Below are 119,881 nucleotides of genomic sequence, written 5' to 3' on the forward strand. Positions count from 1 at the left end.
TTAAATTTCACAATGGATAGAAAATGTAATAAATAAGTAAATTTAAATAATAATAATAATAATAATAATAATAATAATAATAATAATAATAATAATAATAATAATAATAATAATAATAATAATAATAATAATAATAATAATAACAAACATTACAGAAGTAATGCCCAGTCTAAATTACTGTGTTAATCTACTGACTTAACGAAAGCGTTCGTTCATACATCAAAAATTCAGTGAGTAATCATCACCAGAGGAATTCTGCCATTATTGGCCGGTCACTTATGGCAAACTAAGAAACTTCTATGCACCACGTTCTTCAGATAATCTCTTCGTCTTCACGTACAATTATTCTGTTTTATACCTCCACCATCCACCAACTGCAGCCTTTTCACTCTTCCCTCTTTTTCTTCCACCGCACTTTCTAGCACGTCCCTTATGATATAGTCTCTTATCAGCCAACTTCCCAAAGAGTTTCACTTTCTATTTCTAATTACATCTAAAATTGCTCTTTTCCTCCTATACTTCTTCTAACATCTCATTCCATTCGACCCAACTAATCCTCTATATTCTTCTCCATAACACATTTCAAAAGTCTCCATTCTTGTATCGTTTTTATGTAATGTTCCTGTTTCTGCTCCATATATAAATGTAACCAAGTAAGTTCTGTCGCTTTTTGTGGAGGTCTGTGTTCCATTGGCCCTCAAACTGTGAGTTGAATGCAAATGGAGATAAGGCGAAGGTCGGTTATTGGTGTGAGTATATTCAACATACTATCTGGTTATGGCAGTTCAGTTACACCGTGAACTTGCGTAAGGACAGAGTGAACATGGAACTTTCACAGAGCGTCATAAGACGCTCCTTCTTCGCTTCAGTGCCACCCAAGTTCTACCGCAATGGAATCCATGGCCTTCCAGGACATTAGCAGAAGGTCGTCGATGCTGATGGGAACTATCTTTGATTTTCCAGGTACGTCTTAGGTGACATATCGATATCCGAAGGTGGTGGGTGAAAAAGCGACAGAATATTCTTGGTTACCTTTATAGAACATTACTCTACACGAAACATTTTATGAATCTTTTTCTCTCTTTGTTTAAAGACCCACAAACTTACTTCTCATAAATGCAATTCTTCCACCATTCCTACCCTTGCTTTTATTTCATGTTCATACTTTATGTCCTCACTTACAATACTACCTAGGCATCGAAAACTAGATGTTTGTCCTATTTCCTCCCTCGTACTTCTACATTTGACACCGACCGCTTCTTTCAAATTACCATGGCTTTTGTCTTGCTGACGTTTATTTTCAAATCATATTTTTCACAGTTCTTCCTAAAATTTTCTAATATTTTATTATTTTTTCCAGATTTCGCAAAAAACGCTATATTACCTTCAGATCCTATACATCTAGATCTAATAAATCTACGTCATATCGTAATTCAATCTTCATTATGATGTCCATTCCTCAATATCTCTTTCGGATAGGTATTAAATAACGTCGGCGCGAGATAACTTTATTGTTTAACTCCCCTTCCAATTGAATATTTTCTGTAATTTCTATCACTATATCCGAAATTTTGTATAGAGAAACCAAATATTACAAACTAATGTATCGTGGGTTACGGTGCATCGAACCGGAAGGTAGGAAATGTGGAATCTGATTACGTATCATCATTGGAATACGTATCATCAAATTATTCATTGTGTACAATTGATATTTGTTTTCAATGTCCGTTAAGCAACCAAGAGGACTACATAAAGTGAAGAAGCGATGATAAGATTGTTCATATTGTTCAATGGGTATCACCTATTCTGCACACCGAAAGATAGACCCTGTCGTTCAATCATTGTCGAGTTGTAAGTGTGAAAACATATTGAATGCCCACCGATTGTGTATTACGTTATATAATTCGATTTCTTCAATAGGAAGGGAATCCATCTTCGCATGCATTTATGTACGTAGGAATTCAATGAAAAGTTGAAAAAAATGAAATGAAATGAAATCTTTGAGTTTTACGTCCCACGATTATGCCGGTTAGGCTAAAGGAGACGATGATGATGAGTAATGAATGAAATGGTGGAATGAAGAAAGTGGGAGGAAACGGGAGAACCCCGAGAAAACCCACGCACACGGTGTTTGTCCACCACAAAGTTCACTTGGCGGGGGCTGGGCCAATGAAAAGTTGAATTTCCCATATTAATATTATTTCACGTATTTAACAACTGAGAACACAGGTGAAAAGCTAATAACAATCAAGCATTCTCCAGGGAGAAGAATAAGCCACCTCATATAAACTTCAATGAAATCAAGCATTTTATTAAATACTTACGGAAAATATCAAAGTATTTTATATATTTATTATAGAATGTTATAGTAAGAAGAAAAACTGAAAATAGTTTATAAAACTTTATTTTGTTCTGAAGGTTGCTGTTATTATTTTTGTGCTTTCCTGAATATCTGCATTTTAAACTGCCATCTGTGGAGGAACTAAAATATATATCCGCAAAAAGCTTTAGTGATGTGGGTATTCGTATCCTCTAGGTTATCCGTATTCATGCAGATCTCTACCAATAGGCGTAGCACTTGATCTTCAAAGGAAAGGTAAAAAAGGAAGTGAATGACAGGGAGGATGTCTGGATGGGATCTACGAAAATTTAAATAGTAGTAGTAGAAAGAAATAACGTAATATAATGAAGATTCGAAAATATAATTTCAAAAGCCTGTATAACCCAAATAGGAAACAACTTCCGAAGAGAAAAAGATTATATGTTTATAGATAATGCAATCTTTATTTGAACCCAGGAAACTGATGGCTTAACAGCAAACTTATTCGTAACCATTAAGCATAAAAACAAGCAACAGTGTACACCGCGTGATGGAGTTTGGTTTATGTGACGTGACATTTTGACAATATTGGACCCGAAAGTGGTAGTAGATTTCTATCAGTTTCAATTTTAGTAGAGATATTATAGTGGATATACTATGGAACATATTCTTATACCACTTAATTGACTGCACTTCTCGTTGTTTATTAGCTTTTTACTCTGTAGCGATCGAAGTTAAAACCAGAAGTTGAATAGGGGATTAAGAGAGAATATCGAGGTTAAGTGAGTCTACCTACTCTTAGAATCTATTGCTAAATCATTTGATAAATCGATTTTTAAAAAATCACTTTTCGCTATCTCATACCTTTTTGTTCGGTGTAGATCAATTTTGAAACCGGAAGTTGTAGTTCATTTATATCACTTCCGGTTCTACTAGATAGTTGAGGATGAAGATAAAGTGTATTCTTGGGACGCTCAATCAATGGCAAGAAAACTGCTTTCGCAATCTGTTACTTTTTTTTTTTTTTTGCTATATATTGGTCAATATAAAAACCTGAATTTAGAATTTGGTTGGAATATCCCTCAGTCGAGTGAGGGTCCGGGAACTTTCCCTGCAGGAAATTGTTAATATAAAAACTAGATTTTTGGGCATTTTCGTGTATAATTCTCTAAAATATAACATAAGGGGATATTTTAATTCCCTGAGAAAGTTGTTGGTGAGGAATCAGTCTCTCTATACTCCCCCCCCCCCCCGTAACTAAAGAGAAGCTCCCGTGGTTTTCAGTCATTATGTAAATAGAAATGCAATATTTTAGGCAACATATCCTCACTGGATTTCAACATTTAGATAGACGGTATGTCGAGTCAAAATCGTAATAAAACATACCGTCTCTTTTTTTTTTTTTTTTTTTTACTTCGAACACTGTTTATGAAACTCTAGCTTCCTTACACACTTAAAAATTGTCTTCCTCAAAATGAGAAAAATGCATGTTCAAAACAAAATAAGTGATTTTTACTCATATACGAGACAAAATGTCTCATTATTTTCAAAAATGTTTTCATTTGTGAGCTTGAGGCAAATTTTCAGGTTCCCATTTATGAGATTTTCTCATTTCTTAAAATTGAGAATGAAATAGTGCGTGATTTGTAATATAATAGATGATTAAAAAGTAACGGTAACAATCTTACCGAAGGGTGTCGCGCGTTAGCGCGGAAGTGCGTCCATAGAAAGCAAACGCATTACCAATGGTGGGTATATGCGTAAAGGAATATTACAGAAAATCACTGCTTTTACGATGCAAAGATATATTTTTGTTCAAGTCATTTGCTTGTTACATTAACGTGTGCACTTACATTCCTCGGGACAGATTTACTTTAAGAGGTCTTGTGCAAAAACACCATCCAACCTGTGCTAGGTGGCCACTAAAAAGCACAAATCCTATCTAACCGAGTCAGGGCAGGAGTGCAGCAGGGGACTCACACAGGGGTTCGTCCGTAGGTAGCAGGCGTGTTAGCAGTGGTGGGTATACGCGTAAAGGAGGATTCTGGAAAACCACTGCTTTTACGATGCAAAGATAAAGTTTTGTTAAAATCATTTGCTTCTTACATTGAGGTGTGCACTTACATTTCTTGGTGGAGATTCACTTTAAGAAGTCTTGTTAAAAAAAAAAAAAACAACCAACGTGTGGTAAGTGGACACTAAAAAGCACGAATGCTATCTAACCGAGTCAGGGCATGAGCGCAGCATGGTGCCGCGCAGGGGTGCGTCCATAGAAGGCAAGCACATCAGCGATGGTGAGTATCCTCGTAAACAAGGATTATGGAAAAACCACTGCTTTCACGATACAAAGATATATTTTTGTTAGTCATTTGCTCGTTACATTCGTCGTATGCCACATTGTCCTTTATAAGTCTACCACTACTTAGACCTATCTTATGAGCGAATACGTGTATACCAGGTTCGACTTTCATTAATATATTTTCAGGTAAATATGCATTTCACAGGTAAGAGCACACCATATTTTGACTACTTATACACTAGTCCATTAAAATGATATTATAAATGTCTTCTTTAAATTTTACAAATATGTGGATCCGCATAATCAATCTGCACCGAATATTTTTCCCAGAAGGAGGGATGAATTTCACTCATATACGCATTCAGTCGTCAGACACGTATACTATATATATATATATATATATATATATATATATATATATATATATATATAATTTGAAAAGTTATCCCTTCCAGGGATGAACATTTATTTCTACAGGGGCGATAAATTTTTCTCAGAGGGGAAATTCCTGGCATTCCTTTCAATTCGCATGCTGCATATAGTAATGGAACCATTTGTTCTTAATTTAACGTAGGAGCCACGGTAACTAAGTGATAGAGCGTTTACCCCTGGTACGTAAGGCTTTTGGTTTGATCCCAGCTCGCGGCAAGTGAGTTTTGTGGTGGATAAAAGTGTGTGTGTGGGGGTTTTCTCGGGTTTCTCATTTCTCACTTTCTCACTCGGGTTTCTTTCTTTCCACTTTCTTCATTCCATTATCTCATTCATTCTCACCATCGTCGTAACCTTTAGCCTACCCGACACGGGGCTAAAGGAGACAGTGATAGAGATGGGTAATAATGGTGTTGTGAAAATTTGGACGTTCGTTTCTTGGCAGTTTTTACAGAATTTATCTGCTTAATTTTTCGGTTTGTTGTAAAACAAACGTTTAGTTATTAATAAGGAATGTAATTTTCTTGCGTTGAAATGAAGGTTTAAATGTGTTTTAAATCATATAACTCTAGATGCTTATTTAACATAAACTCTGTATGTACTAATAGTTGGATTTTTTTTGCATGTTAATATTTTGTTTATAACCTTTCCCCTTCTCCTTCTCGTATTTGAGAACCCTGTTTCTGTAAACCGATTCTCGCGTTGGAGAAAAATATTTCCCAAAGTTTTTTGAGAAATATGTTTCTGAAAATAGGGATTATAGGCCTATGCCTTATTTCCTCATACGATTCTTTCTCAATTTTAAGAAAAAAATACATTTTTTTCTCAAATTTGAGAAAGCATTAGCAACCTCAGAAATGAGACATAATTCCTCGCGTTTGTGTCATTATTTCTCAAAATGATTTGAGAAAATCGAAATCTCACTTTTAAGAATGCATTACTCGGTGCACAGGTAAGAAAGGGATGTTCTCAAATACTAGGATTTTTTTCTCGAATTTAAGAAACCATTTTTAACAGTGTAAGAACGAACAAACTGTATAGTCTATAGATGGTCAGATCTCACATACAGATGGATGTATGCAACATATAGCTAACGTAAGTAGCACAAGTATACATCTGTAAAAACTGGAAGACTCTTAGATGTCAGACATCCTGAAACGGCATGATGTAACATTTAAGCGCAATACATATGTAGGATATGGATAACGTATGTTCCGTGCTGATTTCTGTAGTAAACATAAGGATACCGTATATATGTACTCTCATGTCCAAAATGAATGTCGCATATCTATAACTGTCTTCGTGTAAGAATATAATTTGATAATGATTTTAAAGGATACTTTTAATATTGATACTATGTGTATAATCCGGAAATGTACATTTGTGGTAAATTTCATAGGAAAAGAATTATAAATACGAAAACTAGAATGAGTAAAACAAAATGTTGCTAAATGGACAAGAAAGTTTTATTTTCGTTTTATTGTTTTTATTTACTGCTCTTTTGACATGAAATTTGCCACATACATATCTTTACCGATTATACACATACTAACATTATAAGAAATACCCGGCGAATTCGTTATCAAATTATATTCCTACAACAACATATTTATAGACATGTAACAATAATTTTGGACATGAGTGTACAATATACGCTGTCCGGATAACGGATTTTTCTCAGTGCATGGAATGAAATTTGACTAATACAGTATTATTTCTGAACAAAGAGCATAAGAAAATGGAAAGTCAATGAAATTGTGAGAAATGTTAAGAAGAATTATTGCTGTACGTGGGATGCGAAAAACTAAGATCTTTTTTCGAAGGGCTTGAACCCGATAGCCCCTAAATACTCCACTGTTTCAGGTTAAAGCTATAGTAGATAGTATAGTTAATTTGTTATTATTAATAAGGATATGTGCGTAAATAAGTGTTGTTTTATATGATGTATTATGTACATGCGAGGATCAAAATATGTGCGTATTCACGTCTGCGCTCGTATGTCGTTTTTTTTTTCTCTCACTCTCCCAGACTGGAGAAAGTTTTGAGGATGTCTCTGCAAAGAGATAATTGTTATTTTATGAAATACATGCTTTGAAATTTCTTGAATTAATTTAAATATTTCGTTGCTGAAAATAAATTGTTTTAAAAGTTGAAATATTAGCTTTTAGTACTTGAAAAGGTAGAATATGAGAAAATTAGCATAATATTTGAAGTCAGTTCAAAAATAGAAAATGAGCTAAAACATTGTATTGGGCTTGATGCTGGGGGTAAACGTGGATTTGAAAAGTTAGGGGGGCGCACGCCATCACGTCGTCCCCCGTGCCTATCTTTGGCCATTGTATTTTTTTTTTAGAAAATGGGGGACGCTACAGATAATATCTGAAAGTGGGAGTACGACGTTCCCCCGCCTTGCCCCTCACTTTTATCCCTGGCTTGATGGCCAATGGAGCCTTTGCCAATAAGTTAACATTAACATGAAAAATTAGAAAAATCTTACAAATATATTTATTGTAAAATAAATATGAATAAATATACTAATTATCATCATCGTTGTCATCATTATCATAGATATTCTTCCATTATGGACAGGTTACTTGCCGCAACTGAGATACTTCCATGTATAACAAAATACTTTGGATAGAGTAATAATTACCTGTACCGTGGGCAGAAAGTGCTCATACATGTGCACTATACTTAATAGAATGTTAATTTCATATTAACAAAAGAAGAATGTTTTTCAAGATATGTAAAATTATTATTATGGGATAGTTGTTGCTATGTAAATGTTTTATGGATACCTAGTCAGCAAGTTTGTGTGCTTGACAGTTTGAAGGAAAATATATTATAAAGTTTATCAGCTAATAAACCATTTTAGCAACGTTCATCGACGTTATCATTCTAATAGAAAAGGTGAGAATAATGCTATATAATTATTAAAGATAATTTTTACATGCAAAGTAATACTACCACTCAATATTTGTATATCTTACTTAGACGGACCAGGTTGACGACTACCCTTGGTGAGTCGTTATAAAATTTTTGGTTTACCTCACCCGGGACTTTTCATAAATTCTATACCCCGAAGCAAAGTAAGGGTGAATTTACTTTTACAATTAAGTTAATGAATACAAATTTGACCATATTGAGAAGTGGTAGAATAATCATAAGGAAAATGGACACTGAAATAATGGAGAATGAATCCACCAATAGTGACAACGGTGAACCTAGTGTAACATCAAGAATGACATCGGAAGACCGAATCTTGTTAGTCTTACAGCGGCAATTGAGTCAGATGTCTACCGAATTAAAGCAGACGATAGAACATAACTCTGTAGAATCCAACAAGCAATACGAAGAATTAAAGCAGACGATGAAGCATAACTCTGAAGAATTAAGTAGACGAATAGAACAGAAGTCTGATGAATCTAACAAGCAATACGAAGAATTAAAGCAGACGATGAAGCATAATTCTGAAGAATTAAGTAGACGAATAGAACAGAAGTCTGATGAATCTAACAAGCAATACGAAGAATTGAAGCAGACGATAGAACAGAAGATGGAACAGAAGTCGGATGAAACGAAACAATTAATTATCCAGACGATGAGCGATATTACCTCGCAATTCGAGGAAAAGTTAAAAGGAATATCGGAGGAATGCCAGGGTAATCACAACCACCTGAGCCAAGAAATCAGTGATATAAAAAAGGATTTAGAAGTAACCGAATCTTCTGTTCAACAACAAAAGATCCAGGTCATCAATAATGCTAACAACATACGAGCAAATACGCAGTCGATAGCTACGTTACAGGAAGAAATTAGAATGCTACAGGTTAAGGACAACACATACCGTAATAACATGTGTAGTGATCGCTTGGAGTTTCCCCACTCACCAGAGATGAACTCGCCTTCGCCGGTGTCTGATGATGATATTATATTGGAAGAAATACATCCGAAGAGTACAGATGGGCGAAACATAGATGGTGTAACGACACATCACGTCATGGATAGGAACTATCACCCAATAAGTACACGGAATGATAAAAGGAAGGTAAAATTAAGTGTTAAGATGAGTGAAATTCGAGCGATGAGCAAATTCAGTGGTAAGTGTAACGAGAATGCTACTTCTTTCTTAGAGAAATTCCAGGACGAATGCAATATTATGTGTATAGATAGATCACAATATATGAAATTAATTCCTCATGTATTACTCCCACCTTGTTCATTATGGTTTAAAGCGGTACGTGATCACATCAATACATATGATGAATTCAAAGCGGCACTGATCGCAAATTATGAAAATGACTTTTTGCTTGCGAATAGAGATGCTACCATTAGAAATCAACACTTCAATCCTCGATTGCATAAATCTATTGTAGAGTTTGTTGTAAATACATACAACGAATTAAAGGTCGTTAATCCATTGCAATCGGAATCGAGAATAATAGCATCGATTCGAAATTTGCTTCCATTTAAATTACAACAGATCTTATTTTCCACACAGTGTATGAGTTTCAACCATTTGTTAATGCTTGTCCAATGCTATGAAACTCAATACCATGCCATGAATCAACAAGCAGGAATGGGTAAAAATAAGAATAATTCAGATCATTTTGTGCCTCTTCGGAATTTAAATATCCGAAGTGTGAATAATACGGAACATAACCTAAGCCGAGTATACTCTAGCAATCAAAATGAGCAAAATAGGCAAAGTTATGTAGGGAATCCGCCTAACCTAATTAATCGTAGCAATCCATATGTTAGACCATATAATCAAAATAGGTTTAAAAATAGACGAAATGTATGGCGAAATTCTAGGAATACAGCGAACTACGTGGATAGACGTAATGGGAGAACAAGAGATGGCACTTCGCATCAAGATCCAGGTATCGAAGTAATTCCTGTACAGAACAGTAATACGGGACATAATCATGATTGTGCCATACAATGTACTTTATTAGAATCGTATGCAAGTACGAACGTAACCTGATTACCGTTAATGAAATTAGGTTAAACCCATATCAGTTATAGATTCTTGTGAACTTTTATTTTCAATTTTATGAGTTAATACCAATAATGAAAACGATTCTTATAAATACTTGAAGTGCTTAAATAGAGTTTTAGGTAGACTGAAAAGCTAATTTTCAAATGATTTTTATTTTTTCTTGTTAATGTTTTTAATATATGTAAGAATTATAATTCGATTCATAAATGATTAAAAGCAAAGGTTATTTATATTAGATTGATTTGTGTAAAAAAACTTAACTGTCAAAGATTATGTTAAGAAGAAGATCTATTCTATAAAACTAAATATTCGACAACTATCTTGAATGAGATTCGTCTATGTTGTGATGCCTTATTAATCTAATGTTTATTTTAAAATATCACCTAAAATGATTATCATATAATGCGCCCTGACTATTTGTAACTCATGTTTGTCCCTTACGATTTTTGAATTCGCACCCTTCAACGATTAAATAAATGAGTGACGATATTTTTAATAAGAAAATATAATAATAATATAATGAATGTAATTAAAAATAAGTATTGATGAAGTGTAATATTTGTTATAAATATATATATATATATGAAATGTAATAAAGATATATATGAGGTGCGATCAAAATGTGATGGACATATGCAATGTAAGAACAGTATTGTAAACGGACCAGTGGTTCTTGAAGATAAAAGCCAAGCTCACTCATGACTTTTATATTCAGTCCATTTGTCGGGCGACATTTTTATATAACAAAATACTTTGGATAGAGTAATAATTACCTGTACCGTGGGCAGAAAGTGCTCATACATGTGCACTATACTTAATAGAATGTTAATTTCATATTAACAAAAGAAGAATGTTTTTCAAGATATGTAAAATTATTATTATGGGATAGTTGTTGCTATGTAAATGTTTTATGGATACCTAGTCAGCAAGTTTGTGTGCTTGACAGTTTGAAGGAAAATATATTATAAAGTTTATCAGCTAATAAACCATTTTAGCAACGTTCATCGACGTTATCATTCTAATAGAAAAGGTGAGAATAATGCTATATAATTATTAAAGATAATTTTTACATGCAAAGTAATACTACCACTCAATATTTGTATATCTTACTTAGACGGACCAGGTTGACGACTACCCTTGGTGAGTCGTTATACATGCTCCACAGTCTTCAGCTTACCTTGTCGTCTTCACGTTTGATTTTTCTGTTTACGCCCTTACTGCATCAAACTCCTCAGTTGTAGCCTTCTTCTTCTCCTCCTCTCTTTTCTACCAGATTACATTCTTGCATTTCTCTTAAGATACAGTTCCTTCTTAGCCAATGTCCCAACCAGTTTCTCGTCATCTTTCTTCAATTACTTTAAAATTGAACTTTTCTTCCCCACTATTTCTAACACTTTCCGCTCGCCCCAGCTAATTCTCTTCATTCTTCCCCTCACATATATTTCTTTCCCATAATTTTTGCGTAATATCCATGTTCCTGTTTCACACAGTACAATACTCTACACAACACAGTTTGTGAGTCTATTTCTCAACTCTTTATTCAAGGGCCCCCCCGCCAAGTGAACTTTGTGGTGGACAAACACCGTGTGCGTTGGTTTTCTCGGCGTTCTCCCGTTTCCTCCCACTTTCTTCATTCCACCATTTTATTCATTAGTCATCATCACCGTCTCCTTTAGCCTAACCGGCATAACCATGGGACGTAAAACAAAGATTTCATTTCATTTTTATTCAAAGGCCTACAAAATAGATTTTTGTCCTCCTAAATGCTTCTTTCGCTATTCCTATCCTAGCTTTTATTTCACGTTCACACTTCATATCATCACTAATAATACTATCCAGTATCGAAAACTAGTATTTGTTCTCCCTCCTATTTCTGTATTTGACATCGATCGTTCCGTTCCATTCACCATGTTTTTTTTTTTTGGGGGGGGGTCTCTCTAATATTTAGTTTCATCCCATATTCTTCAAAGCTCTTCCTCAAGTTTTTTAAATTAACATCTTATGAATTTTCTTTTCATATTCCACAACATATAAAATATAATAATTAGGAAAACAAGAAAATAAATTACGAGTATTAAAAAATACGGTTATTGTAAGAACGTAAGTTTATTATAAAAATGTACAGTTTTAAAAATGATTTTTTAAAAAAATTAAAGTTACCACACTTTCATTTCGATGTGGATATTCACCCTTATTATTATTATTATTATTATTATTATTATTATTATTATTATTATTATTATTATTATTATTATTATTATTATTATTATTATTATTATTATTCATGTATTTGAACTCCCAAACAAGAGACAAGCCTCAATAAAAACACACACCAAGTTTAATTAAAATCTGATAAGTTTTACAGAAATTTTCATGAAACAGAGCAAAGGGGCCAACCTGTCGATCGGTGTCTACTACTCGACCGGCAAGTGGTGAGAAATAGTCCGTAGTGGTCTATATCATACTAATCCTGAGTTTCAGAAACATTTGTTTCTTAATAACTTGTATAGTTATATACTAACAAACAACGTGAAATTCTTATAGACACTACTATTCGCACATAGTTAATTGTTTTATGATTCCTCTATTGATCTAGTGGCAGATAAGTAGACCAACAGCGATTTCTGAAATTAAAAGTATTCTTCAAACCTACAAAGGTTGGTCGTCCCTGAAATAGCCATACAGGCAGGATTATACCGTCTATTCGCGGGGCCTGAAGACTTTATTTGAGGAGTAAATTGAGTGACGCGATGGCTTAATAGTATAGTGCTCGCCTGTAGCGTGTAGGGTTCCTAATTCGATCCCAGCTCCGCCAAGTGAGCTTTTTGGTGGACAAACACTATGTGCATTGGGTTCTCCCATTTTCCTCCACTTTCGCCATTCCACGAGCATCATCCATTTCACCATCATCGTCTCTCTTCGTCTAGGTGCATAAACATCAAATGTTAAACTCAAAAAAGTTCCGCCTTAAATCTTAAGTCGGATGTATTAAATCTTAAGTCGGATGTTCACCACAGACGTATCCTTAAAGTAGTCATTGACGACGCTATGAATGCATAATTGTAAGATGATGGTTTATCATCTCTAAATATTTTGAATCCCAAGAATGGGTTAGAAATAGTAAAATTTTGCCTTTTCCTAATTATTTTTTACTATGGCGTGGGACCTCACAAGCGCTGGCCCGTGGACGTTCCATCTACAAGACGGCTCTGCAAATAAATACAGAAATAAATATATGTTGGATAGAGTGGTAAAAGCTCGCTTGCACTCGCTTCAATAATAACGTTCGTATTGGTCAAACTATAATTGACCAACCGGAAGTTGTTGGACAGGAAATGTCAATGCATGTGATGTTAGACCTTGTCTTCTCGAAATGGGAATAAAATTATCTGTTAATTACATACATGTCGCATCACATACGTATTTTCACAGTGAAAATCCGAAAACTACAATTCTATTCATACGGCATTTCTTTAGATAGATAATTACCACAAGTAACAAGGCTTGAAGGAACAAATTATCCAGAATTGAAGTAGATAAATGAATTGCGTTAATGTAAGTACATGTTTTGACAAGACCACAAACAAAGTATATTGGAAATGATAGACAGAAACTACACATTACAGAAAGTAAAATTAAGGAAATTCATAATTTCTGCTGTTGGCCACTTTTCAAAAGAACAAAATTGGGGAATGTGTGTGAGGGGGTCAGAGTCCGGGGGGAGGCCTAGCGCCCAGTTGTAATAGAACATATGAAACAACCTGTCGAACACCTGCGTTCTGGGCGTGAACCGTGGTATTATAGTACTGGACATTGCCTAAAGCTGTTCAGTACACTAATAAAGTAAGCAAAAAAAGATATATATTTAAAAAAAAAACTCATTTCCAAACCATTTGTACATTGAAAAGTCCCTCTGGCCAATATGAAAGACACGATTACATATGCATATATCTACATATTCACACACACACACACACACACACACCACAAGAAGTGGTTTGGAATTACAACTACAAAATCTCCCCACTCTCTTCTTCCTCAATAACTTTTTTTAAAAAAGAATTCTATATATCTATTCATTCTCCTACACATACTTCTCACACTTCCATTGTCGAAACACATGGCTACTAACAAGTCACTTATACTAGAATCCAATTTAAGAATTAAATAAATGGAAACAAAATATTACAACCTCTGACAAAAAAGGAGGAGGAGGAAGAAGAAGACGATAATGATATTTAAAATGGACGATAGAAAGCGGAAACCCGACGAGTTTATGAAGAAAATATTTATGTGGTGACATGTGGTGGTAACGAAATACTAAAGAGAGAACAAAAAAACTCTTAACAACAAGTAAAAAAAAAAAAAAAACAATCTTTCTATTTTCTGGTGTGTTATTTTCTCTTTCTTGCTTGAAATAATAAAAAGAGGGCTAAAACGTAAAATAAAACATCGTTAACGCCTGCTAAAAATGTCAGTTTCACCTGTGTTTTTTTCTGTTAAAAAAAAACTAGACACCAAAAGATATATTGTACAACGCCTGCATGTACAGAACCAAGAGAATTTTACAGTTTTTCTTGTTTACAATGTTCGTACTGTTTAATTATTATTCTTCCATGTTTCTTTTTTTAACCAGTACTTTCTACCAGATGTGTTGCTGGTATTAACGTTTGAATATTTCTGAAACAACAGCCATAAGTGCTTTCCTGTCATCGAGATAGAACCCGGAATTTTTGTGAGTATATTTCCTTTTTAATTTAGATACATATATATTTTTTAAGAGTATTTTACCATTTTATAAAAGAACATAAATAGCTACATTGTTTTTTTTTCCTTCTAGCAGGATGGGGAAAAGAAACATTTGGCCAAGAATGGGGTTTGATAATTATTTAATCTATGTATAACATTAAAATGAAAGTCACTATGTGACTTAGTGTAACTCTTGAACCACTCGACCAATCTCGATCAAATTTGCAACATAGACGAGGTTCTTGCCTGGGATGGTTTTTATCATTTTACTTTCACCGTGCAACTTAGGGGAGAGGAGGGGGAGATACATAAAATGATCGAAAAATGACCGATATTAGTGCCGAATCCACAGTTTTCGGGGTTGCTGAGATGAACAGTGACACTTCCGATGCGGTTTAAATCCAAATTCAGTCCCGCATCTTGGGGAGGGGGAGCTCTATATATAAAAATGATCGAAAATGACGGATATTAGCGCCGAATCCACAGTTTTTGGAGTCGCTTGACGAAGGGTGACATTTCCGATGTCATTAGAATCCAAATTCAGCCCCTCCCCAACTTGGGGGAGAGGGAGAGTGCTTCAGTAATAATAAAAAGCTACTGACTAACGGAACATATTACTATATTTTTTTTATTTTAATCTAGCGAAGCGTGTAATTGACGCTAGTATATTGCATACTTTGAGCATTTACATGCTACCAAATACTCAGCGCTGTAGGCTTTGATAAATATATTCAATCCCACAGAATTTTCAGACTTGATTTTTGTTTTATTTGTTTGTTAAATTTAGCATCCGTTTTCAGTTCCGAGGCTACATAGGACGTAAACCTAGAGTTGTAAGTTGGATCCGAGCCCAGTAATATGTCCAAATTTCATTCTTCCACACTGGTAATCGACCCTGGGAGCATATGTATCAAACGCGCACGGATTTGCCACTAGATAAGTGTCGTGGGCTTTCAGTGAGTTAGATTTACGAGAACTGAGAAGTAATATACAATGAAATAAAAGAAAGAAAGTCAATAGTAGAGAAAGGAATTTTGCGCTGACCACACAATACTGTTGAATGTACACCAATCAGTCAGGTCAAAACCTCCATGAACTATAAACTGAGCCCGATTCAGGTGGAAGCTATGAGGACTGTAGACCCGGATCTCTAGGTCGACGGGGGGTTCCAATCTCAACTGGTTGTCTAAAAAGAATTATACAAGATACAATCATTATTTTTCTTATTTACACTGAGAAAAAAGTCGCATGTGGCGTACGTAAAAACATAGGTAACATTTGTAAATCCTATGGTTTTTGGACAACGTACTGCAAGCGTATAGCTGAAAAACTATATTTTACATGTACTTTCCGTATAAGTGTTCCGAATAAACAAACTTTCCGTACGAGCGAAAGAACTCAGGATTTCACATACGATCAGGATTTCACATACAGATGGACGTATGTAACGTATAGCTGACGTATATATATATCATGAGTATTCGTGTGTAATATACGAAAGACTGTGAGATGTCCAGACATCCTACATACGGCATGATATAACATCTAAGCGAGAAGAAGGTCAGTACAAATGTAGGGTATGAATAACGTATGCTCTGTACTGATTTCTGTAGTAAACATAAAGACAAAGTATACAATATACCGCTGTCCGATAACGGATTTTTCTCAGCGCATTACATTTATATAATAGGGTAACTTTGTGTGTGTGTGTTTTTTTATGCATGTGGAAAGTTCCTTTAGGTATAATATCATCTAATGCATGGCATCGTTGATGTCGTAGAACTACGTGTATTCCCTTAACTTTCCTACTGTAGACTTCAACTTTCAATTCAATAGAAAGTATACTACTCATTAAAGGTCATTCATGTTTCATTGTAACCAGTTGTGGTCAGTGTTTATTTGAGTATCGAGAATATAGGTGAGTGTTACAATGTTAATAACACAGCAATATTTTCCTTTTATTGGTTGAATTCGTTTACGTGCGGGGAATAAGTAGTACAAAGAACGTGAGAAACACTATTCATTGAAAAGTGGTCCAACATTATTCGTTGAACACTATCAGGATAAACCGAACTAACTAACTCTATGGTCTATGAAACCCGGAAGCTCAATGCTGCACTCACAAAAGCTCTCCATTGATATCTATCCTTAGCCAATTAGATCCAGTTTTGCGTTGTATTCCTATTTCTGCGAGGTCCATCTTAATATTGTCATCTCATCTATGCCTAGGACTTCCTAATGGTCGTTTTCCGATTGGTCTTCCAGTTAAAACTTTGAAAGCGTTCCTATTTTCTTCCATCCTAGCTACATGACCAGCCCACCTGAGCTTCCTAGATTTTCTGACCCTATCAATGTTTGGTAAACGATATAAATTAAGTCGTTGCTCGTTATGAAGTTTCCGCCATTCTCCATTCCGGTTCCTCTGGAGTCCTAATAATTGTCTCAGGATCTTGTTCTCAAATACTTTTAGTTTGCGTATTTCCCTCACAGTAAGTGACCATGTTTCGCAACCATACAGCACAATAGGCATGATTATCGTTTTATGTATTTTTAGCTTCAAATTCCTCGACAGAATTCGCGACGACAAAAGACTTTGAACTAAATAATAATACGAATTCCCTGCTTTAGTCGATATTTAAAGAAATATCAGGATCAATCTAAAACTATTAAAGAACTACAGGATTGTTATCACATATAAGATACATACAACTTACCGATTATCAATCTTTATTTCGAGTGTTCGCAAAAATGTGAAGGACAATAATTGACAATTATTAACCTGAGTCTTCAAGCTAAGATAAAGTATTTTCAACATTTATTGTAGTGGAGTGTTTCTATGTATCTCATTGCCATAATCCACTGCGGTGCGACTTTTTGAACGCACTGTATAAAGTAGTTTCGGTAAACCAAACTCCTCAGAAAATAATGTTGTACGACAACCGCGACATCTAGAGATGAAATAGATACTGAAGTAGACACTTATCAAGGTTTTTATTCTGAGCAGCGTTGCCAGATCTACTGATTTTTGCAAGAGATCTCCTGCTTTTTCTACGTTCTACTGATCTACTGCGAAAGAAAATGAAAAGTGAACAATCTCCTGCTTTTTCCTTACTTCGAGAAGTTGAAGAAATATATTATTATTAATACTGAATTTTCAATGTTTCCTCACATAAAAGGATGAAATTTCTCTGTTATAATGCACAAAGCTCTGTAGAGCATATAGTTATAGAGCTTTACTGCATATAATATGAATGCAAAGAATACAACTGTACGCCATCTTCTATATGCATTATGGTTAGCGTTTTTATGACTTTCTGTAAGATTTACAAGTGTTGTTTAGATTGGGATTTGGGTTGGAAGAGTGGCTTAGATCATTTCTCCACGATCGTCAGCAAGATATCGTCTTACGTCACGATCACGTGTGGCTGTACCATATAACTACGTTATCGCTACGTGCATGAAACGACATTTTCCTACTCCTCTTTGCTCTTTCACTACGTTTTACTTCCCACACGTATCAAATAATATTAATATAAATCGGGACTTTTCCCTTTCATTTGCTCAACGTAGTTCATCGGAAATGTATTCTGGACTGCTTGTTATGACTACTGCGCCCATAATAATGGCAAATTTTATTGCCCCCACCCGGATTTATATTCAAACGCCACTACTATATGTGTCTACTGCTTTCTCCTGTTTTTTATCTTCGAATCTCCTGCTTTTCCAACTGACTCTTCTGGCAACACTGATTCTGAGATGTTACCAATAAATGACAGTACACAATATTGTTCATGAGATATACTCGAATATTATCCAGTTTTAAATTTTAATTATTGTTTAAGTATAACAGTATTCGACGATAAGACGTTTACCAATCAATACATCACTTTGAACTGAACAAAATAGGTTCAGTAAATAAATCCTCATGAGTAGTTTTCAAGAAAAAACTCTTTTTACACCAGTGAGAACAATCGTATTCATTAGAACGGATTGTAAGGCAGATAAGTCGGATTACAACACGTTATAAATAATTCAATCGTAATTATGTTAAATACCGTCTGTACTGTTTATGGTACTACTCATCGCTGTAAATTAACAACTTCAAAAATGACAACACATTTGTCAACATTTCATTGTAATTTTGAACTGAAAAATCGTTCACAATGGAAAACCAGTTTCCCAGCGACGTTACGCGTATGCTGTGACTCCACTTCCCTGATTTTAGGTGAATGAGTAGGTGAGAATAGACGATTTGTAAACTCCATCTCTGAGCAGTGAACATCAATCAAACTCGGCATGAAATTACGTTGCCATATGACGCTTATAGTCAATAAGCACACCCATCCATTAGAGCAATATAGGTTATATAGTGCAGTGCATCGACAGTGACTGATGCTAATGAAAGCTTTGTGTTCTGATGATGGTATATCTATTCTCCATATACAAGGCTATAAATACTTCAAGCTTACATACATACGTATTCAATTCGTTACTCCATAGACATTAGCACTATTGCTGTATCTGCGGGTGTAAATATTTCATCTGCTTTGTGATTCGTGATTCATAGTTGTTAATGGATTCCTTACTTTGAAGAGATTTTTATGTTGATTAGACAACGATCAACAGTTGCAGAGCTGTAACCGAAATTATCTCTCTAAATCAATAAAGGACGTTCAGTTAGGAAAATAGTATAATACCAGTACATACAGTTTGTTTATGACATACTAACTAGTAAGTGCTCTTACATGTTAAGGTAGGCAATATTTTGCGTTCTTCCTTTAGTATTTTCTGTAAAGAATTCTTTTCAATTTGAGGTCTCCCCCCAAAATTTGAATGTCCTGTATAAGCATCTTAAGAATCTTCACTATAGCGAAATTAAATTTCCGCTAATTTTAGAATTTTTCTGTAATATCTTCAAAACAAATAAAAATATTCGAAAAGCAGAAACGTAGTGAACTAGACAATACGATTTTGCATGTGATACCGTTATCACAATTCATCTATCTGCTTTCGATTTGGAACTGAAGATAGATTTAACATTTTTTTTTTTTTTTTTTGTGGGTTCTGTAAATAGCGGTATATCAAAAGCAGATAGGTGAATTGTGGTAAAGGTATCAATGCAAAATCATATTGTCTAGTTCACTACGTTTCTGCTTTTCGAATATTTTTATTTGTTTTGAAGATATTACAGAAAAACTCTAAAATTAGCGGAAGTTTAATTTTGCTGTAGTGAAAACCCTTAAGGAAACACCCTCTCAAACATCTAAAAACGGTAAAATATATCCTTAGTTATTTTAGATTAAAAGTCTAATATACTACATTTCATGTCTCTATCTATAATAATTGCAATCCCAACCTTTTTCTTCTTGCCTCTTTTCTTCCTTTGTGAGTCAAATATCAAAACATGCTTAAGTCCGAATACCAATCTTAATGTATTTTATCTGAAAAGATCCCGAGCTATAGACATATCATTATAATATCTAATTGTAATCCCGTACCTCCCTTTCTTCCCATACATTTTCTTTCGTTCTAGGTCAAATATCAAGGATCGCTGAAACACGTGCCTTATTATTTTAGATAAGAACTTAATACATACCAAATTTCATATCTCTAACCTTTAGGAATTCGGAGATATGCACGAAGGAGAATCAGAAACTAAGGTTACCAGGCCGATATTTTTGAAGTTTTCTCTGTTATAGAGGAATGAGGAGTGTGCAGAATTTCAGCCATTCACCACCTACAGCGTTAGTTGTATGTGAACATAAATGATGACTCGTTTGAAAAACTAGTCTCGCGAATGAAGTCCACTCAGTTATTCGATTTTTGTGGGCGAAGCATGTAACCGCGGTTGAAATTCACCGGCAGCTGGTAGAGGTTTATCATTCAGGAGGAAACGGTCTGGACTTCTCATCGAGGGCGTCATCTTCCTTCAAGACAACTTGCGCTCACATACATCCCAGAAAACTACCACGCTGTTGAAGTAGTTTCGTGGGGACATCATTGACTTCTCTCCCTACAGCTCAGACCTCGCTCCAAGCGACTTCAATCTATTTCCGCATTTGAAGGAGCACTTAGGAGGCCGTCACTTCGTTTCAGACGAGGAACTGAAACACTTCGTGACAACGTGACTAAACACACAAGACAGGATTTTTACCAGGAAGGAATCTTCAAACTCATCCCACGATGCGACAAGGGCCGTAACCGATATGGAGATAATGCCGAAAAATACCTATACACATTTCACTTCAGGCTTTGTAACTTTATTTTCTGATCACTCCTCGTATAATAATTGTTATTTCCAATCTTTTTTCTTCCCATCCATTTTCTTCCCTATCATGTCAAATATCAAGTAACGCTGAAACACATGCGCTATTGTTGTAGATAATAACTTAATACACCGAATTTCATATCTCCAACCTCCAGGATTTTGGAAATATGTACATTTTAATATAATAACCGCAACCCCTGTTTCTTTCTTTTCCCCTTCGAATATTAAAAAAAAATCATTCCTTAGTGGCATCTTACGTCACATATCCTATGATGTGTCCAAGTTTCAAGTTTCTAGCTTCGGCGGTTTGACCTAGGACATTGATCAATCAGCCACTCACTCTCTCAGGATTTCTGTTTTTATATAGAGAGATGAACGAAATACTTAAGCCGTATTTGAGAAAAACGTCTGGAACAAATTCATCGCGAAGAGTCAACTTCCGTTTGTGGATATTTTCATGAGAAATCACTTACACTATATTATAGATTGAAACAATATATATATTTATGAAATAAGAAGAAAACACCTATAAAGTTTTTTGAGAAAATTGCCCTGAAAAGAACTCATCCAGGAGAGTAACTATCATTTGTGGACTTTTTTTGAAAATCGCTTACCCCACAATGAAACATTTTCAATAAAAATATTTATGAAACCATAACAATATTGCCTGATTGTTTCTAGGAAAAATCTTACGTAAAAGTTAACTCTAAAAAGAGAAGTACTCTTTGTGGATTGTTTTACGAAAAATGATTGATGCTGTATTGCAGAATTGTTAATGAAACATTTACTTTTGAAATATAAAGAATTAAGTCTGAGCCGTTTCTGACAAAATTGTCCTAAAAATTCACTTCAAAGTAAACCTTCTGGGATTTTCCTATAAAGATAGCTACTTGAACCATTACATAGGATTGCTATTCAAACGATTTTTTTAAAACGCGTTAAATCCTTTACGACAAAGAAGCAAATTTAATTTTCACTGCTCTTAACTGCCTTATATGTGCTTGTGGTAGAAAGAAAATTCGAAAGAGGAGAAAAAACTGGTGAATCCTATATATATATATATATATATATATATAAAACCATTAAGCTTAAAATTTGGTTCGAATACGTTGAAAATTACGATCTCTAAACGAGTGTTCATATATCAGGAGAAGCAGACAGGTGTGCAGAAATCGATCTTTTTGAATGTGGGTGAGATGAAACGTGTAAGTTGGTTGAACGTCAAATTCAATATTTTTCATGATCAGTACCATAATTTACTCTCTCCTATTGTCGCTCGGAGTAAAAAATGAAAAAAGGGAAAACTGAATAATTAAATAAATGGAACAAAACGTAACAAATTACTTTGATTAATGGTTTGCTAGCATGCTTTAAATTATGAAGATGCATTATAACTTTACGTTTATATTTAACATTAGAATTAATAATAATAATTAGCTTCAATATCTTCGTTGTTTCAGGTTTGATACTTTGAATCCTAGCCTCATATATGTTAAATGTCCTTTGGCCTCACTGGCGCAAATACCGGGGGGATGAAGAGACATGTCCCCCCAATAATCCGATTTGAAATGTGTTTTTTACCCAAATATAATCATACCAATTATAAAATATGCATGTATTCAGATTACTTATTGTGTTGACACCATTGATTTGTAATACTGGTATGCACCACTACTTCGTCTACATCGCCTCAGACATCAGATTCATCTACCATAATATGAATCTTCCTCAGAATAAGCCTAAATCTGTCCGCTTCCCAATGTTGAAGACAACTCTGTTCCCTTGATCCTGCACAGCATTGTTTTTCAACTTCATAAATATTTTGAATATCGCTAAAAATACACACACACACACACATATATATATATATATATATATATATATATATATATATATATATATATATATATATATATGGGAACAGTCCTACCCACCCCTAGTGTTGAGGACAGATTTGCACCGATGCTTGGTCTTCATTATATTTGTCAGTTTTTTTTAATACTGAATGTTTATATATTAACGTCCCATAATTAAATTTTATAGCTCTTTTCTCCTTACCTTAACAAGCAAATTCATCTTTGTTGAAGAGCATTATTTTAAAGAAAAAAGTAAAAATATTGAGTACATATGAAAATATGAAAATATGAAAATAGAAGGTTGTTATCTATTTATATTTTTATGAGATAATTGAAATAGCAATTAATCTTATATTGCTTTTTCTCCATTTGATATTGGGAGTGTTCACATTACATACGGGGAAAATTCTAAAAAAGAAACATCGAAAGCACGGAGCTTAACGTGTCAGTAGTCTAGGCATAAATATTTAAGATATGAAGCATTCAACTCGAAAAACCCTGTATGGCACAGTAAAATGAATTCGGCAATTAAAAACTTTTTAAAAATAAAATATGAACCGACTTCAAAGTATGTTTTCAAAGGTAGAAAATAATAAAATCGCTAAGAAGCAGACATATTAATAATGAACTATTTAAAAGAAAACATAATATAATTTATTACTATTATCTATAAGAAGTTTTTGAAATGATGCCAAGCTGAACAAATTAATCCCTATTGTAAAATGGTGAAACCTATAATTTCAATGGTAATTTTATGAGGCGCTAATGTGTTTGACTTCGTGCTTTTTACAGGGTTTCTCAAATCTAATTTTTCTTTTAATTTTTTAAAATGTTTCAATTATTTCACCATTTCAGAAGTTTGGTTAGATATCTAAACTAAAAGTATGAAATTAACTTCTTATGAAATATACATGAAGAAATATATAATAATTAATTATCAAAATTATTGAAATATATTATTTTTATCGTAGGTAAGAACCTTCCTTGGAAATCGTCTTTATATTAGTGAAAACCGCATCAAAATATTACAGTGTAAAATGTAGCGAACCATTTGCGTGTTAGTACTTCCAAAACATGGGGTATATGAGTCGCAGCGGGACCAACCTAATATAATTTGACAGCAGACAGTTGAGGCTAGTGGCTGTGCAAAAACTGTTTTAATTCTTAGGCCGTGTCCCAGGCCCGTAGCCAGCCCAAAAATGTAGGGGGGCCCGGCTGAAGTTAGGGGGGGCCCGATCCAACCATATGATAGTTCACCACCATATTATAGTTCATTTGCAAGCCTACCGTGAAAATTTTAGGGGGCCAGCGAAAATTTAGAGGGGACCCGGCCCCCCTAGACCCCCCATGGATACGGGCCTGCCGTGTCCAAAAGGGCACATTCGAAGTATGCTTATTTCCGGAACTGACGTCACCTAGTATGCGTCAAAAGGTCCAAGTTCATAAGTCTGCTAGTGCATACTGCGTAGTGTGCGAAGATGTACACTAGTAGGTTAGTACACTTGCGTATTTAAGATGATGGTTCCTTATATAGTAAGGGCAACGATAATGCCAAAATGACTTGTAAATAAAATTTTAAAAAGCTTATTTTTAATACTTTTTTGTTGAGATGAATATTTTTTTCAGCTGATATTATAATAATTTGCTCTAGAAATATGCAAATTAGTGATTCTATAAGTGAAATATTGAAACTGTTACAAAAGAAACTGAAAAAAAAAAAAATATATGTTCTCTAAGCAAAACGAAAATAGCGTAGAAAAGTAATAATATCTTTAATAATACTATATGTTTGTAGTTAAAATATCATATGATTCATGTAGCTTAATTGTAATAATTAGACTATCGGTACTGCAGTAATTTGCACGTAAATCACATACTTTAATGGTATATTAATTAAAATTGTAAGATACAGCATTGAATAATGAGTACCTATAATATTCATTACTTTATGGCTACAACTACAGCTGCAAATGTTAATTAATCGCAAGTTGATAGTAAGGCGTAATTTCCAAGTTTTGCTTCAAAACAAATACATTCCTTTCAAGGCTACAATATTACCTTGCACTTGATCTGTATGAGGGACCATAATATGCCAATTACCGTACATTTGCATTTTTGACAGCTAACCTAAAGCGAAGTACAGGTCAAAAATTTATTTATTTGTATGCATTTACCAAGGTTTTTACAAATTACTCTTAATTCATATAATCACATTATTGCACCCATTATGAAACGATTATGAACAAGTTATCCTTTCCATGTAGTTGAACAATGAAAGCCATTACATAGCATACATATTGTACTTCTTTTTTTTTTTTTTTCATAAAATCGTATCTTAATTTTCATAAAATTCTTATTATTATATTAAGAGTTTTAATTTATGATTGTAATTGGAAGAGATGATTTATTTCGTAACTGACTAAACATTTTCGCAGCGGGAAGCATGAGAAAGAGACGACAGGTGTATATCATAAGAGGAATAGGGGGCCAAAAGCGTAGTGGTGCGCTTTACTTGCTGTGACTCAGAATACTACAGTGAAGTGCATGCAAGTGTTGGAGTGTGTATACAACGCACAGACTCCACTTCAAGAGGTTTATCAGATAATAATCTTACACTTTTTTTTTTTTTTTTTTTTTTGTTAATTTTACCATATTAGGGTTTTCTAGCTTGCTTAGACATGATCCTATACATCAGTATTTCATAGTGACATAATAGCTTTTCCTGTAAATTTTTGTCCTCATATTGTTCAACTGCACCATTTCTTTCTTTGTCATCCTTGTAAGTATTAACTTTTGGCGCAGATTAAGAATATGGAGACACTATTTCAAAGATCTATAGATCAGAAAGAAAGAGTAACATCTAACAAGTAAGTAACTTGATTATTAGCGCAATAAGTGGAAATATAAGAATTAATATGCCTGTAAATAAAGCTATTTGGTAGAAATATCACAATTACGGTATCAGTATTGGGTACAAGAAGAAATTGTATACAATATGAACTATCCTAGTTTTTATACTTTATGCATTTCCCAATGTAGTTTTGTGTCACTAACTTTGTGGCTTCCTTCAGCACTTTCTGTCTCTAACGCTCTTCCTAGTGGCTCAGTGGTAGAGCGCTTACCCTTGGTACGTGGGGTCCCTCGTTCGATTTCCTGCCAAGTAAGTTTGTGGGGTTTTCGTGCCCGTGGGTTTTCTCGGGGTACTCCCGTTTCCTCCCACTTTCTTATTCCACTAATTCTACCATCATCATTCGCTTGCATTAAGCACCGTCTTCCTTAGCCTAAAGGGCATAATCGTGAAATGTTAAACTGAAAGATTTAATTTCATTTAATTTTCTTGCTAGTTACCTTGCTAGTTAACTTTTAAGGACTAAGAAGTTAAATCGTATTGGTTCAAATAGCGCCCGCAGCTGCGTCATTGGTGCCCTAACCCCGAGTGCTACTCCCCTCCTAATGGCTTAAGAAATATTTCCTTGCACAAGGATGCCTAATAAAATAGATCATCGCCAATAGTTTGGTGGTTTTTATGCTATTGCGAGTTTATTGTGTGCATAACACACAATATGTACTGTATATAGTCATTGCCTTTACGATTCGTTCATGTAAATCTGTGCGTAAGAGATCAGAAATTACAAAGATTTCCAGGTACGATGAGTGAATACAACTTCTGACGCTGTTAGCATACGTGAAAAAGACATGTCATTTTATGATTGCTCCATATTCTCACTCTGTAGGATATTTTTATGTTTAATGTAACCGGAAAGTAATTCATCTTTTTTGAGCATTATTATTATTATTATTATTATTATTATTATTATTATTATTATTATTATTATTATTATTATTATTATTATTATTATTATTATTATTATTATTATTATTTTAGTACGTGAAATTCTCGTATCTATTGTTGTCATAGTTTCAAGTTCTTCCACAATGAGATACTGGAACGAAGTGCAGATCAAAAGTTAATTTGACGAAATATACGATATCTAGTGTGTGCACTCCAATTGTATACATTAAGTTGACATACTCATTGTATGCACTTCACACTTTTGGTCACAGCCTTAGACTCAGACGTAAAGTACTGCGCCGGTGAACTTTCTTTAAAACAGATCTGCATTTTATGGTAGTCTTCCGAGACGAAACGAGACGGAACTCTTTCAATAGAAGCAGATTCACTTTCCGAGACGAGATATTTATTTTCACAACACATTCTCGAGAGAGAGAGAGAGGCTTCATATATTGTCTTGTAAGCAACCTTACGCGTTCAAACGATCACAATGGAAAAAAAAAATCGCGTTTGCACCAGGAATCAAACCTAGGCCGCACAGTAAGGAGGTAGACAGTTTACTTACTATCCTTTCGACTATAGTAATATTTTGCTTTAAAAAGAAACAACAAGTTCACTAGTCGCAACTGCTAAGTAATTAGATAAGTAACCTAAGCTGCTCGTAACACGAACTGAATAGTATGCAATCTGCAACACTATGGAGTAGTTTAGGTTGTCTACGTTGAGGGGATGTCTTCTGATATATTCTATATTTTTGAGTATCCAGGACGTGTGATCCCCACAATCCTCGCTCAAGTTCAACGACTTCGTACACGATTAGATATGGTGAACACTTCTCTGTGTTCAAAATCTGGTGGCTCTAGGCGACTCCTTTCTATGTGAATTCTGATAACAGACACACACACACGTTCTTCTATTAGTAAGGGTTAAATTGTTAAAAATACGTTAATGACTTCTGGAAGTAATACATTTTAAAAAGGTCAAATTTTTGTTATCTCTTCGCAGTATTATATAAAAAAAAAACCGGACAAAAATTGTCGTTTTAAAAAATCCGCTGTATGTCATTTGTCTACCTACTAGCGTTACGGAATGTGGAAGTAATTACTGTACTCTTAAAATTCAAGAAAAAAGATACTAATTCACAAAGCATTTAAATTGTTTATTGTTTAAATTTTATTTGGTTACACCCTTTGTGGCGCCTAAATGTGATGTTATCGACCGACAATTGCCTTTCTGAATGGTATTTCGAAACGATAATTAAAACAATACGCATTGAAGCGGAAAATACTTCTTTTAAGAAAGAGGGGGAAGAATCAGTGAATACGTAATTAGCTATTCTAATGCGAAACGGACATTGTCTGGCATTGGACAATAGATATTCTTCCAGGAATACGACAACTGATGTTGCGTGCCTGCCTGTTGCTGTTTGTGGTTTCGTCTGCCACTGAAGAAGTGACTGAATGATGGACTGACCACATATTATCTCCGTACGCTCGGTCCAGCACGTTAATCAGACTTCCGGCCAACACAATGAGCGTCCTGCAATCCACTTGTCTCGTCTCGTCCCCCCTCTCCTCTGTCCCGTTCTTCCGTTGCCCCGTCCCATCTCTGTGAGGAGAGGAAGATGGATACATGCGAGAGCGTGGCTCATTTCCAATTGAGTTAAGCATGCAACCATGCGTTTGAATTTCCGCCAATTTCCTCCGCTGTAATACCGCACTTTCCACAATTTCCATATTAAATCTCTTTCGTATTGCAATTTAGTACTTTTGACTCCGTATATTTATTTTCTATTTTGAAGTATGTTATGATAGTTTAGCAGCATTTGTGCAATATTTGAAACTGATAGGAAATAATTTTGAAATATACTACATCTACAAATCTGGTTTATAATGAAAAGCCAGAAATCGTAATGGACAGAAGTAATTACTTTTCCACTAAGTCATCCAGATTCTTAATTAGTAATTAAGAATTAACCAGTAATCCTTACATTTTTGTTTCTTCAGACTTATTTTTTAGCGTTACTCTCCAGGAATATTAAGTGATGGGTTACTGCACTAGTAACCCCTATAAAGATGCGGTATAAATATTAGCCTATTACTTGAACACACTTTATGTCACAATACTTGAACACATTTTACAATGGTGCTTGGGGTCCCGGGTTCGATCTCAGCCCCCTCCAAGTGAACTTTGTGGTGGACAAACACCGTGTGCGTGGGTTTTCTCGGGGTTCTCCCGTTTCCCCCCACTTTCTTCATTCCATCATTTCATTCATTACTCATCATCACCGTCTCCTTCTGCCTAACCGGCATAAACGTGGGACGTAAAACTCAAAGATTTCATTTCATTATATTACATTTTACAATGGACGAAGTGGCACATGGACGTATCAGAAGTTCTCGTTTACATATTTCTGGATCCCTGTTAGGAAGAAGGCAGATCAACTCCAGAGCTAATCACGAACTTCTCATATCGATATGTGATAATGCATTTTACGTTCAAACCCTTGTTCTTTGGTGAATAAACCGAAGTTCAATCGATGTAAACCTAACATGAATGGAAAGGGGGCAGGGTTTAAAGGAAATAACTTCAAATCTTTTTTTTCGAAATGTTTCGACTTTACTCTAGTTCCTTAATCCTTCTATGACTAACATAGTCACTCAGTATCATTCCTTAATCGACTGAATGCTATTTTAAGCAATTTTGTCGAAATTAAATGACGTTTAAAAATAAGAGTTGAGTTGAATTTCAGTTTAGCGTCCCTTTCAGCAGCGAGGCTATGTGAGACGTGGACCTACTGATTAACGTGGAATCCGAACCACATGAGCTCCCGCCGGGAATCGAACCCGGGTCTCCCGCGCCAAAGGCGCCTATGCTAACCGCTTAGCCAGGGAGGAGCTCCGTTTAAAAATAAGAATAGTAGGAAAGACATATATGATAAAATTTGTAATTGGACTTCGATTTTTAATCTTAGCGTCCTGTTTAGCAGCGAGGTTATGTAAGACGTGCACCTACAGCTTAACGGGCGATGCGAATCACATGAACTCCCGGCGGGAACTGAACCGGGTTTCCCACTCCAAAGGCGTGTACGCTATAAATATAGCCTCGAGGGATCTATGGTAAAAGTTTTAGTATAGATACTGTGATGACACGTAGTTATATCAATTTTAATTTTATTGGAAAAATGTAATGAAATCTTTCAGTTTAACGTTTCACACCTATGTCCGTTAGGCTAAGGGAGACGATGATTGTGACAAATGAATAATGATTTAAGAATTGGTGAAATAAGAATAGGGGTAAAAAACTGGAGTACACCGAGAAAATCCACGGAGACTATGTCCACTACAAGCTTAGTTGACCGGAGATTGAACCAGGGACTTCATGCACCAGAGGTAAGCGCTTTACCACGGAACCATCGAGCCCTCCCATTAATTTTATTGGACTTCCAAAGCATGTTTATGCATAAGTATCGGAAATCTTATAGACACTACTTCCGACCATCAGCCAGCATGTCAACAGGTATCAGAATAAAAAGGGTAAGATATAGAGACAAACGGCTTTTTGAAATACATTCGGTGTCTCCAGAATAGGTTTCGTCTTCTCCGCTAACAGTCTTTTCAAACCGGAAGAGCTAGAAATTAATCATTTCCGGTTTCAATGTTGATCGCCATGGGACAGAAATGGTAAAATATAGCGACAAGCGCTTTTCTGGAATCTTTATTGAATTTTGAACTAGCATTTAATTGGTGTCCCAAAAGTTATGCAACCCAACATTTCACAATGGCTATGTTGGTTATATAACCACTTAATCAAGTTCCTGAAAGTCAAACATATTGTCATATCTGTTGTACGGATTTTAAAAAAATAAACTGACTTACAAGAAACATAGAAACAAGCATAAATCTACATTTGTTTTGGTACAGAATTTCGTTTACATTATGATCTTTCAGGAAACAATTTATTGTGAGCTTCACTTATTCTACTAGAACCTAATTAAGTTCAGTTTACAAAATCAGAGCCGTAAACGACCAATTTGGGTATAAGGTTGTTTAACGGAAATAAACGTATATTATTTATAGAATTTCCTTTTTAGTGCTATATCGTGTCCATATATTTGAAGTTGGAAACTTGGGCATAGTAATCTTAACCTTTTTCCGCTAAAATTTTAATGGTCTCAATCAACGCTATAGATACACTTATTTCGGTAATCTCCTACATAAAAAGGCATCTTTAAGACCAAAGAAAGTTGAAGTATTAACTGAAGACTTGATTTATGCATAAATTCTATATATGATAAGCTTACTCTGTTAGATCTAACCACTACGTTTTTAGAACAGTTTTGCTATCAGTATTGAATTTTCACTAAAACACATTTTTGTCTTATAGGTATTAATAGTTCTACAAACTATTCGTTCGAATTACAAAATCAATTGGGATCACCGATTCACCCTTTCTATTTCCTATCGAGTGATCGATTATCCTTCATTACTGTACCTCTCATATGTTTTTTACTGTCAGAATGCAATAATTAAATACTTCTTCATGTCACACTGGAAAGAGAATCGTAGAACGGTTACACTGGAAAAAGAAACGTATGTGGCATACCTAAAAATGTAGGTTACATGTGCAAATCCTGTAGTTTTTGGATTTAACGTATACTAAACGTATATATGAAAAAGTATATTTTATACTCACTTCCCGTACAAGTGTTCCGAATAAACTTGCTTTCCGTACGAACGAAAGAACCATGTATTGACAGTCAGGACCTCACATACAGATGGGCGTATGTAACATATAGCTGACGTACGTAACATATGTAGAAGGTATATATGTATGTAATTTATGGAAGACTCTTAGATGCCATACATCCTGCAACAGCATGATGTAACATCTAAGTGGGAAAAGTATATAGCATACGAATAACGGATTTCCGTAGTAAACATAAAGATTCCGTATATTTGTGCAAAATACCGCTGTCCAGAAAACTAATTTTTCTCAGTGTATTTATTCCTTTATTGAAGTTGGGATGTTCAAAAAATCGTTTCCGTTTTAAATTCCACAGTTAATAATTATGTATGCTGTTGTGTTTGTAACCAAAATATTATTTATTATTTATTTATTTGTCATCAACATAACAGGCATAAGCCCAATAGTGTTGATGTATTACAAAATAAATCTACAATAGTTTTCTTAACCCTTAACACACAAAGCAGTGTCCTCTAAGGACCCCAGAATGTGATATTTGGTGATACTGCTGCAACTATAAGAACCAATTTATTCTCGATTTTTATATGTGCCCTGCATCCGTTTGGGATATCTGCTACATAATTAGATCAATGATACGTTTGTTAAAAAAGTGCCAAAAAAAATAAGTTGAGAAATTAAAATAATACTTGAGGTCCCTAGAAGACCCCAGCTTGGTAAACAACGTTGGCGATTTAGGCTTGGTGCGTAAAGGGTTAATATTACAGATGTTAATTTCTTTGTGTTCGATAAACATTTTGTTATAAGAAGAGCATATTCTTCAGATTGGTTGGTCCTTGCTTTTTTTCTGCAATAGAACAGACCAGAATTATCAGTACGAGTTTTAAGTGTCGGGACATGAAAATTTAGTGTCGATATCAGATTCGTACTACTTTATGGACAAACATGCGATCTGTCATGTTTCGCGTTTGTTCTAGTGTAGGATTAAGTTTCTATTAATGTTAGATAGTTTTCATAAGATGCATAGATTGTAGTTTTCTTGTGTGCCAAATATTTGATGAATTTAGATTGGAATATTTTCCAGTTGGCGTCGGTATTGCTGTTGTGAGGGGTTCCAGATCATAGCAGCATATTCCAGTTTTGATCGAACATAGGAATAATATAGTTTTGTTAGTGTGGTAATAATGTTAAATTCCTTTCCAGTTCTAATTATGAACCCTAACATCTTGAGAGATTCATTAACTATGTTCTCTATATGGTTATCAAATGTCAATTTCGTATCAAATGTCACTCCAAGATCTTTGACTGAATTTAATCTATTCAGTCAAACAGTAAGACCTGTTTTGATTCATTGAATAATTACACTCTTATCAACGAATTTGAAAAGTTCGTTACTGAATTCTCTATGTCTGTGTGTCTGTCTGTCCGTCTGTCTATTATTTGCTATTTTTTTCAATTTTGAACCCTGTATTCGATAGAGCATCAAAAACTATCAGAGAAAGTGATTACATTTTTCGCGTCACTCTTTCCGTTCCCGAGATATTGACGTAAAAAATAACCTATTTCCAGAGATTTAAGGAGCCATATCTCGGGAACTGTAAGTCACACAGAAATCGTATTGGTGTTGATCAATATCTAAAAGGATGGTAAATATTTTGGTACCAAATAGTAACCGGTGGGCACTGTCCAACTGACCACTGGTTTGGCCAGTGGCGGTTGGATAGCGCCCATCAATTAATATCGGTACTAAAATGTTTAACATTCCATTAGGGATTGATTAACATGAATATCATCTCTCTATGTCTTACTATTTCCGTGATATTGGCCAAAAGATAGTTCCGATTTCGGGAGATTTGAGAAGCGAAATCTCGGGAACCATAAGTCACACAGAGATCATATTGGTGTTGATCAATACCTAAGAGGACGGTGAACATTTTAATACCAAATAGTAACCGGTGGTCACGGTTTAACTGTCTACTGGCCAACTGGTCACCGTTCCCCAGGTATTGGCCAAAAAGTTCAAATTTCTAGATATTTAAGTAGCCATATCTCAAGAACTGTAAGTCATAGAAAGATGATATTTTAATAATTCTTGCGAGAAAGAGAAGAAGGTGCGATAAAAAGATTTACTTTTACATCTAGGAACAATGACAGTTATCCTTCCCGCTCCATCTTTCACCAAGTTGGTTAAGAGAACACCAGTTATCAATATTTTCCAAGTCGTGTTGTAAATTGAGACAATTATGGATGGTCTTTATCCTACCGTATATTTGAGGTCATCCGCAAAAAGCAATTTGTTACTTAATAATACATGATCAAGGAGATGATTAATGAATAAAAGGAACAATAAGAGATCTGAATCGATTTAGAAATTCAAATTGAAGAAATTACAATGCTGCAAATTTTAATTATTTTCCGCTTTACAAATAGTGAATTCTATCTGCTAAGGAAAATAGATAAAATTAATGTAAATAACTGTGTGTGTAGGAAACATATGGATATATGATTATGCCATTTCATTTTTTCCCGTAAAATTTGCACCTTGCACCAGAACTTGAAGAATGCTTTCAAAGTTAGTCCCTAAGCCGGGAGTTGACTTTACGGGGAAGGATACAAAACTGGTTTCGCCAGCATTGCGATGTTACTTCCCTCTTGTAGAACTCTGAAGTTTTCACTAATTTTTAAATTAAAATGTGATAAAATCCCAGCTTAAGCCAAGTGCTAACTGTTCACACAGGAATAATCATTTCAAATGATTCAACAGTTTTGTTGTGAGAGGACGAAATACAACGTCGATTTCATTTAGATAAATTAAGAACGTTTGGAATTTGTAAGAAGCCAGAAACACTGTTTGTCCACCGTCCGTCTCTAGGCTAAAGATCTAACGAGAGGCCATTGCACATTTTAAAATATTGTAAGGTATCATGCGTTTGAGTTTACAAACATTCTACACGTTCTACATGTGCTTACGTTGGAGTACTACAAGTAGCATACGACGGAGACTTTAGCGACACCACAGATCAAATGACGATTAGGAAACAGCAGTGTCACCGCCTTACCTGGAGCGCTATATAAGCAAGAGAACTCTATGGATAGGCATCAGTTTCGACTGATCAAATCTCCTTTCGGACCTTGCAGTGGAAAGTAGGAAGTACCTATCCTAACGCAAAGCTTTAGCTTTCAGTGGAGCTAATGATTCCTTCTCCTCCTGGCTTGCAGTGGAGCCTTGTGGGAGACTTTACCTCTCTTTCTGTTTGCACTGGAGCAACGAGAGAATCCGGTTCACAACCCGGCATGCCTTGCAGTGGATCCTTGTTGGGAACTTAATCCTTCTCTGCTTGCAATAGTGCAGCAAGTGTCCTACATCTCTTCACGTAGTTCGCTACTGAGGGATCCTTCCCGAGACTAACGGATTCTATACTTACCTTATATTAGAGAAATTTACGTTATTCTATTATACTTATAGAATACAGTTTATAGTGGATTTTATAATAAAAAACCGTTAGTGGGAAATGATTCCGGACCATAATTTGCTCTACTAAAGCTCTACCTGCCCCTATACAGGAAGAAGATTACAATATATTCTACGTAGAGAGTATATCTGACAGATGAATTGTAAGAAGTTGACGTTAATAAATGAACAGTTAAGGATAACAAATTGTTTGTTACGAGTAAAGATACATTAATATTAATGATTATAACACAAAAGACAAATAATAGGAAAGATGAAAAGGACTGAAAGAATTGTTAAGAAAATTTTTGTTCCAAGTCCAAGCATCATTTTTCAACTACAGTATTGTTTAAAGTGTATGTGTTGCACTTTTCAATCTCTCTGTATCTCACTCCCCTGTGTCACACACTGAATTTGTGCATTTGGTTCATATTTTCTGAACAAAGAAAACAAAATTCCAATGTCAAGTCTTCATCTAAAGTGACAATATGGTTGTAATTTCTCCGTTATATCGCACATCATCTACGCAGGGTGTTAATGAACTACACCAGCAAACTAAGCGGTGATTCTTTACATCAAAATAAGAAAAAGTTCTTATGGACATGTGGGGAAAAGTGCGTAGTTTTAGGGCCAGCAGCGTCCAAAAGTACAAATAAAATACATCGTAGCACGTTACTTCTAATATGTAGCTGGCGTTCCGTAACATTTCTCACTTCCCATGACACGTTTCGTATTTCCTATCAAGACTTTTTTTTTTTTTTTTTTGACTACTTTAAACCAACCTTCAAGTCCGAACATATCTGGGAGTTATTTGTGCCCCGATGTTCTTGAAGGGAATCTATGCGCATCCATAGCCCATTGATGAAATATCTATTTTGGGGTGATGTATGTACGACTTCCTTACTCTAATATGGTTCATCGTATTAGAAATAACGTTTGTTACAATGTGTGTTTCCCACAATTTAGAATGAGTTGAGTTGATTTTGATTTTAGCGTCCCGTCCAGCAGCGAGACTATATGAGATGTAGATTTACTGATTAACGTGGAATCCCAACCGAGTTACTGCCGGGAACCGAACCCGGGTCTCCCACAAATTTGGACGACTCTAGCTCTGAAATTATGCATTTTTCCCCACAAGCTCATATGAACTTCCTTTTTTCTGTTGGTATTTTTATGTGAGAAATCACCCCTTTTAGTTTGTCGATGTAGTTCATTAACACCCTGTGTACATCCATAAGTCACTCCCGTTATACTACGCATGTTACTCTCTGGGACAGAAGATAGGTAAAATGCATTTTCCTGTGTACAGCACTGAGGGAACTCATGATGCAGATAGGCTCGTGGGTCCGGAGAGGACGAAATATTGTTGTGGAATGACTTGATTTGATTTGATTTTTCTCAGTTTTCCAGCAGCGAGGCTGGATGAGACGTGAACCTACAGCTTAACTTGGGACATGGACTCTCGCCAATAATCGAACCCGGGTCTCCAAGGCGCGTAGAGTATGTATGAGGCATCTAATGTATTCCAACAAACACGATTCTCCTTTCCCTCTGTCTTTTGTCACTGAATCCATAACTTTCTTTCTCCCTTCCTGTGCACCCCTGCATGTTAAAACATTGCACTGAAATAAAACAACAAGAGCTCTCAAACTATAAACGGGTTAGAATCAGCGTTCGTAGTTTGAGAGAAACTTTCCTAATCTAGGGAAATTTTGTAGGTAAATTTAGCAAAAAGTGAGAAAGGGAATTTTTCAATAAAACGTGAGAATCCAAGGAAAGCCTAACTCATTGATCAATATAAATGCTTAAATTTCTCATTATTCATCAGAAATAAACCAATACAATAGCATTAGTGTGTGTGTTCAAGATAGCATAATTTGTAGTCGTTGTTAGCAGGGTGTATGTTTTTTTTTTTTTTTTAATAGAAGCAAAACGTAAGGAATACCGCTCACTGGCGACAAAACAGTTGCGCAACTATCTTGTCGCTGTCACCTGCAGTCAGCAACTTTACGGAGACAAAACAGTTTTGTTGCCATACCCTCGCTCACTGGCGACGGCAACAGAAAAGTTGCCGAGCATTTGATATCACAATTTTCATAATTGGCAACCGGAACAGTTCATATAATCGCTGGTTTCAGTCATTTAAAAAAAATAATAAATAAATAAAAAACTATAGCCCATTCCAATGGTTAAATAAATGTAAAGAAATGAAATAAGACCTACTTGGATAAATTTCAAAGTCCTCCTTTTCTACTAATTTCAAGACGCTCAATCCAATAGAACTATTTTCTTAACATGTCACTCTCTGGGGTCTCGAGAAAAATAATCTCAAAATTGGGTGGATTGAGTGTTCCCAAATTAGTACGAAAGGTCTATTAGACATGTACCCTATCGTGGGCACCTTTACCATTTGCATGAGGGTTTTTTTTTTTTAAATCAATTCACACTCGGAATTAGCGCACAAGTTTTCGAGCGTGTTAAAGGTGTATAAGTTCAAAGAAGTCATGAGTAGAACTAACAATGCGGAACTAAATAATTTGAAAAGATTAACAATGAGGACGGAGGATGGACTCAGACGACATAACATTATTATAATAAGTTCTTCTAAAATGTTCTTGCAATGTTTAGTGTAGAAGTAAGGGGCCATGGCTCTCCAGCAAATTACCCTAATTACACCAATGCTATCAAATTTTGGAAGGTAGCGTCAACAGGGGCGTCCTTTCAATCTTCGCTTGAGGGGGGCAAGAGCACTACCGACATAAGACTTTCACGTTTTGTACTAGTATATTAATAGACAATAGATTAGAGTATATATATATATATATATATATATATATATATATATATATATATCAAACTCTTGGGTGGCAATTGCCCCCTCCTGCCCCCCTAAATGACGTCCCTGAGCGTCAATGAGTGACAAAAAATAACAGCATTATGTAAGCTAATACGAACGGGAACAATTATTCGAATCAAAAGATAACAATAATAACGAAAATATAAAACGACTGGAAATAACTAACAGAACGAAACTAACAAAAGCGGCAATCCGACAACACTGTACCGTAACTGTACTCTCAGATGTTCTATGTATAGCCATAAAATAAAAATTGGCTTTCTTCGTTCTTCCTGCGTATTCTTCACGTTTTAAAATCGGCTACTTTTATACCGTACAGTTTTTCTTTTTTATATTTGAAATGGAAAGAAAATTGATAATGATAATTTTATCTCTATTTTTCTACTTGTGGGAAATTAATGAAAGTAGTAGTTTGTAGTATGCCAGCGATATGTCATTATCAATTAATGTACACTTATGTCCAAAATGATTGCCGTATATCTATAACTGTATTCTTGTAAGAATATAATTTGATAATGATTTTCAGGATACTTTTAATACTGATAGTACTATGTGTATAATCGGGAAATGTATATTTGTGGTAAATTTCATAGGAAAAGAATTATAAATACGAAAATTAGAATGAGTAAAACAAAATGTCGCTAAATGGACAAGAAAGTTTCATTTTCATTTTATTGTTCTTACTCTTTTGAAATGAAATTTTCCACATACATGTCTTTGCTGATTATACACATACTAACATTATAAGAAATACCGAGCGAATTCGTTATCAAATTATATTCCTACAAAAACATATTTATAGACATGCGACAATGATTTTGGACATGAGTGTACCTACCTGTGTTTTTTTTTTTTTTTTTTTTTTTGGCTGGAAAGCTCATTCTAGTCTCTTACAACAGCAAAACACACTTCCTTCAACAATTTCTTCTTTATATATATATATTTTTCCTTTAGCGCTGGGCGTTTCTCTATTTCCTCAATTAATTTTTCATAGTCTTTATCACTAATTAAAGACATACTAGTCACTAATCAAAGAATGTGTTAGTTTTCTTTGCGAACACTTCTTTTCACGCGCTACACACGGAACGAACTTGTAGAAAACATTTATTTTTTACCTTCCTACTTGGCGGTACCTCGGCAACTTTTCTGTCGCCGTCGCCTCAGTGAGCGGACTCCCATAAGACTCAATGCATTTTCAGATGTTGCGCAACTGTTCCGTCGCCGAGTTGTTGCCCTGCTGTCGCCCTGCTTGGCGACACCTCGGCAACTTTTCTGTCGCCGTCGCCTCAGTGAGCGGACTCCCATAAGACTTAATGCATTTAGCCAGAGCAACAAGATAGTTGCTCGACAAAATGTTGCCAGTGAGCGGTAGGCCTAAATGAACAAAACAAATGTGTCACTTCCTTTAGTACTGTCAAATTAATCTTATAACTTCTGTCATAGCAATTGGACACTCAACAAACTAGGGAAAATTTGATAAGCAAAGGGAAACGTTTGCGTCAGTAGAGGAAATTTCTGTAAGGAAACCTATGAACACTGGTGGAGATAACAGAAAAAAAGTTACACATTTTTTCTTGTGATTTAATCCTGTGATCCTGTAGAACTTGTCATGTAAACTATAAGAGATGCCGCTAAGGCCAAACAATGTTTCGTTAATTCTTTTGTATAGAATGTGGTCAATATCACTGCATTGTTTGGAAGTATGGAAAGACGAATAGACATAAAATTCAATTAGTCAAGAAATAGGGCCTTGATTAAGAAATTGCACACTGGAAATCGAAAATCAACTACTTCGCTATACAAAAATTCTACAGTAATGTCGTAGAACATATATTTCTGCTGCATCTCGGTTTGTCCAGGTTGCTGACTCGGAATGAGTCTGAGAAGAGAGACCCAGATCCGGATGACCCCACAAGAATCTGACCCAAATGATTCGATGACTGGTCACTCTTCAAAATGAACTGGATTTCTAATGGTTTTATTTTAGGCATAATTGTAATATTTAATAATCAAATTTAAGTAGATTCTACTATTTTATATCTATATATATGTATATATTTACCTATCTATTATCTATCTATCTATCATATATATATATATGGATAGATAGATAGATATAATGCAAATTCATTTTGAAAAGTAAGGAACACTTAAGTAAACTTGAAGAATGAATAAGTAAAATTATATTATTATGATTGTAGTTGTGGTGGACACAGACCGTGATAGGTATATAACTAGTTTATGAGTTTACTATAAACGTCCAAGAATATAAGTTTCAGTTATCTTTCTCACTCGGAAAAATGTCGAGGCCTAGGCCTCCCCAGCTCCGGGCCAGATCCGCCACTGGATTGTAGTATATTTGAAATAAAACAGTAAAATAATTGAACACACTATAGATTGATGGGCGAAAGAAATGGTGTAGGTCAGCAGAAACCAAACATTTTGATTCAGTCATCTACCTCAGACCATGAAAAATTATTTCCGATCTACCACAGTTCTTTGGTGATTTACCTATTTACAATGGCCACATGCTCTGCATTTCCATTTTCCTTAATTCACTCTAGAAAAATCGGAGTTATGCAAAGTAGAGTCTTGTCTTTTCCAAACTGCTTTTCCTTGTCACAGTCAATACAAGCGTTGCACAACAAATACGCGTCTTAATCCATTGACACAACAAAAAAGAAATATTGTCCCTATTCTTCAATTGAAATTAATGTTGCGCACTATACGAGAATTTTTTTGTCTTGTCTCGTTAACGAGACGACAAGTGTATTTTTAAAATTTGAGACGAGATAAAAAAAATTTCGAGTCTCGTGGTTAAGCTGGTTCACTCAAGTTTTTCAAACACCCGTTTAGAGTTACATTATTCATAGTATATGTACAAATTGATAAATTTGGTTTTACGAACACAATGAAGAGTATTTATCAACGTTACAAAATACGCAAGTCATTAGCAATATACTTAAATATTAAATATATATTTTAAATTTATATTATATCTCACCCTTCGTGAACTTCTCGTGACGCGAAAGGATTCTGATAATTTTGCGATAAAAATTAAGAAATAAAAACTTTTTTAATAAAAAAATATGCATTATCCGAGTTCAACAATTGCACTAGAATATAGAAAATAATAAAAGCTCTAAAAAGCAGACAATTATCATAATAAAATGCTTAAAGGCAGAAAATAATTTTTTGTTATTATTATCTATGAAAAATAACAAAAATCGTGCCAAGCCGAACAAATTAATGTCAAATATAAAACCATTTCTATGGAAATTTTATGAGACATTAATATATTTGGCTTGGCACGACTTCAAAAAGTTCTTATGGAAATAAACTATTTTCTACTTTTAATAAATTACCCCCTGGTTGCATGCAACCCGTCTTACTTTGTTGAAATTCTGGTTGCAGCATAGTTTGCTTAGGGGTTGCAGGAATTATTTTTTTTTAATTATTAATTACTATGTTTTTCAAATATTTTGAATATATAAACGTTCATTTGGAATAGCTTGTTCGTTTAGTGAAAACCGCATCGAAGTGTGATCAACTGTCCTCGATATAATTGCGTAAAGCTATACATAAATACAAGCAAAAGGGTGAAACTTAGAACTTTTCTTTTTTTCCTTTTTTTTTTTTTGGTCACAAAAAATGAGATCATAAATTTCATGGATACATTTTTGGTATTTATTCGAAATCACTTTATCTCAATTGAAACTCACTTTAAAATAATGAAAAAAAAAAAAAAAAAAAAAAACAGGATTGGTATGAAAGATTTTTTTTCAGATAGTTTCAGATAAGGATTGCATGGCTTATCATGTAAAAACTGTGCTGGCAAGCTTTACGGCATACCATTGTAAATGATAACATTGTGAGAGCTTTCATTTCAGCATGTGTTCCATCAGTGAGAGAACCAAATGGATGCAGCCGCAATGACTAAACAAGGCCTAACGGAATGATATTAACACCATGTGAAAAAGGGAAGGCACTTGTTTGGAATTTCACCATGTACAGACACTTATGCTCCCTCAAATGTACCAGACACATTGACTCGAGCAGGACTCGTAGCAGCTTAAAAAGAGGTCGAGACAAGGAATAAATATATCAATCTATTCGACAAATATTTGTTTGTTACAATAGCAATTGAATCAAATGGTTCATGAGGCCAGGAGGGGTTAAAGTTTATTAATGAAGTTGGTCAACTTATATCGCTCAACTCGGAAGATACCCGAGCTAGACAACGCATTAGTATAGCCATTCAAGGAGGAAATGGTAAGTTTTCATCAATTAACATTAATAATAATACGCCGATGATGATGGAGGAAACTTAATAAATAGCTATAAATTTGAATGTTACAAATTTGAATAAAATATTTGATTGTTAAATTTGGGTTAAACCTAACGGTTCCTGGTCCTGTGGTCATTAGCTTTACCCTCGGTGGACGAATTGGATAGTCTGGAGGACACCCAATGAAGAAGTAGAAAAAACCGCCTTCATATGGTGTGTCGAATAGTCCTGTGATCAGTGCGTGAATTACTGTCGTATCTGATTCATCTGACACAACAAACATTCCGGGTGGAGGCCCGTTATAGATTGACATCATATCTCTCCTTATTCGCAAAACACACTGTAGTAACAGACATTCTTTCTGTCATTCGCTATTCTTTGGATCCCAATCTGTCATTCCCGTGACCTACGCCATATTCTCTCCTGACAGAGAAAGCATCGTTAAAATTTAACTTCAAGCATCAAATGCACAACCGGATGGAAGTAGTATAACAAATCTATACAAATGAGGGAAGGTTTGCGTTAGTATTTTAGGAACGTGGACTGGACCTTCCTGGAGTCTAGCGCAGAGCTTGTCAAGTGTCTTAATTTCTATTGATTGTTAAATTTGAAATGCTTTAACAATTGAATTAAATATTACTTTTTATAAAAGGTTTGTCGATCTACCTGGTACGCAGTGGAGATCGACCAGTCGATAGCAATTGAATGTTTGTCCAACCCTGGTGTAAGTAGTCTACATCATTAAGTATTCAGTTGCACGGGAACATATTCCTAACCATGATATATATTATTACTATTATTATTTAATTGTGTGACACTGAACATGATAAGAAAATTAAAACAAATGATGTCTGGTAAGAAATACACTTAACAATAAAAACTACCAATATACCGTCATTATTTTAGTTAGGAAAAGTAATTATTTTGCAAAAGTTATTAATAGAAAGGAAAAACCATTTAAGTGAAATTTTATTTCATTTTATATAAAATAATTGTTTTTTAAGAAGGAGAAACGAGTATATTATCTAGCATGCAAACTGTTCTTTCAAATAACATTAAATGAACAATAGAATATATATATATATATATATATATATATATATATATATATATATATATATATATATATATATATATATATATATATATATACCAAGTATATATATCGTTATCATTTGTACGTATCAATTTCATCTAACAACATGTTTGAAATAGTTTCAGCTAAGTGTGACATTTCCATATTAAATTACGTTTTGTTTGATGTTAACATTATAATTTTTTCTTCCTAAATAACAGGTTACAATTATATTCATCAGTTTCCTGTTTTACCACTATTAAAGTTGTCTAGACGCTGAACACTTAGTGGATATAAATATATTTCTCATTCCTAATTATCTTATCTCCGTAAAATATAACTGGCTAAATTTAACAATAAAGCTGCCAGAAACAAATGGGCCAGTCAACTTTGGGGATGCTTGCCTGCTTGTCTTACAGCTTTTTTTTTCTTTCTATCTTTTCTTCTTAAGGGAAAGATATTTTACGTTCTTTGTTACAAAAATGGAAATTTAAAACCAATTCAAGGGTGGTCATGTCTTTCCCTTTATTACAACGGTGTCAAGCTTATTTCATGATGAATCTTTATAAATAACCAGTTGAGAATACTCGAAGAGCATTACCAGAACGCACTTTTTTTTCGAACTTTCAATAACTAATGACACAATAATTACACTAGCCAACAGTGAAAATGTAACTGGAATAAAATAAATGTTTGTTAACTATATCGACCACGTTGATAACAAAAACGACAATGAAAAACTCGAATTAGCTCTCGTTTCCAAGTTAAAGGGATGGCGTATTTAATTAAAATTAGTATATCTTATTAGCATTCATTGCCAATTCCTTCCTATATAGACTTCGAAATCCCGCTGATATTAGACAGACTAAGTTTTCAGCAGACAATAATAGCTGTGTGTATTTTGTCGCTACATTTAGCCCGGGCTCGAAGCAACAAGAGGGAAGGGGAAAAGGAAGGTAGGAGTGGTGCGTGTTTCATTTAAGCGTAGTTTCAGTCTGTTACAAGCTGGTCCTTGGTTTTATTCCAGTTCGCACCAAGTGAGCTTTGTGGTGGACAGTATGTGTGGGTTTTCTCGGGGTTCCCTGACACATTCTTCATTCCACCATTTTTACTCATTTCTCATCACCACTGTCTCCTTTAGCCTAGCCGACATAATTCTGGGATGTAAAACTTAAATTTCATTTCATCTTCTGACACAAGCTGTTTTAATCTTTTTGTGTGCCGGAAGAATGTGTTACTGAGGTGTAATTAGTGCATGTGGTCATTGTAATTCCTTTGATTCAATATGCCTCGCAAACGCGTAAACAATACTGACAATTTTTGCTACATTTGCGGACGGGCTACATTGAATTCGCAATCTTCATTTGTGGTTGAATCGTAAAAGATGTTGTATGGGCTTTGCTGTACCTATGATCTGGCGAGAACCATCAAACCATGTGAATGATTTCTACTTTTGTATAACAACTTTATTAGCACATGGGTATTTCCAAGAAGAAACAATCTTCCTTGACACATCCTGACTTCTTTCCTGACAACTGTAGTACTGTAAACGACGAGTACGGGGAATGCTGCTACCAGCATATTTCGCATATTCGTAGACATAATATTTTGATTTCAATTAAGGAACTAACTTCAATTTATTGATCTTTTAATGAATTTGAATTCGTGTTGTACTAATTGTATATGAATTGTTTTATGGACAGAGACATGATTGCCAACAGACAAATTTCTAATGAGCACATACCTGATATTTGTAGTCAGATTCAAATGTATGAAATAATTCTTCGGTCAATGTCCCAGAAGATACAATCACAACACAAGTACTTTCACTGAATCGCGTTTAGAAGTTACAGTTCAGTTTCGTGTCACAGAGCGACATGAAGACGAAGTGCGATATAGATTTTTATGCAGTGATTAACTAGCCGGAAGAACCAGGAAGTTTTATAAGATCAATTGTACTAAGGTTGTAATATAACGTGCCCGTGGACATGACGTAGACCCAGAAATCCGAGTTCACGGTCTGTTAGAAATTTTGACATAATATGAAATATGTCAATGCGTGCTTTTACTGGTACACAATGAGAGAGCTTATTGTGTAAATTAAGCTGTCATCATCACTTAAAGCGCAGTTCTTTACAATTTATAGTCTTTTGTTAACATAAATGTGTTTATAAAATATGTTCAATGTTTCTTTAATCTTTTATGAGCAATAATATTAAAATGGGAGAAATAAAGTACAATCATGGATAAAAGTTTTTAGTTTTGGCCGTCCACACAGAGATAAATCCCTTTTTTTTTTTTTAATTGTTGCATTTTCTGGAAACAGAAGAGCTAATATGTTCTCTCTCTCTGTGTATATATGTGTTAGAGGTCTGCACGGGCTCGGGCCGCAAATTTTTAAATGTACAACCATACTTCTCAGGCCTTGTCGGGTCTAACTTTATAAATATACTGTACAATGATATTTATTGGACCGTTTTTTCTGGAGAACTTTTAAAGCACAACTGCATAATTAAAACTTTAATTGCTGTAAATAACAAAAACAATTTTGAGTTAATTATTAAGTTTCTGTGATTTGGGCTTATTTCGGGCTCATTTAATTGTCACACGAGCTCGGGCCGGGCTCGGGTCCAAATGCTAAAACATAATTCGGATTCGGGTCGGGCCTCACATTATAAATTCACGGGCCAGGCGGGCCTGGGGCTAAAAAATTTCGGCCCGTGCAGACCTCTAGTGTATGTTTTAATAAACTAATGCATAATGAGAAAGATTTGTTAATATTACTATCAGAAATTTTCTTTAATGTTCCGAATAGGTAAATGCACTTGCGGTTAGAAACATTTGAAATGAAATCTGTTTTACGTCCCACGGTTATGCCGGTAAGGCTAAGGAGACGGTGATGATGAGGGAGCAATTACAGCCTATGAATGTTAGAGATAGAGGTTGTTAGAAGAATGTGTATTAATATAATACGATCCCACAATAGACATATTTGATATGTCTATACATGTAAAACAATACTTTGAGCATTTGATGTGGAAGACCAGGGTTCGATTCCCAGCGGGAGCTCGTGGTTCGGATTCCACGTTAATCAGTAGGTCCCGTCTCATATGCCCTCACTGCTGAAAGAAAGGTTAAACTCAAAAATATAATAATAATAATAATAATAATAATAATAATAATAATAATAATAATAATAATAATAATAATAATAATACTTTGAGCATATAGTTTAGCATATAGAACACAGATTCATGAATTGTAACAATGTATATACAATGCATAACACTATTATTAGATATACACGTGTTTATTCCATATGAAATAAATAAAAAATAAATAAATAATATAGAAGGAAAAAAATATAGCTGAAATTTGCAATTGATGATTTTATCTCTAACACGTTTTGAGTTATTGTGGACTTTAGCTCAAAATCGTATACTTTCTTTCTCTTGCTTCTGAAAACAAAACTTTTACAGGAAATAAATTACCACGAATTGGCCATTAAGGTCTTGATAATGAAGGTTAAGGGAAAAAATATCAAGGCTATACAAAAATCACGCAAATTCCTGGAAAAATGCAAGCGTGAAACTAAACTCTCCATTTTAAGGTTATGGTAATAATTAACATATCAATAATGACAAAGATACGCACTACAGAACTATAAATTAAAACAGAAAATTTACACATTGTACTTGAATATATTCCGAGCTTTTATGTACGTACGTACATGAAACTCAATAGTTTATGATCACTTAACATTGAATTATATGTGTCAATTATATAATCTGCTCATGTGATATTTTATTACATGTATAACAACAATAATGACATTCTTTAAATCAGTCTTTATTTTTGTTAAAAAAGAACAAATTTGTCGCCTGGAAATGCAAAGTAGATCTATCTAATGTGCAAAAATTAGTTTGTCGTAAAATCAAAGAACGTTTCTCCACATATACTTGGTGTTTTACCAATTGCATCTATTTTTGTTCCAATTATCAATTGCTAGGGAGTTTGCTTTACAACATTACAATCTAGGACATCTAGTATCAAAATCTACTATAGCTATACATTTTTTACTTTTTGAGAAAATGAGAAAAACATGTAGCTCTGTTATAACAAGCAACTTTAATTTTTGTTCTTTCAACAATGAAATCTGTTTCTTTGTTGTTTACAAAAATGTCCGCACTCACAAAATTGAGCACTGAGCAATAATAACGCTTTTTTAGACAACATACACAGGATATGGTAATGGAAGTGAAAAATGGATACGGTAGGTTTTGATACTAGACATCTCATATTTAATCTTTCGTCAGTCTATCCAGGAGTGCTGGATCTAGAAGGTAAAAACGGGGAGGGGGGAGGGGTAGCGAGAACCCAGACTATGATAGAATATCATTAATTTACAATTTTTCATGGGTTCTTGCACAAGTTTTCCACTTAACTCTCTCCGGGTAGATATTATGGCTAGGTTGGACGTTGACATTGTTCGCCTCAAGTAGCTATTGTTCTACACATTGCACAACACAAAAATTGCACTGAAAGAATATCTAATATTTCTAAAAAAAAAAAAAAAAATTCAATAAAAAACAAAACGCAACGCTTACTGTGAACTTTCAAAAATATATAAGTAATAGCTTCAATTATTTTTGTCACTCAAAAAAACTGGGGGATCTAAGCCCATGGCCCGGCTAAATCCGCCACTGATAATCAATTTTGGCTAAAATGAAGAGTGCGTTTAGGAATTGAATTCGTTGATGAAGGTAATATTCAAACTGGAAGTGATAGAAATCAACCGTTTCCGGTTTTAATGTTGATAACTATATACCAAACTTGGTAACAGAAAAAGAGTTTTCTGCAATCGATTAAGCATCCCAAGGATACATTTAGTCATCAGCCTTAACTCTCTACTAAACCCGGAAGAGAGAGAAATCCACTACAAGTCTCAGTTTCAATACTGATCTGCATAGAGCAAGACCTATGAGAGACAGCGAGAAAAGCGCTTATGAAATCGATTTAACACTCTAATAGATACCCTCTGTTCAAACCGGAAGTAGCAGAAATCATCCATTTCCGGTTTTAATGTTGACTATTATAGAGTAAAACTGCAATGGTTAGCAACAAGTGGTATTTACAATCAATGAAGAGTCCCAAGAAGATATTTCATCTCCATACCCACATAGCACAAGTACGTCCACGGGATGTCCGAGACTGAGCCCGCAACGGACGACGGGACATCCCGGGACTATCCGAATGTGCTCCCGGGACATCCACAGGATTGCCACGGGAGATCCAGATGTCCGCTAATATCCCGGGATGCGGGCTATTCAACGGGACCACGAAGGGATGTCTATTGGTTTTCCCTCGGACCTCCTGTCCCATCTGGGACGTCCCGTGGGCATCCTATATGGGAATCCTTCAGGACGTGCCATGCAGGACGTCCATGGAATGTCTTCTCATTGTCCCGATAATCCCGGGAACCGAATAGGATGATTGGGATCAAAATGGGACATCCTAGGGACGTAGTGTGCTATGTGGGTACTAATCATTTTACTAAAACTGGTATTGGTAGAAATCTATTACTAATTCCGGTTTCAATATTAATTAAGAAAATATCACGTCATATAAGCCAAACTTCTTCACGTGATGTACACGTGAAGCTACTGCTTTTTTATATACAGTTTTTTGTCCATCCATCCATTGTCCATTCTTTCAATTTGACTTAAAGATGGGTCCAGAGACGGATCCAGGACGGACTTCTGGAGAGGGGGGTTGTAATACTGCTACTTAAGAGCTACTTTTAAGAGCTCGAAACTCTGGGATGGGTTCTATTTATATATAAAATAAGAAAGTTTCCTCTTCTGAGTGGAGGGGGATTGCCCCAATCGCCACCCCTGGATCCGCTCCTGGGTGGGTCCAAAGTAAGCAAAAGATAAGGCTATTAGTACACATAAATTGTCTAATTTTTTTTTTAAAAATCGGAGACACTGTTAGCAAATATTACAGTGTTTTAAAAATGTACGACATTAAGTTACTTGTTAGTCATTGTAAATTATATTGTTTCAGTTTTGGTTAAAAGAATTGATAATCTTAAATTTTAAGTTCAATGGAACTACCATTCATTGATTCTTAGCTTATTATAAGTTAATACTTCTAACTATTTATGATATCTGTTGTCAAAGACTTTTTAAGAAAGAGTGTTTTTATAAAATTTAGTCCTTTCACTGAATACTAACAAGGGACATGTTTCGGTTCGAACGCGAGGATCAACATAAAACTTGGTGGACATATACAGGACTAAGTACTGACCACTGTATGGTAAGTCATTTCCGTGTAAAACTAGTTTTACGCAGACAGGGCCACCTATCTTCGAAACACTAGCAGTTAGGTTCCACGTTATAGGTGATGAGTGAAGATCAGTCAGGTGCGTCAGTGTGTGGTAGTAAGCTCGAATTAGTGTTAGGTGTGGTAGTCAGTGTGGAAAAAATGGGGCGAGGGAGCTGCTGGCATTAACCCACTTCATGTAGTTGAACTATAAAAAGACAAACTAAGGCGCATATTTAAGAATCAAACATTAGTTGGAGCAAAAGGTGAGTCATTTGCGACATTTTGGTGCAATTTAATTATCAATGAGTACGAAAATGAATTAGAAATGATACACACATCGACACTCCCATATATGATAAGAACAATTGCACGGCACAGCAAGATATCTATAATAGCAGTTCAGAGCGGGAAGAAGACAGCAGTCTAGAGCAGGAACCGGGAATCGGGAAATGAAACTCCAAACTGTGAAATGTGAAATCATCAGCAGTCCAGAGCGGAAACAAGGCATTAGTTAGGGATGCGCACGAGACGAGTCGAGACAGAATTTTCCTGAAAAATTTCGAGTCGAGACACAGCTCTTCCAATAGAAAAGTATACATTTTTCGAGTCGAGACATCACTTTTACAGCACATTTTCGAGACGAGACAGCCTCAAATCTTGTCTCGTGCGCATCTCTAGCATTAGTCAAAGCGAATACGACGTATCTTCAGCATGAAAACTGAAAAGAACAGTCATTTTATCGCAGTTTACGGACGAGGAAGTCCGGAGTATATACAAAGATTATCATGAAGGAGAATACAACTCGTACCGTACAGGAAGCTTCTGGCACGACACAAGAAAATTATTTCTTTAAGTAACTGCAAACCTATTTTGGATTATGGGCACGCGCTGTCTACAAACTCCGCTTCATTTAAAGGGAATGGAGAAATGAAACTCCAAACAATGAAGTGTGAAGTCATCAGATTATTTGACGAGGCGCGAGAGCATGGAACATCAGTGCATTACTGGTATTTACAGTGCTGGGCTTTCTTATCGGATTTCAAAACGTAGCCGACTTTCATTGAAAATCTTTAGAAACAAGCAGCTATTATTTCACGAACGAGTATGACCTTCATCAAATAATCTGATGATTTCACATTTCACTGTTTGGAGTTTCGTTTCCCGATTCCCGGTTCCCGCTCTGAACTGCTATCATAGATATTTTGCTGTGCCGTGCGATCTTTTTTATCATCTCTGGCGAGTGTCGATATGTGTATCATTTCTAATTCATTTTCGTACTCATTGATAATTAAATTGCATCAAAATGTCGCAAATGACTCATCTTTTGCTCCAACTGATGTTTGATTCTTAAATATGCGCCTTAGTTTGTCTTTTAACAGTTCAACTATATGAAGTGGGTTAATGCCAGCAGATCACCCATTTTTTCTACACTGACTACCACACCTAATACTAATTCGAGTTTACTACCACACATTGACGCACCTGACTGATCTTCACTCAGCACCTATAACGTGGAATCTAACTGCTAGTGTTTCGAAGATAGGTGGCGCTGTCGGCGGAAAACGAGTTTTACACGGGAATGACTTATCATACAGTGGTCAGTACTTAGTCCTGTATATGTCTACCAAGTTTTATGTTGATCCTCACGTTCGAATCGAAACATGTCCCTTGTAAGTTAATAATAATAATAATAATAATAATAATAATAATAATAATAATAATAATAATAATAATAATAATAATAATGACTTTTAAAGATAATTCTAAACTGTTAAAACCTTTTATTTACCCAAAATGGTAAACGTTTCCAAGCTTCATCTTAAAACGTGGTAACATATATTAGAGCATTTCAAAAATTTGGACTGGATTAAAACAGGGTTTCTTCCAGAAGATTTCGTCCTAGATTGTAAAATCAATGTGTAAGAGGTTGCACTGGAAAACTCTTAAGGTATATTTACAATAGTAATTTAATTTTTCTTATCTCATGGAAGGGAGAGGGACGATTGGCCAATTTTGGGGGAATTTGCTTCTCTCCCCTCGAAGGTATACCTGGAAGAAACACTGAATTCAAACCGTTTAAATGTAATACAGTTCATGCTTTTTTTTTTTTCTTTATTCAGAACGAACACTTTGTGGAAAAAATAGTTTTGATTTAATGTATGCTTTTTTCACTGTAGCTTGTATTTCAAATTTCTCATAATATAATAGATATGTGGTAAACTTTTGTTTCCCTCTGTGCTTTATAAAACATATACAATATTTTATACTATCTATGTACTGTTACACTTGTACACAACAACAATAAATAGAAATTAATCAATAAAATTATTGACGCAACAACTCACTTGTCAGTTGAAAAGTGCAGATCCGACTTTGTAGCACGTAGTTCACCCACTTTCCGCATAGATGGTGCTTGCATCAATCTGACAAATCGTTTCTCATTTCTGGTAATCACACGGTAGTTACGGAAGCTCGTTTTGTTACTGCAAGTAAAAGAAAACAGTTAAAAGGACAGAACTTAATATCGGTTTTGAAAGTAAATAGATAAATGCTTATTAAATTAAATAATATTCATAATGTCGCATCGTTATTTATTAGGAGAAAATTTATATCGGCTGGTGCCCAGACTAAGAGACGTTAAAGTGACCTCCTTCTTCCAATATACATGCAAAAATTTGTAGATTCCAAGCCTTAACAATTCAAAATTTTATTTCATTTACAATTAGAAGCAATTTATAAAAAAAATCATAACTCTTTGTTCTTTTATTGGAAATAAACAACGGAAATATGGGATTGCTTGTTACTGGAAATTGAAAAACAACATGAAACCATGGCATTGTATATTTTGTGTATTTGTAACAAGTAGTATTACGTCATTGTCAAGAGTATTTGTGTCACTGTTAACGTTATGTCTGTTATTGTTAGGAGTATGTGCGTCACTGTTAGGGTTATGCGTGTCACTATTAGGATTATACATGTTTGCTAGGGTTATATGCAGTGGCCAAAGTGAGACGGTATGCGGTGGTATGCCATACGCTTCTGGTTTTTCACTGATGAAAGCATACCACCTCTGGTTTTTCAGTGATCAAGACATACAGTCACTGGAGATAGATGATAAAATATCTTTAATAAATCCATTTTTATACACAGTAATTAACGAATAGCTTTACACGTAAAAAGATTTTATTTCTTATGTAGAAATAATTTCTAAGTTGACAACACGGACATGTTTGTTATCTTTTTCCTACCTTTTGTTTTTAAAAAGTGGTGTCTTCAAAGAAGTTCACCAAGTTTATATTTTGATGTGAAATATTGAATTGTTTCTTTCTTATGTGTGTGTCTTCTTGCCTTAATGCATATAAATGTGTTTTGAGAATGGGCGGAATTAGCGGTTCTCTGCTGTGGGGGCAGATCTTCCCCTCAGTGAAGTGGAGGGTCTGGGATTCTTCCCACAAGAAATTGTCAATATAAAAACTTGGTTCTTGAGCATTTTCGTGTATTATTCTCTATAATACAGCATAAGGAGACTTTTTTCTTAGAAAGTTAACAGGGGATCAATCTCTCCATGTCCTTCCTGTAGCTACAGAGAAGCTTTCCATTGGTTTTCAGTCATAGAAATGGAAATGCAATCTTTTAGGCAACAATCGCAACATACCCTCATTGTATTTCAACATTTAGATAACCGGTATATCGAGTCAAAATCCTAATAAAACATATTGTCTCTGCCTTTTTTACACTTCGAACACTGGTTATATATGTCACTATTAGGTATAGGTCTAGTTGTGTCACAGTTAGGGATATGTATGTCGCCATTAGGAGTAGTTGTGCCACTGTTAGAGTTATATGTGTCACTATTGGGTATAGTTGTGTCATTGTTATGGTTATATATGTCACTATTAAAGTTATGTGTGTCACTATTAGGATCGTATGTATCTGTTAGGGTTATATGTGTCACTATTACGTATAGTTGTGTCACTGTTAAGGTTATATGTGTCACTATTAGTTGTGCCACCGTTAGAGTTATATGCGTCACTATTAGGTATAGTTGTGTCATTGTTATGGTTATGTGTGTCACTATTAAAGTTATTTGTTTACCTATTAGGATTATATGTGTCTATTAGAGTTATATGTGCCACTATTAGGTACAGTTGTGTCACTGTTAGGTTTATATATGTCACTATTAGGCATAGTTGTGTCATTGTTATTGTTATGTGTCACTATTAAAGTTACGTGTGTCACTATTAGGATTATATGTGTCTGTTAGGGTTACATGTGTCACTATTATGTATAGTTGTGTCACTGTTAGGGTTATATAAAGGGTAAGGGGAAAAAAGAAGGAATGTCACAAAACTGCATTTTCGAGAAAACTGCGATTTAATATTGAAAACCGCGTAAGAAGAATAGGGTTAGTTACATCTTTTGTTCCTTTTTACATGGACATTTTTACATCTACGTATGCACGGCATATACAGTCAAATAGTACCAAGAGTCATCAACAGATAGGACAAAGCACCCGAAAAAGCACATACATGGACATTCCTTGTTCTTTCCCCTTACCCTTCATATGTGTCATTATTAGGTATAGTTGTGTCACTTTTGGGGTTATATGAGTCACTATTAGATATAGTTGTGTCATTGTTACGGTTGTATGTCACTATTAGAGTTATATTTGTATCTATTAGGATTATATGTGTCTGTTAGTTATATGTGTCACTATTGTGTATAGTTGTGTCATTGTTTGGGTTATAGGTGTCACTATTAGATACAGTTGTATCACTTTTGGAGTTATGTGAGTCACTATTAGATATAGTTGTGTCATTGTAGTGGTTATGTGTCTCTATTAAAGTCATATGTGTCACTATGAGGATTATACAGTATGTATCTGTTAGGGTTATATGTATCATTATTAAGTATAGTTTTGTCACTGTTAGGGTTATATGTGTCATTATTAGGTATAGTTGTGTCACTGTTAGGGTTATATGTGTCACTATTAGGTATAGTTGTGTCATTGTTATGGTTGTGTGTCACTATTAAAGTTATATGTGTCACTATTAAGGTTATATGTGTCTGTTAGGGTTATATGTGTCACTCTCATGTATAGTTGTGTCACTGTTAGAGTTATATGTGTCACTATTAGGTATAGTTGTGTCATTGTTATGTTTATGTGTGTCACTATTAAAGTTATGTGTGTCACTATTAGGGTCATATATGTCTGTTAGGGTCATATATGTCTGTTAGGGTTATATGTGTCACTCTTATGTATAGTTGTGTCATTGTTAGGGTTATATGTGTCATTATTAGGTATAGTTGTGTCAATGTTAGGGTTATATGTTTCACTATTAATTATAATTGTGTCATTGTATATGGTTATGTGTGTCACTATTAGGATCACATGTGTCTGTTAGGGTTTTATGTGTCATTGTTATGTATAATTATTTCACTGTTAGGGTTATATGTGTCACTGTTACAGTTATATGTGCCACTATTAGGTATAGTTGTGACATTGTTATGGTTATGTGTGTCACTATTAGGGTTATATGTGTCTGTTGGGGTTATATATGTCACTATTAGGTACAGTTGTGTTATTGTTATGGTTATGTGTCACTATTAAAGTTATATGTGTCATAGTACTCTGCTACATTTAACACAAGTTTTTTATCAATGGGTGTACGTTTTGCCTTTCGTGTTTATACATTAGCATCTTATGTTCGAGGTAGTATGTTGAATTGTTTACTTGCATCGTTCATAGATAACTGATGCTAGAAAACGCTGATCACATCTTTCTTTAAATCCGTCGATGACCACTTGAAGTACTTCCCTTTATTACGTCTGTCCGCCATTATCTGCAAATAAATCGAAGGAAAGGATATATCAAAATCGAAGAAAAGCAGATATCACTGCCGTTGCTCCATTACGTCATACACATTAGCATTGGTTCCAATTTCGCCATCCTTTGTTCTGCATGACGAAATTGCAAGTGCTTCCAAAGACTACACAAATGGGGTGACAATATGAGTCCCAATCTACAAGACAAAGCGTTACACATATCGTTGTAGACATGAAGCATTCGTCTTCACGATGCAATATTTACCACAAAGCTTCGAACCTTCCTTATGGAACAATGGACCACACTTCGTTGGACTCGATCTTATAACAAAACTACATCTATTACATTACTGTCTGCCTGTCTTTCTCGCCTAGCTCGTGCCCATCAAAATGGGACAATACACGTTCACCATGGTCTATCTACCTATACACTAGCCAATCTACCGACTTATGCGAACATGTTCGGAAACACAGGTACCTGGTAGAATTGCAAACATGGCGAAATTGCGCACACCTACCTTATATATTTTCAGAAAGCAGTATTTGGCAGGGACTGCGCTGGGGTGGGTCCTGGGGGTCCAAACCCTTCGAAATCCTAACTTTTTCAAATTTAATATAATTTTAATATAATTTAATATAATTTTACAAATTTTAATATAATTTATCCTCATATTGAATTTGTCCTCCCACGCAATAAATTCCAGAGTGTATTCATGCACTTGGTGAAGATATGTTTAATAATTGTTACTACGAATGAGTATGTAAAATTCACAGCAATATCCATGGGGACATATTCTGGTATAATAAATCGCTCACTTTTGCGAAAAACGTTTGGCGGTGCATTAGAAGGGAGCATTTGACCCTCGAGTTAACATGGAAGAGTGACGAAGGATTTCTGAGGACTTCTGCTGAACCGGCTGGTGTAACGGGATAGATGTAGATACCCCAGGAAAACATAGCCTTCCGGCATAAATTTTCTTCCGATGAATAAGGGACAATTCTGGTTTCCTGGGATATGTGTAGCAACCCAAGCTCACGTACGCTGATTGCTAACAAACTAACAAATTTGACGATTCGGGATCGCTCTTTCCAATTATCGTTGTTTCCGTCTACTTACTTCAAAGATAAAACTTAGTTACTCCTTATGATACGATACGAACATGAATATGTAGATGAAGAATTTAGTAGCTTCATCACATCCCCAAAACAACACAAGTTCACACACACAAACTCTTAAATGGAACAAAAATATGATTTGGACCCAATTCAGTAAGTTGCCTCCCAAGAAATAATATATATTTCTTCAGGTTTTAAGTTATACCAAACATTGTTCACTCAATTTAAATTGTGAAGCATAGAATGGATCCACCACATAGTTTTCAAAACAATTGAGAATAACTTAAAATGTTTCTGCTGCCTCATTATCCGAAAAGAATTATCCGAAATTTTTTCTTAAGAAATAATATAAATGTAACCCTGTATCTTATTTCACTGAATCGCTACGTGGCGTTTCTAGAACTAACAATTGTTATTAACTTTTAAATTTTAAGAGTCCCACTTTTTTTTAAAACTGCAATTTCATTCCCAGTCGAAACTGAGCGGGCCACAGAAGGTAACGCCTTCTCCGGGAAGAGTCCCAAATTTCATGTTTCATATTTAATTTCAACGTCATATTTCTCTAATGGGTACCAAATATTAATACTTGTGCCCTTGGGAACAGCTCCAAATTACGGCATTGGACAAGAAGCTTAGGTTTCTGAAGGTAAGAGTTTAAATTTTATCAGAGATTTCTGTTAAGGAAAGCCTAAACTTGTTGGGATTTCCCCAATTCTATTAGCCAAATGTTGAGGTGGCACCTGTCCTACTTAATTTACGCAATTCTTTGCTGATCATTATTAATTCTTTGCAAGCAATAAAACCAGTTGTGGCACCTCACCTCTCACCTCTGGCGCGTGGGCTCCTTCCACCAAGTGGAGTCTGTGGTAGACAAACACCGTGTGCGTGGGTTTTCTTTGGGTTCTCCCGTTTCTTAAACTTTCGTCATTCCGCCAATAATTCATCTCGTTATCACCGTCTTCCGTATAGCCTCGGTGCACAATCGTGGGACTTTAGTCAGGAAAAAATCAGCAATTCTGGATGCAGTTTTGTTAATTTTACAATATGATTAGCATTTAACAGAAAAAAAATGTCCAAAGACGAAACATATATCAATTAATAGATCTCATTGAGCGGAACAAAGTGATACCGGTATGCGAAAATGTTAAACCTTATGCGTAGTTTTCGAGAAAATTGAGAAAATTCAAATCATTTTTAAACTTAAAAATTGATGCTGTACGGGGTATACGCCACTGAATCTGACGCTGAAGTACATTAGTATGATGATCTTCAATATGACAGTCGGAAGTCGACAGCGCCCACCATGGTTAATAAGGCGCAGCCAAAATTACGATTAAGTAAGAATTTTAACTTGTTCTTAACTATAATATTGTTACAAGATAACATATATATCATCGATAGACCATGTCAAGTTCAACAAAATGATATGCTTAAGGACAAATTCTCATGAGTACTTTTTGAGAAAATCACGTTTTTATGGCGCTAAAATTTATTTTCGTTACCAATAATTAACATCTTTTATCCTTCTGAAGCAGATTTCGATCTATTATTGTTTCTCTTCTCTTAACGGTGCCACACAAACGACTAAGAGTCGGGCACACATTACTTGTATTCAAATACATGCACCCTTATATAATTATTTAATACCATTGCACTCAAAGATAACTACAAGGTTTACCACAGTACAAACGCGTCTGAATCATGGAATAGGTAAGTTACATGTTTTTCTTATGAGAGATCGTCAAAGTTTAAGACGTCCAGGGCCCTAGTCGAGCACGTCTACTGGTACCCTTGAGCGGTAATGGAATGGGTCATTTATTTCGAGACCCATGATCAAAGGTGCCCACTTTGGACTAACCTCAGTTAAATTCAAAACATCTTTTGGACCTCACGCTCAGTCGACCTCACATTCACATCCTTTCGACATCACACTCACTCAACCTCACGTTCACAACATCTTTTCTACTTCACACTCACTCGACCTCAGACTCACATCATGATTTAAAACTCGCGCTCACTCAACCTCACGCTCACTTCTTGAGGATTAAGCGAGTGTGCATGAACTCCGAATTCATGAGCTCAGATCTCATGAGTTCGGGCACCTTTACCCGTGACCCGTAAGACCCAGAGGCAGTCAGACTCATAATCCGAAAGACCTGATGATTTGGACAGATCCATGACCCGAAGTGGAGATTCAGTGACTCGAGGAAACGCGTGGCCAGGAGTTATTCGCACAAACCCATGACCCGATGTAACTTGGGCAGACCCATGACTCTCGAAGTGACCCGGGAAAATCCGGAGACGAAACGTCGTCATTCACACGAGGATTATGTGTGTGGCTATTAATGCAAGTCTAACAAACATGATTTTCTCCTCACCTTTTCACTAAACATAATTTTCTTAGTTTGTTGTTTACGTCTGTGTGTCACGCATTGCACTGAAAGATAACAATAAGGTTTACCAGAGTACAAACGCATATGAATCATAGAATAGGTAAGCAACATGTTTCTCATATGGGAGATCGTCAAAGTTTAATCGATCTGCAAAACTTGTTGTTTAAAATATGAAAAATACCATTGAGCCCAAACTGTGTTTTGCTATTTCTTTTTGTGTAAGCTATGTTCGAAAAACATATGTAGGAAGACGAATAAATATGGAATTATATTTGAAATATTCAAAGCATAGTATCTTGATTAAGAAATCTCACATCTGTAATCAAATAAATGAATGTTTGAGTGGTGAACGTAATTAATTCGGTGTAAAATCCTGCAGTAATGCAACAGATGTCACCGGGTCTGTTCGAGTCATTGGGTCTATTAAGGTCTCTGGGTCTGTGTGTGTCACCAGTCTGTCTGAGCCACTGGGTCTGTCCGAGTCACCGAATCAGACTAGGTCTGAGAAGCGATACCCAGACTCGGATGACCCAAATGACCCATGACCCACTCAATCACTGCCCTTGAAATGGTTACAGTCAAGCAGTGCAGGATCTAGTCAGTATTTGGATGACTGATGGTTGTCGACAAGCCGAAGATATTGTCAGTGCGGCGTTTACCGCTTTCGTGTGGACAATTGAGAGGTTTTTCCTATGACATAATTGCAACAGATAAATGCGAAAGATCTTCTGACAAACCTTCAAAACTCAGTAATTCTGGTCATCTGTCATATGGTCAGAAGCTCTGTGCAAAACACAACTTATACTTGCTAGGGACGACCGACACATTATTAACTTAATAATAATACCTTTAATCTAATCCGGTTGAGTTGAGTTGATTTTGAGTTTAACGTCCCTTTTCAGCAGCGAGGCTATATGAGACGTGGACCTACTGATTAACGTGGAATCCGAACCACATGAGCTTCCGTCGGGAATCGAACCCGGGTCTCCCGCGCCAAAGGCGCGTGCGCTAACCGCTTAGCCACAGAGAAGCTCTCTAATCCGATTGAAATCGCCGGCTGGTCGGCTTAAGTTCAGGGAGTTAAGTTATCTGAATAGTGTTTTACTACTGGATTTGACTTCCAATAATTTCATATCGATCACGAATTATTTACTATAGAGAATGATCTTGACAATTTCAAACCTAATTTAATTTTAGCTTTGTGTTCATCCAACTGTGTTGAACAGATTGTATCCACATGTAATACTTAATGACTTCTCTTAAAATACAACAGGAATACCAAGGACGTAGAAGTAATTAGACACAATCTTATTGACGTCTGTCTGTATTACTTACGTAATGACGACCTTCAGATCTTCTTCCTCTCAAAAAGTGCATTATACGCGTATGCGATTTGCTTGCTTTACTAATTGGAGTTTAACATTTTTCCAGCTCCAGTGATAAATATGTATGAATTGAACAATTTAACGAAGCGTCTATATTTCATTTAACCTTACCGGAAATCGAACTCAGAATTCCTGCACTAAACTATGGGTTAACTGCTGTATCGCCGGACCAGTTTTAGGAAATTTACCGGGTCAATTGGAGAATTTATTTAAGTTTGTTAGGAAGAATGAGTGAAAGTCAGATAAGGGGAAAATAAAACTTAAGAAAGTTGTTGTATTTGCTGATTGTTTTTGATGTTGTAAGTGCCACTGTATGTGGAGGCGGATGGGCTATTTCCCGGAGAGGTATACTTGTTTGATTATGCGGATCCATAGACTGTAAAATGCACAGAAAAATTTGGGCAAATGGGCAAATCTTTAATTTGCCCATTTCATGTCGAGAACACAACCCAACGAAACCCTGCGGGGCTTCTAACCCGTTCCTACTACTACTACTACTCATATTATGGATCTGTATAGTAAAAGCACACGCCTAATAACGTAGTTTAACGTAACGTAATGTAATCACACCAAATATAAACGAATGTATAACATTCTGGTACTTTTTTTTTTTTTTTTTTTTTTTTCAATTTTCAAAATGGTCCGGCGATAGAGCAGTAATGCCCCGAACTATTCTGGGAAGTTCTAGTGTAACTCCTTAAACAGAATCGCATAGATGTTTCATAAGTATTTTACTTCTTTCTTGTTATGTACGACATTCCTTTTTCAAGGAAATTGATCATACACTGTACACCAAGTATTCTTATGAATAGATAGAATTAAATCAAATAGTAACTTCCCAGAAAAATAACATCTGTTATTTTAAGCAAAATATGAGTTCTCATTTGGCGTAATTCGAATTCCGCCTAATACCCTGATTTCCCAATGTTACAAATCAGCACTGAAATTTTAAACTATAGTCCCATCTACACTTTCAATTGAGAAATATATGGCTATAACATTTCTTATCTAAAAGAAATACCACTGCTATCAGTGTATATTTTATAGTACTTTTTTTATATTCTACGACACTGTTTAGCAAATTTTAATACGACACTTTTAGTGTTATTTATTTACTAAATGTGTTAACACCTTTAAATTATGATCTTCTGAATTTGGCAGATGGGGTCGTACATCCAAGCCGTAAGTCATTCTCATAGAGATAATGAACCTTACATCTTCGATTTTCCCCCTTTTTGCACTACAAGACTTCATTCATATCTACAATATGAACAAGCAGGTTAAGGGATAAAATGAGTAAGGATTATGATCAGCTTCCTGCCTGTAGTATAATGGATTTTTTTTTTTTTTGCCATATACAATATTTTATTCTATCGATGGCCTTCTTCGATAATTTTTTTATTATCGATATTTTTTTCGTTTTTCGAAAAAAAATCGTTTTCCGATTATTTTGGGTTTTATTTTTCGAAAAAATATTTCTTTTTCCGTTTCTTCAGAAACAAAAATTCGATATTAAATTATTATCTACATGTTTTCCTGTGGTTCGCTCACAACCCATTAAACCTGTAATAACTCAAACTTATGTTCTCAGAAGCTGTTCATCTATGCTACATTGCTTACCCTTGACATCAGAAATTCGGTAAGTACCTGCATTTTGTCTACTTCCCTAGTCAGAATACTAGGGCCCTACGGGAAGAGAGGGCGTAATTTGCACAATATTTTAATTTCCGATTTCACATTTACATTTAATGCCCAATGTAAAGGAATGCCTCAACTAAATCTTTTGAAATGAATTTTAAAATAGGTCTATAACATTTGGGACGAACTGTTTTTTTATAGCTTTTTTATTTCACTTTGATTGAAACTCGTATTAAGTGGAGGAAGAGGGATCAAAATATACCTTTTGAAATACTTTCCATGAATCTCATTCTTCCCATGGAAAGAAGCATTTCAGCTGTATACAAACTCGCATAAGGAGAAGGCAATGCAAATTAAATGATTTATGATTGTTTTACGTACGAACAGATTTATACCTATAATCCAAACCTAATTTAATCCAATTGCTTACAAGCCAAGACAATATTTCGGATAAAGTTTGAATTTACTTACTCTATTACGATAGAAATATTTCAGAAGATTACAAAAAGTATGATACGGAACACAAAGAACTTACTTTGAGATTTTCAATACACGTTGTTGCCTATGGTTAAAATTTACGTTACCATTATTATTATTATTATTATTATTATTATTATTATTATTATTATTATTATTATTATTATTATTATTAATGATAATAATATAAAACGAAGACCAACACTTTTCACATTTAATTTCAAAAAAAGAAAGAAAGGAAGAGAGAGGGGGCAGAGAATGTCGAAAACCCTCTGTACTCTACAAAAGGACGGGTCTAAGGTCTTGGAGGCAATGGGCAGGATCTCAAGCAAGTTCATTTTCTAGAGTCAGAAACAAATCATTGAAACAACACTAGCTCAAGTGATAGGGTTGTTTTAATCTCAGCGGGAGAGGAGGCATCCATTCTTTATAACTTCAAAAATTATTAGGCAGAAAATAGCTTAATTCTAAAGATTTTACAAGTTGTCCGAATTTCACTTACTGACTAAAACAAATAAATAAGCAAATTACCGTACGGGTGTATGTCATTATTTATTCATCTTGGAAACATCCCAAAATGATAATTTAGTAAAAAACAACACAAATATGCTTACAGTTCTTTCAATTAAATTATGTTAAATTTTCATAATACATTTCATTGATATATGGCAAACGTATCGGTCTGAGAGTCACACTAATTTTAATAATAAACAGTCACGTGAATAGATGTCACCGCCAGCGGGTGTTAATCACGTTAATAGATGTCACTGCCTGCGCAATCGGATGTTAATTACAGTAATAGATGTCACTACCTGCAATATCGGGTGTTAATTACGCTAATTATGTCACTACCTGTGCTATCGAGTGTTAATCACGCTAATAGATGTCACTACCTGAGCAATCGGGTGTTAATTACAGTAATAGATGTCACTACCTGCACTATCGGGTGTTAATTACTAATACATGTCACTACTTGCGCAATCGTGTGTCAATTAAAGCAAGTAGATGTCACTATCTGCGCTATTGGGTGTCAATGACGCTAATAGATGTCACTACCTGCGCTATTGGTTGTTAATTATGCTAATAGATGTCAGTACTTGTGTTATCAGGTGGCAGAAAATTCGTCGATTTAAAACCATTAATATAAAAACATTTATTAAAAATTGTTTGCTCCCAAGAACATTTCATGTAGCAGGCAATACACTGACCTATACTCTGAACTGAACTGAACTGAACTGAAGAAAGTTATTTATTCCTCAAATGACGAGGAAAAGAACATCTAACTGAAAGAGAATGACTACTTCGTCCAGTGTATTTATGTGAGGTGTGTGAATATTTTTTTTTTTAAAAAAAGAAATAAGTGGGCAATCTTTTTAAAAAGGAATTGTGTTTGTTTTAGGCAATGGCGGATCTAGAAGGTAAAAACGGGGGGGGGAGGGCTGCCAGAATCCAGACTATGATAGGTATATCACGAACTTACTATAAACTTTCTAAAATATATAATGGCTTGAATTATTTTCGTCACTTTTGAAAACTCGGGGGGGGGGGGGGAGGGCTGCCAGAATCCAGACTATGATAGGTATATCACGAACTTACTATAAACTTTCTAAAATATATAATGGCTTGAATTATTTTCGTCACTTTTGAAAACTGGAGGGGGGACCTAGGTCCCCCGCCCCCGGGCTAGATCCGCCACTACTTTTAGAATATAAGAATCAGGAAGATTGAGAGTGGACAAATGAAAAGAAGTCTTTTAGTTTAACGTCCCTCGAATCGCTTTTAGGGTAAGGGAGACGATGTATAAAGTAAGGAAGAATTGGTGGAATGAGAAACAGTGATGAAACAGGGAGAAAACTCACGGACACGGGAATCGAACCAGGGATCTCTTGCACTAGAGGTGAGCGCTCTACCACTGAACCACCATGTCGCCCTTGACAGCTCTGGATTGGCTCATTTTTGTTAAGAGAAGAAGTATGCACAGTTAACCGTGAAGAACGTGGTCAGTCGCATCTTCCAATGTCCACTTGGAATAAACTGCGACCTTTTGTGTGTGTGAGTTAGATTATGGAAAGCTTGTAATATGCTATTGGCAATCATAGGAAAGTCTTCAAAAGTGTTACTCGTAAACATTGAGTAGTCTTGTTGCAAATTTTGTATTAAGATTCTTAACATAATCCTGCTCATCATCATCATCATAGGTATTCTGCCTTTATTGGCAGGTCACTTGCCGCAGCTGAGAAGCTTCCATGCTCCACGGTCCTCCGCTAACCTTTTCGTCTTCGCGTATGATCTTTCTGTTTTAATATCATCCATTAATTGTAGTCTCTTTCGCCCCCTCCCTCTCTTTCCCGCCACCATACCCTCTAGGACGTCCCTCATGATACAATCTCTTCTTAGGCAATGTCCCAACCAGTTTCTCTTCCTCTTCCTAATAATATCTAAAAGTGTTCTTTTCTCACCCACCATTTCTAACACTTTCTCATTCGTTTTCCGCTCGACCCAACTAATTCTTTCCATTCTTCTCCACATCCACATTTCGAAGGCTTCCAGTCGATTTTCGTCACCTTTACGTAAGGTCCACGTTTCTGCCCCATACAGTACAACACTCCACACGAAGCATTTTATGAGTCTTTTTCTCAACTCTTTGTTCAAGGTCCCACAAAACAGACTTTTCTTTCTTTTAAAGAATATAAAGAATATAAAGAAGAATAAACATAATGCAGGATTATGTTTAATGCAGAAACATAATCCTGCAATGATTTAATATTATGGATGCGATACAAATCCACCAAAAGTATTATTAGAATTTTGAAATGAAATGAAATTAAATCTTTGAGTTTTACCGTCCTATGGTTATGCCGTTAGGCTAAAGGAGACGGTGATCATGAGAAATGAATGAAAATAATGGAATGAAGAATGTGGGAGGAAACGGGTGAACCCAGAGGAAACCCATGTACACGGTGTTCGTCCACCACAAAGGCCACTTGGCGCGAGCTGGGATTGAACCAGGGACTCCAGGCACCAGAGATGAACGTTCTACCACTGAGCCACTGTAGCTCCCTATTAGGATTTTGAGTCGTAAGACGGAACCACATTTCTTCTGTTTTCGAAATCAAAGTATATGCTGTTATAAGAAAAAAAGAAAAAAGAAAGAAAGTGCTTCAAATGTAAGGTTAGGGTGAATATGTGATTTGTGTAACAGACTATTGACGGCAATAATCATATTGACCTATCTATTGAATACTAGGTGATTAGTATATATTTGAGAGTTTTAATTTTAATGCGCTTCACAGCACATCTAAATACTTCCATTCGAGTAGGCCTGATATAGGCGTTGGACACTTGAATAGTATTTGTCCGATTACGTATGGTTCCTTTGCCACTAGGAAATATAATTAAGAGTGATTGTGTTGGGATTGATTTGCAAGTGCCACTCACATACTTGTTTGAAAAAAAAAAAAAAAAAAAAACTATATGTTTCCAGAAGCTTTAGAATGTTAAACGCTACATGAGGAGGTCTAATAGTCCGTGTCGTCAGCAAAAAGATCTAAATGAACACGATTGAGTTGATATATCGGCGTGTCGTTGAACAACTTACATGTATGTAGAAGAAAGATGGCTAAAAAATGTGTAGCAGTTGATTAGTTATTTTGTTTCCGGTCTGTGTTAAAAGACAAGTATTCAATACTACGCACTCAAGCAGTTGGAGTTCTTGCCAAAAATATTTCTGTGCGGCGAATAGTTTTAATGATTTGATTATACGCTGATTAACCATGTGGCCAAAAACTTGAAAAATTAATAATCGAAGATTTGTATTATCTGAAAATTTTCGGGATTTTTCCTTCAATTTAAAATTTTCCAGAGAATTGTTGCTAGACAAAGACAATACAAAGACGCTCCAGTTGGTATCCTTATGCAGAGACGAGAAATTACCTTCTTTTAATTTTTACAAAATAGGTCCAAACTTCTGCAACCCTAAGCTAACCTGACCCTATCTTACCCTACTTATTCCTACCGTACATTACTTTATCCTATCACACTCTTTTAAAGCGGTCCTAAAAGTTGATTATTTTTAAATTTTTGTACCTCTTACTACGTTTTCTGTCGAAAACCAGGCGGACGATGAACTTCGGAATAAATGCCCTGCCGCTATTTAAAGTGTAATATGTTAAAATTTTAACCTCAAATAGATATAACTGTTAACCAATTTGTTTCGTATTCTTATTAAGGAGTTCTGTCCAGGAGACAAAATAATAATAATAATAATAATAATAATAATAATAATAATAATAATAATAATAATAATAATAATAAAATAAATCAAATCAAATAAACTAATTGAAGACTCGCTGTAGAAAACAATAAGTGCCAAACACAAAAGTTACTGTAACAGTACAGACAAAAGATAGTAAATTGTGACCAAGCGTCAAATAATAATAATAATAATAATAATAATAATAATAATAATAATAATAATAATAATAATAATAATAATAATAATAATAATAATAATAATAAATAAATAAATAAATAAATAAAATAAAATACTATTGCTTAGAACTACAACCTAGCATATAACCAAGTATGACTCCATCAGGAAGTCGCGGTCGGAAAGAGGGATTGCCGCTGTCGACGGTGGCAGGCCGCCGGATGCAGCCGGCACCCGTTCGCGGCGGCACGACGATCTACTTGTTCAAAGCTGCCGACATTTTGCCGAGGCGGCAAGCGGTCGAAAATCGTAAAATTAAATTCCCTTTATCGACTCTTTGCTGACTGCTGCCGACCGTTAGAGTCGGCAAAACAGTCGGAAAGGCCTCTTTCCGACCTTCTGTCGTCTCCTTATGCCGTCCCCTTTTCGACGGTGGTGTCGACGCATTTAATGCTCATTTCCAGCTGCTTGCCGACTGCTCGGCAAGACAACTATTCGTCGCGGTCAAAAAGAGCGTGGAAAGACGGCGGTGTCCGGTGCCGGCAATCCGACCGCGGCATCTGGTCGGCATGGACAAATTGTCCAACTATAGGCGGCAGGATCCCGATAGGGGAAGATCTAACAAAGGCATAAACGTATTCAAAACATAAAATAAGTGAGACAATTTCAAGGTGACACTTACATTGTTATCTACAGCGAGTATTCTGATGAATCGCCACCGAATTTGGTCAGAATACAGAGGGTCATAAGGTAGGAATTCAGTTTATTGATGCAGTGGACTCAATTGAACCTGGAAGTGGTAAAAAATCATTTCCAATTTTTATGTTGATGACTATAGAGCCAAAATGGGAGCAGATAGCCAGAAGTAGCTTTTACAATCAATTAAGCGTAGCGATAATAGTTTTCTTCTTCATTCTTAACTCTTTACTGAAACCGGAAGTGGCAGAAATCAACCATTTCTGGATTTCTTAAACCGGAAGTGATAGAAATCAACCATTTCTGGATTTAACGTTGATCGTTACAGAATGAAAACGGTAACAGATAGCCAGAAGCGTTTCTTGCAATCGAGTAAGCATCCTAAGAATATTTCTCATCTCTATCCTTAATTCTCTACTAAAATTGAAATTCTCAGAAAAATAAATATTTCCGGTTTTAACGTTCATCATTATAGAGTAAAAATAATAACAGATAGCGAGAACCGGTCTTTCTCCAATTAATTAAGCCACGCCTCCTGATTATATTCCATTTCCACTCTAATTTAACTCTTGAAACTGGAAATAGTAGAAATCTTTCATTTCCAATTTCAATATTAATTGAGACAGGCACGTAACCAGAATTTCGTAATGGGAGGAGGGGTCCGTGACATGAAGTAGTATGGAGCTCGCAAACTATTTTACTGGCAACATTTATATTGGTTCGTTTAGCCAGTATTTCGTAATGCGGGGGTAGCGTGACATGAAATACTGTGTTTATCACACCAGGGGCTCAATCAATCTAAATATTTTACTGGCAACATATTTTGTTTTGTTAGGACAATAAAGGACAATATATTAGTCTTTTAACAACACACTATGAAGAAATCTCGAGTAAAAGTATATAAAAAAAAGTATTGAAAAAGATTTTACAATATTTATGTTCCCTCTTCTGTTTTTTGTTCAAATATAACAATTTTTCTTTCATTATGACCTCAACTATTATAAAAGTGCATATCCACTATTGTAAAAACTACTGTACACATCCAATAATGTCTCGTATAATATTTTACAATATCTGCGTTCCTTTCTCTATTGAATCAAAGTTAACACAACTTTCTTTTCACATAATTTTTGGTTTTCATTATTCCGTCAACTACTGTCTGTTCCAAATAACAAGTTAAAGGAACAGTAGAAAACTGCTTTTGAAATAACATGTTTGATACTGCAGAGAAGCGATGACGAAGAATTATGATTAAAAAAAAAAAAAAAAAAAAAAATCCACACTATTACAGAACGGCACTATATTTTCGAAACCTTTAAGTGTTCTTGACTAGTAGCAGAAATTCTGAGAATTCTGTAGCTTTTCTAGACTTGTGCTCCTTTCTCTTAAGAAAGCTCTGCATCCACACTTCACTCATAAATTGTTCTTTACATGGTACGTTCCCCAAAGTCACAATCTCTCATAAAACTTCCATATCACACAAAATACAGATCTCTAGCTAGTGTATAGTCCAAAATAGTAGTTATTGATCGTCTATCCTCAATTAACATTATACATACACCACACTTATTTTCCAATCCATACCCCAACTTATTTTCACTTTAGTTTCTAACTCTGTTAGTGATGTCATCGTGGCTGGGTTATTAAGTTGCAAGAAAATACTAACAAGTCTGAAAATATTAATTGAAATATATTTAAAATTAAAGTATAAGATCTAAAGTTAGTTTTAGGCTGTTATATGATGTTTACTGATGATATTGTGAAATGCAATACAAAAAGAAAATAAGTTGAAAGGAAATTAGAGAGCTGGAGGAAGTCTTTCGAAGATAGAGGCCTGAAAAATTAGTAGATAGAAAACGGAATATCTCGAGTTAAACAGATAAGGAAATGAAGAAAGAAAGGCCACGAGAGAAACGATTGAATGGACTGAAAATTTTTTAGGCGTATTTAGGCTAATCTTTTGCCAAGAGTGGTTATTTGGTGTGGAAATCACACCCACAATGCAAAACGGATAGCGGACTTCGAAGAAAGGTGGCGTGCTATGTTATAAGGCATGAATTACAAACAGTGATGTCATGGGTCAGAAAAATCCCATTTTGTGAGATTTTTTTGACGTTAATTTCTGAAAAACAGATAATGGGAATTTTCCTCGAAATTAGCAGCATGTATGGGATTTTTCATAATTAACCAACGCCAACTAAATTATATGGGGTCGAAAAGTAAATTAAGTCCTTAAAAAGATGAAATCAAGCTTAATTAGCAAATTTTGTTGCCGAACAAATGCATGCTAGTACAGAAATGATATTGAACAAGGTGCACCAAGGAACGTTGATTGTGTTAAAAAAAAAAAAAAACAATCAAAGGAAAAAAGTGAATAAGAGAACGAGAAACAACTAACTTTGGAAATGTCTCACATGAAATGACTGGAGATTCTTCAGATGAGAATTAAGTTTGTTACTATTATAATTATGTTGAGCAGAAGATGATGACTCAAAGACGTGATGGCAGCACTAAATTCTGACAACAAATTGTAGTTCTTTGGTAAATATTTTAAATTGTTTCTTTCAATTAAGGAAAATTCTTGTTCCTAAACTATTCCTAATTGTAGAAGAGTGAAGCGTATCTATAAATCACTCATATATCAAGATAATTAGGGTCATAGAGTAGCTTCATTTTTCATATTTTATGTTTCTAATTTTATGTAACGTGAGAAATTCAAGAACAAAATGAACATTTTTGCCTCTCAAAATGGGATTTCTGTTAAGTTTCAGGTTGGCATCACTGATAGGAAATCAGTTGTTAGGGCAGCAATGATGTACCGAGCAGAAACATGGTCAATAAAGAAAGTAGAGGGGAAAATCGTATGTTATTGAAATGAGAATGCTGTGCTAGATGTGTGGGATGACAAGAAGAAACATGAGTGAGAAGTCAGGAAATAAAGGGAACAACCAAAGTTGTAGAGATATTTAAGAAGATCCCAGAAGGAAGACTGCAGTAATATGGTCATCTAATGAGAACAAACAGCTATATCGTCAGAAAAATTATGACAATGGAACTGGGTGGGAAGAGAGGTAGAGGGACACCAAGAAGGAAATAGATGGATATGGTTAAAAATGATTTCAAAGAGAAAGATCTAACAAGTGAAGGATTCCGGAACAGGGCTTGATGGAAAAGACCCATCAGAAACGTCAACCCCAGATTAAATGGGAAAAACACGGAGAGAAAGAGGAAGATCACATTAACCATAGTGTTGGTCTACAGACTCCTGTCGTATTGCTAGTGTCATAATGAGACGTTTGATAGGGAATGTTTAGTATCAGTTTTATCTTAATAAGTGGCATATTTTGTTTTTTGCTGGCGATAAATGACACTTTTGTTTACCCAATTTAAATGAGTTATTGTGAATGTTCCGATAAACTACGCATGAGGATTTGTCCTAAAGCATGGCACTTTGTTCAACTCAATGACACGTAGACCCTATTTACTGGTGCACGGGCGGATACAGGGGGTCGATCGGGGGAACCGCTCCCCTTTCCCCAGAAGAGGAAACTTTCTTATTTTATATATAAATAAAACCCATCCCAGAGTTTGGAGCTCTTAAAAGTAGCTTTGAGTAGCAGTATTACAACCCACGGCCCCCGCAAAAGTCCGTTCTGGATCCGTACCTGTATTGGTGTACTGTATGTCATGTCTTTATTATTGTTATTATTATTATACAGTACCTTACAATATTGTAGAAATTTATAGTTAACATGTCTACTCAAAGATGGGAGTGCCTCTACAGATCTTATATTCATCCTGTTAATAGTATTAAAATGAAGTTTCTTGTAAACTTCTCTTTATTTCGCACTGCTGCTAATTTATTGGTTCACACTGAGATGAAATTTACCGCAGCAAATGCATCTGTTACACAATAATTTAGCATATATTGTACAGCTACAGGAAATATTTCACAGTTTTGCACTTAATATTTCAAGAAGCATTTCCTTCATCGAATACTTTTAAGTTTTAGATGTATGCAACATAGAGGTAACAAACGTTATCTTATGGTTTATAGACGTTTTTTTCTCGATCATATTATTCAGATAGACTTGCTAACTTCTCTGAATTAACAGTGATTCCCGCATACAGCGAACATCCTAATGAATGGTAAAATGAATCATTAGGTAGTATTCATGCCTTTGCTTTTACCGAAACAAGATTGTGTCCGTGAGTTTTCTTGAAATACTCGCATCTCCTACATTCTCATTCCACCAATTCTTCCATCATCAATACTTCAATCAATCGTCTCCCTTAACGTAACAGCTATAATAGTGATACGTTAAATTTAAAGATTTCATTTCATTTCACTGTTGCTGAAATATCAGAAATAATGAAAGAATTGAGTTCCGTTTCACTCTGTGAAACTACGTTGGATTTCCAAACTACAATCTCAATACTGAAACTTGAAGTAGTGCACCTTTAACTTCTGATTGCAATGGAGGAATAAGACCAAAAATAAAATCTGCTCATCGGACGCTAAATACATAATTAAAAGCTATTACTCGATATCTCTTTGACTCTATGAAGATTAATATGGAAATCGGAAGTGCTAATTGAAGTTTATTACTTCTGGTTACAATAGAGAAACAAAAAACAGTGGAAAAACGTACTCTTTTGGTACTGAATCTCACTCTTATACAGAGTGTTTCAAAACAACACCGACAACGTTTGGGACGTGATTCCTGATACAAAGATAAGACAAAAAGTATAGACCGACCTGGGTGCACAAATGCTTCCTTTCGGAGTTATGGGCTGCCAAAAACATGGAAAAGTGAATTTTAAAGGTCCATAGCTCCAAAGCTATGGGACACACCGTAGTCGGGTCAAGATTTCACTTAGGAAATAGTATGTTCGTTATCCAAATATCCAAGTTTTAGAATCCTGCGGTACTTCTGCAACAATTTTTGTAGAGGTTGTTGGTGAGTACTTCAAATTATATGGGGGGCCGCGGTGGCTCAGTGGTAGAGCGTTCACCTCTGGTGCTTGGGGTCCCGGGTTCGATCCCAGCCCCCGCCAAGTGAACTTTGTGGTGGACAAACACCGTGTGCGTGGGTTTTCTCGGGGTTCTCCCGTTTCCTCCCACTTCCTTCATTCCACCATTTCATTCATTACTCATCATCACCGTCTCCTTTAGCCTAACCGGCATAACCGTGGGACGTAAAACTCAAAGATTTCATTTCATTTCATTTTCAAATTATATGCCCGTAGCCAAAGTCCCTTTATAAAAATTGTTGCGTGAATACCTTAGGATTCTCAAACATGGATTTTTGGATAGCGCACATATTAGTTTCTAAGTGAAGTCTTGACCCGACTACGGTAGGTCCCGTAGTTTTGGAGGTTGGACCTTTCGATTTCATTTTTACATGTTTTCGGCAGCCTATAACTTCGAAAGGAAGCATTTGTGCACCCAGGTTGGCCTATATGTTCTCTCTTATCTTGGTTTCAGGAATCACCTCCCAAACGTTATTTTGAAACCCCCTGTATATGTTTCTATCGACACGCAACAGTACGGAGTACTGGCACCCTTTTAATGGAAGAGAATATTTCCTCTCCTATATTAGAAGGGGATTGACGAGAAACTTCGAAAATAATAAATAGTAAATAATATAGAATATAGTTTATTGAAAATCAGAGCTTTTATTGTTTTCCTTTTCTCTTTCTAGAGAAAGAGTTGCGAATCTTTGTTCCTTCTTGAAGTCAGTTAATTGTATTCAGGGACTAGAAATATTTGGGTCCTTCTGCCTTTCGCTCGCTGGCAGGTCCTCGCGCCTCCCTTTTGAAAACAAACATTAGCAGCTTACTTTAGCCCGTCTACTGAAAGAGAAAAATAGCAAGAAACAAATCACTATTAAATATTGATTATCGTTACGTTCATTGTATTATAAAATAAAGATGTAAGAATCAGACATTTTTAAAGGATCATTAGGTATATATGTATATGAACCGCTGATGTGAGAAACGTCATAAGTCTACCATATGCCAAAAATAAGTTTACATGCAGCTTTGATTTTTGAAGGGTAGCTACACCGTTGGGCTGTGATATGTCAGAAGTCAAGCTAATAAAGGGCTTAGTGGTAGAGCGTGTACCTCTGGCGCTTGGGGTTCCTGGTTCGATCCCAGCTCGCGCCAAGTGGACAAACACCGTGTGCGGGGTTTCCTCGGGGTTCTCCCGTTTTCACCCACTTTCTTTATTCCACCATTTCATTCATTTCTCATTGTCACCGTCTCCTTTAGCCTAAGCGGCATAACCATGGGACGTAAAACTCAAAGATTTCATTTTCACGCTAATAGTGCATTATTGACTTTATTGACTTATGACGTTTCTCAAATCAGCGATTCATATGTACATAAGAGTTCTTAGTTACAGTAGCTACTATGTACAGTATGCTACTGGAAACTAATAATAATAATACCCTGAAATGTAACCATTATGAACCTGAGGTCCAGCGTACCGGCACCTTTATTTTATTTTATTTTTAGAAAAACCACGCTGTACGTAAACAGCTTGCCGATTTTGAACAGATAAATAAAAATCGAAACAAAACTCATTCTCTGGACGCTGAATCTGTGTTAATAAACCTCATTTTGATATTTCTTATCGTTTTTCTACTAAAGAAATAACTATTAAAATCGGAAGTACTAATGAATTTCTAGCACTTCGGTTTTGGTAGAGTATATTGGATGGTGATGGTGTGTTATTTTGAGACGTTGAATCGATTTCAAGAACCGTTTGTCCCTTCTATTTATTCCCTAATAGCAGAGACAACTTGTAAACCGCTTTCTGTAAGCTTGAATTGCAAGTGGACCAAGCTTGCATCCAGCTTGATTGGAAAACGTGCAAGCATGACGCAAGCTGGATTTCAGTAACGAAGTTGCATGGTCGTAACCTTGCATTTAGTGTTCCATTCAAGCTTGACGCAAGCGTTTTACAAGTCATATCAAGTGAATATCCAATGAACGGCCAGTGATGTTATGACACTCTGCGAAGGGTTTAAAGCATCGCTTGCAAGTTCAACAAAAGACAGATTGTATGAAAGCATACGCTTCAATTGCAAGCCTAGAAAGCCAAAAGCCAAGCACGCGCCAACTGGCCGAAAGCTTGCTTGCTTTTAGGGTTACCATTGTTACTGTATAGTGATCAATATTAAAACCGGAAGTGGTTGATGCTTCTGATTTGAATATGACCTCTATCAAGGAACTCGCTTTCTAATTTTGATCTACATCCTGACCAAAATTAGTGATCCACGGTGGCGTATTTAGGGGGGCTTCCGGGCTTAAGTTCTCCAAAATCTTACTATAGTAAAGTATATGAAATATCTTGCAGAATTTTCACATTTTCAGGCAAAGCCCCCCCCCCCGAAAGTTAGCAAAGCCCCCCCGAAACAAAATCGTAAATACGCCACTGGTGACCCATTAAGTAGTTCTTGAGATTTCGTGTCTACTAAACGGACAGACGTGCAGAGCAAGTATATAAAGGAGCTCTTATATATGTTATACTAAACCAAACTTTATATATGGATTCTTCACCAGAAGGAAAAAGATTCTTCACAGATATAAGTAGTTTCCACCTTTTCATTCGTATATTACTGTACTATTAATTAAAGTATCTATATATGTATCTGAAACTCAGCGGGACGGGGAAATACAATTTCCCGCTGCACACCCCTAAATGACACTCCTGCTCAAACTTGTTGTAACCTAACATTCACAGTTACAAACTTCCTTCTCTATTTACCTTTTCTAAATTATTACCAAGATGAGACGGGAAATTTCTCGAGACTCTTGGGCGTCACTAGTACATCCAAGTTTTAGATTTTACTGTCACATGACCCACACAATTGCCTTGTTTTCCACTGACTTAGCTCCTTCTTCTTCTGTAGGCAAACTCTTTAGCATTAAATTTCTTAGTGACCTACCTTCTTCTTATTATGGGATTTAGTTCATGCAAATTAACTCTTTAGCATTAAATTTCTTAGTGACCTACCTTCTTCTTACTATGGGATTTAGTCCATGCAAATTAACTCTTTAGTATTAAATTTCTTAGTGACCTACCTTCTTCTTACTATGGGATTTAGTCCATGCAAATTAACTCTTTAGCATTAAATTTCTTAGTGACCTACCTTCTTCTTACTATGGGATTTAGTTCATGCAAATTAACTCTTTAGCATTAAATTTCTTAGTGACCTACCTTCTTCTTACTATGGGATTTAGTTCATGCAAATTAACTCTTTAGCATTAAATTTCTTAGTGACCAACCTTCTTCTTACTATGGGATTTAGTCCATGCAAATTAACTCTTTAGCATTAAATTTCTTAGTGACCTACCTTCTTCTTACTATGGGATTTAGTCCATGCAAATTAACTCTTTAGCATTAAATTTCTTAGTGACCTACCTTCTTCTTATTATGGGATTTAGTCCATGCAAATTAACTCTTTAGCATTAAATTTCTTAGTGACCAACCTTCCTCTTACTATGGGATTTAGTCCATGCAAATTAACTCTTTAGCATTAATTTTCTTAATGACCTACCTTCCTCTTACTATCGGATTTAGTCCATGCTAATTAACTCTTTAGCATTAATTTTCTTAGTGACCTACCTTCTTCTTACTATCGGATTTAGTCCATGCAAATTAACTCTTTAGCATTAAATTTCTTAGTGACCTACATTCCTCTTACTATCGGATTTAGTCCATGCAAATTAACTCTTTAGCATTAAATTTCTTAGTGACCTACCTTCCTCTTACTATCGGATTTAGTCCATGCAAATTAACTCTTTAGCATTAAATTTCTTAGTGACCAACCTTCCTCTTACTATGGGATTTAGTCCATGCAAATTAACTCTTTAGCCTTAAATTTCTTAGTGACCAACCTTCCTCTTACTATGGGATTTAGTCCATGCAAATTAACTCTTTAGCATTAATTTTGTTAATGACCTACCTTCCTCTTACTATCGGATTTAGTCCATGCAAATTAACTCTTTAGCATTAATTTTCTTAGTGACCTACCTTCTTCTTACTATCGGATTTAGTCCATGCAAATTAACTCTTTAGCATTAAATTTCTTAGTGACCTACCTTCTTCTTACTATTGGATTTAGTCCATGCAAATTAACTCTTTAGCATTAATTTTCTTAGTGACCTACCTTCCTCTTACTATCGGATTTAGTCCATGCAAATTAACTCTTTAGCATTAAATTTCTTAGTGACCAACTTTCCTCTTACTATGGGATTTAGTCCATGCAAATTAACTCTTTAGCATTAAATTTCTTAGTGACTATCCTTCCTCATACTATGGGATTTAGTCCATGCAAATTAACTCTTTAGCATTAAATTTCTTAGTGACCAACCTTCCTCTTACTATGGGATTTAGTCCATGCAAATTAACTCTTTAGCATTAAATTTCTTAGAGACCAACCTTCCTCTTACTATGGGATTTAGTGCATGCAAATTTCACCTTTTAGGTTACATTATTCTGCTGTTAACTCATTTTCGACCATTTCTTGACCCACCTCCTTTTACCTATGTGATCATCAATTGATAAAGTAATTGTACGTTCATAATGAAGAGCATTTATCAACGTTATCATTATATTACAATAATAAATTTATGTTATATATAGTTATATCAACTCTTCGTGGATCTTTCGTGGCGTGGAAAGGTTCTGATAACTTCTACATAAAATTAATAAAAAATTCCGGACATAATTTTTGAACATAAACTTACAAAATAAAACAAGAAAAAATTTCTAGAATCGAGTCGAGAAAAGATTTCAGAGTACCGAGGAGAGACAAGACGAGACTTCTATAAAATTTACTGAAAAACGAGACGAGAAAACATTATTTCTCATCTCATGGGGAAGATTATTGCGAAATGTAATAATAAAGCCAGTCCATTGTTGAATATGCGACTTAGTCTAGAATTTGCTGCTCCCAAATAGGAATTTTGTAATTTCTACGCTATTCGTTACATCTATACGAGCATATCAGGTTTAGTATTAGTAGAATTAAATTTCGTCGTTTGTGCATTAACAAATTATCCTTAGTATTTCTGTTGAATGAATGAATGATTATGATTTAATAGGAGTGTCAGCAGCGAGGCTATTGCTATTACCTCGTCACAAGCTACACTTTAAAAAATCAAAATAGAACTTTTTTTTTTTTTTTGAGAAGTGTAGTCCAAATCAAGCTAAAAGTGTAGTCCAAATCAAAGTGCTGAAAAAAAAATAGAAAAAAACGACTATATGAAAATTATAACAGAGGTTGAAGAAAGACTAGAAGGGCAGAACGCAAAATATATAACGAGAAAAGAATTACTTTGAGGAAAGAACGTAGACTGAAAGTATTTGAGAACAAAATTCTGATACGAATATTCGGACCCAAGAGGAACGGAAATGGTGAATGGAGGAAGCTTCATAACGAGGAACTACATAATTTATACGTTTTACCAAACATTGTTAGGGTCATCAAATCTAGGAGGCTTAGATGGACAGGTCATGTATCTACAACGGAAGAAATTAGGAACGTTTTCAAAGTCTTAACTAGAAGACCAATCGGAAAACTACCATTAGGAAGACCTAGGCACAGATGGAAGGACAACATTAAGATGGATCTCGCAAAAATAGGAATACAAAGTAGAAACTGGATCCAGTTGGCTAAGGACAGAAGTCAGTGGAAAGCTTTTGTGAACGCGGTATTGAACCTTTGGGTTCCGTAGTCCATAGAGTTAGTTAGTTAGTAAGTTAACATATAGAATGAAACATTTATTAAGAAAACCGCAGAGTGTGTTGGTTACTCCAGTCACTAACGACCACCTTCAGGCATTCCTAAACGTTCTATGAGGTCTGAGTATTCTGGACATTCTACGAGAATGAGCCGAATACTCAATGAGATGGGTACAATCTTCGCAAAGTGTGTTCGAATCAGAGTTGCCAACCTCAGAGAACAAAATTTTCGATTTTCATCCTTTAAATTATCGTATATTACAAAGAATATCGTATATTCGTTACGCACGTGATAATTGTAGAAACAAGTATAATACGATACTACTAATAATAGCAATGATATACAGGGTTATTATAAATGATGGATCCATTTTAAAAAATGCGTAGTAATTAAAGTACAAATCCAAAATGAACAATCTTTATACCAATTGAAAGAGAAAGGTTGAAAGTTTCGGTGGGCAATGATGGTTCCCGAGACGGCCGGTAGAGTTCGCGCGGCAATAGGCCGCCATTCGTTTCTCTCTCAGTTGTGAGTGAGATGGATACCGTGGGTGGAGCACAATGTTTTCTGCGTTCTTGAGTTCACAAGAAGTGAGTCACAAATTGTAGTGCCCATGTGACTACTTCTTATGGGATTATGTTAAGGAAGCTGTTTACGTCCCACCTCTAAAAATTCTAGACTGTCTAGAACCGTATCACAGCTGCCGTGCCTCTCAGTAACAGATGATACACTTGCTCGTGTTTGGGACGAGTTCAGCTGCCACACAGATGTTTGCCGTGCAGCAGACGGTGGACACATTGAACATTTATAATGTATTGTAAAAAAAAAAAAAAAAAAAAAAAAAAAAAAAAAAAACTTTGAAACTTCTACTTTCCATTGGTATAAAGATTGTTCATTTTCGATCTGTACTTTAATAAATACACATCTTTAAAAATGGGTCCATCATTTATAATAACCCTGTATAATAAGCTTATGTAGTACCCTTCAGTTTCGAACTCCAAATCGGCATCTCTATCCCACATCAATTTTAAATCCTTATTAACATTATACTAAGCAACAACAACATTCCCACCCCGTCGTGAACGTAATAGAATTTAAAGAATGAATAGAAGGTTGTAATTTCCCAATTCTTAAATCGTTATTGATTTACTTTAACGGAAATAACTGTTAAAAACCTCAGTGTGTGTGCTTTTTTTATAATTATTTAATGCACACCTATAATTTATTTGCATATTCAAACACAGCATAAAAAAATGTACGTTCTAAAATTATCGTACATTCACCTATTATCGCAAGGGTATTCTCTTAGATAGCATTAAAACATATAGAGCATCATGATTTGTATGGTCGTAGGTCTATATCACGGAAATTATCGTATGGTTGTCTAGCCCAATTCGAACGTTGAAATTCTATTTGTGCTTGGACTTAACCTCACAGAATTACTTGTAGTTAAAAGTTCTATGGACAAATGAGAGAAGTAAGTTTGAATATTAATGTTGTGAGATTGACAAAAATATGTTTATATGAACTGAAGATATGACTACTTTGTATTGTATCCAAGATATATTTCTTGAAGGATGTTGGAAAGTACCAAACAATACTTTAAAACTATGCCATAAAAATAACTGCTACAAAACTGCACCATCTACTTTCTTAAAATTTGAAAATATAGTAATCCTAATTTAGAGACAGCCTACCCTAAAGAAAAGTGTTACAAACTAATGCATTTTGAGGAATTCATATTTTCAAATTTCATGATTATTATTATTATTATTATTATTATTATTATTATTATTATTATTATTATCATCATTATTATTATATGCAGAGTGAGTATTGATAGTGCCTTGAAGTCAGAATCACAGGTTGTGGGAAGTATATCAATATATCAATAAGATATTCAGAGGGAAACAAAAATTGTTTATCTAAGCCCATTTGTTTGACTTCGTTTTTACTTGGGTAACCTCAAAGAAAGAATAATGTCAGACTCAGACAGTGGTATGTAAAGTAATAAACTCGTGTGCATTTAGTTACACAAAATGACAGTAGCAGCATGAATGAATGGTTAATTCAGTTATTTTAACTATTTTAACGTGTTGACGTGTTTCAAAATAGCTTCTAAAGACCATTTTTCTTTTATAGATGGAAGGAAAGCGAGGTGTAGGAAGAAGAAGAACCAACTGATTTGAAAAAAAAATAGAAGAAAATATATTGGGAATCAGGGGTGCCCATCCCCCCCAAAGCTGATGGCACACTCCCCCCAAAACTAATAACCTCTTCCCTCCTCAAAACTCAAGTCCTCTAAAAACGATTGCCCAGTGTAGCAGTAGTTTTTATAGTACTAGTAATTGTTATTTTTGTTGTTGTTTTTATTTCCTGTAGTAGTATTATACAATGCTTGTAGTAGTAGTAGGGCCAGTAGTAATTATAAAAATGGCATTACTTTTATTAGTAGTCTTGGTAGTGTACAATACTAAATATGTTCTATAAGGATATTGAAGGGTATAAAAACTTCTGCACACTGTGTATGGCACAGTTATTCTTTTTTTACAATTAGTAGTATTATTTTTTCTTTACAAAATATTGATATAATTCCCTTGTACATGAAAAGTAAGACGCAAGTTATAAGCTATTGAGTTTGATATTAAAAGAAAATGTTATCCTCGAATTTAGCCTACAAAAAGAAGTGATATCCAACAAAAAACATTCCTGTAAAAGAGCCAAGTACGAATGGCCTTAAAAAGAATTGAAATCACAAAAATAGGCGCCAAGTTCTGGTGGACAACAGTTACAAACACTCACTGGCTCACTTCAAATTTAGATTTGAAACTTGGCTGTTGTCTGTATGGTTACCCCTAGCTCACAATTATGTCAAACTACTTTATAATTTTCAACAGACAAGTTTCAAATCTAAATTTGAAAGTGATTCCTTGTGTTTGTAACTGTTGTTCACCAGAACTTGGCGCCATCCTTTCATATAGCAACTTGCGCAGTACTTCATTCATAGAGTTTCTAAGCAGGGGGTAGGGGGATTCATTCTCGAGATTTAAAAAAAAAAAAAATCGCAGCGTGTTCCAATGTTGTTCTGACGACAGCAAAATTACTTATTTGACATTAGAGTAAAATTCTTCCCCAATTTTTTTATTCCCCCCAATTTTTTTCTCGATGGCACAACTTGCGCCATTCATCCCTCCTGTGGGCGGCCCTTTTCTCTTAAAACGAACCAACCTTTCCTTTCATACGGCTACTTGCGCGGTACTTCATCGAGTATCGAAGCAGGGAGTACGGGGGTTCACCCCGGAAAATTTTTGAAAATTAGCTTCTCAAAATCGTGTTTTAATGCTATTCCGACAGTAATATTGCTAGTTCGAAAGTAGAGTAAAATCCCCCCCAAATTTTTTCTCAATGGCGCAGCTTGCGCCATACATCCCCCCTGTGGGATCAAAAGAGGAAACTGAAGATCGAGAAACATGGAAGAAACATTCGCAGTCTCCCCTCTCACCCCTCAAAAAAAATTAAAAACTCGTCAGCCCCAGAACCTGCCAAAGGTAATAATAATAATAATGACAATGAACGTTCTTCATTTGCTGTAATTATTAACCAATAATAGACAAAGCCTACTTTGGGTGCTGGGCCCCTATCCTCTCTCCCTTTAATAACTACAGTTCTGGAGACTATTTAGAAATTTATTTATTTATGAATTCAACAGAGTAAATAACTCTGTTGACGGCATAAATAAAGAGAAGGCTTACAAATAATTCTTACATAATATAGATATAAAATATTTCAATAAGAAATATAATGTACATATGTACAGTCATGTCCAAAATGATTGTCGCATATCTATAACTGTCTTCTTGTAACAATATAATTTGATAATGATTTTGCAGGGTGCTTTTAATACTGGTACTATATGTATAATCGGGAATGTATATTTGTGGTAAATTTCATACGAAAAGAATTATAAATACGAAAATTAAAATGAGTAAAACAAATGTTGCTAAATGGACAAGAAAATTTTATTTTCGTTTTATTGTTCTTATTTAATGCTCTTTAACATGAAATTTGCCACGTACATGTCTTTGCCGATTATACACATAGAGAACTAACATTATAAGAAATACCGGGCGAATTCGTTATCAAATTATATTCTTGCAACAACATATTTATAGACATGCGACAATAATTTTGGACATGAGTGTACATTATAAGGAAATAATGTACATATTATAATGTACATTATAAGGAAATAATGTAAGGAAATAATATACATATTAAATAACATACAAATATTATTAACATGCAGAAGCAAGAGGAAAAATAAAATAAAAAAGTATAAAGATAAAACCAAGCAATGAAAAAAAAAAAAAACAATTTGAATAAATCGCTACATAGTTACAAAAATCGACCATCCAGTAATCTAGTGATCTAATGCTCATATAGGAGAACTCATATTCTTGTTAATACTATTATATTAACAAAGACGAGTGTCTAATACAATGATAAAATTCAAAATCGACAACGATATTTTAATACTATTCATACTATTAGCAATTTGAATTTTTAATTATTGATTTTATAATTTTTAAAAAATGTTATCAAGAAAACTCCTAAGATCATTATATAATTTGCACAAACGTATTAAAAGAGAGTTTTTGGTAAATGTATCAGTTCTTAGAATAACATATTTAAACAAATTTCTATTCCTGTTTCTAATTCGAATAGCATTAAATGAGACATTTTCCAAAAATTCTCAAACATTACAATAGTAGTAGTCATAAATTAAAACGACAATTTTAGGATTGATCCAAAAATGGATCAAAAGATTGCGATCTTGACCAATAATTAGTTTTTGGATCAGGGGTCACAAAATTTTTTAACGGCCCTTAAATCGAGTTTTCGTATTTTGTATGGAATAAGAACATCATACTGAGTTAAGTGATAGTTTGGGTTTGGCTCACTATATGTAGTTCCCCTGGTATAAGGTCTACAAGAAAATTTTTGATTGAAATATATTGGAACTTGGATTAGGAGCCACAAAATTTTTGAACTGGGCCTCAAATCTAGTTTTCGTATTTTCTATGGAATAAGAACATCATATTGAGTTAAGTGATAGTTTGGGTTTGGCTGCACTATATGTAGTTCTCAAGATATAAGACGTATAAGAAAATTTTTGATTGAAATATATTGGATCTTTTGATCCGCCCCCCCCCCAAAAAAAATCGGAATGTAACAATCGGTAGATCATATTGAGGTGAGCAAAAGTGTACAATTGGGAATAAATCCTCATGCGTAGGTTTTGAGAAATTAGACAAAAATTATTATGTGACGCTAAAGAAAAACAGGGCATTCGTGACTATCAGTATTTCTCAAAACATACTATTTATAAAGTGAAACTGATACTAAAATATTCTTTCAACAATCTTTTCAATACGATACTAATAAGAGAACAATATATACATTAAGATTAATAAGATACAATAACCTAAAATTAACAATAACTCTTAAATTTTAATTTTAAATATCAATGAGCTAATGTTTTAAGAGGTGTAAAGATATCTCATGCAAATTTTACAATTTATCAAAAGTGTGGACATAGTGAAGGGTTTTTAATTATATTATAATTAGAGTAGTGCGTTAAAATAATTTTGACACTAATTTTACACGTGGATTTCTCGAAAGATTCCCGTTTTCTTCCACTTTCGTCATTTAATATATGCGCCTCATCATAATCGTCTCCCTTACCCTTCGTGCATAATCGTGGGACATTAAACTTTAAGAAACTAAATCGAGGGATTAATTGTTTGAACAATTTCCCTATTAAAAAAAAAATAGGCCTAACTTTAAAACAATGTTCTTATGCTTATACATGTACTAAATATAAAATTATGCCATAAATGTTATCCAACATTTTTACTAGTAGTAGGTATGTGTCACTGTTAGGACAATGTGTCATTGTTACGAGTATGTGTCACTGTTAGGACAATGTGTCATTGTTACGAGTATGTGTCACTGTTAGGACTATGTCTATATCACTATTAGGACAATATGTCACTGATAGAAGTATGTGTGTTACTGTTAGGACAACATGTGTCACTATTAGGAGTATATGTCACTGCTAGGATTAGTGTTACGTTAAAAGTATGTCACAGATAGGAGTTTTTGTCACTTGGGAGTATGTGTATTACTGTTAGAAGTATTTGTCACTGTTAGGACAATGTGTCACTGATAGATGTATGTGTTTCACTGTTAGGAGTATGTGTGTCATTATTAGGAGTATTTGTCGCTGTTAGGATTATGTGTCTCACTGTTGGGACTATGTATTACTGATAGGAGTATGTGTGTAACTGCTAGGATTATGTATTACTGACACAGTGTGTCCGTAAAGTTGGGCAACTCAAAGTTTGTTTGCTGATATCTTTTGAATCAAGAACTATAAAGACCTGAGACAAATTTTTGGAGATGATGTGATCACCAAAAAATTCCCCTAACATTTTCTCTTTCTACAAGGATTGCAAGGTTGCCAACCGTAGGTGAGTAACTATTTTATCGCCAAATTTTGCAAAAAAACTCAGGTTATCATTTAGGTAAAAATTCTCATGACTTATCATTAGTTAACTTAACACACACCTGTTGTAGTAATTTTACAACAATGTTAGCAGGACCGCGTTTCTGTTAAAAAAAAAAATACGGACTTGTATTAAATAGCCTTTTTACACGGCAACACTGCATCACTTTGTCATATTTCCGCACCAATGGATAAATGTTGATGCATACTGCACATATACACAGAGATCCACCCGCAGTAAATCAGTTTTCTGCAATTCAATGTTGATTTTCTTCATTTTGTAAATTTTTCATTTAACACTTTCGATACTACACAATAACGTTACAAATTCCAACATCAGTCATTATCTCGAAAATATCTACATAGAATACGCTTACATTTGTTTCAAGTCTCAGGTCTTTATAGTTCTTGGTTCAAAAGATATACGTAATCAAACTTTGGGTTCTGCAATTTTACGAACACACTGTATAAGTGTGTCTCACTGTTAGGTGTGTGTACCTAGGTATTACTAATAGGAGTATGTAACTCACTGTTCGGATTATGTGTCACTGTTAGGACTATGTGTGTCACTAACAGGAGTATTTGTGTCACTGTTAGGACTGTGTATCACTGTTAGGAGTATTTCTCACTATTAGGAACATATATGTCACTGTTAGGAGTATTTATGTCACTGTTAGGAGTATCTCTGATACTGTTAGGAGTATCTGTGACACTGTTAGGAGTTTGTGTCACTGTTGAGACTGTGTCACTGATAATAGTATATATGTCATCATTGTTAGAACTGTTTCACTGTTAGGAGTACGTATGTCACTGTTAGGACTATGTATCATTGTTAGAGGTATGTGTCACTATTAGGCATATGTGTATCACTGTTAGGAATATGTGTGCTATCGTTACGAAAAGACAAACAATATTTATTTATTTCGTATACGGCACATAAATAAATAAACCTTCCAGCAGAATAAAAGCTGTGAATTATTATTGGAAGCGAACGACGTACTTTGGACGACATATAATAATGTTTTTTATGCTATAAAAATGTTATTTGCTCGAAGACCGTGGATGACAATTAGTGTTACTGATGCGATGAGACGAGATGAGATTAGAAATAAGGTTTTCTCATAACGTCTCATAATTTTTTTTGTCAAATTCTTGTCTTGTTACGTCTCGTTTACTGAATGTATATACAACATTTTTATGCCCTGATTTTCTTCTTAATTTCGTCTAGAAGTTATCAGAATACTCCCACGTCAAGAAAGGTCCACGAAAGATGTGATATAATTCATTTAAACGAGGGGTAAAAGTGAGGGGGGAACGCGATGGGACGTCGTACTCCCACTTTCAGAAAATATCTGAGCCGTCCAGCCCCCAATTTCTAATAAAATTAGTACAATGGGCAAAGTCAGGCACGGGGAACGGTGTGACGCCATACGCCCTCCTACCTTGTCAGATCCATTTTTACCCCTGATTTAAACCATATGTATAGAGACCGGATGTTAGGCAAAATGCCTATTCTTTAATATTAAAGATATGATCAAAAATAACGTTTTAAAGTTTATATGGGGGGATATAGTTTCGATTTAAGGCAATTTTATTTTGCCTATTTTGCCTATTTCGACCTTTACTGCCTAAATAATTGTTTTAGTGCCTAATATTGCCTATTCTATGCATTTTCTTCAAAATAAGCCTTCATTGGGAAAATATATAATTTATGTAACATAATACAGACATTTTAACGTATATTATGTGTTTGTAAACACAAGCATGTGGTACGTTGCAATATATAGCTATACAAGATGAACTTCAAAGATGTGCACATACTTCGGGAGGTGATTCGTGACATGAAAAGAAGACAAAAGTCCTCTTGAATGTCACGAATCATCTCCTGAAGTATGTGCGCACCTTTATGTCCCTTTCCAATTGTCAAGATTCGATTTTCGATTCCAAGTTGGCACCCCTGTCACTTGAACACGACGCAGAACTCGACAACATGCAACAGCACTTTTTGTCTTCTTTTCATGTCACGAATCACCTCCCGAAGTATGTGCACATCTTTCAGGTTCACCCAGTATGTGGAATGCATAACATGCCTCGTTTTTGTATATAGAGTAAAAGAAGATATTCTTTAACAAACAAGTATATTTCTATATTCTTTCAACATTATCTATGACTTGAATCTATTTTTTAATGGTACTCAGTATTTATCTTTATTATTTTGAGTTATATTTTAGTGCCTATTTTACCGCCTATTTTTTTAATTTTTAAGTGCCTATTTGCCTGCCTATTTTCCAGGTTTTTAGTGTCTAAACATCCGGTCTCTACATATGTATTATTGAAGTATTATTGAATGACTTGCGTATCTTTAAACTTGATAACTGCCCTTCATTATATTCCTATAATCCCCTTTATCAATTTATAGTTTTCATACTACGAATCATGTAACACTAATATAAATCGTGCTTAAGATCTAAAACTTGGATGTACTAAAGTTGCCTACAACAAGACTCGAGAAATTTCTCGTCTCGACTCGATTTTCGCCTCTAAAACGAGTCGAGAATTGTCCTGTTTCTCATCTCGTCTTATATTTGGAAATACACTTATCGTCTCGAGTCTTGTCCCGTTTTTAAGATGAGACGAGAACAGTGGCGGATCCAGGGGAGGCGATCGGGGAAAGGAAACTTTCTTATTTTATATATATAAATAAAACCCATCTCAGAGTTTGAAGCTGTTAAAAGTAGCTCTAAGTAGAAGTATGACAACCCCCCCCCCCCAGAAGTCGGTCCTTGATCCACCCCTGGACGAGAAATTGGTCGCCCTGTGAGCAAACTAGGCCTAATGATAGTTTACACTAAAATATGCTATTTTGTTGAATTCGATGCCATCTATCCGTGGATACATTTACACAATATTATAGAAATATACAGTTGCGTATTTAGGGGTGCTTCCGGGCTTAAGCCCCCCCGAAATCTTACTTACTATAGTAAAGTGTATGAAATATCTTGCAGAATTTTCACATTTTCAAGCAAAGCCGCCCCCCGAAAGTGAGCAAAGCCCCCCCGAAACAAAATCGTAAATACACCACTGGAAATACAAAAATTAAATTTTAGGCTTAATGACAATTTTTTGGTGGGGTCTCTCTCGCTAGTGCCAGGCGTGGTTATCATACAGCATCATTTTTTTAAGGTTTAGAAAAAATATTTCAATTTTCTTGAAAAACTATACAAATGAGGTTTACTCTCACTTATTTTATTTTATTCATACTGATGAAATGTATTGCATATCGTATATATATATATATAATGTTTACAGGGGTACACTCATGCGGGGGTTTCATCGGATTTGGACCCCTCCTCCAAGAAACGCCACTTCGTGATTCGATAAACATTTGCACACTTTCTTGTTAAAGCTATATTTGTTTCGTAGAGAAATGATTGACATAGCATAAAGACTTCATATTATACCGTAAGATGGGGTTAGTTGAAAAATCTGGGGCTATTTGGTTTTTTTTTTGTTATAGCCTATGGTATAATAATGAGTGAACTAGGACAGATATGTTGTTTTCTTCCACAGCAATGAAAAAGTAGACATCTAAAAGAGGTAATATGGATAGTCCTAAGTGCTGTGCCTTAATTATATACTGGTATAAAAATTCTCACAGCGATTGATATTTTTGTGTGTGTGTTTTTTCAATTTTCTGTAAATTGTTCCTGTGTTTCCGTTATGAAAATTGATTTTTACCTGATTGTGCTAAATATAATTGATTTCAGAAGTTTCTTAATAAGACGAATTAGTTTTACATTTCCACTTCCTTTCTGGGACAATCTATGGCCATCTTTTTTTTTATTTTCTTCCCTTTTTCTACTAAAATTGATGGGACAGATAACGATGACATTATTGAAGTTTTGCCTGAACCCACCTACAACCGCAGAGAACAAGTTGTTTTTCCATATGACTTTGCAGCAAAGAATTTCAGTATGTCAATTTCTACCAGTAGGGCCTAGCTTGACATTTATTTTTTGTCCTTATCGTACTGTGTTACATAACTATTATCACAGTACCATGATATTTTTGCAAAGAGTTAACGTAAATGTACACTTGTAAAAATGATACCAGGTAATTTTGTAAACCGATGTAAGGTAATTACTAATCTGATACATACATAAAGTTCATAAAATCATGTAGGACATGTTTTAGTGTCTTAATGAACCCTCTTACCAAAATTTCACTTGCATATTGCAAAAAAAAAATAAATAAATAAATAAATAAACAAATAAATAAATAAAATAAATTAATTAAAATAAAAAATAAAATAAAATAAAATAAAATAAAATAAATAAATAAAAATAAAAATAAAATAAAATAAAATGGTTCTGTAGGCCTTCAGGAAGGCAATCTTACCACTGTAGTTAGTTTAGATTGGTTCAACAATTTATTGTTTTTAACTAAAAGATTGTGGAAAAAAAGTATCTTTTTTTTTATTTAAAGCAACCTAGGAACACATTACTATGAAAGAAACATAGGCATGTTGCATATTAATCTTCTCAGGAAAGTGTGCTCTTGCAAGTGGTTCCTTCCAAATAGCCCCATCTTTCACACAGCTCTTACTACTATGAAAAGTCACATATTTTCCAAGTAGGTCCAAAAGCGGGGCTACTTGGAAACAGCACATTTTGGCTGCTGGGAGGCATCAGTCTCAGTAACATTTTGTTATGACTGCAGGAAAAGATAACATGAACTAAGCCCTAGAAACATCACAAGAAGAAGAACAATTAATCGCAATAAATAACAAGGAGTGTAATGCTAAAGAAAAAAAAATAAATTTCCAAGTAAACCCAGTTTATGGTACTTCATTTGTACTTATTTCTTTTCTTACAAAAACACACTACTGTTTTGTTTGTTTTTAAAATATAGCTGACAGTACTTTACAATTACTTCTCGTCTTTTGGGGTGTAGAAGAACATCCATTTAACACTGCATGGACATAGCGGCTTGTACTTTTGGACACCTCTCTCCCCGGTCAAGAAAAAAATCTGGGTGTGCGATAGCATCTTTGGACATTCTTTTTTTCCTGTTAAATGCTAATTATACAGTATTTTAAAATCCTCTCAGTTGAATTCTGAAGGTGAAGATTGTAGACCGTTAAACTAAATTGCTGACGGACAATCAAGTTTCTTCCAAATAACTTTCATTTTCCCCGTATTGGACGTACTTTAAAGAAGTTACGCTTTCTGCCTACCCACTGATATACAAAATTTCTTACGTATATCCAAAACAGAGTGAATCAATTAATTACTACCCCTCATTATTTCAGTATAAGTATTTCAAAGAAAGACAAGAAAACAGCGTAGAATGTCTGCTGCGTTGAAATATAATCCTATTTCAAGATGTTATTGAAAACTTTTCCAAAGAACAATACTACTTTTTTATTGCCAATTTTAATGCATGAAGAAATGTCGTTTTCTTTCACTTTTTGTCTAATATTTTGGAAGTATTAAAAAGTACTAGCTGATCTTGTCCTCTAGGGACTGATTTTGGCAATGAATAAATCATAAAATACGGATGGAGCGACAGTTTTTAGGCTGACATCATGAGCACACAAGCATTATTGGACATAACACCGTGTTGCATTTCGCACTCTTGTATAAAGATAAAATATGGCGCCACTACCGAGTTACAGGTGAGTGAGAGAGAGCGAGAGAGAGAAAGAAGTTTATGGATATTTCGTTGCGGTCGACGCGCACGAATAGGCGTGGTTTCCTTTCAGGAACACGCCCCCTTTCCGCCCGCCCTTCCCCCATCGAGAAAAGTTACCTCCCTTCCGTGACAATACAGTTTTCCCTCTCCGCTGCCATGGTGAAATCATCTCCCCCACCCCTAATTTCCCTCTCCCTTCATTCAGAAACCCCCCTTTTGACTAACCCCTTTTGCTCTTCTGTGGCCCCCTCCTTCCGTCTCCTGGCGTTATGACGTCATATCCGGTTTCGCCAACATTGATCGCACGACCTGCATGTTTGAGTAGGACGCATATACATATATTTCATTTTTCCTCTCCTGGTCTCGTCAAATGATTTTGCTAAACAAAGTAATTTTATGTCATTTACAAATGTCAACGTTGTATATAAACATTCATATGTTTGATAGTTTTCAAACTTCCCATCGAATATAATAATAATAATAATAATAATAATAATAATAATAATAATAATAATAATAATAATAATAATAATAATAATAATAATAAAGTTTCAGCTGTTGCTAACAGTCTGTAAGCAAGAATGCATTACTTTATATTTTATCAACATATAACGTTTGTACACTGTTAAACCAAAGAAATAGTATAATTGATGTATAAATTGCATATACAATACGTTATCTCCCGTTGTTAGCACAGTAATATCGTAACGAAAGTCGTCCGTACCTCCCAAATACAATTAGAGTTGTCTCCAAGACAAGAGTCAAGGTTGTCTTGTCTCGATGTCTCGAAATGCAAACTTGTAGCCAGAGCACTAAGACAAGGAGCCGAAATATTATTCTTTTTTCTGGGGGAGAGGGCGCTAAACTGAGTTCACTTGAGATTTTTCATTATTTTTTAAATACATTTCTCTAAGCTACCAACTGAAAGCTTCAAGGGGTTGAAGATCGTCATATGGAGGCTGAGCCTTCCCTGGCCACCCTCTAGTTATGAGCCTGTCGAAAAAGAGTCGTAGAACTGATGTGTTGTCAGACAAAATGTTATCTACTCCTATCGAAAATAGATATCTCGTCTCATACTTCGTTACGAAAATTCTGTCTCGTCTCGTGGGTAGCTCTAAACACAATCTCAGGATCTGAATGTCACATATTTTAAATGATTTTTTTTTTTTTTAATATGTTTCCGTCTACGTAGTTCTTCCAAATATGTCTTCAAATTTTCATTCTAATGAAAGGCTACCAGATTTTCAGATTACAAAGCCTGGACACTATGAAATTTTACAGTATATTTATGCCTTTACTTCTTGTTGAAAAATCAGAATTAAGTTTATAGGTCAACATTCACCGAAAATGAGTGACGGAGAATAAGTTATTCATGTTAGTCACGTGTCGATGACCAATGAAAGCAGTACTTAAAAAAAAAAAATCACAAATGATGTTAACTTGCATTGTGGAATAGAATCATGAGATTTAGAGTTTTGAACTTTTTTTTTTTTTTTTTATTTTGCTGGGAAAGATGTCTATGTAAATTTAGAACTGTCCCGCTAAACTAGAACGTCTGGAAGTCCTGTCCTAATTAGAAGCTATAACAAACGGTGAGTCCCTTTATATGATGTAGGGTCTACGGAACCTATACGGAACCCATGTGTAAATATGACATGAAATTAAATCTTTCATTTTTACGTCCCATGCTATGCCGGCTAGGCAAAAGGAGACAATGATTATGAGAAATGAATGCAATGGGAGAATGAATAAAGTGGAAGGAAACGAAGAACCACAAGAAAATCATGGTGCTTGTTCACCACGCTTGGCACGAGGTGGGATCGAACCAGGGATCCCATGCGCCAGAGGTGAAATCTCTACCACTGAGACACCGACGTCCTGTTTTAATTAGAAACTATATCAAACGATGAAACCCTTTATGTGAGGTACGGAACCTATGTGTACCAAATAGAATTTATACATGGATACTCATAAATATTGTTTTAAATGTATGCTGTATATTGCTCGCGTAATTTGAGCGTCGTACACAACAAAAAATGGTGTAAAAAACGACTCAATTTGTCTACCACTGTTAAGGTGTTATTTCAACACCAACACCATAGTCTTCCTAGTTGTTATTTTTGCTATATGCAAAGCTTTACCCGGTATATGCAAAGCTTTGCTAAGCAGTACAGGAAATATCATACGTTTTTACTTTCTTGGTATAAATGTCAAATATACCGCAAAAAGATTTGCATATAGCAAAAATAATAACTAATACACACTCTAAGTGTCAGTTATTAGATATTTATGATAGCCTAGTAAGGCGTTGATGTTGGTGTCGAAATAACACCTTAATAGTGGTAAACAAATTGAGTCGTTAACCCATTACCTTTTGCTGTGTAAATTTTTTAAAGGTTTATTTTGAACTTTATTTTTGCTCCGTGTGTTTTATACCGGATATTAGTTATTTTCAACAAAAACACTGTGCATGGAATTGGATTTTTTTTTTTTTTACATGCTAAGATATTTTACATACTCAAATTTTCATTGGTCAAACTAACTAGATTTAAAAAGTTCACAAATTATGTAGACAAATGCGGTGTATCACTTCGTCAATCATGTGCAATTTACAGATCTTGCTAGCAGCACATCAATTTTACGAGAAGATCTGTAGTTGGGAATACGGTCAATAGATGGCGCGAAGAGCTCCATTTCAACGTTCAGAAATGTCGAGTTCATTTCTAAAATTGTAGAACATTTAATATGATGTATCTATGCAGGGACGTACGCAGTAGGTGAGTTCTGGGGTTTGCCCTCCTTGAAATATTGAATTCTATGTAAATTTAGTCTAATTTAGGGATGATTTTACAAATTTTAATATACTTAATTCATGAGTTTCTACACTCCCGAAAGCTTTCAATCTCTTCCGAAATAAATTCCTGCGTATGTGCCTGCTTCAGATTAAATATTCAATATTATAAAATTATAATGTAAATTTTCTTTCTAATACATTTTATAGTTCTTGCAACGTATGAAAAAGGAACTCTCGAAAGGACTTGAAAACTTGCCCTCTTTCATATGACATATAAGTAATTTAATTTTCTTTTACAAACAATTTTTATCCAATGATTCTCTAAAGTCTCTGTACGCTATAATGAAGAAAATGCAACCTCCTTAAATTATTATTAATTTTGTACAGCGCTTTTTAAAAAATGCAGAAAGTTCATTCTTTCTCAAAGTTAAGGTTTTTTCTCGTACCTATGAGTGCTATCAATTGTAACTGGTAAATTTGTGTATATTGGTAAAACGTAACTGATAAAATCAGGGGTACAGCCACGGAGGATCCGGACCCGCCCCAAAACTTTCTAACTCAACATCAGGCCCATATCCAGGTGGGTCTGGGGGCCGGGGCCCCCTAAATTTTGGCTTCCCCCCTAAATTTTCACGATAGACTGGCAAATGAACTAGGGCCCCCCTAACCAGCCGGCCCCCCCTTCCCTACGCTTTGGGCTGGCTACGTACACTCTTTCAATAAAACTATAGTTGTTTAACAGGGAAACGATTGAATAAGCATGAAAATTTGATATTACACTTCATCTGTACTCTTTCTCTCATAAAAACATTCCAGTTACTTTTTTTCTGAAATATAGGTGCAAGTATTTTACAATGATTTATCGGGTGTAGAATAATACCCGTTCAATATTATACATAGACCTAGTGGCTTGTAGTATTGAAACCCTCCCAACAAAAATTTTTGGGTGCTCGCCTGATATATATGTTACGTACAATAAAGCCAATAAGGGTTATAAAGATGTAGACATATTTAATTGTCCTGAGAAGTCATTTAAAAACTAGTATTGAGTGTTTTTATATATAAAAAAAGAAGTTTAAGGAAAGTGTATAGGATCCAACTTAGGATCCAACTTGAAAGTGACTATGTTTGTGACCAACCTCGATCAAATTTTCAACATAGATGAAGTTCGAACCTGGGAAGCTTTATATTATTTCATTTTGATGGTAGAACTTAGGGGAGGGGAGGGAAGGAGGGTAAATATATGAAAATAAATAAAACTTAATAACCCTTGAACAACTCGAGCAATCTTTATCAAACTTTCAGATGAGGTTCGGACCTGGAATGTTTTCATCATTTTACTTTGACGGCACAATGTAGGGGAGGGGGGACATATGCAAAACAAATAAAAATAAAACTGACTGTCTTCGTGACTTCAGAGGCTACATGCACCAAATTTTCAGGAGGTAGTAGGTACCTCAATAGAAGCATATTAAAACCAAAATAAAATGTGTAGGTCACCCCTGAGTTGAGGTGAGGGGGTACCGTTGCGGTTATAGGATGGAAACATGTTTAAATTTTTAAAAAATAATAATTTTTAAATTCAATCATTCAGACAACAATAGTGTCCTGCGCTAGCGCAGGACGTTTGCGCGATCTTGCTAGATTTAATTTAATATTCCATATTCAAGCATCATCATCATTATAATTTAATTTTTGTATTTAAGTTGTACGTTGTAATTTAAAACTATGTATTTAAATTTAATATGTAGACACTAATTGGGGAGTAATGCCTGTTGTGTCGATGTACAATCTTAGGACAATGTTTTCTCAGTTAAATGTTAATAACATTGGAAAATCAGTTAACATTTCTACAGTATAAGTACAATATTCTTATAAACCATAACTTACAAGCTTAAGAATTTTATTTCGTATTGCAGACCAGAGTGGAGAGCCATTTTTGAGCTGGGACCAAAATAATGAAAAAAATAAAATCAAGTGCCACCATAGAATACGTTCGCATTGACTACTTTGATAAGCTTAAAGATAGGAGCAGATCAAAGACCTTCCTGCTAGTCTAGTGGATAACGCGTGCGCCTTTTGCCTACGTGGTTGCAGGTTTGACTTCCGGTGGAAGAGCACAAAAACTTAATTTCACATGATAGCTGATGAAGCCAAAGAGTTAGTTGGCGAAACTGTAACACGTGTTGAATTTTAATGAAAATATATAGTTTTGCTCAGCAAATAATTAGTTTATATTTAATTTCACAATTATTAATCGTATGTCTTCTTTAGTTTAAATAGCATTAACGTGGGACGTTAAACTGTAGAAGAACTTTTCATTTCAATAGCAGGTTGTTTTAAACTTGTAGAGGATAATCTTAGCTTTAGCTAAGTTTTAATTCACTATTTTACAATTCAAATCAAAAAAGATTTATGCAATGAAATATCAATAAATAGGAAATAATAAAATATTCCAAAATTGAAAACATTTTAAATTATTTATTTTTTTAACATTTTGAGATTAACAACTAGTCACATCCAACTAGATTAGGCCAAGTTAACTTCAAAATACTACTGCTTTTGCTTTCTTTGGGCCAACGTATGGGCCTGGGATTCACCATCTTTGTTATAGGTTGTGTTTTAGAAAGCATTGGTGACACTCAACAGAGCTGTACTTATGCTTTGAAAGCTATGTCAAAAGTAAGTCTATTGCAATATTTTCCTGTAATACTGTTCGAACTACGCAAAATTAAGTAGAAATACATGTCATTTTTACACATATATTTCTTTTAAAGATATTTTAAATCTTTATTTAAAACTAGTTGGAAAATTTCGATATACGTAACAGAGGAAGTATAGATTCCCGATTTCGAACACAAAGCGAGAAAACAAGAATATATAAATATTTTTTTTTTTTAAAAAAATGGTGTTTAAAGCCCCGTTTTATAAATTGTTTTTTTCCACTGGGAAATTCCGATTGTTCATCACTAACGACTACTAGATTATTTTTACATGCGTAGCCACCCAACTGTCTTTGTAACATCTAGTTCCTAACAAGTCCATATAGAAGAGAAAATGTAATTGCCAATGGAAAAACCCTATAATAAAAAAATGATAAATATTACAAGTGTGTGTCATTTTCAAGATTTACCCTTGAATTTATTCCTCTGTTCAATACGATATGCAATAAGTGTTAGCTGACAGGACAGGATCCATGAAAACGAACAATAAATTTCCATACCAATAATAATAATAATAATAATAATAATAATAATAATAATAATAATAATAATAATAATAATAATAATAATAATAATAATAATAATATGACGAAGAAGAAGAAAAAGAAATGAAAGAAAACTAAAAACAAGAACTAAAAAATTCATACGCCATTGGTAAGAATAAGGCAACATAAAATAAAATAAAATCAGCACAATAGGTTTCTTGTCATACTGTTGAAGCATTGTTTTTTTAAAAAAAAGAATTGAGCTATTTAAATAAATAAAAAAAGGAAATATATTTTTAGTAAGTAAAGTAGTTATAATTTCTAATAATATAAGTTGAATTTTCAATTTAATATGCGCGTAATTGAAAATTTGTAAATGATGCAAGATTTAATAAAATTTTAAATCCGTAACTCAATGAATAATATCCATGATTTGATAAAAAAAAATAATAATAATAATTCAAAGCACAGTGAATAACTGTTGTTATTTTGGTAAGGTTTGTCATTATACCTTTTGTACATCGAGATTATATGACGTAGATTTACAATGAAAGGTGGAATCCCATCCTCCGTAATGAGTTAAAAACTACAAATTTTAATGCTCTCCCACAGGGAATCGAATCCAGTACCTCATGTACCAAAAATGCACAGTGAATAATATAACTTGGTATAAGATTTGATGGAAAATTTTATTAAAGAACATAGTGGTTCAAATAACTGATACAAAACTCGATAACATTTCTGTGGCTCCGTGCATGAAACCCATAACCCACACAAAAAAAGTTCACAGAAAATCAAGTCTAAATGAATGGAAATGTCTTTATTAAAGATTTTAAGACAATGCTACCATCACTGTTTCTTTTTATATTACTGCATATGCACAGTTAACAATTTGAGGATAATATGTTAAAGTTCTAGTACTGCAGGGATATCATTATCTCCATTTTCAAAATTTTGTGGGTTATGGATTTCATGCACGATGCCACAGATTTTATCTGAAAACACAGTGAATAATATATTTTACAAGTTTTAAATAAAATCATACCAAACATAGGTAATAATTTAGACAATAAGTTTTGAATAAAAATTTATCAGATTTTCTATCAGCTCTACTAATAAATTAGATATTTGTACAAATTGGTGCACATATTCTATTATTAATTGAAAGGTTCGGAGATTTGTCATAGTAAGTGACAAATTCAAGTTTTAAAGATATTAAAAGTTTTGCGTGTGTATGTATGTGTGAAATAAAATCTCTAAATCTAATATTTTTATTTTTTTTTGTATCAAATATAACTTACATAGATACTTAACATTACAATAAAATTGCATGCTATTTGATATTTTATTTTTCTGGTAGCGTGGCAACTATTTAGTTAAAAAATAGCAAAATTGTCACGACTTTTTCCTCCCGAGCCCTGAATTTTTTTAGAGCAATACAATTCTTTTTCAGAATTAAATTCTAACTATGGGCTCACAATTAATTTGTGTGAATATATATCTAAATATGTATATAAGAAATGTGTCTATGTTGTTTAAGTCCTTATTTGAAAATGAAATTTCTCATTCCTTTCGCTGTTTGTACGTCGAAAGCAGCTTTCCTGATGCTATATTGTGTTTTAACAATATCTCTTCGGTATGGAATAAATTGGCCAAACTAAATAGAAAGCAGTTGTGTACTACGATGACGTGAACCATGTTTAATTAATTAATTTACTCCGAAGTTATTTGCGAATTCTAACTGCCAGACAGTACTTCTAAGTTCGATTATAATAGAATTTATTCAATAACTTAAATTTAACTGGCTTAGTGTAATTAGATGTTCTTAATATCTGTTTTCTCTATTTTAACATAATTAACTTTGCATATCATAGTATGTGAAACAATGGGCCTACTATTACAATAATAAGAACAAGTACTACTACTACTACTACTACTAATAATAATAATAATAATAATATTATTATTATTATTATTATTATTATTATTATTAATCTTTATTTCAGTGCCGCGAACGGCTCGTTGGCAAAAATACAGCACATTGTGTGGTATTAGAGTACTTCATTACGATGGAATGATAGTAATAGTAATAGTAACAAATAAGAAAATGGGGTTCCGGGTTCAAACTCTGCTCCCGCCAAGTGAAATTTGTGGTGGACAAACACCGTGTGCGTGGATTTCCTCGAGGTTCTCCCGCTTCCTCCCACTTTCTCCATTCCACCATTTTATTGATTTCTCATCATCACCGTCTCCTTTAGCCTAGCCGGCATAAACGTGGGACGTAAAACTCAAGGATTTCATTTCATTATTTACAAATAAGAAAACAGGAGCACTAATATCAAACACAATGTAAATGAAAGTCAATTAAGCACAAAGTCAACGCTGTGAAAATTGTCAAGTTCTCTATCTACCTAAAAGAACGGAAAGCTAAGAACAGCAGCCTTAAAATTACATTCTAGCTTAATGTTTCTAAACATTATTGCTTAAAAACTACCAGTCAGATCACATAAAATTTTAACTTGCTTAATACAGTAAGTCTAAGTTTTTTGGACGTAAAGAATCTGTCAGTCTTTTTAAAATTTCACATTTCCAATTCAGAGGAACTAAAATTGTGCTATTACTTATGGTATGATTTGGTACTTTAAAACTTATGTTTAGTAAACAGTCTAAACATTATCTAGTATTTTTGCATGCACAACTTGTCAAAATTTTTTCTTCTGTTCGCAAGACTCCAATAATAATAATAATAATAATAATATAATAATAATAATAATAATAATAATAATAATAATAATAATAATAATAATAATAATAATAATAATAATAATAATAGGTTATGTGGCTCAATTGCAGAGCGCTCATCTTTCTTGCAAGGGATCTCCTGTTCGATTTGAGTCCATGAGAGTTTGTAGTTCTCAACATTGTGGTCCGTGGATTTTCTCGAGATTCTCCTGTTTCCTTCTACATTCTCATTCCACAAAGTCTTCCGTAATCATTCACTATCATTATTCATCCGTATTCTTTACCCTAACGAGCTTTAAAAATTAAATTAAATGTTTAGTTTAATATCTCACGATTATGCAGCGAGGCTAAGGGAGACGGTGATGATGAAAAATGTTGGGATGAAGACAGAAGGACGAAACTTGAGAACCCCAAGAAAACCCACCCACAGGGTGTTTGTCCACCACAAAATTCACTTGGGGCGTGCTGGGATCGAACCAGAGACCCCAAGCATCAGAAGTGAACGCTCTACCACTGAACCACCGTAGTTCTAAAAAGAGCTTAATCGTAGGGTAAAACTGAAAGATTAAATTTATTTTTTCAATAATAATAATAATAATAATAATAATAATAATAATAATAATAATAATAATAATAATAATAATAATAATAATAATAATAATAATAATCATCATCATCATCATAATAATAATAATAATAATAATAATAATAATAATATACTTAGAAACTTATAAGTTAGATATTTACCAAATAATGAAATATGGTTAATACGTTTTGATATATTTATTTAAAGCACAAAGAGCAATAACCAGTCAAAAATTTAACCAAAAGCAATAACAAGAAAATACAACCTTAATGTACTTACGGATACGCTTTCGAGTAGACCTGTGCAAGGTATGTTTGATTATAGTCTTCAGTGATACATTAATTTATATATATAACAAAGAATTTATTCATAGAAATGCTGTTGCGTAGCTAGGGGAATCGCATAGATGAAGAGTTAGGGTTCTTGCCCAATAAACTTAGATCCTGGATTTAACTTTGTGTTCGGATCCTGAGGCTTTTTCAGGATTTTCACCAGGCATACAACCAGGCAAATGTTGGGGTGATACATTAGGATATAGACCTTTGGTAACTTATAAAAATACTATTGCAGGCCTTAATATTTTCCGTTCATAATGACCTTTTGTCTATCTGAAACACTAATCTATCTGTTTGTTTGTTTAATAATAACTGGAATGTCCGTTCTTCGCATAGAAAGAATAGGTTTATGGAAATATTTGAACTCTTTTTCCTCCCTTAGAATATACATCTCAATGAAAGTGTAATTCCTTTCTTGTTAAGATAGTCAGTCGCCTCAACTACATTACTCGGTAAAGTTTTGATGGGTCGCGTCGAAGTTTCGTAGTAAAATAATTGGAGATCCCACGACGATGTGGTGGCAATTCCACTCGGATCAATTGAGCGTACGAAGATATAAATTATTATTATTGGCAACGAACGTCTTACTTATTAGTACCATAAAACGTTCACTTTTCTAAATTTTCTCGCAAACTGCGCATCAGAATTTACTCTCAGGCTTTACAATTTAAATTACAATTATTGATTGTTCTTATGATAATGTAATAATCAGTAGGTATACTGAGAAAATCTCACGACCGAAACATTACTACCCAAAGTCTCCTGTGATAGGGACAATAGAAAAACACTACACAAAAAATACACACTACATTATATCAAACTAGAATACTATTTTGCGTTTATTATAATTAAAACTTACATAGTTATTACATTATATATTTGCCAACTTGCAACATGGAGTGGATTTTACACTTCTTAGTTATTTTCCTTAATGAATTTCAACCGTAAACAATAAGTTTATTTTCCAAGTTTAAAGGAAAATATAAACCAAGTTTTAATAAAATCTGTCACATCATAACTTTAAAAAAATAGCTAGAATTTAGATACCCAGGTATCTGCTATGCTACAAACCAATGCTCCTTGGTAAACGACGAAACCCCTTAAATTTATCTGACAGGTTACCTGTAAACAGCAACACCTGCTTTAACCTTACTCAATGACTCTGACCTCCAAGCATCCTCCCTCCAAGCTGTCTTTGATTAAAACGTATTTTTCATATATTAATTATATATCTTTATACGTTTGTAAGTTCGTTAGTTTTAACTAATTTTTTTTTTTTTTTGAGTCCCCCTTCCGGCCTGAAATCTCAGACACTTTGAGTCATAATCCAGTCTATGTCAATCCTTACTAGTAAAATTATTTGCTGAACATGAACTGCAAGTTTTTTTTCTTCCCTTTCTTCAATGGTTCTGCTATAGTAGTCTATGCAAGAAAGCAACTTCCAATCTATCTTTATTTCTTACTCTTTCTAAAATAAATCAAGTGAATATAAAATATTTAAACTACATCAAAGTTAAGGCAGAAATTTTTTTAATTTTAAACGTACAAATTGTACATAATAATTCCGCTATTACTTTAATGCAGTTTCTTTTTCCACTAGGGAGTTTGTGGCACTACACACATGTTATAATTTATACCACACACTAAATTTCACAAAACCCGCATTTTATAAGCTCCTCGACAGTAGGCGAAAGAATGTTGTAACGTTAGCCTCATGCCTGTTAAAATTGAAAGAAACAAACTGCATCTAGAAGTTTGAATTATCGAGCCACCTACAGTTCTAATATGTAATTAATGATGTAATCTTTATAAATCACTTAAAAATATGAAGAAATTTGAAGCTGTTATACCCAACTACTATCGCAACTACTATCGCGTACTTTGGTTATGCATAGGAAAAAATGCAGCGTCTGTTTAACGTAAGTGATTAAGTACAACTATTTCTGAGCAGTGTTGCCAGATCAATCAATTAGAAAAGCAGGAGATTCGAAGATAAAAAACAGGAGAAAGCAGTAGACATATACAGTGGTGACGTTTGAATGTAAATCCGGGGGAGGGGGCAATAAACGTTGCCATTCTTAAAGGGGCAGTAGTCAAAACAAGCAGTCCAGAATTCATTTCCGATGAACTACGTTGAGCAAATAAAAGGGAAAGTCCCGATTTATATTAATATTATTTGATACACATGTGTGTGAAGTAAAACGTAGTGAAGCAGCAAAGTGGAGTGGGAAAATGTCTTTTCATGCTCGTAACGATAACGTAGCTATATGGTACAGTCAGACGTGATCTTGGCGTAAGACGATTTCTTGCTGACGATCGTGGAGAAATGATCTAAGCCACTCTTCCAACCCAAGTCCCAATCTAAACAACACTTACTTGTAAATCTTACAGAAAGTCAGAATACAGACGAATCTTATACAAGATGACGTAGAGTTGTATTCTTTGCATTCATATTATATACAGTAAAGCTCTATAACTATATGCTCTACAGAGCTTTGTGTATTATAACAGAGAAATTTCATCTTTTTATGTGAGGAAACCTTGAAAATTCAATATTAATAATCTTCAACTTCTCGAAGTACGGAAAAAGCAGGAGATTTTTCACTTTTCGTTTCCTTTCGCAGTAGATCAGTAGAACGTAGAAAAAGAAGATCTCCTGCGAAATCAGTAGATCTGACAACACTGTTTCTGAGTCATACTATTTTTCTGTGTGATGAATTGAGTAATTTCTATTGGCTGCATATGGCAGTTTACTTGGGCAATGAAACTTGAACTTTTATATATTTGAACAGACTTAATATGCCTTTAAGATAACGTTATACATATCTTTGACGTTGGAAACAAGATTGAGGAAACAATTTAAAAAAATATATATATGGCCATGGACAAGCAAAGCTGAAGGGTGTATAATCTCAGCACCTTCCCAATACAAGAATTGCCAACTGTCCGGTGTTTTTGACCTTCTTGTCCGGTGTTCGGTACGACCTCACAACCGAACATTAAATGTTCGGTAATTTTTCCTCTTACTAGTCCTATTCTCTGTTCTATTTAGATTATTTTGGAGTAACGAAAGGAATCATTTATCGATGAATATGGTTAAAGCAGGGATTATAATTCTCTTTGATATATACAAGGTGTTTCAAAACAACACCGACTACGTTTGGGAGGTGATTCCTGACACTAAAATAAGACAAAAAGTATAGACCAACCTGGGTGCACAAATGCTTCTTTTCGGAGTTACAGGCTGCCGAAAACATGAAAAAATGAACTCTAAAGGTTTATAGCTTCAAAACTACGGAACCTACCGTAGTCGGGTCAAGACTTCATTTAGAAACTAATATGTGCCCTATCCAAAAACACATGTTTTAGAATCCTGCGGTACTCAGGCAACAATTTTTATAGAGGGAGTTTGGCTAAGGACATATAATTTGAAGTACTCACCAACTACCTGTGTAAAACCTGTTGCAGAAGTACAGCAGGATTTTGAAACATGTATTTTTGGATAGGACACATACTAGTTCTTAAGTGAAGTCTTGACCCGACTACGGTAGATTCCATAGTATTGGAGCTATGGACCTTTAAAGTTCATTTTTTTATGGTTTCGGCAGTCTATAACTAGGAAAGGAAGCATTTGTGCACCCAGGTTGGTCTATACTTTTTGTCTTAACTTGGTGTCAATAATCACCTCCCAAACGTTATCGGTGTTGTTTTGAAACACCCTGAATATACTATATAATAATTCACTTTCTATCGTGCGAAGAATTTGCTGAAGAATTGAAGGCAGGCATTTACAGGACTTTCCAAATTGCTAAAGGTCAACAAAAGTACATGTTCAAGAGCATACACGCAAAAAACAAGTATAGTTAGAAAAGCCAGAAAATGGGTGGCAGTTACAATACTGCATGGTTAAAAAAGTGACGACCATGCTTCTAGGCTACTGATACCATAAAATATTGTTGGAATGATATAGCTCGATTTACAATAAAATTGGGGTAAAGGAACTATATTATTGTTCAATGAACAACGGTTTTAGCTGGTATTTCCAACTATATAGACAAGATGTAGCTGGAAGTACAATACAGTATAGTTGCAAAAACCACATCTCAAAAGTAGACAATACACGTAACAATACTATATAGTTGAAAATGCAATGCTGTATTGCTGTGAGGACGATAAAATATTGTAAGACGAACAGTACTGCATTGCTAGGGATACGATATCATTGGAGTGACGATTGTAGCTTCCACCACACTGTATTGTTGCTACTACAATATATTGTTGTTGTCGTGACCATAGAGTGTGGTACAGCTGACAATATCTTCGCTGTTTATATCGTATCTGCAACCATACAGCATGGCAACTGTAACAATACTACATTGTTGGCAATACAATATCCGTGGCGTCCATATTGAATCGTGCACTATACTATATTGCTGCTGGAACGATGTTGGATTGTACTGCCAACTATGTTTGATGGTTGTTCGTACGATCTGTTGAGAGTCCATATTGTACCACATACTATAATATATAGTTGGTCGAACCATGTCGTGAAAGTCAATATTGTACCCCCTACTAGACTGTATAGTTGTTCGTAAAATCTTTATAGAGTCTATATTGTACAGTAAGGGACACCTCTGGATGGTATACTTTTACCGTAAATTTCCATATGGGTGTACCATCCTGAAGTGTCCCTTACTGTACCTGTGTCTTATTGTACCTATTACCATGCTATGTGGCTGTTGGTACGATGGCTTGAAGGTCTACATAGCATTGATAGTGCATACGACACGCTTTCCATAGCGCTTTTTCTAGCTTCCATAACGCAGTTTGGTCCTGAGAAACGGAGGCATGTCTTACAAGATTACGTTACGTATTATGTTGTCCATGTATAAGAACTATTCTGCTCTATTGTATCCTACTCTTGAATAGCAACTTTTTTCATTTTGTACCACAAAAATTTTCAATTTCTTTCATGTATTTTGTTTTCACAATGATACACTGCTATTTGCATCTACAAGGGCAAAAGTATAAGCTTTAGCTAAAAATAAATAAATAAAATAAAAACTGCACTACGGAAGCTTGAATTAGCGCCGTAATTCTTACCAATATAATATAAACCTTTATTACATCGTACGAAAACATAGTACACTCTAAAAACAGTACCCATGATTTTGCACAAGTACCCATGAAATAGAAGGTACTTCGCTGATGTACCTATGAGAATTCAATGTACCGAAGACTTTAGTGGGTACACACCGTATTTCAGCCTCTTACCCATGAATTAGTGGGTACATGGAAGATTTATGTGTACAGTAAATTCGTACCGAAGAAAGTACCCATGACAACAGTAGAAGGTAACCAACTGAACAGACGCCATATTGCTTTTGTCGGTAGTGTGGTGTGGTGGTGTGTATTCGTTATTTGAGTGAAGATTATAAAGATTACTACAACCAACGAAAGGGATTCTTATAAAAGTAAGTGGAATATCCTGTATTTGTAGTTGCATTTGGATGTTGTAAATTCAGAGTATTTTATAGTTAAACAGTAATAATATTTCATAGTTAAACAGTGTTCTTATTAAATACAACCGATTACGAAATGCAGGCCTAAGTAAATGAAAATAGAATTTTTATTTTATTATTTTTTCATTTTACATCAAATTTACCAGTTTCGAATGTTCTAGAAACTCATGTGATTATTCCATCACATTTGTCGTATCGTTAATTCGTTTGGTATAAGTGTGATGAAAATAATAATATAAGGTGATATATAGATTTTTTTTTTTTATTTTTGCTTTTTCGAGGTGTGATCATGTCCTAACAATATAAAATAAATACTTACGAAAATTAGAAACGTACGATATAATTGAAATATTATTTCACGCAGATTTACTTTTAGCGCACCACTTGAAATAATTGCTGAAAATTTAGAATACTTTTACACTTTCCTTCTTATTGAGTCCTCAATGATTTGCGCTGAGCGACATGAAAATATCTCACATGGCATAGTTAAAATTCAAGGGGGCCATCAGAAGCAATTACTGAAAAATTACAATTCTTTTACGATTTGCGTATAAATACCGGCGACTGGAAATATGCATAAGAACGACAGTGCAAAAACACAACAATTTGTGCTAGGTGGCTACTAAAAGGCACCTATTATTTTATGTTCATAGAAAGAATAAGTGCATCTGGGTTTAGTCATGTGACCAATATTGCGTTTGATGTTTGCAAATTTATATATTGGGGATAAGTACGAGTGATGCTTTATGGGCATTTATCACGAAATTGGTATTCCGTCTGGTTTTCGACAAAAAGCCTAATAGCTACGAAAATTTAAAAATCATCAAATTTAGGGCCGCTTTAAAAGGATATAGTAGAGTAGGGTAGGTAGAGTAGAGTAAGGTAAGAATAAGTTGGGTAGGATGAGATCGGGAGTGCTGGTTTACTTTTGGTGCATCACATTTTTTGAAAGATTTACAGGTAAAATTCAATACTTTGCATCAAAAAAACATATCCAACATAGGATATAGTATACGTAAAGCCGCGTCAGTTCCCGAAGGAGCTGGACGCTCATACTTTTAGGGATTATTCATTAAGTATCTACAAACTTACCAAGGGGGTAACAAAGCGACTTTGATTTACTTATCGACTGATACGAAAATAAAAAAGAACGTACCTGTACTTTATATCTGCATGTGTAGTGCCCTTGTACTTTATCTATGACTATGTGTGTGTGAAAGGGGGGATTTAACGCATATCGCATGTCTTGTGCACACGGGTACTTCTTACTATTGCACTACGTAGAAAATTTATGGTATTTCATGTAGAAGTGGTAATAGAACACAGAAGAAACGCAGATCACGGCGTTCTCATGTATACTATTACCAAAACATATTTATAAATAATAAATTTCTGCAACCGATAGAATTAAATACAAAGTAATACACCTACATATTACGTTTATAGATGTAGGGTTACTGGTGTAAAATCATTACAAGTGCTTTACGACGAATAAAATAACAGTGCATATGAAAGATGATTGCATTAGAAACTATTATCCATCAGCGGTGCATTTCGCACAGCTTACAAAAGCTGTATTTTGTTTACAAGTGGAGCTCTACTAGTATGAATCCATGGCAAGTGTTATTGAAAGTCGCGTTATTGCCAAAACTCATTCATTATCACTACCCTCGTATATGCGTATACCCACCTTCGCTGACGCGCCTACTAATCCATCTCGACTTGAGCGAAAGATGCCAAAAAGCCATAAAGTCAAAGTCCGTTACATTGAACTCGTAATTTCATATTTAAATATGTTCGGCTTCCAAGGTGTTCATTGATTTGAAATGTATACATACTATTCTCTCTCCTGTAGTGATTAGACCTATGTACGCATTTAGATAGTTAACATATTTTAGTACCACTTACACACAACAAATTTACAACGACTTTATTGTACGTTCGTAATTATTAATTCGAGTAGCTTGGAAAACACTTGGTCTAGCCAGTGCACTGTAGAATGTACATAAGTTTAAAGACATACTTTTTTTTTTTTTTAAAGTCACAACCGAACTTTTCTACTTTAAAGACATGTTTACTTTCAGCGTGAAATGTAGTCGAAAAACTACACTCGAGAATGCTTCTTATGTTACCTGAAACGTCACTGTGTAACTTGCGGTTTTCAGAATATTCATATAATTGATATTTTATTCCCATTTCTCGAAAGTACAATTTATCAGTTACAGTTTGATAGACAACTTATCATAATGATTATTGTTTCAATTCAATATTGATTATTATTTCAGTTCAGTTCACCGCAAGTTTACCACAACGATTTTACTCGAGAATGATAAGTTATTTCATAGTTAAAGTTGTAGTTTTTATTACCTTCCTTTCAGTGAATAATGTCGTACATTTGATTTCAGTAATCACAACCTCATTGTGAACGGCAACCACCAAGAACATCGCTGGGCCTACAGAGACTTAGGAATAACTTTAGCCAGTAAATATTCAGATATGAAATGGGACGTTGAAGGGAAGAGACAGCAGAGGAGAATAAATGAGAACGCTCCAGTATTTGTACGTATATTTCAATTATTATTACCGTATTTTAGAAAATGCGCCAACTTAAAGAATGTTGGATTCGAAATAAAATTGCCTGAATTCTACCCAATAAACTTGATTCTCTTTGGAAATATTATGGATCAAATAGAGATTCAAAAGTCTTTGTAATTACGCCCCTCCCCCTTCCCATTGCTTTAGATTTTTAACAATACGACAGAAATGAAGAACAATACTGAAATTTTGAAAAGCGTCTCCAATCATACGTACGAATATCTATTGAATAAACTACTTCAGTTTTTGAAGTGACTTCATTTAGACAATGAATTGGAAAACCCTTACAGTATGATGTTAGGTTTTAAAATTTATTGCTTAAATTAAAATGTTTCCAAACCTCAAGTAGATCAGTCGATAGATATTCTTAAGCGTCTATCTCATTACAAAATTTAAATATTGTTAATTTACTTTTTTTTTCTTTTTTTTTTTTTAATGAACAGAGAGGAGAAACCGAGTCTCCTAACTTGTAGAATTTTCAAGTTCGGAGCCTCTGCTCCATATTTATAGTGAAAGCAATTTCACGACTAGTGATGGCAAGTATCGGTTCATTATTTGGAACATCCAGTGACATACCTTAACTCTGAAAATAAGGATCATAGTAGTGTATTTCAAGAATCATGAATAATTCAGTGTGGTTATGAAGTGAAAGGACAGTTCTACATGCCTGTGCCATATATCCTGATACACGGGGAAAATAAATTGTTTCTGTTTCTATTTGAATTATAAAGGTTAGATTAGTTCATGTTAGTGCATAAGTAATGAATCAGCAGTTTATTCTTTAATGTTATCATCAATTCGCGCACGTGGGGTAACAATATATAACCGTGACTAAGTTCAAGTTGAACAAACACACTTTGGAGAGGAATAATTTTAAACTTCGTAAGGGTTCACTAAATTCTAAGAGTTATATATTTTTTTAAAATAAAAAGTAAAACATTTACGTTCGAATAGCTAGCCACCAAAAATTATTAATCACTCTATGGTAGTTGGTGATTGCCTTCGTTTGGCAGTCATATAATCTTAACCATATTTCGCAGAACAGCACAACGAGCTATAAAGGATATGGCGCGTGATGCATAAATATTGGACTTTGATAAGGATGTAATCGTGGAATACCACTTAGTGAGTTGTCCAGTAGGGAATAGCCGCTAAGTTTAACAGGCCCCGAACCAATTCTGGCATTCGTCCTGCGTAGGTGGAAGGTGGAGGTAATTTTAGGCCAGAGTAAGTAGTGCCCATCAAGGTTGGTGGTCGCGACATAATATTTTAGTGTTTCACCCACTACATTGTAGGACCACTGTTGTTCGGGGCAACGTAAACATCCTCGTACTGTACATTTTTAGGCAATGAAGTGCTTTCAATATTATGTCACTTTTAAAGAATGGATTCTTGTTAGTTTCAAAATAATGCCAGGGTATAAAAGGAACAGTATTCAAGACTTTCTTCGGCCTCCTCAGAAACCAACCTCAATCCCAAAGAACGCGTTTGGTAAGAGATCTGTGGGTGAGGTATCGGGGGATGCGAGCAGCTTCCAGTGCCCAACTGTCTAACCTGGACGAACTTGAGAACCTAGTTAAGAACCTTCCGAGAAGGCTAGCTGCTGTTATAACAGCAAGAGGTATCAACTCAGTAATGACCTCAGAGAAAAAAATCAGGTAATAGACCAATTACTTGTTGGTAGATACTGTGATTTGTGTTGCTTCAGCTTTAAAGCGGAGTAGCATTTGATTTATAACTATGAATTAGCTTATCATTGGTAAAACAAAAGTAAAAATTCTCTCCTCTGCTTTTTTGTAGGGTATTTTCATAAGAAGATTAGCACAGCGAAGAAAGAGACAAAAATTGAGATCAAAATATAAAAAAAATCCATGTCGCACCAAATGAATATCTGGCAGGTGCATCTGATGTTAACTCACCTTCAACAAGTTCAACAGAAAATGTATCTGACTGCTTACTAGAGTTAGAGGTAATCATATTAAGTATTGTTTTACATTACCGAGTGGCTATAGCTCAATTGGTATAGCGTTGGCTTCGCATTGTAAAGGTCTTGGGTTCGCGATCAACAATCGCCTATCCTGACTGAAGTTTTTCCCTGGTTTCTCTCAGTCGTACGACGCAAATGCTGTGATGATGCCTTACAATCAGTGCTGACTCTTTTAACCTGTTTAATATAGTTTGTGGTATTGTTTAACACTACGAAATTTTGACTGTTTCTTATCTTTTGCGAATATTATTATTATCATTATTTGCTATTATTCATATTATTTTTTTTTGCGAATTTTATTACTTTAAATTAAATTTAATAGGAATCGCAACATCAATGTTTCGGATATCGCTAAAATCGTCATCAGTAATTATAGTAAATTTGGGAAGAATTTTGAATAGCCTATTTATACAATATCCGTATATTTTAGTAAAATTTGGTTATATGGAAGTAGGGTACAGAAGTGCATTATTAATTTTTTTGGGGGGGGGACACAGTTTCTGTGATATAGCACTCACTTCTCGTTCGTGGGGTGCCTGATTCGAGCCCCGGCCAAATAAATTTGTGGTAGACAACATCGTGCTCATGGGTTTTCTAGGGATACTCTCTTGTTCCCCCCACTTTCTCATTCCACCAATTCTTCCATCATTCACTTGCTTTAATCTTCGTCTCCCTTAGCGTAACGGGTATAATTGTGGAACGTTACACTCAGATTTCATTGTTTTATCTTCCGGTGGAATAGAAGTGCTTGGGACCGCGCAATTTGATTTAATAGTAATTTTTGTATCGTTGTATAATTTTGTAATGACTTAATATTTAAATCGTAGTAAAGATAGACAATATTTCAATAATTATGACAAATTGCTTTACCACTGACAGAAATATTAATATTGCGAGAGACGTTTCTCGTTCAGCAAAAGAAAACAGCATGAGGGAGGAGTACAAATAGAAGTTCTTATTTTTTAATAGACGTGTAGGAACTTAACACTATAACATGTTGAATTTTTGTACAAGATAACGTGTATTACAAACCAAGTACCACTAACTTTGAAGAGGAGAATTGATATTAGTATATTGCAATATATTGTGTTCAAGTAATTGATCATGAAAGCGACTAATATCTGTAGAAATATCTTCTAGTGTTTTTAATTCGAAGTGAAATATCTTCCTTTGTGATGTGTATACTTTATCAGTCACCTATAGTGTTATGTTTCATCATGCTCTGAGTTTGCTTCAAGATGTTATTAGATGTAAATAGATTAATGTCAATAATAAGAGTTAACTTAGAACATTTTCTTACTAGATGTTGCAGCTTCTGTAGTTATCTCACCTTTGAAAGCTCTATTTTTATTTTTCTCTAAATTTTCCAGGCAACACCAATACAATCCTTAACTCCAACGAATATAACAAGATTGCAGTTTTTACTAAGAAAGACATTCCTTTCAAGAAAAGATAAGGAAGTAAACGTAATGCCATGCTTTATGCTCCACCATAAACTGGTAAGAATAATTTGCAAACGTGTTTACTTGAGCTACATTTTTCAATAAATGTACGAACTCATCTTTTGTTTGTAATTTTTTTTTAATTTTTCTGTATATCTAGATGTTTCTGGGGTAAAAGTGTTAAAATATGATTTATATTTCAAGATTGTCATTGTCACAATTTGCAACAATTTTCTACTCACTGCTGCATAAAGAACTCTTTGGGATTTTCTATTTTTTTTTTTTTTTTTTCTAGAGACTGAATTCTCTGATGTTCAGAGTTTGAGTATATAGGGAGAGTGACGACGCAGAGCGGGCAGTGCAGCCTCTCTTCCTAGTGCACCCAACCAAATTAAGCCGAACTTGCAGTAATAGTTTCAGGAGGTGGCCCGGGGGAAATTCCCATGGGTCTAAATCCGCTCGTACTCAATATGTTATCAATATTTTCGTGGTATTTCTTTTCACCCTTTCTGTCTTTGTATTTTAGTTTCCTGGACGAAATATTCTGAAATCACCATTGTATACTTGTAATCCACTTCAATATTATTTAGGTCTATATTAAAATACGTATTATGAAGCTAATAGTATTCGTAGTTTTGGTAACAACGATAAAAGATGTTTCCTTGAAGATGCTATAATAAGAAGCTAAAGTCTCGTCGTCTCCTTAGTGTTACCATCTTTATTCTACTTGCAAATCTATATGTTAACATTAACTTTGACTAGTTGATTGGTTATTGAAGTTTACCCTCTATTTTCAGCAGCGATCTTATATGAGACGTAAACCTACAATTTAATGTGGAATCCGAACCACCAAAATCATTCATTTTTCCAGGATTTCCACCGGGAATCGAACCCAGAATCCCGTACACCAAAAGTGCTTATGCTAGCCGCTATACCAGCTAGGAGTTAAAACATTAACTTTGATGCTACGTGGTAACCAATGTTAATAAGCATTCAAAGGTTTACACACACACACAAAAAAAAAAAAAAAAAAAAAAAAATCTGCCAATAAAAAGTAGAATTTAAAAGGGAACAAGTATACAGGAGTAACTAATAGTATTAATACTAAATATATTAATTTAAAACAGATATAATCCATATTTTATGAAGCAAATGTTTCAAAATGTCTTAAATGAAATTAAATATCTTCCAATGTAAAATAAATGGTTTTATTGTTGAAGTGTTTACTTCCGATGGTTTGTGCGAAATGAAATTAAATATCTTCCAATGTAAAATAAATGGTTTTATTGTTAGAGTATTTACTTCCGATGGTTTGTGCGTTCAATTATGGGAATTCCCTGACCACTTGTTTCACGACGGTTCTTTTCCGATAAAGCTACTTTATTTACTGTAGGGGCTACGGTGGCTCAGTGGTAGAACGTTCACCTCTGGTGCATGGAGTCTTTGGTTCGATCCCTGCTCGCGCCAAGTGGGGCTTTGTGTGGACAAACACTGTGTGCGTGAGTTTTCTCGGGGTTTCCTGTTTCCTCCCACTTTCTTCATTCCACAATTTCATTCATTATTCACCATCACCGTCTCCTTTTGCCTAGTCGGCATAACCGTGGGACTTAAAAGTTAAAAAAGAAATTATTTACTGTACGTCGAAGCTTTACATTAGAAGTAAAACATTCAATTTTATATTAAACATAATCCACACATTAATTTGTTCTACAGGGGGGGGGCAAAAGTAGGTATACAGCCCCGTACTGATCAACTCATTGCTTTTTATATAATTTCTTATTGTTATCCATCAGATAGACTTAGTTTCTTTATCTTTAGCTCGGAACAGCCGAAGCAAATAAACCTATAAACTAGAATGTTACATTTGATCAATGCAGGGGTGTTTAAATACTTTAGGACCACCCTGTAGGCCCTATAATTATCTCAAGTTTTTTTTTCATTCAGTGAAATTGATATCTTTATTAAGGTCTTACAAAAGACTTAATTAGTATATATTGAATGTTGTAGTATACCTTAACGTTAAAGCGTCTAATTCGAAAGAAAAGTCCAAAATTTCGTACAGTCACTTTCAATGTAATCAGGTTAGTTGTACAAGTAATATACTTACAAAAAGCTCAAAAACTCCGGCGGGTTTTTTTCAAGTAGGGTCAGCTCACTTCGGTAAACCCTGCCAAAAATACAGTTTTAACAAGAATAAGCGTATCCAATATCTAAAGTAAAATTACCAGTGTTGTAGCATACTAAGATGTCAAAGATGTCATCACTTAAAAAAAAAAAAAATCAAAGTATATTATTTTTCCAAAGAATATATCTATACAGTGTGCTAATCTACTAATCTTTTGTTTCAGTTAGCAACCGAAGCCGAATTAATATTTGGCAAATGTTTGGACGCAATGAAAAAGAAATTACTAACTGTAGTGAATAAGCTAGATGCTTTAAATATTGAAAAGAACTTGGTGGCCTTGGAACGATATCTCCATCCAAAGGGATCCAACAGATGGATCAATTTGGTACGTTGAGTTTTTAGTGATATGAGCTTTCCTTTTGTCTTTTTTTTTTAAGGAAAAACAGTTTGAAGATTGTTCGATATTACCCCTCACCCTCCAGAAAGACTTATGGAACTAAAAATGTCGTCCCTTTCAATTTGGCAGGGATATTTGAAGGTCTTAAGTACATGTAACTTTATTTTCATTCTCACCCGCCCTGCTAAGGAAAGATAATGATTCATGCAGCATAGGACACAATATCTATATTTCATATTTTCGCCACTACCTATTTATTAAGAGTAGTATCAGTTGTAGCAATAGCAGTACTTGTTTCTGAAAAGAAATGCCACATATTTTTCGTTGTTAAAACAAAAGATACTTTTAAGCCTTTATTAGAAAAGGAGGGAAAGAAACTTCCAAAGTCATTCGACTTCGATCTATTTTTCCCCTAGACTACTGCATCTGAAATTTTCAGAAGCTATGATAGTGCATAAAGATGAAATTTCTTTCATATACTTTTATCACCGTTCGCCACTAAGACGTAAAGAAAAATTGAAGAGGTTAAAGTATGTCCTCAAATGATGGACTCCAATCCGAATTCATGCCTCGGAGTTTTTTGCCGGATCATCGTGATTTGATACCATGTATAAAGTAAAATGAAAGAAAAATAATTTTATTGATAATTGTATTGAGTTCTCAAAACGTGTGAGTAGTTGAGTTGAAAAAAAAAGTAGCTTAGAACATTCAAAAAACAAGGAGTTTCCCAGTTACAGGCTCTCAATATTACGGTGAGATCGTCACAAGAGACGTCGTATCTTGACAAATATTGATATAGGTCGTCTCGACTTAGAAATTACAGTCGAAGTAGAACCCAAAATGGGCTGTGGTGGCTCAGTGGTGCATTGGGTCCCTGGTTCGATACCGGCTTGCGCCAAGTGAACTTTGTGGTGGACAAACACCTTGTGCGTGGGTTTTCTCGGAGTTCTCCCGTTTCCTCCCACTTTCTTCATTCCACCATTTCATTCATTTCTCACCACCACCGCCGGCACAACCGTGGGACGTGAAACTTAAAGATTTCATTTCATTTCATTTCGAAGTAGAACCCAGTACATCGATTTAAGCAAGCAGTGTTTGTGAACGGCAATTGCTGTTTAGATATTCTGTGCTTATCTCATCAAACCATATGATTGCTTTACAATGGAATCCTCACATTGCAAGACCTATCTATGCGGAACTTCTCAATCAGAAGGATTGCTGATATAGATGTATTGGGTACTATTTCAGTTGTGATTTTATAAACCGACCTCGCGTGCCGCCACTATCTGTCGAGGTATGACGACATTTGCGACGATGCCACCATAACTTCGAGCGTTTGTGGCCCTGAAACCACACATGTTTATTAATTTCTTAAAAAGGAAGTTTTCTCTTATTTCCACCTCATATGTTCCATGTTTTACACATTATTCTATCACGTTGTATGTTTCCTTTGAAGTAGTTTTACTTTAGAATGTTGTTTGGAACATGTGCGCTATGCCATATTAGCAGATCCCAGAAAAAAATATTAGTTTTAAATTATCTTGTAAACTCGATTTTAAAATTAATATTGTTAAACTTTCTAAGGAGTGCTTCTATTTGTTTGTCGTATTTAATTAACTTGTCTACATAACAATAGTATATAAACAACTTTCCAATTTAGATGTGGTTATACTTGATAAAACAACTATATTTTACACAGCAGTTTTATTTGCTGGTTTTATTCTTTTATGTAAAAATGTACATTATTCCTTATGTTTTACTAAACATATCTGAATTCATTCCTTTTCCATATATATCATAGGAAACGTTTCAAGAAAGCTTGAAACCTCCAGGACCAGCCATTTTCTATGCCCCCGAGTCCAAAATCCTGTGGACAGGAAGTGGTGAAACAGTGCAGCTTGATAACACCTGTGATATTGAAGAGGCCTGCTTGCTGCTCCTATGTGTTTATTATGTCAAGAATTTGTCTTATCCAAGTTCATTTGGTCAGTTTCTGGGAGTATTACAAACCATTATTTTAACTCATGATAAATTTCCAAAGAAGTATCAAACTCAGCGAACTGCGGACACTATAGAAAAACTGAAATTGTAATTGGTTGTAAGAGGACTAGCAATTAAACAGTAGCAATATACTTGGCTCTCATTTTAAAATAATGTTTTTTTTATTATGTACTAAGACGATATATTTTTTATTATGCACTAAGACTATAATGTATATCAGGAAAAGTGTAAACAATAATCTGTTAACACATCAAGTTTGCACTATCAGAACGTCCCCTCCACCCTTCCAACAAACCTGTCCAGTCCGACCTTGTTTTTGAAATCTTTCCCGTAGCTTGCGGATTTGTTTTATTCAATTTGGGGTGCTTCAATCTAGGTGAGCCTTCACGCGCAAACTGAAGTATTTTTTCTTCATTTCTAATGCGCACCTTGAAGAAGAATATATGGCATGTTTCCCAAATAAAATAAAATAATAGCTGAGCAAAACAAGTACGTTTTATTAAAAACTAAACACTTGGCTTTTAATAAAAGGTAGTGCTTTGCTCAGCTATTATGTTGTTTTAATTGGGTTGATAAAAGCAAAGCTTCGATATGGAAAATATCACGGATAGCATTTTTATGTATTTTAATTATTTTGATCAGTAAACTTAAACAACCTTCCAGAAGGGCAGAACGTCGAAAAGGTCTTTTATTTTCCCACAGTTTGGAGAACTTTGCATATTTATGGCAGAATGCAAAGCGTAAGTAAGGGAGAAAACGTTTCAGTTCTGTATGGCATCCAGTCTTAGCATAAGAAAGAAAAAAAAAGTTACGATTGTTCGTTCAGAAAAGGCGATATGCTTTCCAAAAGTAATGTTTGATGGCTAAGATCACATGGATGTTCATTCTTTGCTGGATACTTCTAGGAAATCCGGAAGAACAGCGTTTTATAATTAGAAGGTGAGTCCTTCCAGTAGGACCAGTATAGTTCTATCATTAATATAAAATGTATGCAAACATTTCAAATCAAAATATATATATATATATATATATATATATATATATATATTTGTGTTTAAAATAATTAGCAATATAGGGATGACCTATTTGAAAGAAGATGGATTCTTTTTTCGCCGTTATCCTTTTGGACACTATCGCACGAAAGTATAGATTGCAATCCCTGTGTTGAATAACAGTCAAATAATTATTTGTGTTTAAAATAATTAGCAATATAGGCTTGACCTATTTGAAATGTGTGGATTTTTTTTTTCAATTATCTTTTTGGACACTATTGCACAAAAGTATGGATTGCAATCCCTGTGTTGAATTATGGTGTATTGTTCAAAACATGATTACATGCGTACAACCGTGCCGAAATGAGTGGAAAACTTAACAATAGGAATACTATTATTGTCACTAGGTACAAAGTACAAGCTTCATATTCCATGTATGATACAAGGTAAGTCCAAGTTAGAGCCACCACCCTGAATGCTGTATATTCTGAAGTGAAAGAGGTATAATTATAAGATGTTTAGGTGGATGCGCGACATTTCTAGCAGTAAAATGTATTATATAGGCCATTTTGGAGACAGCTATGTAGGATTTATCTAAAAATAATTTTAATTTAAAAAAGCCCAACTCATTTTGTGCTAGCATTTCATGAGAAATTCATTAAAGAAGTGTTTCATTATTACTGTTTTTGTAACCAACTGCATGCTGTTCCTAATTTCAGTCTCATTTAAAAACTCGTTGCTGAAAAGCAGCAGGGTACATATACTGAAAAACTGACTTCGCCTATGAATTTAGATTCAAATCTAGTCCTAAGATGATGCACATGGCCCTTGTTTTCATTTAAGAGTTTTTAAAACTTAGATTAAACTAATATTTCTTCTTGTAAAATGGCCAACAGACTCACGTTATATCACCAGAAACTTTTCCGGCATCCACTTAAGTTTTATGCAGAGCGCGGTCACATATTTACCATATTTACTTTTAATGTTGATTGGGAAATACTTAGATTATAAACTATAGTAGCAAGTACTGTTAAGTGCTGTAATTTAGGTATGTACCGGTATTAACTGAGTCAACTTGTATTTATCAATATAATAGGTACAGTCAGAAACAATATTAAGTATGGATTGGAGGTATAAGAAGTGATAGCTCCATTCGATACTTAATATTATTTCTGACTATATATGTACCCATGAAATTACGTTTTGTACCCATGAAATTAGGAGCTTTTGTACCCATGAAATTATTTGTACCTAAGAAATCACAGGTACATTGTACCTGCTAGCTCTTGGGTACAATGTACCTGCTAAATTAGTGGGTACAAAACGGCCGTTTTGTACCTCTGAAATAGTGGGTACTGTATTTAGAGTGTATAGTAACAGGTACAATATAGTCTCTGAAAAAAAAATTCAGGAAATTTGAAAAATGCGTTGCTTATACCAGCAATGCAATATTACCTTTCATTATATCGTATGAAGACACTATAGTAACAAATACAATACAGACTCTAAGGACATGCATTCCATTCAAAATAAATTTCAGGTGGGAAAGCAGTGAATGTTCTCCAATTCTGTGCATGTAATATCTCACACTAATTTCCTCTCTTGTATGTGTTCAACTGCGATCTCGGTCCCTAGACGGTATATTTCTTGATCACTTCTTTATTACAGAATCGAATAAGTGAAGTGTAAATGAATGGTTTACGACAAACGATAGAACCATGGTAAAAAAAATGTACAGGGCGTCTCATAAACAATATTAAAAACTCAGACCAGAGATTCCTCGCATGAAACCAAAGTCTATCTAAGAAAGAAGTTCAGAAGTGGGAAGCGGCATAGCTATACACCTCCGAAAGTGTGGGGAAAAATGAATTTCACATCTGCCTACCAGATGACGACAGAAGCTACCATAAACTTGAACAAAGCGTTTTTAAACCAAAGATCATAATTAAACTTTATTTACAAACTTATTTTCCACACACAGGAAAAGTTCTATTATCGAGTGACAAATCAACCTGGAATTCTACTTGATTGCCTTTACAAACTCTGTCCTCCGTAAACCTTGATTTACAATAATGAGGGAAGACTGTAGAGCAGTAAAGAAGATTATGAGGTGGAATCCCCACGTACCCCGAATAAGCAAGGTTAGACGTAATAGAAAGACTCATTTGAATAACATCTTTATATGAAAAAATATATACAGAATTTGTTCACAACTTCCTTCAATCCTTCAATCAAAAGAAAAGTGACAATTACGTGACTTTACAAAGACATATTTTTACTTTCACTTTACTGCCGAAACGTTATAAATGAATCTTACTCTCACAATTCAGTGAATTAACTGAAATATTTATTAAACCATACTAAACACTACACTTTTATATGCTCGTATTAAATACTATACTATTAGCACACAACATCGAAACCAAAAGAAGAGTATTTTTTCTAGATGGTAAATATAAAAACTAAATTTACATTTACCATATATGTATTTAAAAGGAATGTTTCTCATTGAATATTTACTATACAAACATGAACATTAGCTATCAAACTTTCTGATTACAATCTACTAGAGACTGTTTTACACACTGTACTTTTACCAGACATTTATAGACTTTACTTAGTCAAGAACACATTGTCCAGAAACAAAAGCAGAGCATTTTTCCAGATGCTCACAACGAATAATACATTTACATATACCATATAAACATTTGCATTAAAAAAATAAAATTTTACTTAGTACAATACAAACATGGAC

The 119,881-nt window shown here is 34.6% G+C and overlaps 1 protein-coding gene across 4 annotated transcripts; it reads left to right on the top strand.

Moving 5' to 3' along the window:
- The first annotated feature begins 14,511 nt into the window (after window positions 1–14,511).
- On the top strand, window positions 14,512–116,858 carry LOC145675954 (uncharacterized). Of its 4 annotated transcripts, XM_081746768.1 has the most exons (6): window positions 105,403–105,539; window positions 107,993–108,146; window positions 109,983–110,151; window positions 111,540–111,668; window positions 113,960–114,121; window positions 115,935–116,858. In XM_081746768.1, exons 4-6 carry the CDS (start codon window positions 111,639–111,641, stop codon window positions 116,223–116,225), a joined length of 483 nt encoding a protein of 160 aa, XP_081602894.1. In that variant the 5' UTR covers window positions 105,403–105,539; window positions 107,993–108,146; window positions 109,983–110,151; window positions 111,540–111,638; the 3' UTR covers window positions 116,226–116,858. The 4 variants fall into 4 exon arrangements, with proteins under 4 accessions (XP_081602897.1, XP_081602894.1, XP_081602896.1 ...); XM_081746769.1 differs by lacking the exon at window positions 107,993–108,146 and having other exon boundaries at window positions 105,465–105,539; XM_081746770.1 differs by lacking the exons at window positions 107,993–108,146; window positions 109,983–110,151 and having other exon boundaries at window positions 105,440–105,539.
- Window positions 116,859–119,881: the final 3,023 nt, after the last annotated feature.

The sequence above is a fragment of the Thermobia domestica genome, chromosome 18 (assembly GCF_964235325.1).
Source record: "Thermobia domestica chromosome 18, izTheDome1.hap1.1, whole genome shotgun sequence".
Lineage (NCBI taxonomy): Eukaryota > Metazoa > Arthropoda > Insecta > Zygentoma > Lepismatidae > Thermobia > Thermobia domestica.

Coding starts and splice junctions, on each gene's coding strand:
- LOC145675954 (XM_081746768.1), top strand. CDS start 111,639: ATGCCATGCTTTATGCTCCACCATAAACTG. Junction 111,669..113,959: donor TTATGCTCCACCATAAACTG/GTAAGAATAATT, acceptor CTTTTGTTTCAG/TTAGCAACCGAAGCCGAATT. Junction 114,122..115,934: donor CCAACAGATGGATCAATTTG/GTACGTTGAGTT, acceptor TATATATCATAG/GAAACGTTTCAAGAAAGCTT.